The following is a 129,016-nucleotide window of genomic DNA, read 5'->3' as shown; positions in this document are numbered from 1 at the left end:
CCCCAGTCCTCCTTCCATGTCCCACCTCACCGGTTTGACTGCCCCCACCCACACACCCCAACGCTCCCGCCCCAGGTACTTTGTATGTGTTTATGATGTCAGCCCGAGCTTCTGTTCTTCTGTTCCTATCACAACACAAACTGCACCACCATCATCCATGATTGGGGGGGGGGGGGGGGGGGGGGGGGGTAGAGCCGACCTAAAATCCTCTGTAGAAAACCACATGACCTCTGGCTTACTTGTCAGCGTATATGAAACGGCTGTAACCTGAAATACCTGCTCTTTGCCCTTGTCTCTTTCAGTGTCTCTATTTTCTGTTCACACACCCATTCCAGCCTCAGTGGCTAACAAATAAAGCCCTACTGGTTTATAGCCAGAACGACAGTTGAAAAAAGTACCAGTAGGTGAAACAGACAGACAGAGAGACACATGCCGTTGGAGGCGAGCCAGGGAAGGCCAGGGAAGGAGAATGAGGGAGAGAGAGGGAGGGGGAGGTGACAGGAGCAGGATATGTTTGTCTATCAATCACTGGGGCTGGTGGGGCTGAGGCTGAGCCCCGGAGGCATCAAGCCCTAATCCCTGGGCTGGGCTGGCTGGCTGGCTGTCTAGTTGGCTGGGCTGGGCTGGGCTGACTAGTGGGCAAGGCAGCCACTGTGGTCCTGGTGTAATTGACTGGATTAGCTTTAACAATACAAACAATGCCAGATTCAGATCCTGTTTCAGGGGAGCGGGCGTGGCACAGATTGCCATGAAGCAGGCGAGAGGAGAGGTGATTGTTCGAATCGGCAGGCCACAGATATACACGGAGTGTACAACAGTTAAGGCTGCTGAGGGGAGGACGGCTCATAATAATGGCCAGAATGGAGTGAATGGAATGGTATCAAACACATTCATGTTTGATCTGTGTTTGATACCATTCCATTCACTCCATTCCAGCCATTATTATGAGCCGTCCTCCCCTCAGCAGCCTCCACTGGTGTACAAAACATTAGGAACACTTTCCTATTATTGAGTTGCACCCCTCTTTTGCCCTCAGAAAAGCCTAAATTCGCCGGGAGATGGACTCTACAAGGTGTCGAAAGCATTCAATAGGGTTGCTGGCCCATGTTGACTCCAATGCTTCCCACAGTTGTGTCAAGTTGGCTGGATGTCGTTTGGATGGTGGACCATTCTTAATACACACGGGAAACTGTTGAGCGTGAAAAACCTTTTGACACACTCCAACCAGTGCGTCTGGCACTAAATTACTCTGTTCAAAGGCACTTAAATCTTTAGTCTTGCCTATTCCCTTTCCCTTTTCCCTTCATCCTCTGAATGGCACATATACACAATCCATACCTCAATTGTCTCAAGGCTTAAAAATCCTTCTTTAACCTGTCTCCTCCCCTTCGTCTACACTGATTGAAGTGGATTTAACAGGTGAAATCAATAAGGGATCATAGCGGTCACCTGACTTCACCTGGTCAGTCTATGTCATGGAAAGAGCAGGTGTTTTGAGTTGAATTATGCAGAATCCATCTAGTTTGAACATTAAAAAAAAAAATTACTAGGCAAGTCAGTTAAGAACAAATTCTTATTTTCAATGACAGCAGGTTAACTGCCTTGTTCACGGGCAGAACAACAGACTTTTACCTTGTCAGCTCGGGGATTTGAACTTGCAACCTTGCGGTTACAACTCTAACACTCTAACACTAACCACTAGGCTACCTGCCGCCACTGAGCATGATATCAGTTGGAAACACAACCCGTCAGAGTAGCAGTGGCCTTACATTTAACATTACATTTTAGTTAGCAGAGCGGCTTACAGGCAGTGTATTCAACTAATATTAATAAAAACAACCACATACAGTGGTTGTGAGAGTGGAATAACTACTCAGGGAAGACTACGATATGTGTTTATTTTTCTGCATTTAGCAGACATGGGTAACAACTATGGGTGCACCAAAGCACCTAAGTGTTCAAGCACACAGAAAAAATGCCTTGTGAAGGCATGTTTCCTTCTGCTTTTTCTGCTTCTCTGCTTCTCTCTAAAGTTGTTCCTGAGTGAAGTTAGCCTTTTTCAAAGGGATTGGTGAGTAAATTGCCCTGGTCTGAAAGGTTTGCTTTGTTTAGCATTTTCATTTGCATTCCAAATTAGGTTTAGAGTGAGGAGCTGGGGCACAACCTGAGTTCATTTGAGTACTGATGGGTATCAGGCTGGCCTGTCACGCGAGGGAGGATGTAAAGACATCCATCAACACTGTCCAGCGTTAACTACAGCTTCACACGCACCAAACACACACTCACTCACAGACGCATGCACGCACACACGCACGCATGCACACACATAAAACACACAGCAAACACACAGCACCACAATTCTGCTCAATGGGCTAGTGCTCATGCCGTCATAGAGTGTGTGTGTTTTTGTATTACTTTGCATTTATGCCCTGTTGTACTGACTTTTCCATTGTGTTTATCCAATTGTATCCACTTCTTATTGTCTGATTAGTTGTTGTTGATTTTGTGAGGTCATTCATTTAAAATGTTATATCATGTGGTCAGTTTGTCTGTTTGTGGACTTTTAAGACCCCTCCTCCCAAATAGATCCCTGTAACCTTACGCCACTGGACACTAGTTAGACATTAGGTCAGCCCTATAGACAGTCTGTGAGTTATGCACATTTCATTTTGTCATCACTCATGTTTTACAATTTCACCTAGCTACCTACATGATTTTTCCCCTCTTACATCGTAAGTCAAGTCATAGTTTTGTCATTACTCGTCAGTACTTGTCCTCCATTAGGCCAATATGCTGAATCTGTTTGTTTTGTTTTATCCACCTGTCTTCCTTTTGTCCTTCCGCTCAGTGACTGTGGGATAATTACAGAGATTGACATTGTTTTACAGGAAATTAAAGGACTTAGCACAGGTGTGATGCTGAAAGAGCTCTCATTATCATGATCAGTGCTGAACCATTGATTTCTATGAAGTTTCTCACCAATTACCTCCGTGTCTTTGCACTACTCAAGAGTTCAGCTACCTCTGAGTTGACCAGAGATGAGCTATGAGTGGGAATGAATGACTAGGCCTACTACATAGATACATTACATGTGACAGAGTACCTTAACTCGCTGTAACTCCATATTGTGATGTGTTCCTATATGAAAGAGGTTTAGAAGTGATATGAGAGGAGTTGTGTGTGTGTGGAGCATTCACCTGGGGACTGCCATACACAAGCAGTCTAGCTACCACAGCCTTGCTCCAACTTGCTGCCATATACCACCAGGTAATTGGGCCCCAAGGATTGTGTGGGGGCAGGGTGTGTGTGTGTGTGTGTGTGTGTCTCGGTCTCGGAGAGCCATCCCATAAGCCCCAATGGGGTTGTTGCCATAGGGACACAGGGAAAGGGGAGTCAGACATACCAATTATTAAAGCACCTTTATTCCACAACACATCTGTTAGGCCAGCCCAGTGGTTTAATTTACTCAACACAATCAATAGTCCTCACCAGTGGAGAAAAAGCACTTTCATGTGATCTTCAAGGCCTAAAGCTGAGAAGTTTTATAATGCACAAAATCCACTATGATGTTCGGCCTTAAAAAGGATAGCATACAATGCTGGAAGTCACTTACTGGGCATTAGTCTCAAATGTAGGGCCTTAAAGTGACATTATTTGTTGGGAATGCAACAACCCTAATGGAAATGTATTGCATTAGTTAGCAGTGCATTCAAATGCATGGACACCAACACATAATTATTTTATGTGATTATTTTTATTCAACCTTTACTTATACAGATTGTAATCTCTTTTACAAGAGAGACCTGTTCATAAAGATCAAATTACAAACCCCACTACATTTTCAATCTTAATTTCTCATTTTGAGTTTTCCCCTATGTAAAGCACTTTGAACATAAGAAAAAAACGCTTTTACAATCGATTGCTCATTATTATTATTATTATTTTGGACATTATGATCATTAATCTCTTTATATTTGAGCGAAGCCATCACATTCTCATCTGCACACATTAACCCATGAAAGGCCCTGCTAGGTCTGACCGCCACAGCCCATCAAACACACCTGGCCAGTGGCTGCTCAGGGTCAAGTTTCAGTAATGAGGGGAAAGCCATGTGCGTGGCCCTGTGGAGTTTGTTTAGGAGATGAGGCTAAATGTTGACCTCCAGGTCTCCTTTTTCATTGTACTCCTGGTATAGAGCATGGTTGTTTGCATCGCCTGCTTCTCGGGCACATTGGGTATTGTGTCGTTTTGAAGAGGTTTGTGTGCTCTGGACACAACATATGGACTATTGCAGCGCACCATCTTCAAACACACCTGTCTGTCTCTCCCATTCGAGAATCCTCTCCATTGTTTCTCACAGAATACCAAAGCCAGTTATGAATTGTTCACACTAGAACAGTACATGCACATACATGACCAAATCATCTTAAAAGGGAATGGAAACACTTCAGGAAGTAAAGCTGAGCAAAAATATGTATTCTGTCAGTTCTCAGACCTATGTGAGGAGAACGACACTATAGACATGTCATCTGTGCACTAGGCAGTCAATAGCTGCCCCCATGGTGACAAGGATAGGCAGGGGCTGGAGAGACTAGACAACATGCTTCTGAGGCTGCAAACAGTGTTGAGGAACAATCACACCCTCACCGGAAACATACATAGATATATACTGATTATACCAAACATTAGAAACACCTTCCTAATATTGAGTTGCACCCCTCTTTTGCTCTCAGAACAGCCTCAATTCATAGGGACATAGACTCTACAAGGTGTCGGAAGCGTTCTACAGGGATGCTGGCCCTTGTTGACTCCAATGCTTCCCACAGTTGTGTCAAGTTGGCTGGATATCTTTTGTGTGGTGGACCATTCTTGACACACATGGGAAACTGTTGAATGTGAAAACCCCAGCATCGTTGCAGTTCTTGACACAAACGAATGCGCCTGGCACATACTTCCATACCCCGTTCAAAGACACTTAAATATTTTGTCTTGCCCATTCACCCTCTGAATGGCATACATACACAATCCATGTCTCAATTCTCTCAAGACTTAAAAATCCTTCTTTAATCTGTCTCCTCCCCTTCATCTACTCTGAGGTGGATTTAACAAGTGACATCAATAAGGGATCATGGCTTTCACCTGAATTCACCTGGTCAGTCTATGTCATGGAAAGAGCAGGTGTTCTTAAAGGTACTAGTAAAGGGACTCCTAGTATTCACCCAGTAGCTCAGATTTTCACTGGTAATTTCCCCTTTCTTGCCTGCTTTTAATTTGGTCTGACTCTTCTTGTATTAGGCTACAGGCCTAGTGAATGTCTGTAAGAAGACATTTAAGTTTTAAAAGCCAATTATTGTTATTATATCCCTTATTCTTATAATATTTTATAATTCCAGTTCAATTTTGATGACAATATCCATGAGATGAATGTTGTATATAATGTTATGGTTATTACATTTACACGTTAGTCCATTAGCAGACGCTCTTATTCAGAGCAACTTACAGGAGCAATTATGATAGTATGATACCATCGGTCCTATTAGCCAACGTACAATCATTGGATAATAAAATAGACAAACTACAAGCACATATATCCTACGAACGGGACATTAAAAACAGTAATATCTTATGTTTCACCGAGTCGTGGCTGAACGATGACATGGATAACATACAGCTGGCGAGTTATACACTGTATCGGCAGGATAGAACAGTAGCCTCTGGTAAGACAAGGGGTAGCGGTCTGGGTATATTTGTAAACAACAGCTGGTGCACGATATCGAAGGATGTCTTGAGGTTTTGCTCCACTGAGTTAGAGTATCTCATGATAAGCTGTAGACCACACTATTTACCAAGAGAGTTTCATCTATATTCTTCGTAGCTGTCTATTTACCACCACAAACGGATGCTGGCACTAAGACCACACTCAATGAGGTGTATACGGCCATAAGCAAACAGGAAAACGCTCATCCAGAGGCGGCGCTCCTAGTGGCCGGGGACTTTAATGCAGGGAAACTTATATCCGTTTGACCTAATATCTACCAGCATGTTAAATGTGCAGCCCGAGGGAAAAAAACTCCAGACCACCTTTACTCCACACACAGAGACACATACAAAGCTCTTCCTCGCCCACCATTTGGCAAATCTGACCATAATTCTTACAAGCAAAACTAAAGCAGGAAGCACCAGTGACTCGGTCAATAAAAAAGTGGTCAGATGAAGCAGATGCTAAGCTACAGGACTGTTTTGCTAGCACAGACTGGAATATGTTCCGCGATTCTTCTGACGGCATTGAGGAGTACACCACATCAGTCACTGGCTTCATCAATAAGTGCAGTGACAAACCATCAAACAGGCAAAGCGTCAATACAGGAATAAGATCGAATCATACTACACCGGCTCCGAAGCTCGTCGGATGTGGCAGGGCTTGCAAACTATTACAGACTACAAAACGAAGCACAGCCGCGAGCTGCCCAGTGACACGAGCCTACCAGATTAACTAAATTACTACCACGCTCACTCGAGGCAAGTAACACTGAAACAAGGACGAGAGCTGTTCCGGACAACTGTGTGATCACGCTCTCTGTAGCCGATGTGAGTAAGACCTATAAACAGGTCAACATTCACAAGGCCACAGGGCCAGACGGATTACCAGGATGTGTACTCCGAGCATGCGCTGACCAACTGGCAAGTGTCTTCAATGACATTTTCAACCTCTCTCTGTCTGAGTCTGTAATACCAACATGTTTCAAGCAGACCACCATAGTCCCTGTGCCCAAGAACACTAAAGTAACATGCCTAAATGACTACCGACCCGTAGCACTCACGTCTGTAGCCATGAAATGCTTTGAAAGGCTGGTCATGGCTTACATCAACACCATTATCTCAGAAAACCTAGACCCACCTAATTTGCATACCGCCCCAACAGATCCACAGATGATGCAATCTCTATTGCACTCCACACTGCTCTTTCCCAGCTGGAAAAAAGGAACACCTATGTGAGAATGCTATTCATCGACTACCACTCAGTGTTCAACACCATAGTGCCCTCAAAACTCATCACTAAGCTAAGGACTCTGGGGCTAAACACCTCCCTCTGCAACTGGATCCTGGACTTCCTGGTGGGCCACCCCCAGGTGCTAAGGGTAGGTAACAACACATCCGCCACACTGATCCTCAACACGGGAGCACCTCAAGGGTGCGTGCTCAGCCCTCTCCTGTACTCCCTGTTCACTCATGACTGTATGGCCAGACACGACTCCAACACCATCATTAAGTTTGCTAATGACACAACAGTGGTAGGCCTGATCACCGACAACGATGAGACAGGCTATAGGGGGGAGGTCAGAGAACTGGTCGTGTGGTGCCAGGAAAACAACCTCTCCCTCAACGTGATCAAGACAAAAGGAGATGATTGTGGACTACAGGAAAAAGAGGACCGAGCATGCCCCCATTCTCATCGACGGGGCTGTAGTGGAGCAGGTTGAGAGCTTCAAGTTCCTTGGTTGTCATATCACAAACAAACTATCATGGTCCAAGCACACCAAGACAGTTGTCAAGGGGCACGACAAAACCTATTACCCCTCAGGAGACTGAAAAGATTTGGCATGGGTCCTTAGATCCTCAATAAGTTCTAAAGCTGCACCATCGAAAGCATACTGACTGGTTGCATCACTGCCTGGTATGGCAACTGCTCGGCCTCCGACCGCAGGGCACAGAGGGTAATGCCTACGGCCCAGTACATCACTTGGGCCAAAGTTCCTGCCATCCAGGACCTCTATACCAGGCGGTGTCAAAGGAAGGCCATAAAAATTATAAAAAACTCTAGCCACCCTAGTCATAGACTGGTAGTATTTGGTAGCATTGCCTTTACATTGTTTAACATGGGTCAAACATTTTGGGTAGCATTCCACAAGCTTCCCACAATAAGTTGGGTGAATTTTGGCCCATTCCTTCTGACAGAGCTGGTGTAACTGAGTCAGGTTTGTAGGCCTCCTTGCTCGCACACGCTTTCTCAGTTCTGCCCACACATTTTCTATAGGATTGAGGTCAGGGCTTTGTGATGGCCACTCCAATACCTTGACTTTGTTGTCCTTAAAACTTCTTATGGCTGCAGTCCCGTTAACGGGATCGATATTACAACAGCCAGTCGAAGTGCAGGGCGCCAAATTCAAAAAACAGAAATCTCATAATTAAAATTCCTCAGGCATTCATGTGTCTTATATAATTTTAAAGGTAATCTTGTTGTTAATCCCACCAAAGTGTCCGATTTCAAATAGGCTTTTCAGCGAAAGCACTACAAACGATTATGTTAGGTCACCACAAAACCACAATAATCACAGCCATTTTTTCCAGCTAAAGATAGCTTCACAAAAACCAGAATAGAGATAAAATGAATCACTAACCTTCGATTATTTTCATCAGATGACACTCATAGGACTTCATGTTACACAATACATGCATTTTTTGTTGTTGATTAAATTCATATTTATATAAAAAAATCTGAGTTTACATTGAGGCGTTAGATTCACTAGTTGCAAAAACATCAAGTGACTTTGCATAGCCACATCGTTTCAACAGAAATACTCATCATAAATATAGATGATAATACAAGTTATACACATGGAATTATAGATATACCTCTCCTTAATGCAACCGCTGTGTCAGATTTCAAAAAAACTTTACGGAAAAAGAAACCCACGCTATAATCTGAGACGGCGCTCAAAAGTAAAACACCACAACCGCAAAGATGGCGTCAACATAAACAAGAAAATATATGATAAATATTCCCTTACCTTTGATGATCTACTACAGAAAGCACACCAGGAATCCCAGGTCCACAATAAATGTTTGTTTTGTTCGAAAAAATCCGTTATTTATGTCCAAATACCTTCTTTTGTTAGCGCGTCTGGTTTACATATCCAAAAGCTAATTCTGGTCAGCGTTATATCGGACAAAAACTTCAAAAAGTGATATTACCGGTCGAAGAAACATTTCAAACTAAGTACAGAATCAATCATTCGGATGTTTTTAACATATAGCTTCAATAAAGTTCCAACCGGAATATTCTTTCTTGTCTTCGTGAGCAATGGAACGCAAGTGACTACCATGATCAGAAAATGGCTCCCTGATGGACACCTGACTGATTCTGCTATCATTCTCTCCCACAACACCATAGACGTCTCATTATAATTTCTATTGATGGTTGACATCTAGTGGAACCCCTAGGCAGTGCACAATCATTCATATCTCAAGGGGATTTCATTAGGGACTCTGGTGAATACATACAAGCTCAGATTTCTGACTTCCTGTTTTGATTTCAACTCAGGATTTTGCCTGCCAATATGAGTTCTGTTAATCTCACAGACATAATTCAAACAGTTTTAGAAACTTTAGAGTGTTTTCTATCCAATACTAATGATAATATGCAAATATTAGCAACTATGACTGAGGAGCAGGCCGTTTGATATGGGCACCTTTCATCCAAGCTACTCAATACTGCCCCTGCAGCCATAAGAAGTTAAGCCCTTTTGCCACAACTTTGAAGTATGCTTGGGGTCATTGTCCATTTAGAAGACCCATTGCGACCAAGCTTTAACTTCCTGACTGATGTCTTGAGATGCTTCAATATATCCACATAATTTTCCTCCCTCATGATGCCATCTATTTTGTGAAGTGCACCAGTCCCTCCTACAGCTAAGCACCCCCACAACATGATGCTGCCACTCCCGTGCTTCACAGTTGGGATGGTGTTCTTCGGCTTGCAAGCCTCCCCCTTTTTCCTCCAAACATAACGATGGTCATTATGGCCAAACAGTTCTATTTTTGTTTCATCAGACCAGAGGACATTTCTCCAAAAAGTACGATCTTTGTCCCCATGTGCAGTTGCAAACCGTAGTCTGGCTTTTGTATGGCAGTTTTGGAGCAGTGGCTTCTTCCTTTTTGAGCAGCCTTTCAGGTTATGTCGATATAGGACTCGTTTTACTGTGGATATACATACTTTTGTACCTGTTTCCTCCAGCATCTTCACAAGGTCCTTTGCTGTTGTTCTGGTATTGATTTGCACTTTTCGCACCAAAGTAGGTTAATCTCTAGGAGACAGAACGCGTCTCCTCCCTGAGCGGTATGACGGCTGCGTGGTCCCATGGTGTTTATTCTTGCGTACTATTGTTTGTACAGATGAACGTGGTAACTTCAGGCGTTTGGAAATTGCTCCCAAGCATGAACCAGACTTGTGGAGGTCTGCTACTTTTTTTTCTGAGGTCTTGGCTGATTTCTTTTGATTTTCCCATGATGTCAAGCAAAGAGACACTGAGTTTGAAGGTAGGCCTTGAAATACATCCACAGGTACACCTCCAGTTGACTCAAATGATGTCAATTAGCCTATCAGAAGCTTCTAAAGCCATGACAGCATTTTCTGGAATTTTCCAAGCTTTTTAACTTCTACTTGGTCACAATCCCGGATCCGGGAGCACCCTCATCAGTAAAAAAGCTGAATAGCATAGCCTAGCATAGCGCCACAAGTAAATACTAGCATCTAAATATCATTAAATCACAAGTCCAAGACACCAGATGAAGGATACACATCTTGTGAATCCAGCCATCATTTCTGATTTTTAAAATGTTTTACAGGGAAGACACAATATGTATTTCTATTAGCTAACCACGATAGCAAAAGACAACTTTTTTTTCCACCATTTTTTTCCTGCATAGGTAGCTATCACAATTTCGACCAAATAAAGATATAAATAGTCACTAACCAAGAAACAACTTCATCAGATGACAGTCTGATAACATATTTATTGTATAGCATATGTTTTGTTAGAAGAATGTGCATATTTCAGGTATAAATCATAGTTTTACATTGCAGCCACCATCACAACTCTCACCAAAGCAACTAGAATAACTACAGAGACCAACGTGAATTACCTAAATACTCATCATAAAACATTTATGAAAAATACACAGCGTACAGCAAATGAAAGACAAAGATCTTGTGAATCCAGCCAATATTTCAGATTTTTTAAGTGTTTTACAGCGAAAACACAATATAGCATTATATTAGCTTACTACAATAGCCAACCACACAACAGCATTGATTCAAGCCAACAATAGCGATAACGAATAAACCAGCAAAAGATATTAATTTTTTCACTAACCTTCTCAAACTTCTTCAGATGACAGTCCTATAACATCATATTACACAATACATATAGAGTTTGTTCGAAAATGTGCATATTTAGCGGCACAAATCGTGGTTATACAATGAGAATAGTAGCCAAGCTGCCAACAAAATGTCGGGAGAAATCTTGGGATAGGCACCTAATCTAATCATTAACTAATCATAAACTTGACTAAAAAATACAGGTTGGACAGCAAATGAAAGATACATTAGTTCTTAATGCAACCGCTGTGTTAGATTTTTAAAATTAACGTTACTACGACATACAGCGTGCGTTAAAGCGAGACCGCACCGAAATTAATGGCGGAATAGGAGTTTTACATTTTTCAACAGAACAACGAATTAACATCATAAATAGTTCTTACTTTTTGATGAGCTTTCATCAGAATCTTGGGCAAGTTGTCCTTTGTCCAGAAGAATCGTTGCTCGGTTGTAGATTGTCGCCTTCAACTTTGGAATTAGCAGTAAACATTAGCCATGTGGCGAAGACGTGCCCAACTCACTATAACGCAGCACTAAGAAAATTCCGAAAATTGCAATATACTGATATAAAATGATATAACTCGGTTTAAAATAACTACATTATGACGTTCTTAACACCTATATCGAATAAAATCAGAGCCGGATATATCTAAGGCCTATAACGAGAGCTTTCCAGAACGCCATCCTGAGGTCTGTCTTGCGTCATGGCGAATGTTGAAAAGAGTGTACCCCACGTACCAAGACCATTTATATGGCCTCAGATCTGCCTAGCAACTCCATTCCAATTCTCACTGCTTGCTGACATCTAGGGGAAGGCCTATGCAGTGCATGTCGACCAATAGAAGACATGCAAATTAATAAACTGACCCTAGAACAGACTGCCTGATTTCAGATTTCTCACTTCCTGACAGGAAGTTTGCTCCAACTTGAGTTCTGTTTTACTCACAGATATAATTCAAACGGTTTTAGAAACTAGAGAGTGTTTTCTATCCAATAGTAATAATAATATGCATATTGTACGAGCAAGAATTGAGTACGAGGCAGTTTAATTTGGGGACGAAATTTTTACAAAGTGAAAACAGCACCCCCTATTGAGAAAAGGTTTAAAGCCACAGTCAACTTCGTGTATGTAAACTTCTGACCCACTGGAATTGCCATACAGTGAATTATAAGTGAAATAATCTGTTTGTAAACAATTGTTGGAAAAATTACTTGTGTCATGCACGAAGTAGATGTCCTAACCGACTTGCCAAAACTATAGTTTGTTAACAAGAAATTTGTGGAATGGTTGAAAAACTAGTTTTAATGACTCCAACCTAAGTATATGTAAACTTCCAACTTCAACTGTACATATTATCTCAATTACTTTGACTTACCGGTGCCCCCGCACATTGACTCTTTACCGGTACCCCCTGTATATAGCCTCGCTATTGTTATTTTACTGCTGCTCTTTAATTATTTTAGATTTTTTTCTTATTTTTTACTTATCTATATTTTACTAAACATGTATTTTTTCTTAAAACTGCATTGTTGGTTAAGGGCTTGTAAGTAAGCAGTTCACTGTAAGGTCCACACCTGTTGTATTTGGCGCATGTGACGAATACAATTTGATTTGATTTGATGTAACTTGCACTTAGTTTTCAGGTTTGAATAAGAGATTGTATTCCCCTAACCTTATTCTTTCAATTCAGTTATTGTTTTATTAATATTATATTACTTGTGTATGTCTTTTCTTATCAAATGTAAGACTAAATGCCATTTGTAATATGTTTTGTTGCATATATGTGTTTAATATCCTATTCAGATAAGAAAGTATCTGATCACAGAAGATGCCATAGAATTCTAGAAAAATACCACCATTCACTAAAATGTATTTTTTCAGATGATCAATCCTGACAAAATAAGGAGGACTCAATATTCTCTAAGTTTTTCTCTATTTTCATTAGGAAGTTTTATTAATGGCAGTTGTTTGGGAAAATAGCATTTAAGATACACATTTTAACAGAAGTACTTGAAGACTGGAGTTGGGAAATACTGCCATAGATATATCATATAGCATAAGCTAGAAACATATATTTTTTAGAAATGTAACAGCAGGTTTAGATAATGATGCAAGATGTGTTTGTGATGAGAGGACCCCTGGGGAGCGAGGCTCATGTGAAGATACAGTCATCACTGGGCCCAAAGGGACTGGTTGCCAAGGAGGGGATCCGACCGCCATGGTACACCTATCGCCCTTCTTAGCTCTTCCATTGTGCTAAGAAGCCACCAGGAACATTCTAAAAATTAAATGTGATTTATAAAATGAACAAAGATGATTCCAAGATCAGCAGCATGATAAAGATAAGAAGAACCTCAACTAACACTCTCAAAAAATGTTGTATAGATACAATAATAAGCACAACTCAATGGTCAAATCTCATGTTATCATAAAATCCACTCACAAGGAACATATCTGGAACAACTTAAAAGCAGACAAATGTTCTGTTGCATATAACCCTTCTGATCTTCAATAAAAGGCATCAGCCAGAGTGTACAGATTAATAAAATTGACTGCCTTAATGCCTAAGTATATTTCTGAATTGAAATGATGGGCGTGTTTGTTTCTGGCTGCACTGGAGACCCTTTGTTCTTCAATGAGGGGTGTAAAAAAACTGGTTCCTCTTTGTGTTCAGTGAGTAGCATGATTTACTTGAGCACAGTGTTAAAGTTCCCAATTAAAAGTGATTTACTGAGAAATACTGAGAGCCATCGTCAAGAATACATCTCACCTAAGCATTATAGTGAGTAGGGGGAGATCAAGATATTCAAAACGCTCCCTCATGAACAAATACATTTGAGGAGAATGTATGGACACACACACACTGATAAATAAATGCTTATGTTTTTCTTTCATCACCTATTATATCTAGAAATTGAATGATCTAGACTCCCTCTCTCAAGTTTAACATTGTCCACACAGGCCCTCAGGCCAAGTAAATGATTAGCAGATTTAATTTATTTTCAATGATTCAGGAAGAAATAAGGAATCAAAGTCCATGGGCCTGCCTGCATATCATCTGACTCCATCATATACACACTTTGGAGTCTGCAAGAGGGCTATACATTAACACATTTGTCAGTGTGTGTTAATAGAACACGGCTGCTGTTGCTCAACCCTGGAAGCAGTTTTATGGCTTCACAAAACATTCAGTTTCGGCGCCACTCTGTCAACAAAGAGATCTCCAGTCACAGAGCTAGTGAGTCCACTACGGCCTTTGCCCAATCAGAACGCAGCTAGACATAACACAGTCCCAAAAGAGCCTATCAGAGAACGGGAGTTAAGCAGACCAGCTATTCATAATTCACCCTGATGATGTCCTATGTTATGATATAGAGATAGACTTGGGCATAGGAACATGTAAATTACTGGTGCTACAGTACATGTATGGCACAGATGCTATAGTATTTGGGTTGGTCATGTAGCCTGGTCAAGAGAGTTAAGTGGTATCTGATAAGAATATCTTTCAGGAAGACAGGTGTTAATTAATGTAGCTATCAAACAGCACTCTGGTTTCACCTAAGAATTTCCCCTCACACTTTGCGCGGACATCATTGAGGTTTGACGTATATGATACAAACATCCAAAACTCAATTGTATCCAAACAAAACAAGTAAAATAGTATTGGCAAACACATATTTATGATCTAATTTTGATTATATTTAGAGATGCAAGCAAATTATTTTGAAGAGCTGAAAAGGAAGAGCTAACTCAACTTTACAAAATATGAAAATGCTTATTTATCTAAAATACCATTATTTGGTACTGCTGCAAGTAAATTAAACAGAAATTTGAAATGGCACCACAATCCATCGAGATACATTACCTTCAAACAACTTATTTGCCTGAAATGGATTTCAACAAGTCATTCTGTTCTACTCACTATTAATTCTATGACATTAAAATGCACGTGATTGATTATATTCTACTACTCCAAAAACTGCCTGTTTCCAGTCATAGTGACAGGTAGACACTCGGTAGGTGTGAGAACACCTACCTCATGATGAACGTGACATGTGCCGTGGAAGAGAAACAAATCCAGCAGTCTCCTGTTCAGGAAAACAAAGACAACACCACCATGCACCACCCGGAAACAGCTCCCTCTGAAATCCAACCTCATACGCCAACTTCAAACTATCCAAAAACTGCATGGACTTAGCCTACTTGGTTACAGGAGCTAAGCCAGAGCTAAAGAAATAAGGCTTGTGGGGAAAAGAGATGTTGGTAGCTGTGATGTGTGTTGAGAAAAATGCATCAGTGTTATCACTGTGGGTTATGCAAGAATAGCTTGGTGTAAACCTTTGCCTGGTACAGCACTGGGCCCCGGCCTGCACGTGGCCATGGAATCCTACCCTAAAGAATTCCTAATTGCCCTTCCTGAACAGGAAGCTGTCGGAGCAGCCGGACTCACCCAGGGTCTCCTGCCTGGGTTATCACATATTCCACCAGCCTCCCTTTTCTCCCAACGATACTATTTTTAGGCTTATTTTTAAGACAACCGAGGGCATTAGGTGTATGGGAGGCATGAGGAGAGACTCCCATCATTGTAATGTATAGCCTGAGCCAAAACCCTTAAAAGTATTTACAGTAGGATATGTACTTTCCCATGTACTGTTCTGTATCACTATCCAAGGCAGGAATCCTAACTGATTCTTTCACACACAAAAATGTACATTTACCCAGATTTTACACAAACTGGTTTTGTCATTTATTGGGGGTCATTTTATTGAATCAAATCTTTATACCTAGCTACAAGCAACATTATTTAGGTATGCTCTTGCCTTCGATGGTGTGTGTAAAACAGTAACATGAATTGTTCGTGGCCAACTGCATATTCAAAATGAAGTCTGCAGGATGCAGTGTAGTAGTGACTTTGAGCCCAACGCCATAGACCTGTTTGCAGTGACAATGGGGTGAGGAAGATGGGTATCAAATGTACAGATGAAAGGGGGTCTGTAGATTTAAGGCTTTTTGTCTTTGGTCATTCAAAGGAAGCAGCTGCCGACTGCACAGAGCCTTGGCCTATTCATGTGGTGGTGGGGCACAGACATGGACCACGCCAGCACACACCAGGGTTGGGCTCAATTCAGAATTTTGTAATTGACACCCCACAGGATGTAGAGTTAGAATTTGAGTGACAGGAAGTAGAATTTAAATCTGTGCTATTCAAATAAATTCCAATCAGTCATACTGTCTGTAGTCATAAAAACAATTAGGCTAAATACATTTATATTATTATGTTGGGTAACAGATCAGATCTCGGAACTCATTAAGAGGCAGCTTCTAGCTTCAATATAATCATTCATTCAGAAGGTTAAACCCATAGGTTTTAGGCCTGCAGTAAATTAAATTAGATTACCAGGTTCATTTTTCATTAGGTTATAATAATCCATGCCTTCTGGGAATGTTATAAAGTCCAACAGTTATGGGTTGAGTTAGAAATTTTACTGCCAGAAGTATTAAAATCAACCAATGTCAGCCTTTATTATCCAAATGTTTAAAGTGTGTGTGGACGACATAGAGAAACAAAATGGGGCAGTTTGAGGCAATGTGGCAGAGAGTGATGTGGGCGCTGGAGATGGGAGTGTGAGCAGGTGTGACGTAGTTGTCATTTGTATGTTTTGTATTGTCTAAAAATATAAAATAAATTCGTACAAAAAAAAGAAGGAAAAATTATAAGCTTGCAACAGCATTCCGATTATTCATTATGAATAGGATTTATATGATTTACATTCTTCATTGTAACCACAATGTCACAAATAATTAACACACACACATCAGATTAACTTGGTTAAAACAGTCAAACCATTTCTTTATTAAAGACTATCAGAAAGAATGGTGGTACTTATTTATTTGGATCCAAAGCCACGAATGAGTGAGTCACTCAGCTTTATGCTGACAAATCCTTGCTGCACTCTTTCATTCCGTTTCTTCTTCACATCAGCAAAGGACTCTGTGTTTCAGAGACGTAATTTATGTAGAGGGGCTATCACTCTTTCACACTGTTGTAAATAAAGCCAGTTTGTTATTTAAAACCAAAAGCCCACCGTGCCTATATTTTCAAAATTCGTCCGTCCACATGTCAAGTGTAAATGCGCCATTGTATTTACCCACGTTCTCTCTCAACTCCAGGACCACCGCCAGCATATATATATATATTTTTATAATGCAGGACACTAGTGCCAGAGAAGAGAGACTTTCGGACTGAACACACCTCCATTCATTAGTAAATTTGTGCCACAGTTTAGACTATCGATAGATCAGCTTTCTAACTCCCCCTTGTGATAGTGTGGTGCAATGACAGAATTATGCAATTTAACATAATCTGCCACCATCTACCACAAACAGTAACAGTAACGGCAGAAACTAGAAACCTTTAAAGAAAGAACCATTGCAGAACATGAGAGTTGCGTTGAATCTGTCAGGTCACTCTTCCAGATACCAAAAAATGTATCACTTCTCTCTGGAAACAATGTTTATATACTCTTTTAACCTTTGTGCTTAGAATAGCCAATTATATTTCCACCAACCATTTTATTTGTTTGGCTTCTTTTTGAAGGCCTCAGGGTCAACTTGAGGGTTAAACTAATGCATTCTAGGAAATGCGCACACATGCATACATAGAATAAAAAGAAATGTATTTAATGTATCATACACCACAGCCAGAATATTGAATCTACGTTATTACTGTGGCTAAAATAACATTTAATTAACAATGACATCATGCATCCCCATGGCTCATGAATATTGTAAATCCAAATGTCTGAATAACCAAGGATAGGCCCAAAGGATATGAAAAGCCCTTTCCACTGTTGAGATTCAAATGTCACCCAGTCTTCTGTATCATGTTGCCTGCAGCTTGAGCCTCCATCCCCAGCACAACAGTAGATATTTGCATCTGAGGCAAATCAGTCTGGCTCTGTCCACAAAGAAAGTCTGGTATATTTCATGTGTTATTATGGGTGTGGAACTGTGGATAGTTTATAGAGCTTCACATATATTCAGACCGAGGGAAGACTAAACAGACAATTATCTTAATACATGATACGATGAGCATAATGTATACATGTAATCTTTTGAGTAGTAATACATTTTGAATGTAAATTAGGTTTGATAGTACCGTAAAAAATAATAATTTGAGGGTATATAACCCACAAACTAAGATTTGCTTATCAATACATTGATATTGACACAGATAATTATTTAGGGAACAGGCACATTTTCAACACTTTCTTGTAGAACAGATTAATATTAGTCTCACCAGCCAAGAGTTCCAGGTCTGGTAATTATTAAATAGTTATGTTACCTTTAGTGTCGATGGATCCAAAAGTAATGAACATGTATGCCTAGTTAACTCCTCAGCCTTTAAAAACCACACTTTATTTTTCCTATGCAAATAACTTTGCATTAGTTGAGTGGATGCTTTGCGGGGTTAGGAGACAAGGATGCTCTGTGCCACCCTGACCCTATCCCTGCCCCAGTAAAAACCAAACCAACATGCAAAGCAGCCTTCAACGGGGTCCTCAGTCAACACTCACTCTCCATTAGGGCTCAAACAGAGGATATCAACAAATAACAAAATCTGCTGTCTGTTTCTGTGCCATGGGTCTTGTACTGACACTGCTTTACCAAACATTTCCCAACTAGCACATTTGGTTCCTTGGAAGTTGTGGGAACATAGTGTATGTTTATGGTTTTTAAATCGGTTGTGGGAACAAAGCCATACATTTCTTGCCTGGTAAAACAGAATGTTTTTTCAACATCCTGAGAACAGAAGTGTACATTTTGTCTGTTCTGGGATTGTTTATTTTTAGGTTGCAGGGAGTTTCTGAGAACGTTTTACTCTGGTTCCTTGAAAGTTTTTTTTAATGGAGGTTTTATTAATGCTCTGAGAACAGAAATATATTTGGAGGTTTTTTAATAACTTCCTTAACTTTCACTGAATGTTTCAATAAAACTTTTAATAACACTGCTAGCTTACTTGGCGTAAAAACATTTTTTTTTAATTCAAGTACAGACAGGACACATGAAAATTAATTTCCTTAGGCATTAATCATGCAAACATTTATTTTTTATTGTGATGCGGCATCAGTGAGATTCAAACCTATAATATTCCATTCTCTATCCAGGGATAGTCCACTGCACCACCAGGATGCACACGCTATGTTTATGCAATATTGGAGAGATCTGACATGCCCCCTGAGCCCACTCGACACCTATCCACAAATGTGGCTCATGCGCACAGTGCAATAGCACTATAAAAACGTCTTTCTTCAGACACCCACATACAGGTCAAAAGATCCCTGTTAGGGGTATCATCTCATGCAAGACCAAGGGAGTAATCTATCTCATCACCTGTTCATGTGGAAAAGCCTATGTAGGACAAACGAAAAGACAATTAAAACAACGCATAGCGAACACCGCAGCTCAATCAGGTGTAAGAACATTGACTATCCAGTAGCAGCTCACTTTGTTGAAGCTAACCATCCCATCTCCTCCCTCAAATACACAGGCATTGAGCATGTTGCTCTACCAAGGAGAGGAGGTAATGTCGAGATCCTACTACTACAAAGGGAGGCTTCCTGGATATCCTATCTAAAAACATTGACCCCTAGTGGTCTGAATATTGACTTTGATCTCTTATGAACACATTTTCCTTTATGAACAAGTCTTATAAATTGAAAAACATTGTTTACAGCTTATTAGCGTACACCTAATATGTTCCCTCTGTTGATGATGTTCATTATATATTAAGGTTGAACCAAAAGATTACATGTAACAAAATGAAATACGAAATTATGTGAAATTGAATGAAACAATGTATGTTGATGCTAATATGATGTACAATATTCCATTATGTTTCTATGTGATAACAATAGCATAATATATTTAATATGCCATATACTATTTTTTAAGTTTCACAAAATAATTTTAATTAACTTAATCATTATGACACACCCCGCAGTACTGTCATTGGTTACACTAATTGCACCGTGTGTCTACATTACCTGGTTCAAGTACTCATGACATTACCCTGAGGAAGGCACAGCGATGCCGAAACGTTGGTAAATACCCATTAAATTGCTGGGAGATGTGTGCAACTTTCTTTATTTTGATAGTTTATTCGCCGTTAGTCAGCACCTCCACACAAACTAATATTCTGGGTGTGCGCCAGCTCATGTTTTTTTTTTTTTTTACATATCTGGGGGATACAACCTTCCCAGCTCTCCAGATTTTTAAGTATCTTTAATTTACAATCTGTAGAAACTATGAGATTAGAAAGGTTCAGAACTTCTGAGAAGCATCACAGTTGAAAAATATATGGCAAATAGAAATCCAATATGGATGGTGTTAAGAGATAGATGGGAGGGGTTGAATGGAGCTGAAGGGTGGGACTAATAACAAATGTAAAAGCAAATGTAAAATATACTGTGTCTGTAAACTGTACACTACCGTTCAAAAGTTTGGGGTCACTTAGAAATGTCCTTGTTTTTGAAAGAAAATCTAAATTTTTGTCCACTAAAATAACACCAAATTGATCAGAAATACTGTGTAGACATTGTTAATGTTGTAAATGACTATTGTAGCTGGAAACTGATTATTTTTTATGTAGATAGAGGCCCATTATCAGCAACCATCACTCCTGTGTTCTAATGGCACGTTGTGTTAGCTAATCCAAGTTGATCATTTTAAAAGGCTAATTGATCTTTAGAAAACCCTTTTACAATTATGTTAGCACAGCTGAAAACTGTTGTTCTCATTAAATAAGGAATAAAACTGGCCTTCTTTAGACTAGTTGAGTATCTGGAGCATCAGCATTTGTGGGTTCAATTACAGGCTCAAAATGGCCAGAAACAAAGACTTCTGAAACTCGTCAGTCTATTCTTGTTCCGAGAAATGAAGGCTATTCCATACGAGAAATTGCCAAGAAGCTGAACACCTCGTACAACGCTGTGTACTACTCCCTATTGGCCAGTCTGAGATATGGCTTTTTCTTTGCAACTCTGCCTAGAAGGCCAGACTGGTGTTTTGCAGGTACTATTTAATTTAAAACTGGGACCAGTTGCAGTTCTGTACTGGAGTCTCTTCCATATAGTCTCTCTTTGTTGGTCACATAGCCTCCCTCTGTCAGGGAAGAGACACTGACGTGACACTAGAAGCTTTTCATCACTCTGGGATTAGATTGTCTGAGACAAATTGATTCTTAACACTCTTCAAGCTCTTAAACCAGTTATAAGTTTCCCATCTCTGCACCAATCAGAACTCCTCTTCTCCAGTTCAACAACCAATCACAGTTCTGGCTCTTCAGTGGTCTGCAGCAAATTTGGACTCCATCACACACAGAATGTCCATGCCGTCAACATACACCTAGAGACAGGAAAGTCAATTAAGCAGATATAACGTACATTCACTGACTGTCTCCTACCTTGAGGCCAGGAATATAGTCTCTTCTCGAAGTACTCAGTGCTAGCAGATGACCTCTACAGACATGACCTCCCCATGCCAAACTTGATGACCTCCCCATGCCAAACTTGTGGTTCTCATAGATGAAGATACATGGCAGCTGCCACAGAGCCGCCATGTTGAAAGACTCAAGGATCTGGCCCTGATTGGACAAGAGGAAGATAATTGATGATGATTATTAGATAGATAGGTAGGTTACATGCTGACCAGACCGGACACGTCGCGTGCGCGAGCATCGCAAAATAAATTTAGAAATCCATGTTATTCAATTATTGCACCCACACTGCTCGCGTGCGCCAAGGAGCGTCTGCGTTGCCAAGGGCTAAAATAGAACTCCTTTCTATTTCTGACGCAGATCGCGCTGAAAGTCCTGCCTCTCCCATCTCCTTATTGGTTTATAGAAGCACTAACTGTTTTCTTTTGCCGGTAGTCGTGGTAATACTATGAAAGTTTAGATGCCGATCACCATATAAGTTCAACGATGAAAAAGCCTGGAAGGAGGAGAGATGACTAGAAACGTTTCGGTTGGCCGTTTTATGTGTGGATTAATTTGTCGGAATAGAGGACCTTGTGCAGTTCAGGTAAAATAACAACTCAATGTTTATATCCCAGGACAAATTAGCTGGCAACAGCAAGCTAGCTAAATAGGACAAATTAGCTAGCAAGTGCAAGCTAACTAGCCATACATGTTTAATGCTTTTCGACCTGTCCCCAAATTAATGTCATTGGTTCAGAGTTTGTTTTGATATTTTAACCTGCGTGTGATCGCGTTTGGTGTTGCGGGACAAAATAAATGTATGCACGATAGCGCACGATGACAGACTCGCGCAGCCGGTTTGGGTTCCGTGTTAGGTTTCACACACACGGTTGTTGCCCTGGTACTGACAGGCTAGGGACACACCTGCCACGAATGAAACTTGTAGACACACACACAGCGTGAGAAGGCATCTTTCCTAAATTTAATGAAGCATTTATAAGTTAAGCATTTATAAGTAACATTCTTCAAGAATCAATGTCTAAATATCAATAGTTTCACAGTACACAAATTGGTAGTGTCGATCCCAGATTGTCTCTTTAAGTAAAATATCTTCAGGCCTACACATAATCATATTATGTTTTTTTAATTTTACCTTTATTTAACTAGGCAAGTCAGTTAAGAACAAATTCTTATTTTCAATGACGGCCTAGGAACAGCGGGTTAACTGCCTTATTCAGGGCAGAACGACAGATTTTTAGCTTGCCAGCTCGGGATTTGATCTTGCAACCTTTCAGTTACAAGTCCAAAGCTCTAACCACTAGGCTACCTGCCGCCCCATATCTCACCACTGTAGTAGTTACAAATAACATTGAGAAAAAAAATATTTTTTGGAGTATTATTTTATCATCCTTACAAACCTCTTCATGTAAATGTACATCATAGGCTGTTCATCTAGGTGTGATTCACTACATTACCAAAAGTATGTGGACACCTGCTCGTCGAACATCTTATTCCAAAATCATGGGCATTCATATGGAGTTGGTCCAGTCTTTGCTGCTATAACATCCTCCAATCTTCTGGGAAGGCTTTCCACTAGATGTTCGAACATTGCTGCGGGAACTTGATTCCATTCAGCCACAGGAGCATTTGTGAGGTTGGGCACGGATGTTGGGCGATTAGGCCTGGCTTGCAGTCGGCATTCCAATTCATCACAAAGGTATTCGACGGGGTTGAGGTCAGGGATCTGTGCTGGCCAGTCAAGTTCTTCCACACCGATCTCGACAAACCATTTCTGTATGGAACTCGATTTGTGCACAGGGGCATGCTGAAACAGGAAAGGGCCTTCCCCAAAATGTTGCCACAAAGTTGGAAGTACAGAATCGTCTAGATAGAATGTAGCTTTAAGATTTCCCTTCACTGGAACTAAGGGGCATAGCCCGAACTATGAAAAACAGCCCCAGACCATTATTCCTCCTCCTCCAAACTTTCCATGTTGGCACTATGCATTGGGGCAGGTAGCATTCTCCTGGCATCCGCCAAACCCAGATTAGTCCATTGGACTGCCAGATGGTGAAGAGTGATTCATCACTCCAGAGAACGCGTTTCCACCGCTCCAGAGTCCAATGGCGGCGAGCTTACACCACTCCAGCCGACGCTTGGCATTGCGCATGGTGATCTTAGGCTTGCTCGGCCATGGAAACCCATTTCATGAAGCTCCCGACGAACAGTTCTTCTACTGACATTGCTTCCAGAGGCAGTTTGAAACTAGGTGGTGAGTGTTGCAACCAAGGACAGGCAATTTTTACGAGCTACGCGCTTCAGCACTCCCGTTCTGTGTGCTTGTGTGGCCTACCACTTCGCGGCTGAGCGGTTGTTGCTCCTAGACGTTTTCATTTCACAATAACAGCACTTACAGTTGACCAGGGCAGCTGTAACAGGGCAGAACTTTGACAAACTGACTTGTTGGAAAGGTGACATCCTATGACGGTGTTACGTTGAAAGTCACTTCAGTAAGGCCATTCTACTGCCAATGGTTGTCTATGGAGATTGTATGGCTGTGTGCTCCATTTTATACACCTGTCAGCAATGATGTATGAAGGGGTGTCCACATACTTTTGTAAATATAGTGTACCTGTAGACTTTCCATCACCATGAAGAAAAACAATGCACAATACAGTATTTGAATACATTGAGACATCAAGTTGTTTGTGATGATGTGGCTCAGTTGGTAGAGCATGGCGCACGCAACGCTAGGGTTGTGGGTTCGATTCCCACTGGGGACTTGTTTGCACTTTTGCTCTGGCTAAGAGTGTACTAAAATGTTAAAGGAATGAATAGACCATTTCAGTTTTTACACAGAAATAAATTGCATTTGCAAAGTATTTCAAGAAACTGGAAAACATATCAAGCAAGTATTTTATATTCCGCAAATATTATCAGAGTAATTGTTGTTGTTTTTTTACAGATAATTGTCAGACTCAAAATACAAATGCTGGGATCACTCAAATGATTAGCCAAGCAAAGGAAGTTTGCAACTTAAGCACCTCAGCCCCGTTTTCAGTCGACTTTGCGAGTGTACAATTATGTTCACTCCGGGGCCTGAAACTCCCCATAATTCAATTCGCGACGATTGTGCATCCGAAAAAACTGAAAAACAACATCAATGGAGAAGTCAACATACAAGTGTAAGTAAAAACGAATACAAATAAGTTAGAAATGTTGCTACTACGTAAAAATGTAATGTTTTTGTTTGGTTAACTTTTGGAAATTGTAGAAATAAAACATTTTCCTTCAGAAGTTCCAGCTAGGCAGGCTAGCGCTAGTTAGCTAATTAATTTGCTAGTTACCATACAGTAGGCGTATATTACTAATTATATATTTAATATAAGTAGATATGCACTCATAATTGACAGTAGCGAATATAAATCACCCACAAGTTACCGGTGGCTGAAAACACAATCATCGCGGGATGAACGAGTGGCGAACTTCCGGCCAAGGGTGGTCTATTTAAAAAATAATTCCTTCCCCCCTTGTTACCATTTAATAATAAATACAAATTCCTTTCCCCTTTGCCCTGCAAGTGTATACGCGTCGACGTCATAATACGTCACCTGAAGTGTCCACTTATTTTGAGAGCTGAGGGGTATGATTGTTTCTCTTTTGGTCCATTCAACAACAGAGCGATACCAACCTTGTTTCAGCAGGATGTTGTATCTATCTATACCTTATGTCATGCCTTATTGGAATGGATTTATTGATAATATCTGTTTTTAAAAAGTTTGGATGTTGCCACACACATACCTACTTGTTAACAAAATTAAGGAAGTTTCCTTTAAAATTATTCATAAATATTATCCTGCCAACCACTATATGAAGAAGTTTAAGGAAAACATCAACTCAAATTGCTCCTTTTGTAATGACCACTCAGAAACAGTGTTGCATCTTTTTTGGCATTGTATTCATGTAAGAAAACTGGCAAGACATCAGTAGATTTTATAATCGAACACATTTATGAAGATTTTACACTATTGTGGTGAGATGTACTGCTTGGATTCTTTACATACGATAGAAATAAGCTGAAACATTTTTATGTAATTAATTTCATTATTCTTTTGGCCAAATTTCATATACACAAATGTAAAGTTACAAACAAAAAAACGAATTTTCTTACCATACAAAAATAAATTGAACTGTATTTTAAGACAGTTAAATACTCTACTAACAAAAAAGCTGTTAGAATTGTAAGTGTATGTATGTCCCTTAAGGTCCTTGTGTAATTGTAATGTGATATTGTACCCCCTAGCTCGATTGTCCATTGTATATAATCTATATATACACTTGTTCCCTTATGTACTTAATGTATTGATTTGTTGTTAATCAAATTAAAATACATTTTAAAAAAGAGCTGAGGGGTATGGTGTGTCTTTTATTAAGTGTTTTAACTGCAGCCAAAGAAACGGCCACGGGCCGATGGCGAGCATCAGCGGATATAACTTGATATCAAGAAACGCCCATAACAGAAACCGCTCGGAATTGCGGTCTGCAATTACACCCTTCACTGGAACGCCCCTCTCTGGCCACTATTTGATGTGTATCGGCAGGGGGACTGCAGTACAACAATACACCACTAGTCTATTAGTCTAGGACCATAAAAGTTAATAATGTCAGTAGGGGCACGACAACACTTTTGTCGTACGCGTGTCAAATGTTAGTAGAGAAAAGTAACATGCGAGTGTTGTGCACGTGCAGCTAACAAACGTTAGCTACCTCCGTCTGCTAGCTAACGTTAGCTACTGTAGCCTTTATGCTTTGGGAGAACTGTAGCAGGAGATCAATGTGTAAATTTACAGGTCTCCCAGAGCGAAGAGGCAGGGGACAAACTGTGCTTCTCTGGGCAGGCTATTTTTATTTAATGCCCAAAGGAAACATACATAGCTGCAATAAGTACATCTTACACAAGGGGTAGCCACCTAGCTACTGCTGCGCATGAAAACAAGATGTGACGCACTATATATCCTCCACAATTCGTGGTATGGGCGGGTCATGGCTAGAGGGGATACAGCTTTTGTCAAATTAAAGTCATATTAGATTTTTCGTAGCAGGTTAGGAGACCATGACCATAGACACCGTTATGGAATTACACGTTAACACAGATTCAATATTTGGAGTCAGGTAAGGAAAGCACGACAAAATGGTTTTCGAGTAGATTAGTTCAAATTTTAGCGTTCGCTAACTAACGTTAGCTGTGTGGTAGCTAGCACACAGGACTACCAGCTGTAGTTACTGCATTTATGTTAACTAGCTAATAAACGAAGCAAATGTGTCAATATGTGGCACCACTGGCAGTTGTCGCTCAATGTCATGGCAATTGAAAAGGATACAATTCCGGCAACTATATGTTATACTGTGGATTGTAATGCAGATCCACTTAAACATTTAAAACCCTAGCCTAATATTGAACCATAAGGACAATTCTGTGGCCTACCCGTCTTTGACACACTAATATGTAGGACTGGTTTCAATAACAGGTGGTGAGCCTGCTTCTTCACTGGCATTAATTCTTGAAAACCCTTATTATGCTTAGGGTTTTCAGCAGTGGGCGTAGCAGGTGAACTTCGCCCACGATTGGCTGTATGTGAACTACAATTCCCAACACTGTGGTTTGAAGTTGAGAAACGTCAATAATAATTGCTTGCGAAACGGTTTTCGAAACATATGAAAGATAATGGGCATATCACCGAGAAAGAATCGTTAAAATAAAACATTTACACTTACTGTAGCAGTTTTGCACAGATCCATACGTTGTTCCTCCACTTGAGGAACTACACCTCCTCCCCAGTTAGCTTACGTATTCAAAGCATGCTAGATGGCTAATTAGCACGGGTGGCTTTCTGTCTTCCGTTAACATTCACTGTAAGTATCATGGAGATATGACCGTGTGCGAACACTAACCCTAACATAATAAAGGTGTGTGGTGATTTAACCTTTTATTTGTATTATACCTCGCCGATTTCCAAAACCGTACCACATGTGACGCGTTTTAACGTTCAGAACGAGATTCGAAGCCCTTAACAAAACTGCCCCGGCCAGAAGACACAGCATTATCATCAATAGGCGCTAATGGTAACGTTAGTGTCTATGAATGGGTTACCCTGGTGTCAGAAGTGTGATAACTCCGTGATCAATGAAACGCATGATTTAAAAAAAGTTTTTTGTATGCTGCTCTTTGTATGCCATTTTAATATTTGAGAATTAACCAATGATATTAGGCCACTCTTGGCCATGATTACAGACACCTGTGTGTCTTTTGACACTATATAAACGAGTCATCCCGCAATGTTTGTGATTATACCCTGGTGAAGACGGCTTGGCTGTCGAAACGTTGGTAATTACATTTTTGCGTCTGAGCTCCTAGAGTGTGCGGCTCTCCTTTATTTTTAAGTCTGGAATACAGTGCCTTCAGAAAGTATTGACTTATTCCACATTTTGTTGTTACAGCCTGAATTCAAAATGGATTAAAATGTTTTTTTCTCACCGATCTCCCCTTAATGACAAAGTGAAAACAACATGTTTTTAGAAATTGTAGCAAATCTATTGAAAATGAAATAGAGATCTCATTTACGTAAGTATTCACACTCCTGAATCAATAAGAGCTTTCCACACCTGGATTGTGCAACATTTGCCCATTTTATTATTTTAAAAAGCTCTGTCAAATTGGTTGTTGATCATTGCTAGACAACCATTCTTATTTACAGGGCTGTAGTGGAGCAGGTTGAGAGTTTCAAATTCCTTGGTATCCACATCGCCAACAAACTAGCATGGTCCAAACACACCAAGACAGTTGTGAAGAGGGCACGACAAAGCTTATTCCCTTTCAGGAGACTGAAAAGATTTGGCATGGGTCCTCAGATCCTCAAAAAGTTCTACAGCTGCACCATCGAGAGCATCCTGACTGGTTGCATCACTGCCTGGTACAGCAACTGTAGTGCCTTGCGGTCAGAGGCCGAGCAGAGGGTAGTGTGTACGGCCCAGTACATCACTGGGGTCAAGCTTCCTGTCATCCAGGACCTCTATACCAGGCGGTGTCAGAGGAATGCCCTAAAAATTGTAAAAGACTCCAGCCACCCTAGTCATAGGGTTGTCCAAAAGGCTTCTTAACAGCTTCTACCCCAAGCCATAAGACTCCTGAACAGCTAATCAAATGGATACCAAGACTATTTGCATTGTCCCCCACCCCCCCACCCCCTCTTTTACGCTGCTGCTACTCTGTTTATTATCTATGCGTAGTTACTAACTCTACCTACATGTACATATTACCTCGACTAACCTGTGACCCTGTACCGGTACCCCCTGTATATAGCCTTGTTACTTTTATTTTACTGCTGCTCTAATTATTTTGTTTATTTTATTTTTTACTTATCCATTTTTTTACATAACACTTATTTTTCCTAATTGCACTGTTGCTTAAGAGCTTGTAAGTAAGCATTTCACTGTAAGGCCTACAGTTGTTGTATTCGGCGCATGTGACAACATTTGATTTGATTTTTAGGTCTTGCAATAGACTAGCATCAAAAAACCTTTTTTATGCAATGTGGCTGACGCAACAGATCAGAATGCACATGGTAGTAGGCTATAAGAGCAAATGTTCCATTAGTGGAAAACACCATTATCAAAAGTGACCGCAAATGCAATTATGCTTGTAATACTTTTATAATTTTCACCATTAAAAATGCACCTTTATCTTCCCCAAACTTGAAACTCACGCGCTGCTTATGTATGCCAGTTAGGCTCTACACCCCTTGTAAAGTGGATTAATGAGCATAATTTTAAGAAGTTATTTGGCCACTTTAGTTGTCTTATTAAAACATTTACCTTGTCCAGGTCGGATAGGGCAGCGCAATGTTGATTACGTTGTCTGTGGATCTGTTGTAGTGGGTCTAGGGTGTCGGGTAAGGTGGAGGTGATATGATCCTTAACTAGCTTCTCAAAGCACTTCATGATGACAAGTAATTTTGTTCAGTTACCTTTGCTTTCTTGGATACAGGAACAATGGTGTACATCTTGACGCAACTAGGGACAACAGACTGGGATAGGGAGAGATTGAATATATCGGTTAACACTCCAGCCAGGTCTGCACATGCTCTGAGGACACGGCTTGGGATGCCGTCTGGGCCGGCAGCCTTGCGAGGGTTAACACGCTTAAATGTCTTACTTACGTTGGCTACAGAGAATGCAAGCACACAGCCGGCGACGTCGGCCCATGCTGCGTCGCCGGCTCAATGTTTTCCTCAAAGTGGGCGAAGAAGGAATTTTGCTTATCTGGGAGCGAGGGCCTGTGTCTGCGACGTGTCTGTGAGGTGGCTGGCTTTCCCTTTACAATCCATGATTGTCTGGAGTCCCTGCCACATGTCTTGTGTCTGAGTCGTTTTGCCTCTTTGATTGCCTTAGAGGTCATAGCTGGTCTTTTTGTACACGTCCATGTTCCCAGTCACCTTGCCATGGTTAAATACGTTCTCACTTTGTTTTGCACGAATGCTACCATCTTTCCAAGTTTTTTGGTTTGGATAAATTCTAAATCGTCAGTGGGAACAACATCCTCTATGCACTTCCTGATTTAACCCAGTCACCGAGTCAGTGTATGTACGTTGATACTATTCTCAGAGGCGACCCGGACATTTCCTAATCTTGAATCATAGATTCTGATTTTCGGTTGTGTTTTCCTCTGATTTACTTCATTAAAGTCCCCAGCTACAATAAATGGTGCCTCAGGATATGGTTTGCACAAAGCCCAGTGTAGTTCCTTGAGAGACGTCATGGTGTCGGCTTGGGGGGGAATATACACGGCAGTGACGATGGTCATTCGGGAGGTAAAGCGTGAGGTAATTGCGTCTGCATTTCCTTATCCCAGATTGGGAGAACAAAAAGACTTGAATTCCTATACGTTACCACAATCGCACCCTGTCACACCATGAGTTGTTAATCATGAAACATACCACTCAACCTTTCTTTTTATTGAATCATTATTTCTTCCTGTCTGCGCGATTGACCTGTCCTATCTAGTCCTGAGTTGGCCTGCCTTGCCTGTTATATGGATGACAAGACTGGCCTTGTTTACAGACATAGAACAGAGCAGCAGGCTTCATTATTAGAATTAGTCTGCTGTGTGGTTCACCACCACCCCCTTATCATTGGCTATTTGGCAATAGGAATGTCAGCTGCATGTGAGTCGTTCCATGTAATTTCAGCAAGCCATGACACCCACCATCTCAGATTGTTCTGAAATCGTTTCTGTAGATTAACATTGTATGGTCATCCTCACAATTCAAGCTAGTCCTTCATTAAAGCAATTCAGTTTGTCCTTCTTTAGGCTTAATCTGTGTTCAAGAAATGGCCCCTAAAAAAGGTCTGGATTAGTTACTGTTAGACCATTCTTGGTGAACAAGCAGAACATTAGGCTACAGCAGTTCTAATGGTTTCAATGTTATGGTCTTCAATGATAAAAGTCCCAAACACACACTGTAGTGTTTTACAATGGTGATGATATTGGCTTCTATTAGAGCTGTCACAACATTTTAGTCCCTAGGCCATTTCTCCATCAACGTTTTGGACTAGGAAAAGTCTTCATATGAGAATTGCACCATAAGGATAGCCCGCTCAGAGAGCTACTTGTTGGACTATTCGAGAAGAGTTTGGGTTGAAGCATTAGGTTGGTAAGAGAAAGACATATTGAATTGCTTTCATGGAGGACTGGCTTGAATTGTGAGGATGACCACACAACGTATTTGAATAATGTGCCAAATCTATTAGGTTTCTACCCAAAGTTGCAAAGGAAATGTTATCTATTTAACAAACACAATAGTGTAGTGGTATAGCAGGAACGGCTGCATTTAGTAGTCAAAACCAGGTACATTCACTACTTTCAATCTGTAATTTCTCAACGGGGGGAAAAAACAGGGAATACATTACATAGTATGTAGAAGCAATACTACAAGCCACAGCTTCATACTAGTTGTCAAACATAGAGAACTGATACTGGTTGTTGGGGTGGGATTGGCATGAAATGTGAGGGGGTCCGTGGAGGGATTTTTGGGGGGATTCCTTTGTGTCGTACTCATTGGTAGGAAGAAGTTTGGTCCAAATCAGATGTTGGGTACTATATTTACTTAATATTACCTCAATCCTATAAATTAAAATGGCCAATTTGGGTGCAATCAATTAGCTTAATTTCTCAGAGATCAACTTATATTTCAACAAAATAATGTTGCAGGAATTCTAATCACATCTGTTACTAACTATATAAACGATTTCAGAACAATCTCAGATGGTGGGTGTCAATCCTCTTTCTTGTGCTTTTTGAGGTGGAACTACCCAGTAGCCTGTTCATGTGACTGTTTGTAGAATGACTGGCTGCAAAATGTACTGTCTTGTTCATGCCCTCCACAGCTGTGCCCACATTACTGAATTACTGTCCATGACCATGTGCTGTTCAAAGCGTGAGAACAAACACACACACACATTATTCCCATTCCTCTTCCACTTCCCTGGCTATACCTCCACACACACAGTATTTATTATTACAGTATTAATGATTGCTAAATATTGCACAATTTAAGCTCTTGCCCCCCAATCCCTCCTTCCGCAAAACAAATGTAAATATTGGACTATAAATTGTGCCTTCCTCTATTATACTTGTGCTAAAATGTTTATTCTACTGAGCCATTTACTTTATGCTTGTATTTATATATTTTATTTCTTATTGTTGCATTATCGAGAAGGAACATACAAGGAAGCATTTCGTTGGAAGGTGTATACCATGTGTATCTCGTACATACAACTAATTTAACTTGAAACACACACAGGTCTACTCACAGTCCATGATTGAAAATTGGAACCATGGCAGGTGCTCATTCATAAAGTCCCCTTCCATATGGCCCCTTTTCTTCCCCCCAAAAGCACAACCCCTCTCCAAACACTTGCCCCCTCCCTCCTCTCGCTGCCCCCCCCCCCCCCCCCTCTGTGTTCTTTGCCCGTCTGTTCACTGGCAGCAAAGACAGAGAGAGGTGTCCCTGGGGTATGGAAAGGAAGGCTGTGCAGCACAGTGTGTAAAATGCGCACGCGCACATGTGTGTTGATGAGGGAGAACACGGATTTAGCAGCCGAAGAGAAACCTGTCCGTGTGTGTACGTGTGCATGCATGAGCGCAGGTCTGAGTGCGCTGCCTGGGCAGCCACTTTCCCCGCTGCCCTCCTCCGATAATCCCTGCTGACACGGCGCACAAAGGACTAAACGCTGGCCGCATCCTCCAGGAAGGCCCTCTCCACTCTGCCTGTCTGCCCTCCAGCTCTGATTACCCACACAGAGGCTGAATACAGGGAGGATGCTGCTGCCGTAACGCTGCCTGCCTGCGGCTACATAACCTCTGGTTCACTGTCCACCACAGCATAGGGCTCTAGCTCCAGGATCCCCTCCCCCCCTCTCTCACTGGAGGTGTTCCAGGAGGTGCTCCAGGAGGTGCTGTAGAACTCTGTCCTCACCATCTTGTGCAGATCTGAGGCTGCCGCCTCCTCTCCTACCCAGTTTTTGTGTCTCTCGGCTTGCTGACTGTGCCGCACGCGTCTATTCCAACAGGTAAACCTACGAACCGAACCACAAATATGTAGCAGTACTGCAATATTTAAATACATTTTCACTAGTTTCAGGGTGATATGAGAATGCTATCTGCACATTCTGACAGTAAGGTTATTCCTTATCACATTTCTGGTAATGCAGTGGCAATGCATGTAGCCTATTGCTTTTACTGTTGCTATAGCTATTAAATTGTTTTGGTTTGAATGTTCACAAAAATTAAGGGAGTGTATTTTTGGTAACATGGCAGTAACCTGGAAACATTTGTTTTTTTCACTGAAATGGAACATGAAGACTTATTTTATTTATTGGTAAATATGACAACTGCCCCATTTGCGTTAGGGGACATAGAAAGGGCAACCAGTGAAATATTTGCATGTGCACAAAGACCGTAGCAATTTAACCAATACTACAATGGCTACACTACTACGATTGTGCAATATGTAGTTGGAAACTATAGTAAAGCCAGCAGATGGGCTTGGCCAGGCAGGCGCTACCTTCTACAATTGTGTAACAGGCTAGTGATAACACGTTTTTGGATGTGGCAGAATATTTTATCAAGACATGTTTGCAGAGCTCTAGTTTGTTGTTTGAGATTGAGGTGCCAAAACTGTGACATATTTAGCGTTAGACTCATTTCTCACATGAGGGGTAGTCTATTTGATCATACATAATAAAAGTCTTGCCCAGCTATGATAACTTTTACACTGGTAATTTTATTCCCCTGAACATTTTGGTTGATCTAAGCACCTACTGTAAATGTTCAAAGCTACTGTTGTAACCTATCAGTGTTGAATGCATTTAATGATACGGGATTTAAACAGGGCAATTGCTACAACCCTTCAACATATTTTCACAGAAAACTATTTCTTTACATTGTTTGTCACAGATAGTGAGTCCAGTATGTTCTGTCCTTGAAAAATAGACTAAAAACTGTTAGTTCCAAAAACACAGAGCAAAGTTCACCACAAAACAAATAGGAGAGATACTGCTGGAACATATTTATTCCCCTGTTAGCAGGATGACTGGTCCATAGTGCTAAGTTAGTCACATTGACAAGGCACTGACACAGCACAACGCTGCTCATGGTGTCCTGCGACTCTGGAATACAGCTCTTCAAGATGTTCAGGAATGGGCTGAAGATCATGGGAAGTGAGTTTACTTCTCTCTCTTTAAGTGTACAAACTACTGTAGCTCACTGTTGCATTATTTAGAGTAATAATGGTATACTCAGTAGGACTGGGTACTGTTCAAGCTTCTGTTGATATTTGTGTTTAGGTCTGTTATGTGGTTCAGAAGCTCTCTGATGTGAAAATTAGACACTCATTTGCCTAGGCGACATTGTAGAAGTTTGTGTAGGTAATCTGTAATGTCATACGGTAACAAAACTTTTTCTGATTGGGGATGAGGGGAGAAATTGGACTGTGTCAGTTATAGTAATAATTTGAACATTTTGTTACGTTAAAGCCTTTTGCTAAAAATACATTACCCTCGTCAATCTACACACCATACTCCATAATGACAAAGCGAAAACGGGGTTTTAGAAATGTTAGCAAATTTATTTAAAAAATCTGAAATACCTTGCTTACATACAGTACCAGTCAAAAGTTTGGAAAAACCTAAGGGTTTTTCTTTATTTTTACTAATTTCTACGTTGTAGAATAATAGTGAAGACATCAAAACTATGAAATAACACATATGATATCATGTAGTAACCAAAAAAGTGTTAAACAAATCAAAATATATTTCAGATTCTTCAAAGTAGCCAACCTTGACAGCCTTGATCACAGCTTTGCACACTCTTGGCATTTTGAAAATAAGGCTGTAACGTAACAATGTGGAAAAAGTCAAGGGATCCGAGTACTTTCCGAATACACTGTATGTATGTGTGTGTACATATACACTACCGTTCAAAAGTTCAGGGTCACTTAGAAATGTCCTTGTTTTGGAAAGAAAAGCATTTTGTTTTTGTCCATTTAAAATAACATCAAATTGATCAGAAATACAGTGTAGACATTGTTAATGTTGTAAATGACTATTGTAGCTGGAAACGGCAGATTAAAAAAAAAAAAAAAAAAAAAATCTGGAATATCTACATAGGCGTACAGAGGCTCATTTATCAGGAACCATCAGTCCTGTGTTCCAATGGCACGTTGTGTTAGCTAATCCAAGTTTGTCATTTTAAAAGGCTAATTGATCATCAGAAAACCCTTTTGCATTTATGTTAGCACAGCTGAAAACTGTTGTTCTGAATAAAGGAGCAATAAAACTGGCCTTTAGACTAGTTGAGTATCTGAAGCATCAGCATTTGTGGGTTTGATTACAGGCTCAAAATGGCCGGAAACAGAACTTTCTTCTGAAACGCATCAGTCTATTCTTGTTCTGAGAAATGAAAGCTATTCCATGCGAGAAATTGCCAAGAAACTGAAGATCGTACAACGCTGTGTACTACTCCCTTCACAGAACAGTGCAAACTGGCTCTAACCAGAATAGAATGAGTGGGAGCCCCCGGTGCACAACTGAGTAAGAGGACAAGTACATTAGAGTGTCTAGTTTGAGAAACAGACGCCTCACAAGTCCTCAACTGGCAGCTTCATTAAATAGTACCGGCAAAACACCAGTCTCAACGTCAACAGTGAAGAGGCGACTCCAGGATGCTGGCCTTGTAGACAGAGTTGCAAAGAAAAAGCCATATCTCAGACTGGCCAATAAAATAAAAGATTAAGATGGGCAAAAGAACACAGGCACTGGACAGAGGAACTCTGCCTAGAAGGCCAGCATCCTGGAGTCGCCTCTTCACTGTTGATGTTGAGACTGGTGTTTTGCAGGTACTATTTAATGAAGCTGCCAGTTGAGGACCGCTCAGTTTGGCCGGGGGGCCAGCTCTAGGAAGAGTCTTGGTGGTTCCAAACTTCTTTCATTTAAAAATGGAGGCCACTGTGTTCTTGAGGACTTCAATGCTGCATACATTGTTTTGGTACCATTCTCCAGATCTGTGTCTCGACACAATCCAGTCTTTGCGTTCTAGGGACAATTCCTTTGACCTCATGGCATGGTATTTGCTCTGACATGCACTGTCAACCTTGGGACCTTTTATATAGACGTGTGTGCCTTTCCATATCACGTCCAATCAATTGAATTTACCACAGGTGGACTCCAAGTTGTAGAAACATCTCAAGGATGGTCAATGGAAACAGGATGCACCTGAGCTCAATTTCGAGTCTCATAGCCAAGTGTCTGAATACTTATATGAATAAGGTATCTGTTTTTTATTTTTAGTACATTTGTAAAAGTTTCTACATCTGTTTTCGCTTTGTCATTATGGGGTATTGTGTGTAGATTAACGAGGACAATTTTTTTATGTAATCCATTTTAGAATAAGGGTGTAATGTAACGAAACGTGGAAAAAGTCAAGGGGTCTGAATACTTTCTGAATGCACTGTACTTACATGCATACAAATAGGAACTCCAGTTGGGTCTCGACCACTGGTATCATATGAACACGCATAAGACATGGCTAAATTTGTATAATTGCAGGAAATTGGCTTTAAAGCTGTAACATTTTCTCTGCCACATGGCAAAATGTGTAGAATTTCAGGAAATAAGCTTGAAAATGTAACAAATGTCTCGATGCCAAAAAGGGGTGTGAACAGTATAACAGTTTGGGGTCTCATGGCTTGCAAAGTGGGGGTTTGTTGTAACTACTCTGATAAATGACAATATCCAGTCGGACCTTAGCAACCTAGGACATTTGTGTGACCGGACCTTCTCAAATAGTACTTGAGTAACCCTGATGTATAGCCTAAATTTGGATGACGGAATAACCATTTCACTGTCTGTGCACCCCCCATTGTAGTGTTGAATTTGCCTCGTCTAACATTCTATTGTGTTAGTCCCACTTTCTAGAAAGTACATTCTTTATTCCTGTTGGAATATGTCTTCTGTCACTGGTTCAATGTAAACGGTCAATATTTGTCTTGAATAGTAAGCTATACCAAATCAAAAACAAGGGAAGTCATGAACCTGAAATTGTAAATGGCAAATTAAGTTTGTCCAGGTCATTTCCATGTAAAAGGACCCATGAGCACCAATATGTGAAGTCCATAGGAGCATGTCAAATTGGGTATCAAATGAAAGCTGTCTCTATTTTGGAGAAATGAAGGCACATGTACATTTTTCAACCATTTTCCATCTTAAAAATTATGAATAATCAAAGGCTTTAATTTCAGGTCAAACAGATGGAAGGAAAACATACCAGAAAAAGCCTTAAAAGGTATTTGAAATGCATTAAAACACAATAGTGTTGAAGTAAAGACTCCAGCCACCTACCATCAACACATATTTAATTTGAGATTTTTTTTCTAACTTCTGTAAATTTAAGAAACATTGCCTTAATTCCGTTACCAAAAACCCACATCTTTAAGATATTTTCTAATTTCTCTCCCTCATGAGGGAGGATAATGAAGGTTCACAGAAGTAACAAGTAACGGTATACCTATCAATTTGGTTATAGTGTTTTTACTGATATCAATTTTGTTTATGAATTATGGGATTAAAACTCGTTGCGTTAATGGCATTTCCCAACATTTCTGCAATTTGATTGGCTACAATGGGAACTCATAGTAGTGGCAAACCACTGTTTAGTTTGGACAGTACATTCAAGTAGAGTATAGCACAGTAGAGTACAGTAAAGAAAAGAGTATAGTGATGTAGAGTACAGTACACAGTAGAGCACACGAGTTGAGTACACTAGTGTACTGTGTTAAACTGTATTCTACTGTGCTGTACTGGTACTCTACTGAGCTCTACTGTGCTGTACTTTGATGTCCAAAGTTGTGAAACATCTATGATTGGTTCACATTTGGTCTGGTCCGGACCAACCCAAATTTGATCTTGTTTGGAGGCAGATCTCATTAAAATAATAGCCAGTGTGTAGAATAATACCCAAATATGCAAATGAGGATATTTGCATATTTATACCTTTTTGTGTACCTATTTAGGATATATCACAATGAAGAGAATGACATTCATATCCATAATTATGTATCTCTGTATAGTACAGATCAGGGACGCATGATGAAATTCCTTTAATGCAATTCCGTTACTGGATGTAAATCCACTTCACCTATTGTAGTTCAATAACCAAAATATATTTTTTTCAAAGTCAATATGTCATGTCATAGCTGACATTCACATGTTGAATTTTAATTTGGAGTAGATAAGTTTATTAAAATCCTTAAACATTATAGGCTACTGTAGGTTTATGCAATTTTCAAAGCAAGTACCTAGCCTATTTCTATCGATATAGGCCTACCTACTTCAAGATATGTGTATGCATAGACCTATATGATGAAATACATTAGAGAGAATGTGCATTATTAGCCAGAGAGAATGTGCATTACCCACATTTTTACAGCGGTCTAGATGTACTGTAGATGGTCCTCAGATGTTAGTGATAGAATAGGATAACATGGCCATTTAGGCACTCAATCCTACATTTACCAGTGGTTCACATATACCGTTGAAATGTTAGTCAAGTCAATCAAATTTTCACAATAGCATATGGGACAGATGGCATTTTGTCTGATATTTGTTGTTATAGACGGGCAAAAAATCTGAAAGTGTTAATTTCTGTTTAGGAAAATTTGAATATTTCGCTATTGATATATCCGTGTCCACTTGCCTTCAGCCGATGCACTTGCCTCTTATGTAATGCTTAGAATTTTGGGAGAGGCCCACTCTCTTTGTGAAGTGAGCGATTGATTAGTAATGTTTAGGATTCATCCACCTATACAGGGTTGGAGACTTGGGTATGTGTCTTGTGCACAGTTATCAGAAAATTGCCCTCAATTTAGATGTTGCCTACTTGTATTACTGATTCTCTTCTCAATAAACACCTAGAGAGTATTACGTTGGAGGTAATTCTGTGTCCGACGGTGTGTGTGGTGACGTTGGCCTCACAGATAGGTCCTTAGCGGATGTGTGACAGAGGCCAGTCCATCTGTTATGAGGAGCAGAGCTGCTTATCCGCTCTCTTAGCCCTCAGACACAGATTGGCAGAGATTGCTCCCAACAGGTGGCCTACCCGGGGCCCAGTCCACCCCAGGGAGGACTGTTAAGGCACCCTGTCTGGCTACCACCTCTGTCTCCCTGCACATGCAACTGCAGCCCCCTGTTGGGCACACTAAATATGGACTGCTGTGTTGGTGTTAAGTTTTGGCTTGCTTGCGCTCATGCTCGCCCACAGTGCATTCGGAAAGTATTTAGAATCCTTGACAAAAAATATTTCGTAGGCAATCTACACACAATATCCCCTAATGACAAGGCGAAAAAAACATTTAGTTGATTTTTGGTAATTTTATAAAAAATTTAAAGAACAGATAATACCTTATTTACATAAGTATTTAGACCCTTTGCTATGAGACTCGAAGTTGAGCTCAGGTGCATCCTGTTTCCATTGATCATCCTTGAGACGTTTCTACAATTTGATTTGAGTCGACCTGTGGTAAATTCAATTGATTTGGACATGATTTGGAAAAGCACACACAGTTGACAGTGCAAAAACCAAGCCATGAAGTCAAAGGAATTGTCCGTAGAGCTCCGAGACAGGATTGTGTCAAGGCAGAGATCTGGGGAAGGGTACCAACAAATGTCTGCTGCAAAGAAAGTCCCCAAGAACACAGAACACAGTGGCCTCTGTCATTCTTAAATGAAAGAAGTTTGGAACCACCAAGACTTAATAGAGCTGGCCGCCTGGCCAAACAGCAATCGGGGGAGTGACCAAGAACCTGATGGTTACTCTGATAGAGCTCCAGAGTTCCTCTGTGGAGATGGGAGAACCTTTCAGAAGGACAACCATCTCTGCAGCACTCCACCAATCAGGCCTTTATGGTAGAGTGGCCAGACGGAAGCCACTCCTCAGTCAAAGGCATACAACAGCTCACTTGGGAGTTTGCCAAAAGGCATCTAAAAGACTCTCCGACCATGAGAAACAAGATTCTCTGGTCCGATGAAACCAAGTTTGAACTCTTTGGCCTGAATGCCAAGCGTCACGTCTGGAGGAAACCTAGTACCATCCCTACGGTGAAGCATGGTGGTGGCAGCATCATGCTGTGGGGATGTTTTCAGCGGCAGGGACTGGGAGACTAGTCAGGATTGAGGGAAAGATGAACGGAGCAAAGTACAGAGCGGTCAGGATCACAGACTGGGGTGAAGGTTCACCTTCCAACAGGACAACGACCCTAAGCACACAGCAAAGACAATGCAGGAGTGGCTTCTCTGAATGTCCTTGAGTGGCCCAGCCAGAGCCCGGACTTGAACCCGATCAAACATCTCTGGAGAGACCTGAAAATAGCTGTGCAGCAAACGCTCCCAATCCAACCTGACAGAGCTTGAGAGGATCTGCGAAGATGGTTGGGAGAAACTCCCCAAATACAGGTGTGCCAAACTTGTAGCGTCATACCCAAGAAGACTCAAGGCTGTAATCGCTGCCAAAGGTGCTTCAACAAAGTACTGAGTAAAGGGTTTGAATACTTATGTAAATGTGATATTTCCGTTTTGATTTTTTTATAAATTCGCAAACATTTCTAAAAACCTGTTTTTGCTTTGCATTTATGGGGTATTGTATGTAGATTGCTTTAATCCATTTTAAAATAAGGCTGTAGTGTAACAATGTGGAAAAGGTCAAGTATGATCTTTGTCCCTATTGGCAGTTGCAAACCGTTATCTGGCTTTTTTATGATTGTTTTGGAGTAGTGGCTTCTTCCTTGCTGAGCGGCCTTTCAGGTTATGTCGATATAGGACTTGTTTTACTGTGGATATAATAATTTTGTACCTGTTTTCTCCAGCATCTTCATAAGGTCCTTTGCTGTTGTTCTGGGATTGGTTTGCACTTTTCGCACCAAAGTACGTTCATCTCTAGGAGACAGAACGCGTCTCCTTCCTGAGCGGTATGACTGCTGCGTAGTCCCATGGTGTTTATTCTTGCGTACTATTGTTTGTACAGGTGAACGTGGTACCTTCAGGCATTTGGAAATTGCATCCAAGGATGAACCAGACTTGTGGAGGTCTACAGTTTTTTTTTTTCTGAGGTCTTGTTTGATTTCTTTTGATTTTCCCATGATGTCAAGCAAAGAGACACTAAGTTTGAAGGAAGACCTTGAAATACATCCACAGGTACACCTCCAATTGACTCAAATGATGTCAATTAGCCTATCAGAAACTTCTAAAGCCATGACATAATTTTCTGGAATTTTCCAAGCTGTTTAAAGGCACAGTCAACTTAGTGTATGTAAACTTCTGACCCACTGGATTTGTGATTAACTGAAATAATCTGTCTGTAAACAATTGTTGGAAAAATTACTTGTGTCATGCACAAAGTAGATGTCCTAACCGACTTGCCAAAACTATAGTTTGTTAACAAGACATTTGTGGAGTGGTTGGAAAATTAGTTTTAATGACTCCAACCTAAGTGTATGTAAACTACCAACTTCAACTGTAGGTACATGGAGGGTGATTATTATTATTTTTTTCTCTTTTGGGGCGTATCTTCTCCTTTCCCTAATCTCCAATTATTTCTTCATCCAGGGTGCATCTCAGTAATTTCAATTATCCTAGACCATCTATTTCTCCTGGTTTCTTATCTTGTACTGTATTCCTAGCTGGAGTGATCTGAAAGAACTGCCAGGTTATCTGCCTTATTGCTTTAACCTCTCCAGTAGATCAAAAGGAGACGAGGACAGGAAGCTACTTTAGACTGACACAGGCTTGCTGAATTGTCTTTCTCCATTCTGATTGGTTTATTCTAAACCAAACTAGGACACAACTGACAGTGAAGTAGTCCAATTTGTGTCGATCCATACACAGAGAGAGAGAGAACAGGAGTTATGCGAACAGAGGGCAATGGAAAATAATGGAATGGGACGTTGATGTCTTCCTGTTTGCATGCACACAAACCCTGTGACAGTGAATTGTGGAGCGATGGTAATTAGTTGGTGCCCAGGAGTGTCTGTGGACTGAGTTAGATGACTGGCCAGAGTTTTTAATCCAGTGAAAGCAGCCTAAACTGTAATTTTGGGGCTGGAGAAAGAGAGTATGAGCAGCCTTCTTATTCCCTATCTAATCCCCCCACTCCATATGTTTTCACGCTAAAGCAGATACCTTTAATACACAAATGACATAACCATACAAATATAATTTAAAAACATTTTTAATCATTTTGTTTTGCCTATTGCTGCAGGATTAAGATGGATTTAGGCCTATACTAAACAACGTAACTTGATACTTATTCTGTGATTTAAGACTGAATTAGACAACAAAAAAGAATGATATGAACTGAGTTCGGTCCACATTGGCATCGGTGGTGTCACTCAGAGTGAATGAATGTTGTTTGTAACCGTGAAGCCTCCTAGGTAGTGTTTTGTGCGTGGGTAGAACTAGCCTAATATTTGCAGGTTCTTTCTGTTATTGGAAGCTGTGAGTGTGAAATAGTCTTTTGAGTGAGAAGTAGCGACAATTTAAAGGAATACCTGTCTGAAATTCTGTGGGTTAGAAAATTGCATCAAATTTGAGTGTTTAAGATTCCAATCCATTTCTGACAGGCCTATGTTTTTATTAGACTCGCCCTCACACACATGCACACAAAATTCTGTAGGCTGTTACATAACGGCTACAAGCCCACAGTAGGCAGCCCAGGCAGAGGAGGAGGATGCAGAGAGACAGGCTGATATAGTGTGCTCCATCCACATCTACAGGTGGATGGACTGCCTGCTTCTATCTATGCAGTCGCTCTCCCTAGATTCCTCTGTAGAAACAGACCACCGAAGCAGCATCAAATAATGCTACCACCAACATGATCAACAGAAATCAACCAAAGCCAAACGTGTTGGCCGAGGGACAACCGAGGTAGGCTTCCCCCGCCTCAACAATAGTAGTTAAACCATCGACGAATAGCATTTGTGAATTAATTGACCATTAACGTGCCTTAGCCTCTTTGGTTGTGGCTGTGTAGACGGTCTGTTGGATCTAAGCATGCGTCCTCGAGGAAGATGCGGAGGGTTGAATATCAGTCAGTGTTTCAACAACCAGTCATTCCTCCTTGAAGAACTATGCTATGTAAGACGGGCTAAAGTAGGCCATGTAGGCAGTCTGCCCGGTTGGCTCACTGATTGGAATACCTCTCTTTGGAGGTTCCTGCCTTTCTGCTGACTCAGTCCACATGAATATAGGCTTCCTTCCCGTGTTCGTTGGGTTTTAAGCCATGCTACATGCCATGGCTTCATAATGAGGGCATGCCTGTATAGCTGTTGTGTGGTAGACTGTGTGTGGCTGCTGTGTCAGGTCAGGGGTAGAGAGTAGAGCAGCGGGGCATGTTAGTGGTGTCTAATGTCCAGCTGCTCCTCTCTGAGTTAGCCCATGTCACAGCATGGTGCTCAGTGAATGTTCCAGGAAGGATGGGGGAAAAAACAATCAGAGCTTCAGTACTCGGGTTAATAAGACCTAAGACTTTTTTTTCTGCAGCTTCACTGACTGTGTCCTTCAGCAGTCATTGACTAAAACACACAGTATCTCTGGGATGAGTGTTGAGCATCATTGTTTTAGGGCTTAGTCTCACTGCTCTTTTAAAATGTTGTAAAGATCATCAAATGATTAAGCAATGAAGTGGCGGTGAATAGCTTATTTACAGAAAAAGCTGCTTGGCAACAATTACTATTTGTCACAATGAAAGCTCACATTCCGGTTCTCATTTTTTTTTTTATTAACATTTTATTTAACCAGGTAGGCCAGTTGAGGACAAGTTCTCATTTACAACTGCGACCTGGCCAAGATAAAGCAAAGCAGTGCGACAGAAACAACAACACATAGTTACACATGGGATAAACAAACGTACAGTTAACACAATAGAGAAATATATGTACATTGTGTGCAAATGTAGTAAGATTAGGGAGGTAAGGCAATAAATAAGCCATAGTGGCGAAATAATTACAATTTAGCGTTAACACTGGAGTGATAGATGTGCCGAGGATGATGTGCAATTAGAGACACTGTGTTGCAAAAGAGCAACAAAAAAAACAATATGGGGATGAGGTAGTTGGGTGTGCTATTAACAGATGGGTTGTGTACAGGTACAGTGATTGGTAAGCTGCTCTGACAGCTGATGCTTGAAGTTCGAGAGGAAGATATGTCTCCAGCTTCAGTGATTTTCGCAATTCGTTCCAGTCATTGGAGAACTGGAAGGAAAGGCGGCCAAAGGAGGTGTTGGCTTTGGGGGTGACCAGTGAAATATACCTGCTGGAGCGTGTGTTACAGGTGGGTGTTGCTATGGTGACTAGTGAGCTGAGAAAAGGCGGGGCTTTACCTAGCAAAGACTTATAGATGACCTGGAGCCAGTGGGTTTGGCGACGAATATGTAGCGAGGACCAGCCAACGAGAGCATACAGGTCACAGTGGTGGGTAGTTTATGGGGCTTTGGTGACAAAACGGATGGCACTGTGATAGACTACATCCAATTTGCTGAGTAGAGTGTTGGGGGCTATTTTGTAAATGACATCGCTGAAGTCGAGGATCGGAAGGATAGTCAGTTTTATGAGGGTATTTTTGGCAGCATGAGTGAAGGAGGCTTTGTTGAGAAATATGAAGCCGATTTCTAGATTTAATTTTGGATTGGAGATGTTTAATGTGAGTCTGGAAGGAGCGTTTACAGTCTAACCAGACACTTAGAATATGTGGACAACTACAAATACCTAAGTCAGAACCGTCCAGAGTAGAAGTCGACCGATTATGATTTTTCAACGCCAATACTGATTTATTGGAGGACCAAAAAAAGCCAATACCGATTAATCGTCCGATTTTTATTTATTTGTAATAATTACAATTACAACAATACTGAATTAACACTTATTTTAACTTAATATAATACATCAATAAAATCAATTTAGCCTCAAATAAATAATGAAACATGTTCAATTTGGTTTAAATAATGCAAAAACAAAGTGTTGGAGAAGAAAGTAAAAGTGCAATATGTGCCATGTAAAAAAGCTAATGTTTAAGTTCCTTTCTCAGAACATGAGAACATATGAAAGCTGGTGGTTCCTTTTAACATGAGTCTTCAATATTCCCAGGTAAGAAGTTTTAGGTTGTAGTTATTATAGGAATTATAGGACTATTTCTCTCTATACGATTTGTATTTCATATACCTTTGACTATTGGAGGTTCTTATAGGCACTTTAGTATTGCCAGTGTAACAGTATAGCTTCCGTCCCTCTCCTAGCTCCTACCTGGGCTCGAACCAGGAACACATCGACATCAGCCACCCTTGAAGCAGCGTTACCTATGCAGAGCAAGGGGAACAACTACTCCAAGTCTCAGAGCGAGTGACGTTTGAAACACTATTAGCGCACACCCCGCTAACTAGCTAGCCATTTCACATCGGTTACACCAGCCTAATCTCGGGAGTTGATAGGCTTGAAGTCATAAACAGCGCAGTAGCTGCTGGCAAACACACGAAAGTTATGTTTGAATGAATGCTTACGAGCCTGCTGCTGCCTACCACCGCTCAGTCAGACTGCTCTATCAAATCATAGACTTAATTATAACATAATAACGCACAGAAATACGAGCCTTTGGTCATTAAAATGGTCGAATCCGGAAACTATCATTTCGAAAACAAAACGTTTATTCTTTCAGTGAAATACGGAAACGTTCCGTATGTTATCTAACGGATGGCATCCCCAAGTCTAAATATTGCTGTTACATTGTACAACCTTCAATGTTATGTCATAATTATGTACAATTCTGGCAAATTAATTACGGCCTTTGTTAGGAATAAATGGACTTCACACAGTTCGCAATGAGCCAGGCGGCCCAAACTGCTACCCTGACTGCTTGCACGGAACGCAAGAGAAGTGACACAATTTCCCTAATTATAAGAAATTCATGTTAGCCGGCAATATTAAGTAAATATGCAGGTTTAAAAATATATACTTGTGTATTGATTTTAAAGAAAGGCATTGATGTTTATGGTTAGGTACATTGGTGCAACGACAGTGCTTTTTTCGCAAATGCATTTGTTAAATCACCGTTTGTCGAAGTAGGCGCATCGATTATATGCAACGCAGGACACGCTAGATAAACTAGTAATATCATCAACCATGTGTAGTTAACTAGTGATTATGTTAAGATTGATTGTTTTTTATAAGATAAGTTTAATGCTAGCTAGCAACTTACCTTGGCTTCTTGCTACCCTCACGTAACAGGGAGTCAGCCTGCCACACAGGCTCCTCGTGGAGTGCAATATAAGGCAGGTGATTAGAGCGTTGAACTAGTAACCGGAAGATTGCAAAAACGAGTCCCCGAGCTGGCGGGGTAAAAATCTGTCGTTCTGCCCCTGAACAAGGCAGTTAACCCACCGTTCCTAGGCCGTCATTGAAAATAAGAATGTGTTCTTAACTGACTTGCCTAGTTAAATAAAGGTTGATTTTTTTTATCGGCAAATCGGTGTCCAAAAATACAGATTACCGATTGTTATGAAAACTTGAAATCGGCCCTAATTAATCAGTCATTCCGATTAATCGGTCGACCTCTAGTCCAGAGTAGTGATGCTAGGTGGGCGGGCTGGTGCGGGCAGCGATTGGTTGAAGAGCATGCATTTAGTTTAACTAGCATTTAAGAGCAGTTGGAGGCCACGGAAGGAGTGTTGTATGGCATTGAAGCTCGTTTGGAGGTTTGTTAACACAGTGTCCAAAGAAGGGCCAGATGTATACAGAATGGTGTCATCTGCGTAGAGGTGGATCAGAGGTTCACCAGCAGCAAGAGCAACATCATTGATATATACAGAGAAAAGAGTCGGCCCGAGAATTGAACCCTGTGGAACCCCATAGAGACTGCCAGAGGTCCGAACAACAGGCCCTCCGATTTGACAAACTGAACTCTGTCTGAGAAGTAGTTGGTGAACCAGGCGAGGCAGTCATTTGAGAAACCAAGGCTATTGATTCTGCTGATAAGAATGCTGTGATTGACAAGGTTGAAAGCCTTGGCCAGGTCGATGAAGACGGCTGCACAGTACTGTCTTTTATCGATGTTGGTTATGATATCGTTTAGGACCTTGAGCGTAGCTGAGGTGCACCCATGACCAGCTCGGAAATGAGATTGCATAGGGGAGAAGGTACGGTGGGATTCGAAATGGTCAGTGATCTGTTTGTTAATTTGTCTTTCAAAGATTTTAGAAAGGCAGGGCAGGATGGATATAGGTCTAGAGTGTCTCCCCCTTTGAAGAGGGGGATGACCGCGACAGCTTTTCAATCTTTGGGGATCTCGGACGATACGAAAGAGGTTGAACAGGCTGGTAATAGGGGTTGCAACAATTTTGGTGGCTAATTTTAGAAAGAGAGTGTCCAGATTGTCTAACCCAGCTGATTTGTAGGGATCCAGATTTTGCAGCTCTTTCAGAACATCAGCTGTCTGGATTTGGGTGAAGGAGAAGCGGGGGGAGGGGGGACTTGGGCAAGTTGCTGTGGGGGGTGCAGAGCTTTTGGCTGGGGTAGGGGTAGCCAGGTGGAAAGCATGGCCAGCCGTCGAAAAATGCTTATTGAAATCCTCGATTATCGTAGATTTATCGGTGGTGACAGTGTTTCCTAGCCTCAGTGCAGTGGGCAGCTGGGAGGAGGTGCTCTTATTCTCAATGGAATTTAGTCTCCCAAAACCTTTTGGAATTAGTGCTACAGGATGCAAATTTCTGTTTGAAAAAGCTAGCCTTTGCTTTCCTAGCTGACTTATTGGTTCCTGACTTCCCTGAAAAGTTGCATATCGCGGGGACTATTCGATGCTAATGCAGTACGCCACAGGATGTTTTTGTGCTGGTCAAGGGCAGTCAAGTCTGGGGTGAACCAAGGGCTATATCTGTTCTTAGTTCTATATTTTTTTAAATGAGGCATGGTTATTTAAGATGGTGCTGAAAGCACTTTTACAGAGCAACCAGGCATCCTCTACTGACGGGATGAGGTCAATATCCTTCCAGGATACCCGGGCCAGGTTGATTAGAAAAGCCTGCTCGCTGAAGTGTTTTAGGGAGCGTTTGACAGTGATGAGGGGTGGCCGTTTGACCGTGTACCCATTACGGACGTAGGCAATGAGGCAGTGATCACTGAGATCCTGGTTGAAGACAGCAGAGGTGTATTTAGAGGGCAAGTTGGTCAGGATGATATCTATGAGGGTGCCCATGTTTACGGATTTAGGGTTGTACCTGGTAGGTTCCTTGATAATTTGTGTGAGATTGAGAGGTTGAATAGGGGTTGCAACAATTTTGGTGGCTAACTTTAGAAAGAGAGGTTCCAGATTGTCTAACCCAGTTGACTTGTAGGCTCAGATTGTAGGACGGCCTGGGTGTTTTGCATATCCCAGTTTAGGTCACCTAAGAGTACGAACTCTGAAGATAAATGTGGGGCAATCAATTCACATATGGTGTCCAGGGCACAGCTGTGGGCTGAGGGAGGTCTATAACAAGCAGCAACGGTGAGAGACTTATTTCTGGAAAGGAGGATTTTTAAAAGTAGAAGCTCGAACTGTTTCGGCACAGACCTGGATAGTATGACAGAACTCTTCAGGCTGTCTCTGCAGTAGATTGCAACTCCGCCCCCTTTGGCAGTTCTATCTTGTCGGAAATGTTGTAGTTGGGAATGGAAATTTCAGAATTTTTGGTGGCCTTCCTAAGCCAGGATTCAGACATGGCTATGACATCAGGGTTGGCGGAGTGTGCTAAAGCAGTGAATAAAACAAACTTAGGGAGGAGGCTTCTGATGTTAACATGCATCAAACCAAGGCTTTTATGGATACAGAGGTCAACAAATGAGTGCCTGGGGAATAGGTGTAGTGCTAGGGGCTACAGGGCCTGGGTTAACCTCTACATCACCAGAGGAACAGAGGAGGAGTAGGATAAGGGTACGGCTAAAGGCTATAAGAACTGGTCGTCTAGTGCATTGGGATCAGAGAAGAAAAGGAGAAGATTTCTGGGCGCGGTAGAATAGATTCAGGGCATAATGTACAGACAAGGATATGGTAGGATGTGAGTACAGTGGAGGTAAACCTAGGCTTTGAGTGACGATGAGGGAGGTTGTGTCTCTGGAGGCACCAGTTAAGCCAGGTGAGGTGTCCGCATCTGTGGGGGGTGGGACAAGAGAGCTATCTAAAGCATGTTGAGTGGGGCTGGGGGCTCTACAGTGAAATAAAACAATAACTAACCGAAACAGCAGTAGACAAGGCATATTGACATTAGGGAGAGGGATGTGTAGCCGAGTGATCATAGGGTCCAATGAGCAGCAATAAGTGAGTCAGGGAGCCGTTCGGTAGTCGCTACTACGCTATGTGAACGGGAGACCCAGCGATTCAGAAAGCTAGCGGATGGGTCTTCGGCGACATCGCGACGGAAAAGCCTGTTGAAACCACCTCGGACGATTCACACTTTCTGTAGTAGACCTCGCCCCAACTGATTTTGTATTTTTTTTCTTTTCTCTCTTTTTCCCCTCAGTCACCCCTAATCTGGTCCCGGAGACCCTGGTTCCACCTGTGGTGCCTACCCTGCCCTCGGCGCGGGTCCGGCCTGCCCTGCACAGGCCCCGTAGGCGCAGCAGCAGCGGCAACAACAGCAGCAGCGGAGGCGACCCCACCAGGCCGTGGCCCTCGGGCCTGGCAGGCCCCAGAGGAAGCATGGAGGTGGGCATGCGTGTGGTGCGTGGCCTGGACTGGAAGTGGGGGAACCAGGATGACGGTGACGGCCACGTGGGCACGGTGGTGGAGATCGGGCGGCAGGGTAGCACCACCACACCCGACAAGACGGTGGTGGTGCAGTGGGACAGCGGCACGCGCACCAACTACCGCACAGGCTACCAAGGCTCCTACGACCTGCTGCTCTACGACAACGCCCAGATCGGTGAGCACTGAGCCCTGATCACCCCACCACAGGTTTTTAAACACATATAAGTTACACTATATATACAAATGTATGAGGACAGTCCTTCAAATGAGTGGATTTTGCTATTTCAGCCACACCTGTTGCTGGTGTATAAAATCGAGCACACAGCCATGCAATCGCCATAGACAAACATTGGCAGAAGAAGAATGGCCCTACTGAAGAGCTCAGTGACTTTCAACATGGCACCATTTTTTATTTGATTTTGTATTTTATTTGACCTTTATTTAACTAGGCAAGTCATTTAAGAACAAATTCTTATTTACAATGACGTCCTACCCCGGCCAAACCCTATCCCAGACGACGCTGGGCCAATTGTCTGCCGCCCTATGGGACTCTCAATCACGTCTGGTAGTGATACAGCCTGGAATCAAACCAGGGTCTGTAGTGACGCCTCACGCACTGAGATACAGTGCCTTAGACCGCTGCGCCACTCGGGAGCAGCGTTATAGAATGCCACATTTCCAACAAGTCAGTTCATCAAATTTCTGTCCTGCTTGAGCTGCCCCGGTCAACTGTAAGTGCTGTTTATTGTGAAGTTGAAACGTCTAGTAGCAACAACGGCTCAGCCGCGAAGTAGTGGTCCACACAAGCTCACAGAATGTTAGCGCGTAAAAAGCCTCTGTCTTCGGTTGCAACACTCTCTGCCGAGTTGCTTTTCTCTGTAGTTTTTGGCTAAAAGCAACAGTGAAAGAGAAGTTTGACGATAGAACTGATTCTGTTATGAAAAGGTTTTATAGTAAGTTTTGCATTGATCTGTGTCAGGTCTTGTGGAAACTCTGTTAGTTGCGCACCTGTAATTGCTATTTGAAGCAGGGAAATAGCATTCACGGGGTCAGTGCATACTGGAGGGTAAATGTGCAGCAGTAGTGCAATGCAGTTATAAAAACTACATTCACAAGTTTGTTTTATTAAGCATTTCAAATGTCATGGTATATCCCTGAAGGTAACAATATCACTAGGATAATTGAATTCATAACAAAGCTTTTTCATTGTTAAAATAGGCCTACAATAAGTTTTCTCTACAAAAATGCACACTCACTCAAGTAAATAAATACTAATGTCCTTTCGGATATCTAGATATTCGATTAACCGTGCCCATCCCTAGTACTTGTGTATATTGTGTATAAAACAACCTACTGTATATAAAACCATATTCAGTGAGGCCGGGATTCAATCTAATCCATGCAAGCTTGACATTTAAAGGACATTTCCGATTGAGGCAACATGCACAGCATTTACCGTGAATGTGATCTCTGCGAAAGTCGGGGAAATTGCCTTTTAAAAGCATAATTGTCGGCTGTCCAGCACATTTTGCTCTGAATTGAGTCCCGGCTTTAAACTATATTCAAGTTTGATGATTTTTTTTGTATATCATTTTTTATTTTTAGGTATTTATGTCTCATCTCTATGACTCAAGCAAGCTTCCTCAAGCTCATGTTTACTTAGCATTGCAGAGCAAAGGGCATCTTTCTCCATTTCCTTTCGACTCAAAAATAGAGACAGGCAATACAGCCCTGTTTTTAGAATCAAATGCCAAGTGCTAAGGCAGGATTAGTCTGCATTTTGCACCATTAAAGACAGCATTTTTCTGCCTCAGAAGCCAATAAGCCTTCAATTTTTGGCTTAAAAGGGGGAGAAGGAGAGTCAAAGGGAGAGGGATGAGGAAGAGCAACATCTCTCGACATCTCTTTCATCAGTCAAAGCGTTTCATTTGCTAGGCTGTCTTGACCTCCTTCCACCTCTCTCTGACTCTCTCACTCTCTCTCCTCTTTTCTCTGTCTCAGGTGTGCGCCACTCCAACATCATCTGTGACAGCTGCAAGAAGCATGGCATCATGGGGATGCGCTGGAAGTGTAAGGTGTGCTTTGACTATGACCTGTGCACGCAGTGTTACATGAACAACAAGCACGACCTGGGCCACGCCTTTGAACGCTATGAGACCGCCCACTCCCAAACGTGAGTACCATGGTCCCCCCACATCTTTTCTCAAGAATTCCCAATTCCCCCATTTAGTGCAATACACACAGTATTATACAGACATACCTAAAACACTATATGGGAGAACAGTACTTAAGCAAATATGTTTAGTGATGCCATGCAGAATACTGTTGGCCAAAAGTACAGTAATTCCTTATATGGCACCAATTCCCTCTTATCTGCGATTGTTACACATTTCATTACATAGTTACAGTTTCCTCAAGTGAGTAAAGGCTTTTGAGTCCATAGACATTGCGAAAGACATTAGGGCAAAATAAAGAGGAAATGTATCAGAGAACAAGCTCACCAGACCTTCAATGGCTGTATGTCATTGCTGCTTAGGTTTAGGTCTATTCAATCAAAACATGTTGTCTGGTTTTTAGGGTTAAAGTAGCCTGAACTACTGAATGAATGAGTCTTCATCTTCACATGCAAAAAAAACCATTCTTTAAAAAAAAATATTCTCTCATATAGAGAAAATGTATTTGTCACTGACGGTCTGCTCTCATATTCTGTACAGTACAATACAGTCTGACAGAGGCTCCTTCCCCTCTCACTTTGATTCCCGCCTCAGTTTCTCTAGTCTACGGTATTGATTTCACATTGAGCCTGTATGCTTTTATAAGATCTGATTTAAATGTGACTGCTTTGTGTCACATTGAGTTAAGTCTGGACTTCATGACTTGAAAGCCGATGGGAGAGTAAACACAAGGCTAAATATTGGATTACTGTCCTAGTGAAAACAATAGTGGACAGCAGTTTGCCCCAAGAAGACTACTATAAGGTCTTATCGGTCTTGTTATTTTGAGGATGTTTACAAACTACTCAGCCCCACTGTAGGACTTACTCTAGCTACCTGACAAGATTACAAATCTCAACCTTTAAATAGATTTATCTTCTTCTACTTATATCAGTCTGCTCAGCCCCACCAGAGGACTTACGCTCGCTACCTTACTAGACCGCAAATCTCAACCTTTGAATAGATGTCTATCTTCTACTTATATCACTGGCTTCAGTAAGAAGCTTGATACATCTGGTGGGTGTGTTGATCCGATTTGAGAGTAGTAAACATACACACCACCAAACTGCTGCTTTGTGGTGAGGGAAACCAAAAGCCCATTATTTGGTTACTTCACCATTTATGAAATTACTCCCACAAACACATTAACTTCTCTATATCAACAAACAGAGCAGAGAGGTAAAGGCAAATGCAGGATTAGATATCTCAGTAGGATTTTAAATGCAACGATTGTTTGATTTGGACTCAAAACGGATGATGGTTAACACATGTTTAGTGTATGTGGTCCATGCAGGAATTGAACCAACAACTCCTGAATGCCCCGATCTGGATGCCAAAACAACAGAGGGAGGTTCAAATTTGAAGTGGGTCTCTGAAGGGATCTCTGTCACCCCAGTACAAACGCGTTATGAATCTCAGCGCCTTCTCTCTTGAGACATCTTTAAGCATGAATGGAGCAGTTAGTCTAAAGTGGAATGAAAGAATGTCACTCAGCTGAAGTTAGTGGGCCTGCAGTGATGTGATAGACCCTTCAGACATCTCTGGCCTTGGCAAGAGAGGTCAGCAATGTGATGAGTGGAGGGCAGACGTGGCAAGGAAAACAACTCGTAGTGAACAGACAGGCTCTTACGCAACCCGCATCCCGATGGAGAACATTTTATTAAGCTGATTCTACGAATATTTTCCCACCGTGACCACTGAGGATTCTGAGAAACAGATGTTGTCAACAATGATACAAACAAAGAGCCATTGATGGTCTTTCTCAGTTCTCTTTAGGCCTTGCTACTTAGCCTATTTCAGACACTTGTGCCTTTTGTATTCACACAGCTCATGAGGTACAGCACATGTCTTTAGAGAAGCCCACTGAGTCTGCATTAATTTATTGAACTATGACTCCCATTGGCATCATTCTAAATTCGCTACATTGGTGTCAGGTGGGAGGCTGAACCAGTTTTAGTTCTCCTTTGGCCAAATATGCCATATGCATGAAATATAGCCAGTCATTTATATTTCAACACCTCATCATACCATAACTCATCCATACGTCATTAGATCATGCCATGAGCATTTTAGACATACTCCAGCAGCTTACACAATACACAAACAACATTCCACCCATACCATACAAGCTTATTATGGGACGTTGCATTCGTCTTTCAAAAAGCTTATCTGTAAAACATTTCATTATGAATTCAACACCTTATCGATATGAATGGAGATACATGAGGAGATAAAGGTAGACAATGGTGACTAAATTAGTCAACGTCTATATCCAACCATTGGATCCCATTTCTGGTTTAAATGTACTGTTGGTGTCATTTATTACACACTGAAGTAGGGTTGGGCGATATATCGAATGTATTATATTACTTGATATGCCTGTATCGCAAGAATCAAATATATACAGTACCAGTCAAAAAGTTTGCACACACCTACTCATTCAAGGGTCTTTCTTTATTTTGACTATTTTCTACATTGTAGAATAATAGTGAAGACATCAAAACTATGAAATAACACATATGGAATCATGTAGTAACCAAAAAAGTGTTAAACAAATCAAAATATATTTTATATTTGAGATTCTTCAAATAGCCACCCTTTGCCTTGATGACAGCTTTGCACACTCTTGGCATTCTCTCAACCAGCTTCATGAGGTAGTCACCTGGAATGCATTTCAATTAACAGGTGTGCCTTGTTAAAAGTTAATTTGTGGAATTTCATACCTTCTTATTGCGTTTGAGCCAATCAGTTGTGTTGTGACAAGGTAGGGGTGGTATACAGAAGATAACCCTATTTGGTAAAATAGCAAGTCCATATTATGGCAAGAACAGCTCAAATAAGCAAAGAGAAATGACAGTCCATCATTACTTTCAGACAGGAAGGTCAGTCAATCTGTAAAATTTCAAGAATTTTGAAAGTGCAGTTGCAAAAAACATCAAGCTCTATGATGAACCTGGCTCTTACGAGGACCGCCACAGGAAAGGAAGATCCAGAGTTACCTCTGCTGTAGAGGATAAGTTCATTAGAGTTACCAGCCTTTAATGAATGCTTCAGAGTTCAAGTAACAGACACATCTCAACATCAACTGTTCAAAGGAGACTGTGAATCATGCCTTCATGGTCGAATTGCTACAAAGAAACCACTACTAAAGGACACCAATAATAAGAAGAGACTTGCTTGGACCAAGAAACACAAGCAATTGACATTAGACTGGTGGAAATCTGTCCTTTGGTCTGATGAGTCTAAATTTTTGCTTCCAACCGCTGTGTCTTTGTGAGACAGAGTAGGGGAATGGATGATCTCAGCATGTGTCGTTCCCACCGTGAAGTGTGGGGGTGCTTTGCTGGTGACACTGTCGGTGATTTATTTAGTATTCAAGGCACACTTAAACAGCATGGCTACCACAGCATTCTGTAGCGTTACGCCATCCCATCTGGTGTGGGCTTAGTGGGACTATCATTTGTTTTTCAACAGGACAATGACCCAAAACACCTCCAGGCTGTGTAAGGGTTATTTGACCAAGAAGGAGAGTGATGGAGTGCTGCATCTAATGACCTGGCCTCCACAATCACCCGACCTCAACCCAATTGAGATGGTTTGGGATGAGTTGGACCACAGAGTGAAGGAAAAGCAGCCAAAAAGTGCTCAGCATATGTGGGAACTCCTTCAAGACTGTTGGAAAAGCATTCCAAATGAATCTGTCAATGCAAATGGTGGCTACCGCTAAATACATTTTAGCCAAAGACTATTATAGGGCGCCGATAGCTATGGTAGCTTTGCTTCTAGCTCCTAAGCAACTTTGAAGTTTTTTAGTTTTTTTATGTGTTATTTCTTACATTATTAGCCCAGACATTTTTGGGTGTTATTACATGCAGCCGGAAATCACTTTTGGATATCATAGCGGCGGTAAATCACCAGCATTACGACCAGGAATACGACTTTCCCGAATTGGATCCTTTGTTCTTACCCCCCAGGGCAATTTAACTTATTCCAGAGGCTGCTCCAAGATGCGCCGGCGGAGAAGAGGTATTCAGAATTTACACCACCGCTTCCGAGTATATTACTCGCTAATGTTTTGTCTCTGGACAATAAAGTAGACTAGCTCAGGGCGAGGATCTCCTACCAGAGAGACATCAGGGACTGTAACATACTGTTTCACGGAATCATGGCTCTCTCCGGATAAGCTCTCCCTGTCCATACAGCCAGCTGGGTTCTCAGTACATCGCTCAGACAGGAATAAAGAACTCTCCGGGAAGAAGAAAGGCGGTGGTTTATGTTTCATGATTAAATATTCATGGTGTGATTTGTGATAACATAACAAAATTCAAGTCCTTTTGTTCACCCGACCTAGAATACCTCACAGTGATATGCCGACCATATTACCTCCCAAGAAAATGATCTTTGTTTATAGTCACAGCCGTGTGTATTCCCCCTCAAGCCTATATCACGACGGCCCTCAAGGAACTACACTGGACTTTGTGCAAACTGAAAACCCCATATTCTGAGGCTGCATTTATTGTAGCTGGGGGATGTTAACAAAGCAAATTTGAGGAAAATGCTACCAAAGTTCTATCAACACATTGAATGTAGGACTTGCGCTTCTAAAATGCTTGACCACTGCTACTCCCTCTTCCGGGATGCCTACCAGGCCCTCCCCGCCCTCCCTTCGGCAAATCAGATCACGACTCCATTTTGTTCCTCCCTTCCTATAGGCAGAAATTCAAACAGGAAGTACCCGTGATAACGTCTATTCAACACTGGTCTGATCAATCGGAATCCATGCTTCACGATTGTTTTGATCACGTGGGCTGGTATATGTTCCTGGTAGCCTCCTGAGAATAACATTGACGTATAAAGTGGTTCATCCTTTAAAAGTTGCTGCGTGGTGCTGCAGAATTCTACGACACGTTATTTAAGTGCCAACCACTGCTACCATTAGTTCTAGTTTTACAACCAGAGGGCATCTTTGAGAAGCATTTGATAGCCTTCAATAGTGGCTGTTCTAGAGATTTTAAAACCTTTTTTGTAAGAACATAGTATATGGGACTGATTTTACGAAATTTTGCAGCGCCTCTTCAACCTCAGGAGGCTGAAGAAATTCGGCTTGTCATCAAAAGCACTCACAAACTTCTACAGATGCACAATCGAGAGCATCCTGTCGGGCTGTATCACCGCCTGGTACGGCAACTGCTCCGCCCACAACCGTAAGGCTCTCCAGAGGGTAGTGAGGTCTGCACAACGCATCACCGGGGGCAAACTACCTGCCCTCCAGGACACCTACACCACCCGATGTCACAGGAAGGCCATAAAGATCATCAAGGACAACAACCACCCAAGCCACTGCCTGTTCACCCCGCTATCATCCAGAAGGCGAGGTCAGTACAGGTGCATCAAAGCAGGGACCCAGAGACTGAAAAACAGCTTCTATCTCAAGGCCATCAGACTGTTAAACAGCCACCACTAACATTTAGCGGCCGCTGCCAACATACTGACTCAACTCCAGCCACTTTAATAATGGGAATTGATGGAAATTATGTAAAAATGTACCACTAGCCACTTTAAACAATGCCACTTAATATAATGTTTACATACCCTACATTACTCATCTCATATGTATATGAATATACTGTACTCTATATCATCTACTGCATCTTGCCATCTTTATGTAATACATGTATCACTAGCCACTTTAAACTATGCCACTTTATGTTTACATACCCTACATTACTCATCTCATATGTATATACTGTACTCTATACCATCTACTGCATCTTGCCTATGCCGTTCTGTACCATCACTCATTCATATATCTTTATGTACATATTCTTTATCCCTTTACACTTGTGTGTATAAGGTAGTAGTTGTGGAATTGTTAGGTTAGATTACTTGTTGGTTATTACTGCATTGTCGGAACTAGAAGCACAATCATTTTGCTACACTCGCATTAACATCTGCTAACCATGTGTATGTGACAAATAAAATTTGATTTGATTTTGATTTATGGCTGCAGGGGCAGTATTGAGTAGCTTGGATGAAAGGTGCACAGAGGTGCCCATAGTAAACTGCCTGCTCCTCAGTCCCAGTTGCTAATATATGCATATTATTATTCGTATTGGATAGAAAACACTCTGAAGTTTCTAAAACTGTTTGAATTATGTCTGTGAGTATAACAGAACTCATATGGCAGGCAAAAACCTGAGAAGTTCCACTTCCTATTTGAGTTTTTTCTGAGGTGGCAGATTTTCAACCAAGCTTTCATTGAAATTACAGCAAGATATTGATGAGTTTTCACTTCCTACGGCTTCCACTAGATGTCAACAGTCAATAGAACATTGTCTGATGACTCTAATGTGAAGGGGGGCCGAAGGAGACAGGAATGAGTAATCACTGCCACGAGCTGACCATGCTTTCACATGCGCGTTCACATGAGGAGGACCTCCATTCCACCGCTCATCTGAAGTCAATCTAATTCTCCGGTTGGAACGTTATTCAAGATGTATGTTAACAACATTCTAAAGATTGATTCAGTACATCGTTTGACATGTTTCTACTGACTGTTACGGAACTTTTGGACATTTCGTCACGTTATAGTGGACGCGCTTTGTGACTTTGGAATTGTTTACCAAACGCGCTAACCAAAGTAGCTAATTGGACATAAATAACGGACATTATCGAACAAATCAAGCATTTATTGTGGACCTGGGATTCCTAGGACTGCATTCTGATGAAGTTCATCAAAGCTAAGGAAACATTTATCATGTATTTTCTGGTTTCTGTTGAACCCAACATGGCGGCTAATTTGGCTATTGTTCTGAGCTCCGTCTCAGATTATTGCATGATTTGCTTTTTCCGTAAAGTTTTTTTGAAATCTGACACAGCGGTTGCATTAAGGAGAGGTATATCTATAATTCCATGTGTATAACTTGTATTATCATCTACATTTATGATGAGTATTTCTGTTGAAACGATGTGGCTATGCAAAATCACTTGATGTTTTTGGAACTAGTGAATGTAACGCGCCAATGTAAACTCCGATTTTTTTGTTATAAATATGAACTTTATCAAACAAAACATGAATGTATTGTGTAACATGAAGTCCTATGAGTGTCATCTGATGAAGATAATCAAATGTTTGTGATTAATTTTATCTCTTTCTGATTTTTGTGAAAGCTATCTTTCGCTGGAAAAATGGCTGTGCTTATTGTGGTTTGGTGGTGACCTAACAATCGTTTGTAGTGCTTTCGCTGAAAGCATATTTGAAATCGGGATTAACAACAAGATTACCTTTAAAATTATATAAAACACATGTATGTTTGAGGAATTTTAATTATGAGATTTCTGTTGTTTGAATTTGGCGCCCTGCACTTTCACTGGCTGTTGTCATATCGATCCCGGTAGCGGGATGCAGCCATAAGAAGTTAATACATTTTATTAATATGGTGTTTCTATTCCAAGAAAAACAAAAAACCCTCTGTTTCCGTTAGGATGGAACGGAAAATATGGCGCTGTACAACATGACGGTCGGGAGTAGGCTACAGTACTGGGCTACTTAGCTAAAGAATCCACGTGTCGTGCGTGCACGTGGGAGACAGTGGTTCAATTCTCCAGGCAGGAAGGAGTAGGCTGTCCTTGTAAATAAGAATTTGTTCTTAACTAACTTGCCTCGTTAAATAAACGTTACACTAAGAGCATAACATTTCTACACCCTAATTGTATAATTGTAGTTTAACCAATACCCAAACGGGGTTTCAGTGAAAATAAAATCTCATTGATTTATCAAGACCAGTCCCCATGCTTGTCTCAGAGCAGCCCGAAATGGACCTAAAATAGTTCTAGGCTATTGCTTCTAACTTCAATATGCTCTTTAAATAAATAAGACCTACACCACTTTTAACAGCACATTACTCAACACTAGTGAGACTCATGTCGCCTACAGTATATCGAAAAATATGACGTGACTCTCCGCCAATAATTACATATAGAGGATTGGAGGATATTTCTGTAATTCTGATATTTATTCCCATAGGAATTTGTTATGGATCCATAATTAAATAAACATTGGCATTTTGAAAGAGTATTTATTTTATTAACGAAAGCATAAAGATGCCATTGTCAGTTACATTGTTTTAGTTTGAACTTGCAGACTGGCGCTAAGAACAGCGGGAACGTTTCCCTAGTCATCGCTATTATTAGTGTAATGCCCCTTAGTGTTGCTCTGTGCTACCCAGTGTGGCGAGGTGGGGATCCACCCCTTCCCTATGGGCTAGGTCTGTCTTCTGTGCGCGGCTCTGAGGCCCATCCCGTGTCCCCTGCCCTCATGCCTTGAACCTTGCACACTTTCAATGGATACAGCTGGAAAACTGCAAGGCAATCCCATTGTGCACCACTCGGGAGACATGACCAATATATATTGTCCTGCTAATAACAGGGTTAATAATATATCTGTGATAATATCAAAGGGGCTTTTATATAATTATAAATGAATAATAATCGTTCAAATAATAAGAATAATCGCTTGATTTTAAAAATAGCAATATTTTGGAGATTTCGTTTTCAAATAACATAAAATGAATGAGGAAAGGCCATTCTTGAACATGGGTGAGACATTGTTACTAATTTGTAAATAAAGCTAGTTTGTTATTTAGAATGATTTATTTATGTTTTTAGAGGGAGAGAAAACAAAAACCTACAGTCATCTCATGGGTCTCCCAGTCGAGGCCGGCACGGGTATTGAACCAGCATCTGTAGCAACACAGCATGTACTGCTATACAGTGTCTTAGACCGTTGCGCCACTCAGGCGCTGTACAACGTGACCAGTCGGGAGTGGGCTACAGTACTACAGTAAGAGCAAAATAAAATAATTAAAACCTTAGTGTAACAACAGTTTTAGTAAGTAATACTGAAGTCGTGCACAATTATTAGTTTCTATTTAGGTTTATGTCGCCCATTCATTGTCAGTTAGAGACATAGTAGGATTCAAAAGCATAATCAGTGCTCTAACTCCCCCTTGGCCTGGTCTGGAGCAATGAAGTGCTGACGCAGGGTTCCGTACTAAAACTTTTTGGAGCAACCACTTTATACGGACACAGTAACATAGTGTATAGGGGATGTTGTTCCCACTGTGACTATTAAAACCTACCCAAACCAGAAACGGTGGATAGATGGCAGCATTCATGCAAAACTGAAAGCGCGAACCTCCACATTTAACCATGGCAAGATGTCTGGGAATATGGTTGAATACAAACAGCGTAGTTATTCCCTCCGTAAGGCAATCAAACAGGCAAAATGTCAGTACAGAGACAAAGTGGAGTCGCATTTTAAGGGCTCCAACATGAGACGTATGTAGCAGTGTCTACAGACAATCACAGATTACAAAGAGAAAACAAACCACGTTGGGGATACTGACGTCTTGCTTCCTGCCAAGCTAAACACCTTCACCAGCTTTGAAGAGAACACTGTGCCACCGACGCAGCACCCTCTCCTGATGGTGAAGGTAGGAAACAACACTTCCACTTCTCTGATCCTCAACACAGGGGCCCCACAAGGGTGTGTGCTCAGCCCCCTCCTGTACTCCCTGTTCACCCATGACTGCTTGGCCACGCACTCCTCCAACTCAATCATCAAGTTTGTAGACGACACAACAGTAGTCGGCCTGATTACCAACAATGACGAGACAGCCTACAGGTTGGATGTAAGGGCCCTGAAGGTGTGGTGCCAGGAAAATAACCTCTCCCTCAACATCAACAAAACGAAGGAGCTGATCGTGGACTTCAGGAAACAACAGAGGAAATCTTCCCTATCCACATCGAAGGGACCGCAGTGGAGAAGGTGAAAGCTTCAAGTTCCTCGGCGTACACATCACTGACAATCTGAAATGGTCCAACCACACAGACAGTGTGGCGAATGCGCAACAGCACCTCTTCAATGTCACTGGTCACCTCAATAATGGAATACTAGTCACTTTAATAATGGTTACATACTGCTTTACTCATTTCATATGTACAGTTGAAGTCGGAAGTTTACATACACCTTAGCCAAATACATTTAAACTCAGTTTTTCACAATTCCTGACATTTAATCCTAGTAAAAATTCCCGGTCTTAGGTCAGTTAGGATCACCACTTAATTTTAAGAATGTGAAATGTCAGAATAATAGTAGAGAGAATGATTTATTTCAGATTTTATTTTTTCATCACATTCCCGGTGGGTCAGAAGTTTACATACACTCAATTAGTTTTTGGTAGCGTTGCCTTTTAAATTGTTTAACTTGGGTCAAATGTTTCGGGTAGCCTTCCACAAGCTTCCCACAATAAGTTGGGTGAATTTTGGCCCATTTCTCATGACAGACCTGGTATAAGTAACTGAGTCAGGTTTGTAGGCCTCCTTGCTCGCACACGCTTTTTCAGTTCTGCCCACAAATTTTCCATAGGATTGAGGTCAGGGCTTTGTGATGGCCACTCCAATACCTTGACTTTCTTGTCCTTAAGCCATTTTGCCACAGCTTTTGAAGTATGCTTGGGGTCATTGTCCATTTGGAAAACCCATTTGCGACCAAGCTTTAACTTCCTGACTGATGTCTTGAGATGTTGCTTCAATATATACACATAATTTTCCTCCCTCATGATGCCATCTATTTTGTGAAGTGCACCAGTCCCTCCGGAGGCAAAGCACCCCCACAACATGATGCTGCCACCCCGTGCTTCACGGTTGGGATGGTGTTCTTCGGCTTGCAAGCCTCCCCCTTTTTCCTCCAAACATAACGATGGTCATTATGGCCAAACAGTTCTAATTTTGTTTCATCAGACCAGAGGACATTTCTCCAAAAAGTACAATCTTTGTCCCCATGTGCAGTTGCAAACCGTAGTCTGGCTTTTTTATGGCGGTTTTGGAGCAGTGGCTTCTTCCTTGCTGAGCGGTCTTTCAGGTTATGTCGATATAGGACTTGTTTTACTGTGGATATAGATACTTTTGTACCTGTTTCCTCCAGCATCTTCACAAGGTCCTTTGCTGTTGTTCTGGGATTGATTTGCACTTTTCACACCAAAGTACGTACATCTCTAAGAGACAGAACGCGTGGGCTGGTGCTTGAGACATTGTTTACGCATACAAGGCCCTCCCTCGTCCTCCCTTCTGCAAATCTAACCATGAACCTATTCTCCTGGTTACAAACAAAAGCTCAAACAGGAAGTACCAGTGATGCACTCAATACGGAAGCTGTCGGATGAAGCAGGCACGAGGCTACAAGAATGTTTTGCTAGTACAGACTAGGATATGTTCCTGTATTCATTCGATTGCATTGCGTACAAGCATACAAGATGCCCGCTATGACCTCCGAGACATCAAACATGCAAAAGGACCGGTAGAATCCTATTACACCAGCTCTGACACTCGTCGTATTTGGCAGGGCTTGCAGACGATAACGGATTACAAAGGGAAATCCAGCCATGAGTTGCCCAGTGATGCAGAACTCCCAAATGAGCTAAATGCCTTTTGTGCCTGCTTAGAAGGAATATATATTGGCTTGCGTGTAAACAGGTTTTTCATGATGGCTGTGTGAGCTTGTTCTCTGTAGCCGACGTGAAAGAGCCATTTTAAATAGGTTAACAATCACAAGGCTGCCAGGCCAGACGCAATACCGGGGTGCGTTCTCAAAGCAAGCGCAGACCAGCTTGCAAGTGTCTTCAACGACATTTTCAATCTATCCTTGTCCCAGTCTGTAATCCCATTTTATGTTTCAAGCTGACAACCATTGTTCCTGTTCCCAAGAGCTCCAAGTTAATCTGCCTAAATGACTAACGCCCTCTAGCAATCACATCTGTAATTATGAAGTGCTTCAAGTTCCTTGGCATCCACATCACTAAGGACTTACCATGGTCCACACACACCTGCACAATTGTGAAGAGGGCAAGGCAGTGCCTCTTTCCCCTCAGTAAATTGAAAAGATTTGGCATGGGCCCTCGGATCCTCAAGTTATTCAGCTGCACAATCGAGATCATCTTGACTGGCTGCATCACCGCCTGTTTGGTATGGTAAATGCACCCCTCTTTACTGAAAAGCGCTATGGATGGTGGTGCGAACAGTCGAGTACATCACTTGGGCAGAGGTCCCTGCCATCCAGGACCTCTATATCGGGCGGTGTCAGAAAAAGGCCAGAAAAATTGCCAAAGACTCCAGCCACCCAAGCCATAGACTGTTCACTCTGCTACCATCTGACCAACAGGCTCCGAGACAGCTTCTATCCCCAAGCCATAATAAGACTGCTAAATAGTAAATTATTGATACCCGAACTATAAACCCACACGCATACAGTGCATTCGGAAAGTATTCAGACCCCTTGACTTTTTCCACATTTTGATACGTTACAGCCTTATTCTAAAATCTATTTAATTATTTGTCCACCTCATCAATCTACACACAATACCCTATAATGACAAATAGAAACGTTTTTTTTTAAAACATTTTTGCAAATGTATAAAAAAAAATCAAAAATGAAATATAATTTACATAAGTATTCAGACCCTTTTCTCTGTACTTTCTTGAAGCACCTTTTGGCAGCGATTACAGCCTCAAGTCTTCTTGGGTATGACGCTACAAGCTTGGCACACCTGTATTTGGGGAGTTTCTACGATTTCTTCTCTGCAGATCTTCTCAAGCTCTGTCAGGTTGGATGGAGAGCGTTGCTGCACAGCTATTTTCAGGTCTGTCCAGAGATATTAGCTCGGGTTCAAGTCCGGGCTCTGGCTGGGCCACTTAAGGACATTCAGAGACTTGTCCAAAAGCCACTCCTGCGTTGTCTTGGCTGTGTGCTTACTGTCGTTGTCCTGTTGGAAGGTGAACCTTCTCTCCAGTTTGAGGTCCTGAGCGCTCTGGAGCAGGTTTTCATCAAGGATCTCTCTGTACTTTGCTCTGTTCATCTTTCCCTCCATCCTGAGTAGTCTCGCAGTCCCTGCCGCTGAAAAACAATCCCCACAGCATGATGCTGCCACCACCATGCTTCACTATAGGGATGGTACCAGGTTTCTTCCAGATGTGACGCTTGCCATTCAGGCCAAAGAGTTCAATCTTTGTTTCATCAGACCTGAGAATCTTGTTTCTCATGGTCTGATAGTCCTTTAGTTGCCTTTTGGCAAACTTCAAGCGGGCTGTCGTTCCTTTTACTGAGAAGTGGCTTCCGTCTGGCCACTCTATCATAAAAGCCTGATTGATGGAGTGCTGCAGAGATGGTTGTCCTTCTCCCATCTCCACAGAGGAACTCTGGAGCTCTGTCAGAGTGACCATCGGGGTTCTTGGTCACCTCCCTGACCAAGGCCCTTCTCCCCCGATTGCTCAGTTTGGCCGGGCGGCCAGCTCTAGGAAGAGTCTTGGTGGTTCCAAACTTCTTCCATTTAAGAATGATGGAAGCCACTGTGTTCTTGGGGACCTTCAATGCTGCAGAAATGTTTTGGTACCCTTCCCCAGATCTGTGCCTTGACACAATCCTGTCTCGGCGCTCTACGGACAATTCCTTCGACCTCATGTTTTTTAAATTTTTCTGATAGGCACTGTCAACTGTGGGACCTTTTTCAAATCATGTCCAATCAATTGAATTTACCACAGGGGGACTCTAAGTTGTACAAATATCTCAAGGATTACCAATGGAAACAGGATGCACCTGAGGTCAATTTTGAGTCTCATAGCAAGGGGTCTAAATAGGTATTATTATTATTTTTTTTTATTTTTTTTGTCATTATGGGGTATTGTGTGTAGATTGAGGGGGAAAAATTATTTGATTCATTTTAGAATAAGGCTGTAACGTAACAAAATGTGGAAAAAGGGAAGGGGTCTGAATACTTTTCGAATGTACATACCCATTACACGCACGCACACTCACACTCTTATACACTCTGTTCTTTTTTTAAACTCTTATTAATGTTGTGAGTAGGGCACAACAAAACCCTTTCCCCCACAGGAGACTGAAAAGATTTGGCAGGGGTCCCCAGAGCCTCAAAGTTCTATTGCTGCACCAGCAGGATCATCCTGACCGGTTGCATCACCGCCTGGTATGGCAACTGCTCAGCATCTGACCGTAAGACGCTATAGAGGGTAGTGCGTACGGCCCAGTGGTGTACTGGGGCCAAGCTTCCTGCCATCCAGGACCTACATAATAGGTGGTGTGAGAGGAAAGCCCATAATATGGTCAGAGCCTCAAGTCACCCGAGTCATAGACTGTTTTCTCTTCTACCGCATGGCAAGCGGTACCGGAGTGCCAAGTCTAGAAGCAAAAGGGTCCTTAACAGCTTCTACCCCCAAGCCATAAGACTGCTGAACAATTCATCAAATGGCTCCTGGACTATTTACATTGACCCCCCCCCCCCCCCTCCCATTTGTTTTGTATACTGCTGCTACTTGCTGTTTTATTATCTATGCATAGTCACTTCATGCCTATCTATATGTACAAATTACCTCAACTAACCTGTACCCCCGCACACTTCCTTGGTACCGGTACCCCCTGTATATAGCCTCGTTATTGTGTTACTTTGTATTATTTTTTTACTTTAGTTTATTTGCTAAATATTTTCTTAACTCTTCTTGAACTGCGCTGTTGGTTAAGGGCTTGTAAGGTCTACACTTGTTGTATTCGGCGCATATGACAATTAAAGTTTGATTTGATCTGTCCTGACGAGTAGTCACTATACCCTGCCTTCATGTACATACATTATCTACCTCAAATTCCTTGTACCGCTGCACATTGATGAGAGAAATGTTTTCAGTTTTAAAGCTAATTTCCTGCTATTCTATGCATTTTGCCATGCAGCGGAGAGAGAATATTGCGGTTTTAAGGCTAATTTCCTGCAATTCTACATATTCTGCCATGGAGCTGGGAGAGAATATTGTAGTTTTAAACCTAGTTTCCTGCAAATCTATGCTTTTTGTCATGGACAATGCTGTGTTATTTTGCTCAAACATAATAACAAAAGGAATGCAGCTAAATTAATTGTTTTTGGACTTTTCAATTCTCCCTTACTGTCTAGCTTTTATTTTGGTGATGGTTAGTTCTCAAAGATTATATTATCAAAAAATATATAGGTCCATTATCTTTTCTACTTACTTTATATCTTGTTTTAGTCATTTAAGTTTACACCTAAAGTGTTTTTCCATCCTGAAAATGAATCCCCTGTTTGGATTTACGTGACCTGTTTTTTTTGGAAGTCATTATTAGTGAATGTGCATTATGCATGGTTCTGGTTAAATGTGTAACAAAAAGGGAGTTTTCATAGACTTGAAAGCCAGATCAGTGATTTTTCTGAAAAAGCACGTTAAACTATTTTCATAAAATAATGAAATTATTAGTGAGTCTTATGGTTGTGGAAGTCTTATATTTAGCGAAGGTATAATTTCACAAGCCCTGAATTCATTTGATTATTGCCGACTGTCTGAAATGCAGTGCATTTGCTCTTTAATTGTACAACAAAGCTTATTTAGAAAAATACATTTAAAAAATGTAGATGTATACTATGAAATTTTGTTGATTTTTTAGGCTGTAGTGGCTTGCGAAAGTATTCACCCCCTTGGCATTTTTCTTATTTTGTTGCCTTACAACCTGGAATTAAAGTATATTTTTTGTGGATTTGTATCATTTGATTTACACAACATGCCTACCACTTTTTGAAGATGCAAAATATTTTTTATTGTGAAATAAACAAATAACACAAAACAATTGTACATTTGAGCGTGCATAACTATTCACCCCCCCCCCCCCCCCCCCTCAAAGTCAATACTTTGTAGAGCCACCTTTTGCAGCAATTACAGCTGCAAGTCTCTTGGGCTATGTCTCTATAAGCTTGGCACATCTGGCCACTGGGATTTTTGCCCATTCTTCAAGGCAAAACTGCTCCAGCTCCTTCAAGTTGGATGGGTTTCGCTGGTGTACAGCAATCTTTAAGTCATACCACAGATTCTCAATTGGATTGAGGTCTAGGCTTTGACTAGGCCATTCCAAGACATTTAAATGTTTCCCCTTAAACCACTCAAGTGTTGCTTTAGCACTATGCTTAGGGTCATTGTCCTGGAAGGTGAACCTCCGTCCCAGTCTCAAATCTCTGGAAGACTGATACAGGTTTCCCTCAAGAATGTCCCTGTATTCAGTGCCATCCATCATTCCTTCAATTCTGACCAGTTTCCCAGTCCCTGCCAATGGAAAAACATCCCCACAGCATGATGCTGCCACCACCATGCTTCACTGTGGTGGCACTGATGGTGTTCTCGGGGTGATGAGAGGTGTTAGGTTTGCGCCAGACATAGCATTTTCCTTGATGGCCAAAAAGCTACATTTTAGTCTCATCTGACCAGAGTACCTTCTTGGGGAGTCTTCCACATGCCTTTGGCTAACACCCAACATTTTTGCTTATTTTTTTCTATAAGCAATGGCTTTTTTCTGGCCGCTCTTTCGTAAAGCCCAGCTCTGTGGAGTGTACGGCTTAAAGTGGTCCTGTGGACAGATACTCCAATCTCTGCTGTGGAGCTTTGCAGCTCCTTCAGGATTATCTTTGGTCTCTCTGTTGCCTCTCTGATTAATGCCCTCCTTGCCTGGTCTGTGAGTTTTGGTGGGCGGCCCTTTCTTGGCAGATTTGTTGTGGTGCCATATTCTTTCCATTTTTTAAATAATGGATTTAATGGTGCTCTGTGGGATGTTCAAAGTTTCGGATATTTTTTTATAACCCAACCCTGATCTATACTTCTCCACAACTTTGTCCCTGACCTGTTTGGAGAGCTCCTTGGTCTTCATGGTGACGCTTGCTTGGTGGTGCCCCTTGCTTGGTGGTGTTGCAGACTCTGGGGCCTTTCAAAGTGTGTGTGTGTATACTGAGATCATGTGACACTTAGATTGCACACAGGTGGACTTTAACTAATTATGTGACTTCTGAAGGTAATTGATTGCACCAGATTGTATTTAGGGGCTTCATAGCAAAGGGGGTGAATACATATGCACACACCACTTTTCCGTTTTTATTTTTTATATATTTTTTCACTTCACCAATTTGGACTATTTTGTATGTCCATTACATGAAATCCAAATAAAAATAAATTTAAATGACATGTAATGCAACAAAATAGGAAAAACAAAGGGGATAAATACTTTTGGAAGGCACTGTATATCGCCCAGCCCTACAGTGAAGATAAATTCAACAAAGCATGGACTGTTGCTGCGCCAAGACCCAGCACTGAAGCAAAGGGGAAAAACATCATATGAAAGTCATGCACACTACCCCCGTTCTTCTTCATGCTTGTTGTGCATGATGCAAAACACAAGAGAGCCCCTCTATATCTCAAGTCCTCAGTGACCCAAATTTCATCCAAAGCTCTACTGTATGCTGCACGTCTCATACGACCCGGCTCATCTTAAGAACAAGTAGGCATTCAGTCTGTCCCAAACCGATATTGGGGGGAGTGGAGACGTTGGCTGGCTTCCGTGATGAGAACGGCCCTGCTTTATTCTGCTAGTCATTTGTGATGGAGGGATTGGATCTTGGCTCAGCAGCACGGCTAATGGGATTCATTTCATGTCAGAGGGCTTTAAAGCAGGTGGCAGAGGGCTTTAAAGCAGAGAGCTAGACACAGACACACACACACTGGCATAGGGTCGTTTTTCCTTTATTGAGTATGACAGGACCTGCAGTGCCAGAGTTTTGCTGTATTGTAATCAGCCCACTTAATGGGATTAACATGTTAGCATTCTCACCTTCCTCCCCATAGAAGTGTGTTGTGAGGTAATTAGTAGTGTGAGTACAGATTTAGGGAAATGAGGTGCCAGGGGCTGTGCTGTGATTATCCATGTGTTTCCATTACAGGATGTTCATTTACGTGTGTGTGCTCACTTTATGGTCCTCTGGATATTCTCTAATTGTGTGTGTGTGTGTGTGTGTGTGTGTGTGGAGGCTGTCACATGGTTTGTGTAAAAAGTGTACCCCAGTAGGAGTCATAACACCCATAAAACGTAGCAGTCAAACAAGGAAATGGTTCCAATCGTTTTTTCACCATACATTTTTCCCATAGGGGATTTTAGAAACACTTAACATAAGGGCTGTGTTTTGTGTAGGCTTACCCTGGCGTGACATTTTGATAACCGTGTAAATGTCTGTAGGCCAAGGTGACTTTAATGAATATATTCGCCTGTATTTATCCCCCCCCCCCCCCCCCCCCCCCCCCCAAAATAAATAAAATCCTAATTATCTGCTAATGTGGCTATCATAAGGAACTACAAATGCCATGATGATCTGGATGAGACTGGCGAATCGAGGCAAAGGTAAGAATCTCTGGATGAACTATCTAATGTTAGCTAATTTTAGTAATTTCTGAATTGGTTAGTTTTCTGTTAGCAAAGGTGTCATCTAGAGATGACGTGCAGGAGCTTTCATGATGTCTACTTTGATTCTAATTAGCGTTTTTGAATCTGAGTCATTTAGCAGAGCGACTTACAGGAGCAATTAGGGTTAAGTGCCTTGCTCAAGGGCGCAGACCGCCCCCCCCCCCCAACTAGTCAGCCTGGGGATTCGAACCAGCAACTTTTCGGATACTGGCCCAACGCTCTTAATCGCTAAGCTATCTGAGCCGACTATATTGATATTTCACCTTGTCCGAGAGAGATTTACATGGTTATCAAAACGTCACACCAGGGTAAGCCTACACGAAACACAGCATTTATTTTAAGTGTTTCTAAACTCCCTGTGGGAAAAATTAATAGTGGGAAAAACAATTGGATCAATTTACCTGTTTGACCGCTAGGTTTATGGGTATTATGACACCTCCACTGTGAGACTCTATAGTAGCGAAGTAAAATAATTACAATGACATGATTTGTTTAGTCGACTTTGTTCATGGTAAGTGGTGTATATCATCATGGAATATGTGTGCAGGTTATGGCGTGTTGATGATGCGCTGCACAGCATATGTGTGTCCATATGTTTACTGAAGGGGGGTGGAAACGCAACAACAACTTCCTGGTTGGCTAATCGGCTCATGCAAACACGCATACTCCCACACACTTACACACACAAATGCAGAGGCCCTGTCAAGTAGACTCAGTTTAATCCTTATCCTGCATATCTGGCGATTCAGCACCATCTGACCTCTTCACCTCCTACTGGTCACGTTTCAGCCACATCTTCCCTCTCTTTCTCAGTCTCTTGCCGCTATCACTGTATTTGTATTTATTATGGATCCCCATTAGCTGCTTACTCTTCCTGGGGTCCATTGGGGGGGCGCCAACCCAGACAGGAAGATCACGTCAGTGACTCAACCCACTCAAGTTACGCACCCCTCCTAGGGACGGCATGGAAGAGCACCAGTAAGCCAATGACTCAGCCCCTGTAACAGGGTTAAAGGCAGAGAATCCCAGTGGAGAGAGGAACCGGCCAGGCAGAGACAGCAAGGGCGGTTCGTTGCTCCAGAGCCTTTCCGTTCACCTTCACACTCCTGGGCCAGACTACACTCAATCATATGACCCACTGAAGAGATGAGTCTTCAGTAAAGACTTAAAGGTTGTGACCGAGTCTGCGTCTCTCACATGGGTAGGCAGACCATTCCATAAAAATGGAGCTCTATAGGAGAAAGCCCTGCCTCCAGCTGTTTGCTTAGAAATTCTAGGGACAATTAGGAGGCCTGCGTCTTGTGACCGTAGCGTATGTGTAGGTATGTACGGCAGGACCAAATCGGAAAGATGGATAGGAGCAAGCCCATGTAATGCTTTGTAGGTTAGCAGTAAAACCTTGAAATCAGCCCTTGCCTTAACAGGAAGCCAGTGTAGGGAAGCTAGCACTGGAGTAATATGATCAAATTTCTTGATTCTAGCAGCCGTATTTAGCACTAACTGAAGTTTATTTAGTGCTTTATCCGGGTAGCCGGAAAGTAAAGCATTGCTGTAGTCTAACCTAGAAGTAACAAAAGCATGGATTAAATTTTCTGCATCATTTTTGGACAGACAATTTCTGATTTTTGCAATGTTACGTAGATGGAAAAAAGCTGTCCTTGAAACAGTCTTGATATGTTCGTCAAAAGAGAGATCAGGGTCCAGAGTAACGCCGAGGTCCTTCACAGTTTTATTTGAGACGACTGTACAACCATCAAGATTAATTGTCAGATTCAACAGAAGATCTCTTTGTTTCTTGGGAATTAGAACAAGCATCTCTGTTTTGTCCGAGTTTAAAAGTAGAAATTTAAGGCAGTTATACAATTAAAAACATTACATTCACAACAGATTTCACAACACATGAAGTGTGTGCCCTCAGGCCCCTACTCTACTTCCAAATATATCTGTTTTATCTGTTTTTTTCTGGGGTTTTTTTTTTTTTTTTTTACTGCTTGCATAAGTTACTTGATGTGGAATAGAGTTCCATGTAGTCATGGCTCTATGTAGTATTGTGCGCCTCCCATAGTCTGTTCTGGGAGAGTCCTCTGGTGGTAGGTATTGTGGGGTATGCATAGGTGTCCGAGCTGTGTGCCAGTAGTTCAAACAGACAGCTCTGTGAAGTCAATCTCAACCTCCACTTTGAGCCAGGAGAGATTGACATGCATTTTATTAATGTTCACTCTCTGTGTACATCTAAGAGCCAGCCGTGCTGCCCTGTTCTGCTCCAATTGCATTTTCTAAGTCCTTCTTTGTGGCACCTGACCACACGACTGAACAGTAGTCGAGGTGCGACAAAACTAGGGCCTGTCAAACCTGCCTTGTTGATAGTGCTCTTAAGAAGGCAGAGTAGCGCTTAATTATGGACAGACTTCTCCCCATCTTAGCTACTGTTGTATCAATATGTTTAGAAGATAACATTTTATAATCCAGGGTTACTCCAAGCAGTTTAGTCACCTCAACTTGCTCAATTTCCACATTATTTAGTTGAGGTTTTGGGTTTAGTGAATAATTTGTCCCAAATACAATGCTTTTAGTTTTTGAAATATTTACCACAAACGTATTCCTTGCCACCCATTCTGTAACTGTAGCTTTTTGTTAAATGTTGCATTTATTTCAGTCGCTGTAGTAGCTGACATGTATAGTGTTGAGGCATCCGTATACATAGACACACTGGCTTTACTCAAAGATTGAAAAAAAGTAAGGGGCCTAGACAGCTGCCCTGGGGAATTCTGATTGTACCTGGATTATGTTGGATAGACTTCCATTAAAGAACACACTCTGTGTTCTGTTAGACAGGTAACTCTTTATCCACAATATAACTGGGAGTGTAAAGCCATAACACATGTTTTTCCATCACCAGACTATGATCGATAATGTCAAAAGCCACACTGAAGTCTAACAAAACAATCTTTTCATCATCATTTTCTCTCAGCCAATCATCAGTCATTTATGTAAGTGATGTGCTTGTTGAATGTCCTTCCCTTTAAGCATGCTGAAAGTATGTTATCAATTTCTTTATTGTAAAATAGCATTGTATCTGGTCAAACACAATTTTTTCAAAAAGTTTACTAAGGGTTGGTAACAGGCAGATTGGTTGGCTAATTGAGCCAGTAAAAGGGGCTTTACTATTCTTAGCGGAATGACTTTTGCTTCCCTCCAGGCTTGAGGGCACACACTTTCTAGTATGCTTAAATTTAAGATAGGGCAAATAGGAGTGGCAATATTGTCCGTATTATCCTCAGTAATTTTCCATCCAAGTTGTCAGACCCCGGTGGCTTGTCATTGTTGATAGACAACAATAGTTTTTTCAACTCTTCCACACTCACTTTACAGAATTCAAATTTATAATGCTTGTCTTTCATAATTTGGTCAAATATACTTGGATGTGTAGTGTCAGCATTTGTTGCTGACATGTCATCCATAAGTTTTCTAATCTTGCCAATTAAAAAAGAATTCAAGTAGTTGGCAATATCAGTGGGTTTTGTGATGAATGCGGCATCTTTTTGGCCAAATTTTCATTTAAGGTGCTAGTAACTGGGATAAGCAATTTCATAAAGTGCTGAATTTGGTTGCTTTTCATTACACACCACAGACCAACAAATAGTACATTTCTGCAGCATTAGTAAAGATGTGATCAATACATGTTGATGACTTTTATTCCTGTGCTGTTTGTAACTACCTTAGTAAGTTGACTGATAACCTGAGCCAGGTTGCAGGCAGTGGTTATAGTTGGAAGCTTTCTCTTGAGTGGACAGCCTGATGAAAGCCAGTCAATATTTAAATCACCCAGAAAATATTCCTCTCTGTTAATACATTATCAAGCATTTCATACATGTTATCCGGATACTGACCATTACCACTTGGTGGTCTATACAGTGGTTCCTCCTTTAAAAGTTGCGAGCTTGCACCGCAGAACTTAGAGGTACCCAGTGTCACGGCGTCATTGCTCCAGACCACCACAAGGGGGAGTTGGAGCACTCATTATGCATTTGGGTCCCAAGGTTTTTATATGACCAATCATATCGAGTGGTTCCAATGACGAATTTTGACGCGAGCCACCCTTGCCTTGTGGCGTTCTTCAACAAAGATAACTGACAAAACATTATGGTGGAACCAGATGTAAGTTGTTATAACATCATAACGAGTCAAGCAAAAAATGTACAATCGAGAGGAATATGTTACTTAATGTAGAGACAAATTTTTGTGCATATTTTTTTGTCATAAAGTTAATTTACGAAAATCGCTATTTAGCAAGTTATCTGACTAGGTAACATTAGCCAGCTAGCTAGTGTTAGGAGAATGAATTTGTAATTCATGTTGTTTAATGGTTTAGGGACTCCTGAGAAAACCAGCAAACCAGGCTGTCATCTTGTGAAACAGTGGATGTAAAGAATCTAGCTAGCTAACGCATTCACTGCAAATTGAATGTACAATTGTGTAAGCTTGCCTTGCAGCTGAAGTAACATAGATAGCTAACTATTTACTTGCTTATTGTGTAGTGGAGGACAAAAATAACTGTATGCCTATGGATGTGTAGCTAGCTACAGTATGTAGCCGATCTGTGTATGGACCCTAAAACGTTAGGTTCTGAACTAATATTCATACCAATCTATGAACCTCAGCTATCATAGTTGTTGTATCAACTTCAAGCCTGAATGGCATTAATGAAGTCTATGTGTAACCGCTGTAAAATGTCTAGCTAGTTAGCGGGGTGCGCTCTAATAGCGTTTCAATCGGTGACGTCACTCGCTCTGAGACCTTGAAGTAGTTGTTCCCCTTGCTCTGCAAAAGCCGCAGCTTTTAGGAGCGATGGGTAACGATGCTTCAAGGGTGGCTGTTGTCGATGTGTGGAGAGGGTCCCTGGTTCGAGCCCAGTTAGGGGCAAGGAGAGGGACAGAAGCTATACTGTTACATATGGATAGAGTAGAATATAATAACTTTATTGTGCCAAGGATGAAAGTCCTATATACCCATGTACTGTAGTTATTACTACGCATAAGATTCCCACATTGTAGCCTGTACATTGAATATATTCACTGATCATGTACTCTTCCTTGGCAAATAAAGTTGCGGTTGTAACGAACGTCGTCAGGAGAAGGAGAAGAGGACCAAGGTGCAGCGTGGTAAGTATTCATAATACTTTTAATAAATACGAACACTTGAACAAAAACAACAAAACGACTCTGGCAGCTCCGGACAGGGGGGAGACTCTGGCTGCTCCGGACAGGGGGGAGACTCTGGCAGCTCCGGACAGGGGGGAGACTCTGGCTGCTCCGGACAGGGGGTAGACTCTGGCTGCTCCGGACAGGGGGTAGACTCTGGCTGCTCCGGACAGGATGGTGTCACTGGAGTGGAGAGACACACAGGAGGCTTCGTGCCATGGATCATCACTGGAGGCTTTGTGCCATGGATCACCACTGGAGGGTTCGTGCCATGGATCACCACTTGAGTGGAGAGACACACAGGAGGCCTGGCTCTGGGAGAAGGCACAGGACTCACCAGGCTGGGGAGACATATAGGAGGGTTAATTCTCGGCGCAGGCACAGGACTCAACAGGCTGGGGAGACATGCAGGAGGCCTTGTCCTTGGCCGAGGCACCGGATACACTGGGCCGTGGAGGCGCACTTGCGGTCTCGAGCGCAGATCTGGCCCCACCCGTTCTGGCTGGATGCCAGCTTCCACCCGGCAAATGCGTGACGCTGGCACCGAGCACACCGGCCTGTGGATGCTCGGCCGAGACACCGTGCGCATCATCCCATAGCACGGGGCCTGACCAGTGGGCTCAGGTCTCCCAAATTTTTGGGGGGCTGCCTCTCGGGCTTCCTTGCCAGCCGTGTTCCCTCGTACCGCTGGTTCCCTTCTCCTTCTGCCTCCGCTCTCCTGGCTGCCTCCACCTGTTCCCATGGAAGGCGATCCCTTCCAGCCAGGATGCTGGTGTCAGCGTAGTTGGAGTCAGCACCGCCGTCACAGACACAAGCAATCCCAGCGATGAAGGCGCAGGTAGATCAGTAACCAATGCAGCAAAGTTATTCCTTATGTTAATCTGCTCCAAACCTCTCGCAGTCACTTCCGTCCGCTTAGCATCATGCCGCTACCTTTGATTTCCACGACTTGTGACATGGGACCAGCACTGATTGGAACACTTTTCTTGCTGTTCTCCATCTACTTCACTACAGGATGGAGAAGAAGAAGCAGATGGAGACGATTTCCTTGGCAGGCAAGTTCAAGGTAGCACAGGCCATTCGGATAGGGATAGATGACGAGGTTGGGAAACATCCATCAGGCCCGAGCAGCGTCCAGCCATATGAGTTACAATTTGCGTTTTCCCCATAAATTCAGGCAGAATTGAGCTTTGTTTGCTAAGCATAGCCATCTCATTCCTGTAATCCTCCTCTAGCAAACAATTGCTGCATTGGAACTCCGGATTGTCAATATTGTCCCGGACAAGAGCGTAATAAACACAGTTTCTACAGCCCTGGAAACATTCGTTAGTAATTCCAGGCGAAGCGGGCTCCATTGCAACCTAGCTACTGTAGCTAGCTAGTTGGTAGCAGGTGTTGACACAGGTATCTGAGTTATTGAGTTCTGAAGTTTTCGGTGTAGAGTCAGTGTCCTCCGACATTAACTGGTGGGGATACACAAGAAGCACAATGAGGGGCTATACTAATCAGAATTTGGGATCACAGTCACTCACACACTGGAAATAAGCAATTTCCTTTAGCTTGTGCTATTGCGAGCATTGTACGAGTTCCCTTCGGTAGTCTAGCTCACTGTTTGGGGGTAGAGTGTGTCATCAACAGGTGTTGATCTATTTCTTGGCCATTTAGATTGTTCATACATAAGCTAGGTTGTTTTTCAATCTTTGAGTTTCAACTGCTAGTGAAGAGAAGACAATGCTGCTATTAGTTTGTCTCTCTCCTCTTCCAGGCAATGTAATCAAATCATGAGCGATTTCGACATGGGTAATGGTCAGGAGTTGGCATTTGGTGTAACAAGCGATTTAAGCACATTCCAAAATTTCACATTATGGTCAACAGGTCCCTAACCCTGTTCTGGTTTATCATGTGGGCAGAGAGACAGTTGGTCAGGCAGGATTACACATTTTAGACATTTAATCTCTACTAAATCTGTTTTGGATAGTGTTTCCCCCCCCCTACATATTTTGTCCATTGGTATCTGGACCCATAAATCCCATAAAATGGTGTTTATAATCTGTCTGAACTGTAATGGTGAAAGCAGCCCATTAACATCATCCATCCTAATCTACCAACTCAGGAAGTCCTGCAGTATAAACCAGCATTGTTTAATTCAGGCAATGCAAATAATCTGGGTAGCCATTTGATTAGCTGATAGCAAGCTTGATAGCAATGTGAAAATTGTTGTGTAAATCTGTTGCAGCTCAAGTCAACTACAAAACCCACAATGCAATGCTCTCTCTGGCTGACTGGCTAGTAGCTACACACAATAATACCAAAGTAAGCATGTGAAGTAGCTAGCTAGCTGTAAAATAACCTAAACAAACTGCACTATTCATTTAGGAGTCTACAATCTCACCATGTTGAACCTGTCTGCAGTTCGTCTGTGCGCAAAGTGCACATGTTACCATGGCAACAACATCCCTTTTCCACAGACACAGAGGGCGCATTGGCTGATTGTACTTGAAGGAAAAACCGAGTTGAATAATTTGGTACACTGTTTAGATTGAGCACATCTGAGGGCAATATATACTTCGTCATGACGATATAAATGGATTGGATGTGTTCTAGACAAGTATGCTCATTGGCTGATTAGGTGGAGTGCAGGTAATTGTTTTAATGTGATATTGTGTTATCCCCTATCTTCATTGTTCAAATCAAATTTTATTGATCACATACACATGGTTAGCAGATATAGCGAAATGCTTGTTCAGGACCTGATACAGTGCCTTCGGAAAGTATTCAGACCACTTGACTTTTTCCAGATTTTGTTACGTTACAGCCTTATTCGAAAATTGATGAAATAAAAACAATTCCTCAGCAATCCACACACTACTCCACAATGGCAAAGCGAAAATAGGTTTTATACATTTTTGCAAATATATTTATTTGTAAGTCGCTCTGGATAAGAGCGTCTGCTAAATGACTTAAATGTAAATGTAAATGTAAATATTTAAATAAAAAAACAGATGCCTTATTTACAGAAATATTCAGACCCTTTGCTATGAGACTCGAAATTGAGCTCAGGTGCATCCTGTTTCCATTGATCATCCTTGATGTTTCTTCAACTTCACTGGAGTCCAACTGTGGTAAATTCAATTGATTGGACATGATTTGGAAAGGCACACACTTGTCTATATAAGGTCCCACAGTTGACAGTGCATGTCAGAGCAAAAATCAAGCCATGAGGTCAAAAGAATTGTCCGTAGAGCTCCGAGACAGGATTGTGTCGGCACAGATCTAGGGAAGGGTACCAAAACATTTCTGCAGCATTGAAAGTCCCCAAGAACACGGTGGCCTCCATCATTCTTAAGTAGAAGAAGTTTGTAACCACCAATACTCTTCCTAGAGCTGGCCCCCCGGCCAAACTGAGCAATCGGGGAAGAAGGGCCTTGGTCAGGGAGTTTACCAAGAATGGTCAGTCTGTCAGAGTTCCTCTGTAGAGATGGGATAACCTTTCAAAAGGACAACCATCTCTGCAGCACCACACCAATCAGGCCTTTATGGTAGAGTGGCCAGACAGAAGCCACTCCTCTGTAAAAGGCACATGACAGCCCGCTTGGAGTTTGCCAAAAGGCACCTAAAGACTCTCAGAACATGAGAAACAAGATTCTGTGGTCTGATGAAACCAAGATTGAACTCTTTGGAGGAATTACATTTAATCACGTAACAATGTGAAAAGTCAAGGGGTCTGAATACTTTCCAAAGGCACTGTAGGTATAAGTTCCTACACGATTTCCTGATTTCACAGACTGACCACTTAGAAGTTGAATCGTGGTGAAAAAATATATATTTTACCCACTGATAGAACATCGGCTTTCACCAAATTAACAGGTGTATGATTTTTATTTACGGGGTGGATTATCATGTCAAGGGCCATATGTTGTGTCTCCTTGGTGATGCGGGTGTATTCTTGGAACACACACACTCTTAGCTGTGCTCTCTGACGGCCTGCTTCCTGATTGCCCTGCTGTCTTGGGATTAGGCCTCAAAGCTCTGCTTTTAGACACACGCCACCTCACCTCCCCACTGTCCCAACTCCGGCCATACGGCTCACACCGGGATTTAATGTCAGTCTGCAGTAAGCCACCAAGAAGCAAAGGTGCCACAGGCTTCTTTTTCTATAGAGCCCCAGTGCCTCACAAGTTGACCCGATGCATTCGGAAGATGACCATGACTAGCTTCGTAAATGTACGTGTTTGCGTTGGACTATGACGCCCGTGTGCAGCCGAATGGGGAGCAACGCGTAGGAGTAGCAAAGCCTCTCTTTATCCAAGAGGAAGACTGCCCAGTTGATGGTTGTTTTACTTTGATTATAGTGGATTCGAGTCGCGTGTCTCTCGCCAAGCTGCATGGCAGAATGAAACCTGGATGCTGACCTTGCTGAGAAAGTATGGGAATAGGCAGTTCCTTTGCCCCTTTGAGATCTGACCAAATCTTTACCATAAGGTATGTCCCCTCCTAGACCGCCCCACCCACCCTCCCCTTCTGATTTCTTAAGAATTTGATGTAACTGCCTGCCTGAACCTGTCAAACAAGTTCTGTTTTTTGGCAACCATATTCTGCTTGGTTATGTTGTTGACATGAGATTGATGTCCTCTGTTGAGAGGTTAATGGTTTCGCAGCATGAGTTTTCAGTTTAAGACACCTCTCAGCCCTCAGCGATGCTGAACGACCCGTCAAAAACAAAGACCTTTCTTTAATTTAGATGAGCAATCGAGCACATGTACGCCATCTCCCCTTGGCAAGCACCCACCACATAAAACCTCCCTTTGTCTCCCCACCACCCTTACTGATTCAAGTGTTCTCAGTAACATAGCCCGAACGTTGTTGTATCTTATGGCCCTCTCTGACTTTCTGGCTAGTGTGTGTGACCTACTGTAGTGTGTCTTTAAGCCAGAGAGCGTTAAATGTGGCCTGTTTGCCTGTGGCACTTAGTGGAATTTAATGTAGTCCAGACCTACGTTTTCGAGATAGCTATACGTTTTAGAGGGTTTTAGCTTGTGTTTTTCTGGTGGCCGATAAGCGATGCATTTGGAACATGCATCTGTCGGTCAGTGGTTTTCGGTTCCAAAATTGGACAATGTCATTTGGACAGAACATTCTGCATACACTCTATGTTGTATAACAAGTCATAATGCTGTTTTCCTGCCATAGTGCTTTATGAGAATGTGGTTTGTACTTTTTGCCTTTCACAGAGTGTGCTTGGCCCCGAGGCAGAATCTCCCACGGATCATCCTCAAAGGAATATTCCAGGGGGTGAAAGTGGTACGCGGACCCGACTGGGACTGGGGAAACCAAGACGGTGAGTGAGGGAGTGAGCAGAGCAATCCATCCATACCGACCAGGGCCTTTTGTTTACCAGTGTGGCAGCGTTGTTGTTCAATCTGTTTCACCGTGACCCCATAACCTTAGAGACGATGGAATCTTATTACCTACAATGTGACAGTTTGAACTGGTGTTTGTGCTTAGTGCTTCAGGATTTTTCCCAAACCCACAAGTATCTCATTGAGTGTGTTTAACAGATGTTTCTTAAAGAGCTGTGTTCATATGAGCAAGTTTTATTTTCCCTTTCGTACCGTTTCCCCTCTAGTGTAGCGGAATATACAAAGAAGTCACATGAATTCTAATTATAGCATGTGCTGCAACTCCGGACAGGACAAAATGGTCTTTGGGGTTATTTAATATTTTGGGACGTGGTTTTCAAGAGTCAAGATAATTTGGCTCTCAATGGCAAATCATTAGTGAAGAAACAGATTTGCCACACAAATACGAATGTAACTATTTGCAGAATCTCCATCTGTGGGAAGTTTGATGATTGCCCCTGTTTCTTTCCATTTCAAAACCATTAAATATCATTGCCTTTAGGGATGGCAAAATCTATCATTAGCTCTTTCTATTACCTCATGTGGGGTCAGAACCGGGAATGGCATTGTGTCTTTTCTGTGCTAAAGCACTGGCGAATGAGTCAAAATGTCCTTTTGGTGTCTTTGAAAGTTAACCCCTGGGGTCTAAGTCAGTCATCATCAGTCTTTAATCAGAGTGTGGTAAGTGCATAGGGACATTCTTGGCATGGTCAGCAGAGAGCCTGTCACTTTCCATGAGTCCTATCCTGTTGTTACCTGGCAGGCTGTGTAATCCCTGATGATTTTGTAGTCCTTGATGTAACCTGCATAACCTAAACTATACAATGCCAGGCTCTCGCTTTGTGGTGGAAACTGAACGTAGTATTTGATGACATTTGAACTTGAAGACTGTCAGTAAGTAGTAAAGTAGAAACGTATCGTGGTGGTTAGTAAATCAATGTATTTTATTGTACTTTCTCTCGTGTTTGGTTACAGTAGTCTGAGAATGTGAGTGGTGCTTGCCCCAGCCTGTACGTGTGCTTTGTTTTGTGTTCTGTTTTATTATACTTTTTTTCACTTCTAACCAGAATCGAAGGGATGATTGGCCAAACCTTGTTGAAAGATGGCCAATGTTCATTGTCTGTTCAGATTACAGTGCCTTCAGAAAGTATTCATACACCTTGACTTATTCCACATTTTGTTGTTACAGCCTGAATTCTAAATTGATTAAATAGCTTTTTTCCCCCAGGCATCTACACACAATACCCCATAATGGCAAAGTGAAAACATGTTTTTGAAATGTTAGGAAATGTATAGACCCATTAAATACACAAATATCTAATTTACATAAGTATTCACACCCCTGAGTTTATACTTTGTAAAATCACCTTTGGCAGTGATTACGAAAGTGAGTCTTTGTGGGTAAGTCTCTAAGAGCTTTCCACACGAGAATTGTGCAACAGTTTACCATTATTATTTTCAAAATTCTTCAAGCTCTGTCAAATTGCTTGTTGATCGTTGCTAGACGAAGATTTTCAAGTATATTTAAGTCAAAACTGTAACTCGGCCACTCTGGAACATTCACGGTCTTCTTGGTAAGCAACTCCAGTGTAGATTTGGCCTTGTGTTTTAGGTTATTGTCCTGCTGAAAGGTAAATTAATATCCCAGTGTCTGGTGAAAAGCAGACTGAATCAAGTTTTCCTCTACGATTTTACATGTGCTCCATTACGTTTCTTTTTTTTACCTGAAAAACTCACCAGTCTTTAATGATTACAAGCATACCCATAACATAATGCAGCCTCCACTATGCTTGAAAATATGGAGAGTGGGACTCAGTAACGTATTGTTTTGGATTTAAAAACTAAGAATATCGAACAGGAAGTTAAGAAGGCAGCTATGAATAAGTATACCGACATAGAAGATTTGAATAAAATGCTGGTTGGACTCGGATCAGGGGAGCCATTTGGACAACAAGGATTTAGACTCGGCTGACAAAGATTGCTTTCCCCGAAGGATTGGATCCACTTTTAGATTTGTAAGTAAATTATTTTCATGACTTTATATAGCTAATTTACTATATGTATTTCGTTTTTTATAAGTTGTCTGCTTTTTGTGCTTTGGATTTAGTTTACATTGGCCCATGTAACAAGTAATTTCAATGTTATATAATTCCACTGTTTGCTGTTCTAAGTTTCATCCTTGTAACTTTAGAGGCCACTAAACTCTCATGGCCATTGTTTATTTGCAGTTCTCACCTGTGCCTTTTGTCTCAAAGGTGTTACTGTTTGCATTGTGTGTGTGCGTGTTTCACACCTATGTGAGTCACTGTACAGAAAGTTCAGGCTTGGTGTTTTTACTTTACAGTAATGTCATTTCGTAAATTTAATCAGCTGTAATTCTGTGTGTCTTTCATCAATATGATGATGACGTTTGAGAGCCACCCCTCCCCAGCAACTCCCTCGCCGGTCGAGGTCTTCACCCCCCGCTGCTATGTCAATCACCCCGTGTGACGGTTCTACATCCACTTTTCATAGACCTCTTGAAAAAGAAAGTGCTTGGGGCACCATTCGTCCTAACATAATTGGTTTCCCCAAGACCAAGGTAAACGACATGACAAAGACAGTGGAGAGGGGGATCATACGTTGGATCAGGACTAACAAGCTACTTTTTCACTAGGAAAGTAACCTTGCTCACCACACAGCATAAGGCATTCAGTAACAACCATGTCTCAAGGAGGGTGAAAAAGGGTTGATGTCCCCATTCCTGTGTCTGTGAAGGACTACAATGCCAGCATGGGGGGTGTTGACCTATCTGATGCTCTGATAGGCTACTATCTGATACTCCACAAGACCAGGAAGTTGTATGAGACTTCTTTTTTTTTTTACACTTTGTGGACATTGCTTTCATTCTCCACAAGCAGATGGCCAAAGTAAAAGGTCAAACCCCTTTCACCCAGTTGGCCTTCCGAGAGCAGCTGGTGTTGGAAATGGCTGAATTTGGGGCCCAAAGCAACCTCACAACCATCGCAAGACCCCCCACTCAAGGTGAGTGCCACTATCCAACATACATGCCAAAAGACAAAAGGAAGAACCGCAAGCATTGCACAAAACACAGGGGGGAAGAAAGGGGGAAATACCAGATCTTCTGTCTAAAATGCTAGTTCTCTTTTTGTTTCCTTGCAGAGAGGGACTGCTTCAAAGACTATCACGACATGAGCAAGCTATGGTGAAATCTAATCATCTACACCTGGGATGTAACAGGAATGCCATTTTGTAAATAGTTCAGCTTATTTCTATTTTTGCACGTTTTTTAGTGAAGGACACGTGTAACCAAGTTTGTGTTTGATAAGACCTTTTTTTTTTTTTTTTTATGTATATCTGTAGCTTTTATATTGTTTTTGTAAACAGTTCATTTGTTTGTGGAACCAATACATTGGATATGCCTAGGCTAAATGTTCAGGTAGTTTGGAGAGGTTGAAACACTTGGATATCCCCTGTATGTCCCCCGACACCCACCACAATGTTTGAGAGAGGTTGGTAGAAATTGTGTTTTATACTGAACAAATAGCATTTGGGGATTGCAAATATGTAATACCATTGGAATTATCTAATTTACAGACAAATACCACTTTGGAGAGGTTTAGAGACACTTGGAAGCGTCCCGTGAGCACACCTGACACCACTTAATAAAACATCTGCCCATTTCTAGTTGTTAGGTCTATCAATCCCATTTTCTTTCTGATATTGTTCACATGTTGTGGAAGCCATCTGTGTTTCCAGCTCTGGGCATCAGTAATTCACTTATAGCTTTTCAATGAAAGATGACTTTCAAAATAAGATCTTGTGTATTCTGAGCTACGGAACTCCTATCTTCTGATCATTTTCCCATCATCTCCCAGATATCTTCTTCCCAAATATACCAAGTTTTTGCATGTCAGAGTCATGTAATTACACATGAATAGCAGTTACTTTTGGGTATGTCTATTTAGGCGGAAATCTACATTTGCCGTTACATTTTAAGAGGTTAAACACTATTGCACAGTTAGTCCATGAAACGTATTATGTTACCTGTTAAGCACATTTTTTACTCCTGAACTTATTTAGGTTTGCCATAAGAAAGGAGTTGAATACTTATTGACTCAAGACATTTCAGCTTTTCATTTTTAATACATTTGTAAAACATTCGAAATACATGATTCCACTTTGACATTATGGGGTATTGTGTGTAGGCCAGTGACAAAACATCTCAATTCATTTTCAATTCAGGTGTGGGAAAAGTTGAGGGTTGTGAATACTTCCTGAAGGCACTATCTGATTGGTCTTTGAGCCTTTCTCAGCATCCAGAGCACCAATTTGGAGTCACGATCCTCACTTGTTGTTTCTTGTTTTCAGTATGTGATGTGTTGAATTAGCTAAGTCTAGAATTGACAAGATTCCTTTAGCAGAGTATGATCTGTGTGCTGTGTGTTCCCAGAAATGGGTTGAACATTTGGATGTGAAACATTGATGGACACCATTTCCTGTTTAAAAATTGTGTCTTTTGAAGTGGCCTGTGCACGGAATCAAACTACACAAAATAAAATGATTGTGTTTCATATATTCACCATAACTATTTATCTTCTCATCATTCCAAATTTTTCCCCAATAAGCCAATTTAAAAAAAATCTTGCTCTCTTCACTCTTTCTCTCCTCCCACACTTCTACACCGTGTGTGCGTGTGCAGGAGGAGAGGGTAAGGTTGGGAAGGTGGTGGACATCCGTGGCTGGGACACAGAGTCCGGTCGCAGTGTGGCCAGTGTCACCTGGTCCAATGGTACCACCAACGTCTACCGAATGGGTCACAAGGGCAAGGTAGACCTCAAATACGTGTCTGACGTCCAGGGAGGCTTCTACTACAAAGACCACCTACCAAAGCTCGGTATGAAACTAGGGCGGGTGTAGACATAAGTTTCTACTTGTTGTAAAGGAGACATGCTTGTTTTTGTCATTCTAGAAAATAGTATATGTATCCTATAGATCAAGGGTGTCAAACTCATTTTGCCCCATGGGCTACATTCGGTCTTCCCTGAGGTCAGGAGGGCCGCACTTAAAATGTATTATTTCCTCGCTGTCAAAATTTGCAAAAAGTTGTCTTATCCATCACTTTTGGAATGTTGAATACTTTTTCTAGCTTTTGTTTCGACTGTTAGCAAGCTGGACAGAGTAAAGAGATTTATAAATGTAGGTCCATTATAATTTCTACACTGTTTCGATTAGGTTTTAGTTATTTCAATGTCGATTTCAGATTGTCTCCCCACCCCCCCAACAATTAATTTGGGCATGTTTGACACCCCTGACTCCCCCTATACACTGAGTAAATCAAACATTAGTAACACCTTCCTAATATTGAGTTGCGTTGTGTTAAGTTGGCTGGATGTCCTTTGCGTAGTGGACATTTCTTGTTACACATAGGAAACTGTTGAGCGTGTAAAACCCAGCAGCATTGCAGTTCTTGACACACTGTTGCGCCTGGCACCTACTACCATGCCCATTCACCCTCTAAATGGCACACATACACAATCAATTATCTCCGGGCTTAAAAATCCTTCTTTAACCGGTCTCCGCCCCTCCATCTACACTGATTTGAAGTGGATTTAACAAGTGAAATCAATAAGGGATCATAGCTTTCACCTGGTCAGACTGTCATGGAAAGAGCAGGTGTTCTTAATGTTTTTTATACTCCGTGTATATCAATATGAAGGCACTCAGTGTAGAGTTGGCCTATTTTTGTCATATGTTCCTATGTGCGTTTGTGTGTTTATCTATGGTTCGTGCGTACACAGGTGAGCACGCAGAACTGCAAAGGCAGGAGAGTGCAGAAGGCCACACCTTCAACCAGGGGGACAAGGTGAAATGTCTCCTGGAGGTGGACATCCTCAGACAGATGCAGGAGGGCCACGGAGGGTGGAACCCCAAAATGGCAGAGGTACTAAACTAAACTCCCTCTAAGTCAAATGGGGGAATTTCTCTGACAGAATTTTATCAAGAGTCTGACCTCATTCCAAGCTTTCTCCAGTTGTAGAACTACTTTGAAGTGTTTACCACATTGTCACTGCACTGCATGTACTGCATGTGCCATGTTAGACAAATATTACTTCAAATTCTGAGTACCGTTTCCCCATTTTGAAACTTTGAACCCAGCTTTATGTAATGTCGTCGGCGTGATTGGTCTCTGGTGTGCAATAGAGCAAAACCAACAAGCACCTTTTATGTTCAAATCAATGGAGCCAGCGAAACGATAAGGTCAAGGCCGGCCACAATCTGCGACTGCAAATTTGTGTGTTTACAGTACACCTGCAGAATCGGGACGGTACACAGAATCACTGACCGTGGAGATGTCCGAGTCCAGTACAGCAACAACATCCGCTGGACCTTCCACCCAGGGGCCCTAACCAAGGTAGTCTACCTCTACCAGTGGGAAATGAATACAGGCTCACAGCATGGTCTTATAAGTTAGCGTTTGTTAGCGATGTGATGCTAATGCTGACAGATTAGCATAAAATCACATCGCTAACAATTTGCTGTCTTCCCCTTTCTTGTCGTAGGTGAACACTTTTGGTGTGGGCGAGCTGGTGCGAGTGCTGGAAGACATAGACGGCGTTAAGAGGCTTCAGGCTGGCCATGGAGAATGGACAGACAGCATGACACCCGTATGTTGACATAGCCTGAGGCTAACTTCCCATACCCTAGAGTTAACTTCCTGTAGCCTAACACTAACTTTCCTTAGCCTGGCACTAACCTCCCTTCTAGGTTTCCTTAGCCTGGCACAAACTTCCTGTCATGCCATTGTGCGAAGCCTCAGCTGCCAGTCGGCCCTCTGCATTAGAGGCAATGCCCTTTATGCCTCGGGGACTACCGGTAAACAAGCTTAAGGCTTCTGCGAAAGCAAAGCATCCTGATTAATTACCTATAAATAAAAGCCCTGAGAATTTCCCAGAGTGTCATTGGTATCTAAAAAGAGTGCGTTTGAGATGGAAAGATGACACTCATGGTTTGATGGAGGTTCTTTGAAACACTTCCTCTCCTTCATGGCCTGTGATGGGTGTTTATACCTAATATCTTGTCCTATTGGTCATGGTGGAAAGGAGACAACGAGAGGAACTTTTAAAGTGTAACAGTCCTACCTACCTATCTGGTGTCCTAACACTGTCAGTGTCACTGTCTTTTCACTCTCCTTCCTACTCTTTCCTCTGCCCCCCACCCATCTTCCTCCTTTTGTTTTCTATACCCCCTCCTCTCCCATCAGGCCCTGGGGCAGGTGGGCAAGGTGCTGAAGGTGTACGCCGACGGGGACCTGCGCGTGGCCTTCAACGGCCAGACGTGGACCTTTAACCCGGCGTGCCTCTCGGCCCAATCCATGGAGGTGGACGCCAACCTCATGACGGCCGAGAACCCCAACGTATCCGGAAGTAAGGACTACTGAGACCTCGCAAACAGGAGGAAGGGGGCCTCTTATCCAACAGTCATCCAACGAGCTTTGCTTTTTATCTCTTCTTCCATTTCCTTATCACTTTCCCTGAATTCCCTATGGACCCCCTCCACCACTCCCTCTTCTTCCAGCACTCTTGCTGCAAGCTATGCATGCACTACTGACCAAGGGTTGTGACAGTGGCTGTCTGTTGCATATACGGCCCCTCATATCGCTGTTTCACCTGGTCACTGTCTCCACATGCATGACGAACGGATATCATTTGCACGTAATTTGCATGTCTCTGAAATGTCTGGTTTTTCTCTCTTTCATGCCCCTTCATGTTGGAGGCAAGCACCAGAGGCCTTGTCAGCGTATGTGCCTCTACTGCTCCTCATGTGTGTATGTGTGGTTCTACTAGTCTTGGGTACTCTGGCTCAATCACCCCTTTTTCTGTGTCCGTCATATACATCATGGTGGAAGAGAGTGGATACGAGAGGCTCGTAATGCTGGGTTAGGGTGCACAGGGACATTTTGACTCATTCCAATGGTTTTGCTTTGACTTGACTTAACAAAGTGTCTTGGTAACTGTGTATGCTCTCTGAGTTTAAGGGGCCTGGAGGGTAGCGCAGCACCAACTATGCATGTTCTCCATGCTCTGGAATCCATCACTAACATGTCTCTCTTTCTTCTATTTTTCTTCTTTCTCCTTCCCTTGCTCTTTATTCATCCACATGATCTTTTTTCACTCTCCCTTTTCCCTTTCATTGACGATTGTGTCCTCCCTCTTTATCTCTCTCTCCAGACACAGTCATTTCAGTCCTGGAGAAGCTGCTGTCTCAGTCTACAGATCAGGACAACCCCAGCCGGCTGGTCATCGAGGCGGCGCATGGCAGTGCCAACAAAGTCCGAGAGCTTGTGCAGAAATACCCTGACAAGGTGCGTTCACTCCCGCCACCGCAGACTGTATGTCTGTCATCTCTTAATGTGATTGTGTGTGAGACATCTCTTAATGTGATTGATTGTGTGTGTGACATCTTTCCAGGTGGATATAAAGAACCAGGGCAAGACGGCGCTGCAGGTGGCAGCCCACCAGGGCCACATGGAGGTGGTCCTGGCTCTGCTGCAAGCCAACAGCTCGATTGAAGTGAAGGACGAGGACGGAGACACCGCCCTGCACTACACGGCCTTCGGGTGAGAGGAATACTCACACACACACACACACACACACACACACACACACACACACACACACACACACACACACACACACACACACACACACACACACACACACACAAGGTTGCCAGTACCCTTAAGTACCCTGTATTCACATTGTTAGAAAACAGGTTATGGGGGGGGGGGTCTCTGGCTTTAATTGGATTTGGGGTGAAAATCACTACACACACAAACAGTCAATCACACAGGGGCATTACTGTTGTCCATAATCCCTCACCATGCCCCCCCCCCCCCTAAAATAAGTGATTAAAAACATAAATTTGTTATCAGAATGAGTCAATTAAAACAACACAACAAATATATGAAAATGCATTGAGTAATGGATATTTAAATGAGTACCCTAAATAGATAGGATAATTATTGTGGTTAGGCCTATACATTTTGTTGCTCATTGTGTGTGTGCAGGAACCAGGCGGAGATTGCACGGCTATTGCTGAGCAAAGGGGCCAACGTGAACCTGCTGAACAACTCCATGTGCACAGCGCTGCACATAGCCGTCAACAAGGGCTTCACCGATGTGGTGCGCGTCCTGTCGGAACACTCAGCCAACATCAACCTACAGGTCAGTACCCACTAATAAGAACTACATTATCTGCATCAGAAATGCCATCATATTCCCTATTTTAATTCAATACTTTGGTTCATGCTTTCTTCTGTCATGCTCACCGCCCGTACATACAAATCACACACATGCACACTCACAAGTCTCTCAAGAAACTAAACAGCATAGACTGCAATGGCAGACATATTTATTTGAACTAGGAACAAAACAGAATGTTTCCGCAGATCCTTCTCTTATGAAGCATTTTAACACTTTGTTTTTTATATTCTTTGATGTGCTGCTTTTAGTGTCTGTCATTTGTTGTGTTTTTACTGTGTATTTATTGATGTTGTATGTATTGGCTAGTGCAATAAAATGTCCCCTTTGGGGGACTAATAACTTACTATCTTAAGTCGACGCACCCGTATTCACCCCAAGCCTGAATAATTTCTTCATAAGGGCTGTGTGAGTCTTGTGTTCATTTGTTGAGTTCTTTAAGGTCATTTAGACGGCTCTCCAACTTTGCCGGGCTTTCCTCAAACGGCCACATCTCGAAGCAGCTCAATTCGCCTCACATCTGGTCTCTGGTTTTGGGTACTGTTTGGGATATTTCATTTTTCTGCTCAAGCATTGTGCGTGTTCAGCTGGAGTGGAATGGTTGCTTGAAGTTTGTGTGTGTATGTTGGGGCGGCAGGTAGGCTAGTGGTTAGAGCGTTGAGCCAGTAACCGAAAGGTTGCTACATCGAATCCCTGAGCTGACAAATTAAAAATCTGTCGTTCTGCCCCTGAACAAGGCAGTTAGTTAACCCACTATTCCTAGACCGTCATTGTAAATAATAATTTGTTCTTAACTGACTTGCCTAGTTCAATAAAGGTTAAATATAATTTTTTATTTTTGTTAATGTGTGTATCTGAGCTGTACTGTAACAGAAAAGAGCAGCATTGCTATACATGAGTACTCAGAGTAGGCTTGGGCGATATACCGTTTATATCGACAGAATGATTTTCAAAAAAAAAATATATATATATATTTGGGGGGTACCCAAGGGCTGCGGGGGTGCATGCTACTCCACTACTTATACGTTAAGTATAACTATAACAAATCTAAGATGTATCAAATAAATTGTTTCCAGCTCAGGGCTCCAGCTTTGCATTTGGTTTGCTAACTTGCTAGCCAAGTGGCTAGATATCAAGATCAAGCTTCTTGGTTACAGCAGAGACATTCTAGCCTGAGTGCCAGTCTCTTTAGCTAACATTCCATTCCTTGCAATGCCTTTTCATTGCCAAAGAGACTGGCCCATCTGCCATCTTCAAATATGAACATTGTATCATATAGAGATAGTAGTGGTGTCTTTTTGTAGGCATTAACTTCATGGTTAGTTGGACAAAGCCTATGGGGAAATGAATGGCGTTTTTGTAGAGGTTTTCGATAAATGCCAAAAATAAGGTCTGTGGTAAACACAGGCTTAGGAAATCTTATACGTTTTGTTCTATGAGATCATTTTCATCAACTTCACTTTTTGTGAATTTTGAATCATATTTTAAATTTAAATAGCACAAAGGCTACATAATTAATAAAGGCCATGTTAACTGAATGATATTATCTCATAGATCAAAATGTTTAAGATCTCCTAAGCCTGTGTTAACCTCAGTCTTATTTTCGGCATTTATCCCAAAACCCTATTCTTTCCCCATAAATGTTCCCCACTTGGATCGCTGAACGAACCAGAGGTAAATCATTTCCGGGTTTTAGGACTGCAAGCTGACGAGCGCTACTAATGAGCTCGAAGTGAACAGAGTTGATCCTGATTCGATAATCCTCACAGCTATCTTCCAATCACGATTATCCAAATATTGGAACTCTCACTTTTTTTCTCTCTCCACAGAACAGGTTGTTATCCGGTTGCTAAGCAACTGTTTTTTGTTTGGCCTGTCAAAATTTTCTAGCTCACGTCTAAATTCTCAAACTAAATACATACTGCAATTCCACACATGCAACCTCTTTGCTTTGATTTTAAGCCTCAAAATACAACAACTTCCCTCGCTAACAGCTTTAATATTGCAGATAGTGTGGCTTCCATCAATGTAATTGTCTGCATAATTTCCATCACCCCATATTTTCATTTGTAAATGTATTTACTGTTGAAGTCGGAAGTTTACATACACTTAGGTTGGAGTCATGAAAACTCGTTTTTCAACCACTCCACAAATTTCTTGTTAACAAACTATAGTTTTGGCAAGTCGGTTAGGACATCTACTTTGTGCATGACACAAGTCATTTTTCCAACAATTGTTTACAGACAGATTATTTCACTTATAATTCACTGTATCACAATTCCAGTGGGTCAGAAGTTTACATACACTAAGTTGATTGTGCCTTTAAACAGCTTGGGAAATTCCAGAAAATGGCATGGCTTGTACCTGTGGATGTATTTCAAGGCCTACCTTCAAACTCAGTGCCTCTTTGCTTGACATCATGTTGTGGGGGTGCTTTGCTGCATGAGGGACTGGTGCACTTCACAAAATTGATGGTATCATGAGGGAGGAAAATTATGTAGATATATTGAAGAAACATCTCAAGACATCAGTCAGGAAGTTAAAGCTTGGTCACAAATGGGTCTTCCAAGTGGACAATGACCCCAAGCATACTTCCAAAGTTGTGGCAAAATAGAAAATATACATTTTGTGGGCAGAACTGAAAAAGCGTGTGCGAGCAAGGAGGCCTGCAAACGTGACTCAGTTACACCAGCTCTGTCAGGAGGAATGGGCCAAAATTCAGCCAACTTATTGTGGGAAGCTTGTGGAAGGCTACCCGAAACATTTGACCCAATTTTAAAGGCAATGCTACCAAATACTAATTGAGTGTATGTAAACTTCTGACCCACTGGGAATGTGATGAAAAAATAAAAGCTGAAATAAATAATTCTCTACTATTATGATGATATTTCACGTTCTTAAAATAAAGTGGTGATCCTAACTGACCTAAGACAGGTAATTTTTACTAGGATTAAATGTCAGGAATTGTGAAACTGATTTTAAATGTATTTGGATAAGGTGTATGTATGTAAACTTCCGACTTCAACTGTATGTAAATGTGATATTTCAGTTTTGTTATTTTTTTATAAATTGCCAACATTTCTAAAAACCTGTTTTTGCTTTGTCATTATGGGCTGTTGTGTGTAGATTGATGAGGTGGAAAAAACTATTGTATCAATTTTAGAATAAGGCTGTAACCTAACAAAATGTGAAAAAAGTCAAGGTCTGAATACTTTCTGAATGCACTGTGCCTTCGGAAAGTATTCAGACCCCTTTAACCATTCTTTAACAAATGTTGGTCTTTTAAGGCAGGGCTGACAGACACGTTCCTTTCGATAACAGTTAAATGTTTGTTTCTAATTCTATTCGAGGCTCCACATGTTGTCATGGAAAATATATTTATTTCCAACAACCCATGAGCAACTCCCGCAAATCCATCGTTGAGATTGCCGAAAGGCCAGTCTCTTTGGCAATGACATGGAGTGGAATGTTAGCTAAAAAGACTGGTACTCAGACTAGAGACTGGTACTCAGACTTCAATCCCCTCCTGGACCCCCCAAAAATAGTGTAATAACTTATTCCCCGGGATGGTATAGAAACGGTATGAAAATCTGGATACCGCCCAACCCTGTAGTCCATTCATGACATATAAACGTTGCTGTAGAACTATGATCAAATAGAAGGCCTCAAGGTCTCACATCCCTCTAGGACAGCTGTTAGCACAGATTTAGGATCAGCTCTCCCTGCCCAAATGCTAACCCTCTCTATTAGGGGCTACAACTATAAACTGACCACAGATCATTTATTACCTGGCTAACTTCTTTCTCCTCCTCCTACAAGGACTCGTACGGAGACACACCGCTGCACGACGCCATCGCCAAAGACTTCCGGAACATCATTGAGATCCTGGTCGTGGTGCCCAACATAGACTTCACCCAGCAGAACCACCGCGGCTTCAACCTGCTGCACCACGCAGCCCTCAAAGGCAACAAGCTGTGAGTCCTACACTACTAGGGTTGAGCGGTAACCAGATTTTCATATTGTAGGGCTTCCGAGTGGAGTACCTCTCTAAGGCATTGCATCGCATTGGTGAGGCGTCACTACAGCCTCGGGTTCGATCCATACGAGACCCATGGGGCAGCGCGCAATTGGCCCAGCGTCGTCCGGGTTAGGGGAGGGTTTGGCCGGCCGGGACTTCCTTGTCTCATCGTGCTCTAGCGATTCCTTGTGGCGGTTGGGCGCCTGCAAGCTGACCACGGTCGTCAGTTGGACAGTGTTTCCTCCGACACATTGGTGCGGCTGGCTTCCGGGTTAAGAGAGCTGTGTGTCAAGAAGCAGTGCGGCTTGGCAGGGTTGTGTTTCGGAGGACGCATGGTTCTCGACATTTGCCTCTCCAGAGTCTGTATGAGAGTTGCAGCGATAAGACGATCATAACTACTAATTAGATATCACGTAATTGGGGAGAAAAAGTGAGTGTAGTAGTAGTAGTAATAATAATAATAATAATAATAATAATAATAAAATGTCATACCGTTTTACTAGGATTTACGGTATTACCGGCTTAATACACAAGGGGCGCTAAAACGCAACCACAAAAAGCCCATTGGGCATCTATTACCAGAATGCTAGCAAAATTAGCACAAGTAATTGCACATTTCCATGGAGCCTGCTAGCTAAATATGTTAACGGGGGCAAACGAAAATTGCAAAGACAGACAATTCAGCTCAAAGTTATACATATGTAGGTAGTAGCTACCAGTGATGTACTGGGCTGTACTCACTACCAATGTTTTTTTCATTGCTGTGCAAATTCAAGTAGTCAAGTAGACTACTGTGGCTATTTGATCATAATGTAGGCCTACCAGAGTGGCCTACCATCAAAAACAATGGAGAAAATTTATCCCATAACATTTTAACATGGAAATAGCTGTTCTATCGTTCAGCCTACAGTAGCTGCCAATGTGTGGTGTTTCAATGTAGGCCTACATTCCATGACTCTTTTCAAAAAAACATGCAGGGCTTGACATTAACATGTTTATCCACTTGTCCTTCAGACAAGAGGTGAATGCAAATATTGTTGTTTGATGCAAGAAACCACTTTACAAAATAAAATGCATCATTATTCATATACCATTATTACAGAGAATAAGACAAATTATGTTTCCCTCTACGTATTGTGGAAATCTGCTTTTGTACTGCCTCTCCTGAAAGGTGGAGATCCTTCGCTACTTGACAACTATCGACCCATATCAAAATTGTCTGAACTGTCAAAGGTACTGGAGTCCTTAGTTAGTAGGCAGCTAAAGGTCTCCTTCCAAGAAAACAACATCATAAATGGAATACAATCAGGTTTTAGGTCTGGCCACAGCACTGTTTCAGCAACATTGAGGGTTTTAAATGACATCCACTGTGCTCTTGATAAGAAGTTACATTATGTGTCTGTTTTTATTGATTTGTCGAAGGCTTTTGACACCGTGGACCATGCTGTGTTAGTGCAAAGGTTAAAATGTTGTGGAATTACTGGTCATGCTCTAGATTGGTTTATAAATTACCTATCAAATCGTACACAATGTGTAATGGCAGATGGTTGTAAATGGGAGTCCATAGAGGTGTGCTCAGGTGTTCCGCAAGGTTCTATTTTGGGCCCACTGTTGTTAATTTTGTATATCAACAACATTGGCGATCTTACTGAAACAGCGGATGTTCATTTTTATGCCGATGATACTGTTCTTTATTCAAGTGGTAGTAGTTTATCTTTAGCTTTTGAAAATGCCCAAAGAGCATTTAACATCATACAACAGAATCTGTATGATTTAAAGCTGATTTAAAATTTGGGTAAAACAAAATGTATGGCATTTTCAAATGCCAGGCATGTTACAAATCATGTCATTGCTGCATTGGCTGGACATACTATAGAGCAAGTTAAAGTGTACAAATATTTGGGTGTGTGGGTTGATGATAAGCTGAGCTTCACTGTGCATGTAGAGAACTTGATAAGGAAGCTCAAGCTGAAAATAGGATTTTATTACCGGCATAAGGCTTGTTTTTCTTTTGAGGCCAGGAAGGAGCTGGTACGATGTACATTACTATCGGTTTTAGATTTTAGTGATGTTATATATATGCAGGCCTCAGCCACTACCCTGAGAGCACTTGGTTCAGTGTATCATGCAGCCCTCAGGTTAATTTCAAATCAGAAAAGTCTAACACATCATTGTGATCTCTACAGCGCTGTTGGCTGGTCATCATTGACCTTGCGTAGGCTTAAACACTGGTATACACTGATTTATAAGGCCATATTGGGTAAAATGCCATTTTATCTCTGTTCTTTTTTTTGTCAGGTCAGTAAATAAATATAAATGATGGTCCCATTCTGATTTGCTTCTAACAGTACCAAAAATTAGAACAGGACATGGTAGAAATAGTTTTATTTACTTAGCTCCGTGGCCCTGGAATTCTGTCATGAACAATTTAAAATGTGATGATCTAGTTTCGTTGGTGGAGTTTAAACACTTGATCGATGTATATATCATAGAAGAGTGTAATTGTTTTTAGGCCAGCTGTATTTAGTCAAGACGTTTGTGTTTTTAATGTAAAATGTTTTTGTTGTACTGTATGTGTGTTTATAGTTTTGTTTAATGTTGTGTTAGTGTATGTAAATTGTTTTGTCTGAAACACTGTTCCCTCTGCTGCTATTGGACCAGGTCTCTCTTGGAAAAGAGATGTTATCTCAATGAGAAAAACCTGTATAACTTCTTTGGGGTACCCCCGCTTCTTCTCAATTTCCGCCTAAAGACATACCCTAATCATACCCTAGCCTGTAGCTCAGGCCCAGAAGCAAGGATATGCATATTCTTGGTAACATTTGAAAGGAAACACTCTGAATTTTGTGGAAATGTGAATTGAATGTAGGAGAATATAACACAATAGATCTGGTAGAAGAAAATACAAGGAAATAAACATACGTTTTCTGTTTTTTATTGTTGCTGCATCATCTTTCAAATGACCAAGAACAGCCAAACATACAGATAGGATGCTGTGGATGATTTGCATGAAGAACATAAGCAAAGTTTTAGACAGATAACTTCAAAAATGAGCGAGCTACATGACATTGAGCATGAAGTCACCCTGGTGTCCCACACAAATGTACCCAAATGTACCCAAGTGGCCGAATTGGTACAGTGATACATTTTGAAGGAAAGAACTATATACAAAATACATAAATGCTATTCTAACACACACCAAAAAAATAAATATATATATATATGAAAATAATAAAATAAATAAATAATAATAAACAAACAAATAACAAGGGTAACTATTTACACATTTTCTATTTACAATATTGTATATTTTATAAATAAATAAATAGATAAATATTGTGAAGACCCTCAGTCCTCTACACAATATTGTGCTGCTGGTGCCATGGCCCATAGCAGTCTCTTTCTGCTGTAAAGCAGAGGCTTACTGAACAGGTGGTGCAGGTGATGGGGCATTTCCTGTGACAAAGGGCACAACGTCTCCTCCCCACTGTGCCCTTTTTGCCCTGAGGCACATTCATGCCTGCAGAGATGAATCTGGGCAGGTGAACACCACTGGTTGGAGCAGAAGGTGCTGCAGTGGACTTGCTGTAGCTAGCAAGCTCCTGGATGAGCAGCTCCCTGAAGGTTAGCTGTGAGATGGGGGGCTGTCTCTATCAATTTCCTCTATCATTTGGGTTAAATCTGTATACCTAGACTTTGTTTTAGCTTTTCCTGATTTATTCGCCATAATTTAAATATATAAACTTGTTGAAAATGCTATTGAATATGTACTGCTCTGCGTAACACTCGTGGCTCCGTCGAGTAGGATTTGCAATGGCGAATGAACCTCTTTTACGCCAGAGTTTACGACAAAGGCTGGTCTTCAAACGTATAACCATTACATATTGCCGTTTACCTCAGCTCATTGGCTATCCTCAAAGCTAGATTTCAAGATGATCAGTGGTCATTGGGCCAAAATACAGTCAATCAACGATAGACCGGTCCTACCATTGGTGCGCAATGAGGTCATTGATTGGTGTCTTCAAATCAGTTTGTTTCGGTCAATACGTCCCGGGAAAAGAGCCATCATGTATGGTTGTGTTAGTAACAACCAGAGGATTGCAATGAAACCAACCATGACTGGATAAACGTTTGTTTAGTGTGTGTAATTACCACGAACGCTTCGTCCAAAGTTGAATGAGACGGAAATCACGACGCAACCGGTTTACAAATGTTTCGTGTTAGGCTATAAAAATAGATTTTATCAAACAAAACGAACATTCACTGTGTAGTTAGGACACTTGGCATTGCCACCAGAGGAAGATCTTCAATGGTAAGCGATTTATTTTATTGTTATTTCTGACTTTCGTGACGCTAATGCTTGGTTGGAAAAAGCTAGTAATACTTGTGTGTGTGGGGCGCCGTCCTCAGAAAATCGCATGTTTGCTTTTGCAGTAAACCTTTTTGAAATCTGACACAGCGGCTGGATTAATAAGATCTTTTAAATGATGTAAGATACATGTATTTACAAGAATGTTTAATACAACGAATGGTGTATTTAAAATGTTAGCTCTCTGCAGTTTCACCGGATGTTGGCCTGGTGGGACGTTAGCGTCTCACCTACCCTAGAGAAGATAAATAAAGGTAAAATAAAAAAATTGGCCACTTAGCTTATTCAAGCCTGTCTAAAAATACAACACTGCCCCTTTAAGACAAAAAAAGCTCTTTATCTGACTCGCTTTTCAAAGATTTGCACATTTTATTCTCTTGTAGGAAGCAATCACTCCCCCATTGCTGACTACAAGTTATCTATAACTTGGCTAATAACTCACTCAGTAGCAAAGGATATGAACAAATGCAGAAATGTGCACACGTAGCTCTCGCTTTGATCTCAAAACAAGCGCATCTATTTACAACTGGTCATGCTGTTAAAACATTCCAGTTCAAGGTGAATGGCACAGATCCATATATGGCAATGGTATATTTGCATATAGGCCTATGATTGGGTATGGGCACTGGTCTGTGTAGAGTACGGGCCTGAGTCATGCCTGTCAATGCAATCGAATCCTACTCCGATGCGTTCTGCCTACAACAAAATCTCTTGCATAGTTAGTTTTGCGTACTAAGTCTTTCATAGTTCATTTTGTTTCGGTATATTGCATTGAAAGTGACTAATATTGCGTTGATTCAATCACAATTCCCACAGTAAAAGGAAACATTGATAGTGTTAACTAACAGGGAAAACTCTAAAAAGTTGAGTGAAGTTCAATCTCGTGCTTCTCTGTGTGTGCTGATATTTCTTCTGCCCGGCAGTCCCGGGGAGGAGAGGGAACATTGCTCACTACCCTCTGTAGCGCCTTGTGGTAGGGTGCCTTAAAGTTTCTGTACCAAGCGGGGATGGAGCCAGTCAAGATGCTTTCAGTGGTGTAGCTGTAGAACTTTTGAGGATCTTAGGGCTCATGCCAAATCTTTTTAGTCTCGTAAGGGGGAATTGGCGCTGACGTGCGTAGACCATGTTATTTCCTTAGTAATGTCGTATTCCACAGGTCGTTGCTGTGAATGAGAATGTGTTAAATACACATTTGTATTTATTAAGGATCCCCAAGGCAGCAGCTACTCTTCCTGGGGTCCAGCAACATCAAGGCAGTTATATACAGTTTAAAATATTACATTTCATAACACTTTACTCAATACATTTAGTATGTTCCCTCAGGCCACTACTCCAATATCACATATTTACGATACAACATCCATGTGTGTGTTGAGTGCGTGTCTTTATCATGTGTGTATTGTATTTGTGTCTGTGCCTGTGTCTCTCTTCACAGTCCCCACTGTTCCATGAGGTGTATTTTAATCTGTTTTTTAAATCTGATTCTACTGCTTGCATCAGTTACCTGATGTGGAATAGAGTTCCATGTAGCCATGGCTCTATGTAGTACAGTACACCTCCCATAGTCTATTCAAATCCAATTGTATTGGTCACATACAGTGGGGGAAAAAAGTATTTAGTCAGCCACCAATTGTGCAAGTTCTCCCACTTAAAAAGATAAGAGAGGCCTGTAATTTTCATCATAGGTACACTTCAACTATGACAGACAAAATGAGGGAAAAAAATCCAGAAAATCACATTGTAGGATTTTTAATGAATTTATTTGCAAATTATTGTGGAAAATAAGTATTTGGTCACCTACAAACAAGCAAGATTTCTGGCTCTCACAGACCTGTAACTTCTTCTTTAAGAGGCTCCTCTGTCCTCCACTCGTTACCTGTATTAATGGCACCTGTTTGAACTTGTTATCAGTATAAAAGACACCTGTCCACAACCTCAAACAGTCACACTCCAAACTCCACTATGGCCAAGACCAAAGAGCTGTCAAAGGACACCAGAAACAAAATTGTAGACCTGCACCAGGCTGGGAAGACTGAATCTGCAATAGGTAAGCAGCTTGGTTTGAAGAAATCAACTGTGGGAGCAATTATTAGGAAATGGAAGACATACAAGACCACTGATAATCTCCCTCGATTTGGGGCTACACGCAAGATCTCACCCCGTGGGGTCAAAATGATCACAAGAACGGTGAGCAAAAATCCCAGAACCACACGGGGGGACCTAGTGAATGACCTGCAGAGAGCTGGGACCAAAGTAACAAAGCCTACCATCAGAAACACACTACGCCGCCAGGGACTCAAATCCTGCAGTGCCAGACGTGTCCCCCTGCTTAAGTCAGTACATGTCCAGGCCCGTCTGAAGTTTGCTAGAGAGCATTTGGATGATCCAGAAGAAGATTGGGAGAATGTCAGATGAAACCAAAATATAACTTTTTGGTAAAAACTCAACTCGTCGTGTTTGGAGGACAAAGAATGCTGAGTTGCATCCAAAGAACACCATACCTACTGTGAAGCATGGGGGTGGAAACATCATGCTTTGGGGCTGTTTTTCTGCAAAGAGACCAGGACGACTAATCCGTGTAAAGGAAAGAATGAATGGGGCCATGTATCGTGAGATTTTGAGTGAAAACCTCCTTCCATCAGCAAGGGCATTGAAGATGAAACGTGGCTGGGTCTTTCAGCATGACAATGATCCCAAACACACCGCCCGGGCAACGAAGGAGTGGCTTCGTAAGAAGCATTTCAAGGTCCTGGAGTGGCCTAGCCAGTCTCCAGATCTCAACCCCATAGAAAATCTTTGGAGGGAGTTGAAAGTCCGTGTTGCCCAGCAACAGCCCCAAAACATCACTGCTCTAGAGGAGATCTGCATGGAGGAATGGGCCAAAATACCAGTAACAGTGTGTGAAAACCTTGTAAAGACTTACAGAAAACGTTTGACCTCTGTCATTGCCAACAAAGGGTATATAACAAAGTATTGAGATAAACTTTTGTTATTGACCAAATACTTATTTTCCACCATAATTTGCAAATAAATTCATTAAAAATCCTACAATGTGATTTTCTGGATTTTTTTCCCTCATTTTGTCTGTCATAGTTGAAGTGTACCTATGATGAAAATTACAGGCCTCTCTCATCTTTTTAAGTGGGAAAAGTTGCACAATTGGTGGCTGACTAAATACTTTTTTGCCCCACTGTATATACACTACCGTTCAAAAGTTTGGGGTCGCTTAGAAATGTCCTTGTTTTTGAAAGAAAAGCAACAACAAAAAAGTCCATTAAAATAACATCAAATTGATCAGAAATACAGTGTAGACGTTAATGTTGTAAATGTTCCAATGGCACGCTGTTAGCTAATCCAAGTTTATCATTTTAAAAGGCTAATTGATCATTAGAAAACCCTTTTGCATTTATGTTAGCACAGCTGTAAACTGTTCTGTTTAAAAAAGCAATGAAACTGGCCTTCTTTAGACTAGTTGACTATCTGAAGCATCAGCATTTGTGGGTTTGATTACAGACTCAAAATGGCCAGAAACAAATAACTTTCTTCTGAAACTCGTCAGTCTATTCTTGTTCTGAGAAATTAATGTTAATCCATGCAAGAAATTGCCAAGAAACTGAAATCTCGTACAACGCTGTGTACTACTCCCTTCACAAAACAGAGAGAACTGGCTCTAACCAGAATAGAATGAGTGGGAGGCCCCGGTGCACAACTGAGCACTAAGTACATTAGATTGTCTAGTTTGAGAAACGGACCCCTCACAAGTCTTCAACTGGCAGCTTCATTAAATAATACCTGCAAACACCAGTCTGTGTTCTGTGAAGGGAGTAGTACACAGCGATGTATGAGATCTTCAGTTTCTTGGGAATTTCTCATATGGAATAGCCTTCATTTCTCAGAACAAGAATAGACTGATGAGTTTCAGAAAAAAGTTAATTGTTTCTAGCCATTTTGAGCCTGTAATCGAACCCACAAATACTGATGCTCCAGATACTCAACTAGTTTAAAGAAGACCAGTTTTATTGCTTCTTTCATTAGAACAACAGTTTTCAGCTGTGCTAACATAATTGCAAAAGGGTTTTCTAATGATCAATTAGCCTTTTAAAATTATAAACTTGGATTAGCTAACCAAACGTGCCATTAGAACACAGGAGTGATGGTTTCTGATAATGGGCCTATGTAGATATTCCATAAAAAATTTGCCGTTTCCAGCTAAAATAGTAATTTACAACATTAACAACGTCTACACTGTATTTCTGATCAATTTGATGTTGTTTTAATGGACAAAATAATTGCTTATCTTTCAAAAACAAGGACATTTCTAAGTGACCCCAAACTTTTCAACGGTAGTGTACGTGTTAACAGATGTTATTGCGGGTGTAGCGAAATGCTTATGTTTCTAGCTCCAACAGTGCAGTAATATCTAACAAATTCAAAACAATACACACAAATCTAAAGTAAAGGAATAAAAAATATATAAATATTTGGACTAGCAATGTGAGAGCAGCAAAGACTAAGATAGATGGAGTAGAATACAGTATATACATAATGAGATGAGTAATGCAGAATATGTAAACATTGTTAAGGTGGCAAGTGATGTCAAGCCTATGTATATAGGGCAGCAGCCTCTAATGTGCCAGTGATGGCTATTTAACAGTCTGATGGCCTTGAGTTAGAAGCTTTTTTTTCAGTCTCTCGGTCCCAGCTTTGATGCACCTGTACTGACCTCGCCTTCTGGATGATAGTGGGGTGAACAGGCAGTGGCTTGGGTGGTTGTTGTCCTTGATGATCTTTTTGGCCTTCCTGTGCCATTGGGTGCTGTAGGTGTCCTGGATGGCAGGTAGTTTACCCCCGGTGATGCGTTGGGCAGACCGCACCACCCTCTGGAGAGGGCAGTGCAGGCGGTGATACATCCCGACAGAATGAGTTGCGTGGCCATGCAGTCATGGGTGAACAGGGAGTACAGGAGGGGGCTGAGCACGCACCCTTGTGGGGCCCCAGTGTTGAGGATCAGCAAAGTGGAGGTGTTGTTTCCTACCTTCACCACCTGGGGGCGGCCCGTCATGAAGTCCAGGACGAGGTTGCATAGGGCGGGGTTCAGACTCAAGGCCTCAAGCTTAATGATGAGCTTGGAGGTTACTATGGTGTTGAATGCTGATCTATAGTCAATGAACAGCATTCTTACATAGGTTTTCATCTTTTCCAGATGGGTTAGGGCTGTGTGCAGTGCGATGGTGATTACATCGTCTGTGGATCTATTGGGGCGGTAAGCAAATTGAACTGTGTCTAGGGTGTCACGTAAGGTAGAGGTGATATGATCATTGACCAGTCTCTCAAAGCACTTCATGATAACAGAAGGGAGTGCCACGGAGCGATAGTCATTTAGTTCAGTTACCTTTGCTTTCTTGGATACAGGAACAATGGTGGACATCTTGAAGCATGTGGGGATGGCAAACTGGGATAGGGAGAGATTGAATATGTCCGTAAACAATCCAGCCAGCTGGTCTGCGCATGCTCTGAGGACGCGGCTAGGGATGCCGTCTGGGCCGGCAGCCTTGCGAGGGTTAACACGCTTAAATGTCTTACTCACGTCGTCCACGGAGAAGGAGAGCCCACAGTCCTTGGTAGCGGGCCGCGTCGGTAGCACTGTGTTATCCTCAAAGCGGGCGAAGAAGGTGTTTAGCTTGTCTGGAAGCAAGACGTCGGTGTCCGTGACGTGGCTGGTTTTCCCTTGGTAGTTTGTGATTGTCTGTAGACCCTTCAACATACGTCTTGTGTCTGAGCCGCTGAATTGCATCTCCACTTTGGTCAGACCAGTGTTTAATAGTTCTTAGCATGGGTACTTCCTGTTTGAGTTTCTGCCTATAGGAAGGAAGGAGCTAAATGGAGTTCAGATTTGCCAAAGGGAGGGCGGGGGACGGCCTTGTTGGAGTAGCAGTGGTCGAGTGTTTTAGCAGCGCGAGTACTACAGTCAATGTGTTGATCGAACTTCGGTAGCATTTTCCTCAAATTTGCTTTGTTAAAATCCCCAGCTACTATAAATGCGGCCTCAGGATATGTGGTTTCCAGTTTGCATAAAGTCCAGTGAAGTTCTTTGAAGGCCGTCGTGGTATCGGCTTGAGGGGGAATATACACGGCTATGACGATAACCGAAGAGAATTCTCTTGGGATGTAATGTGATCGGCATTTGATTGTGAGGTATTTCAGGTCGGGGGAACAAATGGACTTGAGTTCCTGTATGTTATCACAATCACACCATGAGTAGTTAATCATGAAACATACATCCCCGCCCTCCTTCTTCCCAGAGAGTTCTTTATTCCTGTCTGTGGCTGTATGGATGAGTATTTTACCATCCCTAATGTCTCTCTGGATGGAAATCCTCTCCCTGAGCTCGTCAACTTTATTATCCAGATACTGAACATTAGCGGGTAATATACTCGGAAGCGGTGGATGATGTTACCGCCGCTCTGATATCCAAAAGTTCTTCCCAGCTGTATGTAATAACACAAAAAATTGTCTGGGCTAATAATGTAAGAAATGACACATAAAAAAACAAAATGGTTCAAAGTTGCCTAGGAGCTAGAAGCACAGCTGCCCTGTCTGTTGGCGCCATTTCCTATACTAACTTGGGGATTGTGAACAGACCTTTGGTAGCATGTCTTGTGGGGTATGCATGGGTGTCCGAGCTGTGTGTATGTATTTGTATTTGGCACATGTGACAACTATTTGATTTGATTTCAATCTAAGCCTAATTGAAAGTGTGCACCCTCAGGCCTGGAGGGAAGCAAAAGTAATTATGTTACGCAAGAGTAGTAAAGCCAACTTCACTGGCTCATATAGATGACCAATCAGCCTGTTACCAACCCTTAGTAAACTTTTGGAAAAAATGGTGTTTGACCAGATACAATGCTATTTTACTGTAAACAAATTGACAATAGACTCCCAGCATACTTATAGGGAAGGACATTCAACAAGCATGGCACTTTCATGAATAACTGATGATTGGCTGAAAGGAAAATTATGATAAAAATATTAGGGGAGTTGTTTTGTTAGACTTCAGTGCGGCTGTTGTCATTAGAGATCATAGTCTGCTGCTGGAAAAACGTATGTGTTAACAGAACGCAGAGGGTGTTCTTTCATGGAAGCCTCTCCAACATAATCCAGGTACAAATAGGAATTCCCAGGGTGGCTGTCTAGGCCCCTTTTTTCAATCTTTACTCATGAAATGGCACTGCCCTTGAGTAAAGACTGTGTCTTTGTATGCGGATAACTCAACACTATAAACATAAGCTACTACAGTGAATAAAATCACCCGCAACACTTAACAAAGAGCTGCAGTTAGTTTCAATAAAGTAAATAGCATTATCAGTGGGTTTTGTGATGAATGAGCCATCTGATTCAATGAATGATGGAGCTTAGTTAGCTTTTTTGCCCAAAATTGAATTGAAAGTGCTCCGCGGCTTTTTACTATCATTCTTTGTCATTTATCTTTGTTTCATAGTGTCATTTCTTTTTTATTCAGTTTAGTCACTTGATTTCTCAGTTTGCAGTACATTTGCCAATCGGTTGTGCAGACAGATTTATTTGCCATTCCTTTTGCCTCATCCCTCTCAACCATACAAATGTTAAATTCCTCAACAGTTTTTTGTCATTTTCTCAATGGGTGCATGTTTATTAGTACCTGGAATAAGCATTTTCATAAATGTGTAAAGTGCAGCATCTGGTTTCTCCTCGTTACACACCACAGACCAACAAATATTCTTTACATCAACAACATCGGAGTCACTACAAAACTTATTGTATGACCTCTTATACCTCTTATATTAGGCCCAGCCTTTGGAACTTCGGTTTTCCTAGATATGGCTACTATATTGTGATCACTACATCCGATAGATTTGGAAACTGCTTTAAAGCAAATTTCTGCAGCATTAGTAAAGATGTGATCAAAATTTGTTGTTGATTTAATTCCTATGCAGTTTGTAATAACTCTGGTAGGTTGACTGATAACCTAAACCAGGTTGCAGCTTTTTCATGAGTGGGCAGCTTGATGAAAGCCAGTCAATATTTAAATCACCTAGAAAATATACTTTCTGTTGATATCACATACATTATCAAGCATTTCACACGTTATCCAGATAACGACTGTTAGCACTTGGTGGTCTATAGCAGCTTTCCACCAGAATGGGATTTCGGTGATGTAAATGAACCTGTAGCCATATTACTTCAACAGTATTTAACATGAGATCCTCTTTAAGCTTTACAGGAATATGGTTCTGAATATAAACGGCAACAACTCCACCTTGCGCATTTCTGTATTTTCTGTAGATGTTATAACCATGTATAAAAAGACAGAGGAACTTGAAGCACTCGTCCCGCTCCACTACAGCCCCATCGATGTGGATGGTAACACACGACAATTGGTAACACACGACGCTGTGAAGGACTGAAATCCTGCAGCGCCCGCAAGGTCCCCCTGCTCAAGAAAGCACATATACATGCCCGTCTGAAGTTTGCCAATGAACATCTGAATGATTCAGAGGACAACTGGGTGAAAGTGTTGTGGTCAGATGAGACCAAAATGGAGCTCTTTGGCATCAACTCAACTCGCCGTGTTTGGAGGAGGAGGAATGCTGCCTATGACCCCAAGAACACCATCCCCACCGTCAAACATGGAGGTGGAAACATGCTTTGGGGGTGTTTTTCTGCACCAATTCATGTTGTTACTCAGAGAAAGTTAAATATTCCTCAATATAAAAAAGACACAAGCCGCTAATAATAACAATGCAAGTTTATCGGAACACTTTGTTATCCTCATTCATTGCAGCTGCAGTGCTAGTTGTAGCGTGAGTGGCGTTAGGGAGAATGCACATTTTATGGCTTATAAAAGTGTTAACAGTGCTCAATAGCAACTTAAACATGAACTTACTCATAAAACCAGAAGCTCTTTGCTATATTCGTTGAGTTTCTCTAGTCATTGTTTTAAAAGTTTTGTAATCTCAGTATCAACTTTACTGTGCGTTCGAGACTTCTTTTTATAGTCTATGGCTCGAAGAAACTGTGCAGACATGGTGATCTGAGCTATCTGGCCTGTAGGTTCACTGGATTCGCACTCTGGCCCTGCCGGGTAGGCGGAGTTCTACCTTCAGACACATGAAAGGGTTCAAAATGGGAACACTTTGCCTTCCCGGCGCCAGGGCTGCTGAATCAAGTGCACCTACCGCCAACCGCACATAACGAATAAAAAAAATAAGAATGCAAGTCCTGTCTTTTTTACAGAAATGTTTGATGATCGACTAGAAATGTCTTGGAAATCGACCGACCGGTTAGTGACCATTTGCGTTAGAGGCTCAATAATCAAGACACTAATTTCACCAAAGTGGCACCAATCTCATCATGAGCTGCTGCTGATATCTTTAATTTTCTAAGTACCTACACCACCTTCACTACATCAGGTGGATCAAATTGAAGCAGAGAAGGGAAATGTCCCTTAATCCAAGAGATTTTTTGACAGAAAGGAACCCACATTCACAAAAAACGTATTCAATTCACAGGAGATAACATCAGGATCACTATAGGTCTTATTTCCAACAATAAATTGACATGGGATAGCTGTAGAAGCCTTTTTCTTATTCAACAGTTGATTGATGATTTTCCAAGTTGACTTTACATTTTTGAAGAGTCTTGGAATTTGCTAATAAAATATATAATTTTGGGATATCCGAAGTAGATGGGTAAATTTAGTTTTTATGCTTTTTGAAATTGGGGGGGTTGGATTTGTGAGACACTTCTATAAAAAAAAAAAGTTGTATTTATTTTTACTGAGGATTCTTTTGAGACCGGTTGTAAACCAAGGTTTCCAGAACCCATTTGCTGCCCTCTTACTAAGTCTAACTAAGGGAAAGCAGGGAAATACAGAATTGAAGGATGTGAGAAAAGTCTGGTAAGCAGACTCCACATTGGGATGATTCTAAACATTTTTCCCATTAAATATCATCAATCAACATTTGAAAGCGCTCAATTACTTTTAAATATTTACTTTTAAATTACTTTTAAATAAAAAAAATATGCTACTATCCATTGCCATCTGTTCATTTCCAGCTGCCAACGAGAAGTGGAATATTGGAAAATGATCCAAAATGTCAGTATTAAGTATACCTGTTTCAGCCACGTTATTCAAAGAATTTGTAAAGAAAAAGGTGGCAGATGAACTGGTTACACTTGTGGGCTTGTAGATGAGGGGATGTAGATAGCTGGAGTATAAAGTATTCAAAAAGTCCAATGTTAGTGAGTGGTTCTCACTTTTAAATAAATTGTTGAAGTCACCCAATAGAAAACAAATGTTGTCTTCATTATTAATCAAATCCAAGGTTGATGCGAGGACATCAATAAAACTACCAATGTCAGTACCGGGTGGCCAATACACGCATCCAATTAGCACTGTTTTACCACCAAACAATTTACAGAAGGGAATTTCTATGAAAGGTCCTCTCTTACAAAGAATTGAAGACTTTGATGAACAAAAATGGACACACCTCTGCCGACTCTTGATGTTCTACAGTGGTGAACAACATTATAATGGGACATTTCATAAAGCATTCTTGTCGCTTCAGCCGTCTTCATCGACCTGGCCATGGCTTTCGACTCTGTCAATCACCGTATCCTTATCGGCACACTCAACAGCCTTGTTTTTTTCAAATGACTGCCTCGCCTGGTTCACCAACTATTTCTCAGACAGAGTTCAGTGTGTCAAATCGGAGGGCCTGTTGTCCGGACCTCTGGCAGTCTCTATGGGGGTGCCACAGGGTTCAATTCTCGGGCTGACTCTTTCACCGATGTCGCTCTTGCTGCGGGTGATTCCCTGATCCACCTCTACGCAGACGACACCATTCTGTATACATCTGGCCCTTTTTTGGATACTGTGTTAACTAACCTCCAAACGAGCTTCAATGCCATACAACACTCCTTCCGTGGCCTCCAACTGCTCTTAAACGCTAGTAAAACCAAATGCATGCTTTTCAACCATTCGCTGCCCGCACCCGCCCGCCCGACTAGCATCACTACTCTAGACGGTTCTGACTTAGAATATGTGGACAACTACAAATACCTAGGTGTCTGGCTAGACTGTAAACTCTCCTTCCAGAGTCATATTAAACATCACCAATCCAAAATTAAATCTAGAATCGGCTTCCTATTTCGCAACAAAGCCTCCTTCACTCACACCGCCAAACATACCCTCGTAAAACTGACTATCCTACCGATCCTCGACTTCGGCGATGTCATTTACAAAATAGCTTCCAATACTCTACTCAGCAAACTGGATGCAGTCTATCACAGTGCCATCCGTTTTGTCATCAAAGCCCCTTATACCACCCACCACTGCGTCCTGTATGCTCTAGTCGGCTGGCCCTCGCTACATATTCGTCGCCAGACCCACTGGCTCCAGGTCATCTATAAGTCTATGCTAGGTAAATCTCCACGGGGGATGGGGGGGGGGATCTTCCTGCCAACCCAGACAGGAAGATCATGTCAGTGACTCAACCCACTCAAGTGACGCACCCCTCCTAGGGACGGCATGGAAGAGCACCAGTAAGCCAGTGACTCAGCCCCTGTAATAGGGTTAGAGGCAGAGAATCCCAGTGGAGAGAGGGGAACCAGCCAGGCAGAGACGGCAAGGGCGGTTCGTTGCTCCAGTGTCTTTCCGTTCACCTTCACACTCCTGGGCCAGACTACACTTAATCATAGGACCTACTGAAGAGAATGGTATTCAATAAAGACTTAAAGGTTGAGACCGAGTCTGCGTCTCTCACATGGGTAGGCAGACCATTCCATAAAAATGGAGCTCTATAGGAGAAAGCCCTGCCTCAGCTGTTTGCTTAGAAATTCTAGGGACAGTAAGGAGGCCTGCGTCTTGCGACCGTCGCGTACGTGTAGGTATGTACGGCAGGACCAAATCGGAAAGATGGGTAGGAGCAAGCCCATGTAATGCTTTGTAGGTTAGCAGTAAAACCTTGAAATCAGCCCTTGCCTTAACGGGAAGCCAGTGTAGAGAGGCTAACACTGGAGTAATATGATCACATTTTCTGGTTCTAGTCAAGATTCTAGCAGCCGTGTTTAGCACTGAAGTTTATTTAGTGCTTTATCCGGGTAGCCGGAAAGTAGAGCATTGCAGTAATCTATCCTAGACGTGACAAAAGCATGGATTAATTTGCTTCTAATGATCATGATCTTTTCCTCAAAGAAGTTCATGAATTTATCACTGCTGAAGTGAAAGCCATCCTCTTGGGAAATTCTGCTTTTTAGTTAGCTTTGCGACAGTATCAAAAATACATTTGGATTGTTCTTATTGTCCTCAATTAAGTTGGAAAAATAGGATGATCGAGCAGCAGTGAGGGCTCTTCGATACTGCACGGTACCGTCTTTCCAAGCTAGTCGGAAGACTTCCAGTTTGGTGTAGCGCCATTTCCGTTCTAATTTTCTGGAAGCTTGCTTCAGAGCTTGGGTATTTTCTGTATACCAGGGAGCTAGTTTCTTATGACAAATGTTTTTTGTTTTTAGGGGTGCAACTGCATCTAGGTTATTGCGCAAGGTTAAATTGAGCTCCTCAGTTAGGTGGTAAACTGATTTTTGTACTCTGACGTCCTTTGGTAGGCGGAGGGAGTCTGGAAGGGCACCTAGGAATCTTTGGGTTGTCCGAGAATTTATAGCACGACTTTTGATTATCCTTGGTTGGGGTCTGAGCAGATTATTTGTTGCGATTGGAAACGTAATAAAATGGTGGTCCGATAGTCCAGGATTATGAGGAAAAACATTAAGATCCACAGCATTTATTCCACGGGACAAAACTAGGTCCAGAGTATGACTGTGGCAGTTCCGAAAGCCTTTTGAGGTGGGTCTGTGGACTTTTCCATGTGAATATGTGAATATTATCTGCCATGACTACAAGGTTTGATAGGAATTCAGGGAACTCGGTGAGGAAAGCTGTATATGGCCCAGGAGGCCTGTAAACGGCCCAGGAGGCCTGTAAACAGTAGCTATAAAAAGTGATTGAGTAGGCTGCATAGATTTCATGACTAGAAGCTCAAAAGACGAAAACGTCGGGGGTTTTTGTGTAAATTGAAATTTGCTGTCATAAATGTTAGCAACACCCCCGCCTTTGCGGGATGTGAGGGGGATATGGTCACTAGTGTAACCAGGAGGTGAGGCCTCATTTAACACAGTAAATTCATCAGGCTTAAGCCATGTTTCAGTCTGGCCAGTCACATCAAGATTATGATCAGTGATTAGTTCATTGACTATAACTGCCTTGGAAGTGAGGGATCTAACATTAAGTAGCCCTATTTTGAGATGTGAAATACCCCATAATGACAAAGTGAAAACATGTTTTTAGGAATGTTAGCAAATTTATTGAATAAGTATTTACACCCCTTTGCTATGATTCTCCAAATTGAGCTCAAATTGAACCTGTGGCCAATTCAATTGTTTGGACATGATTTAGAAAGAGAAACACCTGTCTATATAAGGTCCCACAGTTGACAGTGCATGTCAGAGCAGAAACTATACCATGAAGTCCACGGAACTGTCCGTAGATCTCCGAGATATATGCCTCATCATAATTATATCTGGCAGTGTGCTAGTGGTGACTGTTTAACAGTCTGATGGCCTGGCGATAGAAGTAGTTTCTCAGTCTCTCGGTACCAGCTTTGATGCACCTGTACTGTCTTCGCCTTCTAGATAGTAACAGGGTGAACAGGCCGAGGCTCAGGTGGCTAAGGTCCTTGATGGTTTTCTTGGCCTTCCTGTGACACACACCGGATGCTGTAGATGTCCTGGAAGGCAGGCAGTGTGCTCCCGGTGATGCGTTGAACTGACTGGACCACCCTCTGGAGAGCCCTGCGGTTGCAGAAGGTGCAATTGGCGTACCAGGCGGTGATATAGCCCGACAAGATGCTCTCAATGGTGCGTCTGTAGAAGTTTGTGAAGGTCTTAGGGACCCCCCCCCCCCCTCAGTGAAAAGCATCTCCTTGTATGGGGAGAATGTTGACTCGGCACAAAGAAAGGGGAAAAGGGAAAACAGTCATTCAGGAAGGTTCCAACACAGAATCATAAAAGAAATGGCCAATCTGTTCTGGAATGTGTCATGTGCAGTGCTTGAGTTCAGCATCCTCTCTCGAGCATTCATTTGGCCTGACATCAGCTGCTGCTGCAAATGTAAAGAACATTGCGAATTACAGTATACTGGAGGAGCTCTTTTTACTCATGTATACATACATATATTAGAGTGGGATCTAAGATACTGTATGCATGCATGCTGAAAAATGCCCATGTGTCTGTTTCTTTCATTGTTTAGTTGTTTTGCATTTATTTGTCCACAAAGTAGCATCCCTAAAGGGGTTTTGAGTTCTTCCATTCTTCTGCCGCTCCTCTCCGGTGGTTTTGCCGATATAAATGTGTGTTTGTTTATTTTAGTGAAGGTATTTATTTAGTTTATCTGAGGAAATGGGAAAAGAGGGTCATAGTTCTAAAATGATCCTGGGAAGGCAAAGGGAGAGGCAGGTAGCCCATGAGAGAGAGCCTCCTCTCTTTTCTCTTCCTCACAACTATCTTCTTCTGTTTCCCTCTCTTCTAATTCTCTCTTTTTCCCTCACTCTCTCTCCCTATTTCCCTCCCTCCAATCTTCCTCTGTCTCTCTCTCTTTCTCTGTTGACCTGGGCTCTCTGTGCTCCTCCCGAGCTCCCAGCCAAAGGCAAGCCCGTCTGTCCGTACACACCCCAGCTAGGCCTTAACCCTCACACACAGTCCAACCACAACAACATTAAACGTCTGACTCACTCTGTCCCTCCAACTACTTCACATAACTACTCAGCACATAAATACACTGAAAAATGCATTTATCTTTCCACCTCCCCAAATCGATTTCACTGAAAAGCGATGTTTATATTCCCCAATGAGTCCACAATTGAGACATTCATTCAGAAACTAAAAATATTTTTTTTCTCTCTAGCGAAGTCATTACCATTGCGTTGGTGTCATGATGTATGAGCTCATATTACGACAGTAATGCCTCGTAGATCAGGAGATATGTGAATATTCATGAACATGCAGGGGTTATGGAAATTATGCAGAGATCTAAACTGAGGGGAGACGACAGAGTGACTGTGCTAAAATCCAATCAGAGACACTTTCCCAGGGCTGCAGGGTAAGGGGGCGAGATTATGAGCTTGTGAAGTGGGGAGGGGCAGAGGGGGTCTGAGAGATGCAGTCTTGATGGAGGAAAGAGGGAGGCAGCTGTGACAACCTCCCTATTCACCCTCCACCCCACTTCCCCTCCTCCCCAAGTGAGTCGCACGCAGGTACAAATTACCTCTGTCCCCCCACCAGTAGTAAAGTATGTACAGGTAACTGCCAAAATAATGGACACTTGAGTAAATGAGGGATACAAAGTATATTGCAAGCAGGTGCTTCCACACAGGTGCGGTTACTGAGTTAATCAATCAATTAACATCCCATCATGCTTAGGGTCATGTATAAAAATGCTGGGCAGGCTATTCTTTTGGCTACCATACCCCCATAGGATGACAATGCCCACATCCATAGGGAACGAGTGGTCATTGAATGGTTTGATGAGCATGAAAAAGATGTAAACCATATGTCATGGCCGTCTGTCACCAGATCTCAACCCAATTGGACACGTATGGGAGATTCTGAAGCGGCACCTTGGACAGCATTGTTCACCACCATCAACAAAACACCAAATGATGGAATTTCTCGTGGAAGAATGGTGTTGCATCCCTCCAATAGAGTTCCAAACACTTGTAGAATCTATTCCAAGGTACACTGAAGCTGTTCTGGCTTGTGGTGTCCCAACGTCCTATTAAGACACATTATGTTGGTGTTTCCTTTATTTTGGAATTTACCTGTAGTTTGCTCTAAGAGCCACAGTGAGTGGTGAGCTGCTCCTAGCAAGGCTGGCTGCCCTGAGGTGAAGAATGACCATATGTAAATATGCCAATCCGCTGGTTGTTTCCCCCCCCCCAGCCCCCTCTGCTGCTCGTGTACAGTACTGAAACGGATGAGCAATATGTTAATAAGGACTGAACTCTTACTTTGTTGCTATCATAAATAATGCTGGATTAAACCCCACTTATTTGACTCCACAGCTGAAATAGACTATGCTTTCTTTGACCATGCTTTTACTGTACACTACTGTAACTACTTGTACTTAACAGCTACCCAGTCAATTAAGGATATACAGTATAACTATTTATTCTTGAAGAATATAATTTTATAAATGCCTCATTTAGCTTTCAAATTATTTAACAGTAACTTGGAGATGCAAATAGGCAAACCCACTTTAAAATGACATTAGAACCAGCAGATTATAAAAATGTAGATTACAAGGGGAAAACAACTCTGACTAATGGGAAAGAGTCTGGTTCGTGTCTGTTTTTGTGTCTGTCTGCTTACATGTCTGCGTGAACCCTGTCTGCCGTGGCCTGAGAACTGTACGATACTGTGTAGGGCTAATTTCACACGCCATAAAGCAGCCGGCGCAGAGGATTTACACGGACAGCCCTGCTTTACAGCCAGCCGACCCCCGACGGACTGCAATATCAAAACCCAGCGAATGAATAACAGAGCAGGATTAATCAATCCGTCTGTCCTATTCGTTCTCAAAGCCCGAGTTCAATGTCTCTCCACCACACTATGGAGATTGGCCAAAGTCTGTGGTTATAGAAAACAATTTTGTTGGCCAATATGTGGCATGGATTAGAGTGAATTATGATGAGTGCTTGAGGAAGATTTAACTGAGTATGGGAATGGTGGAGTAGCTAAGTGACTGATGAGAGAGAGACAAGATGGTGTATGACGGGGGGGGGGGGGGGGGGGGGGGGGGTGTTAGGAAAGAGCAACGCCAATCCATTATGCAAGTTCAGCCGAGAGCTGGAGGTCAATGCTGTTTAGAGCCGCTGCTCTCAGTAAAACGCTTAGCACTGCCTAATGGAAATCCCTGCCCCATGTTGGGGCTCACTGGCTCTGTTGTTTCCTTTCCTTCTAATGGTGGGTTAGTTTTAGCTCGTGAAACAGCCGTCTTTGTGCCATCATCCAAATGCCCGTTAAGCTACCGATTGTGACGCAGATACATTTGTCATACAAACCTTCTCTCTGATTCCAGGGTTTCCATGGTTGTGTGTTAACAGTGATTTATAATCCATAAAGCTGTCCCCAAGGCACAAAACATGTCCATATGAGTAGTGCACTATATGCTCAATCTGAACCCGAGGCCATTTGTTTCCACAGGGCCACGGAGAAGATCTTGGCTCGGGCGCGTCAGCTGGTGGATGTCAAGAAGGAGGACGGCTTCTCAGCTCTGCACCTGGCCTCCCTCAACAACCACCGAGACGTGGCCGAGATCCTTTTAAAAGAGGTAAGGAACGGTGTGGAAAAAAGCTGTTTCTCTCACCCTCTATTAATACTCAGCAAAAAAATAAACGTCCCTTTTTCAGGACCCTGTCTTTCAAAGATAATTCGTAAAAATCCAAATAACTTCACAGATCTTCATTGTAAAGGGTTTAAACACTGTTTCCCATGCTTGTTCAATGACCCATAAACAATTAATGAACATGCACCTGTGGAACGGTCGTTAAGACACTAACCGCTTACAGACGGTAGGCAATTAAGGTCACAGTTATGAAAACTTAGGACACAAAAGAGGCCTTTCTACTGACTCTGAAAAACACCAAAAGAAAGATGCCCAGGGTCCCTGCTCATCTGCGTGAACGTGCCTTAGGCATGCTGCAAGGAGGCATGAGGACTGCAGATGTGGCCAGGGCAATAAATTCCATTGCCCGTACTGTGAGACACCTAAGACAGTGTTACAGGGAGACAGGACGGACAGCTGATCGTCCTCGCAGGGGCAGACCACATGTAACAACACCTGCGCAGGATCGGTACATCCGAACATCGCACTTGCGGGACATGTACAGGATGGCAACAACTGCCCGATTTACACCAGTAACGCACAATCCCTCCATCAGTGCTCAGACTGTCCGCAATAGGCTGAGAGAGGCTGGACTGAGGGCTTGTAGGCCTGTTGTAAGGCAGGTCCTCACCAGACATCACCGGCAACAATGTCACCTATGGGCACAAACCCACCGTTGCTGGACCAGACATGACTGGCAAAAAGTGCTCTTCACTGCAGAGTTGCGGTTTTGTCTCACCAGGGGTGATGGTCGGATTTGTGTTTATCGTCGAAGGAATGAGCGTTACACCGAGGCCTGACCTCGGGAGCGGGATCGATTTGGAGGTGGAGGGTCCGTCATGGTCTGGGGCGGTGTGTCACAGCATCATCGGACTGAGCTTGTTGTCATTGCAGGCAATCTCAACGCTGTGCATTACAGGGAAGACATCCTCCTCCCTCATGTGGTACCCTTCCTGCAGGCTCATCCTGACCCAACAGCATGACAATGCCACCAGCCATACTGCTCGTTCTATGCGTGATTTCCTCCAAGACAGGAATGTCAGTGTTTCACATTGGCCAGCGAAGAGCCCGGATTTCAATCCCATTGAGCACGTCTGGGACCTGTTGGATCAGAGGGTGAGGGCTAGGGCCATTCCCCCCAGAAATGTCTGGGAACTTGCAGGTGCCTAGGTGGAAGAGTGGGGTAACATCTCATAGCAAAAACTGGCAAATCTGGTGCAGTCCACGAGGAGGAGATACACTGCAGTCCTTAATGCAGCTGGTGGCCACAACAGATACTGACTGATACTTTTGATTTTGACCCCCCCCTTTGTTCAGGGACACATTATTCCATTTCAGTTCGTCACATGTCTGTGGAACTTGTTCAGTTTATGTCTCAGTTGTTGAATCTTATGTTCATACAAATATTTACACATGTTAAGTTTGCTGAAAATAAACGCAGTTGACAGTGAGAGGACGTTTATTTTTTTGATGTGTGTATGTGTGTGTGTGTGTGTCTATCTAGCTATATACAGTTGAAGTCGGACGTTTACATACACTTAGGTTGGAGTCATTAAAACTCGTTTTTCAACCACTCCACAAATTTCTTCTCTTCTTAGTTTTGGCAAGTCAGTTAGGGCATCTTCTTTGTGCATGACACAAGTCATTTTTCCAACAATTGTTTACAGAGATTATTTCACTTATAATTCACTGTATCACAATTCCAGTGGGTCAGAAGTTTACATATACTAAGTTGACTGTGCCTTTAAACAGCTTGGGAAATTCTAGAAAATTATGTCATGGCTTTATAAGCTTCTGATAGGCTAATTGACATAATTTGAGCCAATTGGCGGTGTACCTGTGGATGTATTTCAAGTCCTACCTTCAAACTCAGTGCCTCTTTGCTTGACATGTGAAAATCAAAAGAAATCAGCCAAGTGCTCAGAAAAAAAATTGTAGACCTCCACAAGTCTGGTTCATCCTTGGGAGCAATTTCCAAATGCCTGAAGGTACCACGTTCATCTGTACAAACAATAGTACGCAAGTATAAACACCATGGGACCACGCAGCCGTCATACTGCTCAGGAAGGAGACGCATTCTGTCTCCTAGAGATGAACGTACTTTGGTGCGAAAAGTGCAAGTGAATCCCAGAACAACAGCAAAGGACCTTGTGAAGATGCTGGAGGAAACAGGTACAAAAGTATCTATATCCACAGTAAAACAAGTCCTATATCGACATAACATGAATGGCCGCTCAGCAAGGAAGAAGCTACTGCTCCAAAACCGTCATAAAAAAGCCAGACTGTGGTTTGAAACTGCACATGGAGACAAAGATTGTACTTTTTGGTTTGATGAAACAAAAATAGAACTGTTTGGCCATAATGACCAGCGTTATGTTTGCAGATGAAAGGGGGAGGCTTGCAAGCCGAAGAACACAATCCCAGCCGTGAAGCACGGGGGTGGCAGCATCATGTTGTGGGGGTGCTTTGCTGCAGGAGGGACTGGTGCACTTCACAAAATTGATGGCATCATGAGGGAGGAAAATTATGTGGATATATTGAAGCAACATCTCAAGACATCAGTCAGGAAGTTAAAGCTCGGTCGTAAATTTGTCTTCCAAATGGACATTGACCCCAAGCATACTTCCAAAGTTGTGGCAAAATGGCTTAAGGACAACAAAGTCAAGGTATTGGAGTGGCCATCACAAAGCCCTGACCTCAATCCTATGGAAAAGTTGTGGGCAGAACTGAAAAAGCATGTGTGAGCAAGGAGGCCTACAAACCTAACTCAGTTACTTACACCAGCTCTGTTAGGAGGAATGGGCCAAAATTCACCCAACTTATTGTGGGAAGCTTGTGGAAGGCTATCTGAAACATTTGACCCCAAGTTAAACATTTTAAAGTCAATGCTACCAGATACTAATTGAGTGTATGTAAACTTCTGACCCACTGGGAATGTGATGAAAGAAATAAAAGCTGAAATAATAATTCTCTACTATTATTCTGACATTTCACATTCTTAAAATAAAGTGGTGATCCTAACTGACCTAAGACAGGGAATTTTTAAACTTCCAACTTCAACTGTATGTATAACCCCTTCGTTCTCTGCTCCTCAGCATTATGAAGGAGACCTCCCCCTGGTGGCTGTTAACAGTTATGACATAGTTGGTTGTGGAGCAGCTAGAAGGGTTGTTTCCATGTAACACCTTCAAGGACTTGTTGGCTTAAATTGAAGTTTCCAAGAAACTTTCCTTAATGCTGCCATAACAGCATTCTTCGGAACTGGGACAGAAATGCCAAAGTATAGCATTACAAGTACTAGAACAAAACAAAATAAAATACCTTTTTGAAACAACAGTGGATAGAAATCAGTTTCAGTGCCCACATTTGTTTAAAATCAGGTCAATCAGTGAGGTACAACACAATATGGACACAACAGCACAGTAAAATAGTTACAGATACCAAGCAGTCACAGGACAGCTACGTAAAAAGCAAATGCATGCAATGTAACATTGCTACCTTCTGAGTCTTCCAAAAAAGGAAAAATGATAGCAACACCCAAAGATGGCCAACAAGGTTATATTCAATGCACTTTGACCTTTTGAAGCTTAAAAGGAACATCCCAACTAACTTTCTCTCACCCCTCACCCACCCTCTCACAGGGCCGCTGTGACGTCAACATCCGCAACAACCGCAACCAGACGCCGCTGCAACTGGCGGTGACGCAGGGCCACGGGGACCTGGTGCAGCTGCTAGTGGTCGAGGGCGCGGACGTCAATGTGGAGGACGAGGATGGGGACACGGCCATGCACGTCGCCCTCAGCCGCCCGCAGCTGGCCAACGCCACGCTCACCCCCGCCACCACCAGCACCACGACCACCACACAGGAGAGAGGAGAGGGGGGCCTGGGCTCGTCATCATCCTCGCTGTACTGCCAGGTAAGACTGTGAGGAAGGGTGTGTTTTTTCTTGAGTCTTGGGTGGTGCAGGAGAAATTATGCAAAAAGAGATGTGACCGGAAGAGAAGGGGAGACCAAAATAAGGGAGAGACCTAGTTTTGAATAAGACATCAAATCACTGAGAGAGAAATTAATTATCCTTACACTATTAGGCTATCTAATCATATTCCCTAACTTCAAATAGGCACAATCACTCCTCACCTCTCAATTGTCATACACAGGTCTGTTTAAAAAAATGTAGTCCTTCTATTAGCTAGGTCGGTTAATGCAAATCATCAGCATTGTGTTCTAGCAGCTGCTGCCACTGGCACCGCCAAAGGGTATCGGCACGACCCCAAACACTGCAGTGCTCAAACAATGCTGGCCATCCGCCAAGCCATTTTGGATAGGGGAAACACACACTGTACATAAGGTGGCTAGTCTAAGTACCCTGTATTCACATTGTCAGCAAAGGAGGGGAGTTCTGGATTTGATTGGATTTGGGCTTGTCTTTCTCCAGCTGGGGTGCATTGGGTTTAGTGACATCACTCCCTTGCTGTACTATAGTCTGTATGAGGACCAGACATCCCCTTTGCATTTAAAAAAAAAAAAAAAAGAAGAATTTTTAAAAACTTTTTTATTTAACTAGGCAAGTCAGTTAAGAACAAATTCTTATTTTCAATGACGGCCTAGGAACAGTGGGTTATCTGCCTTGTTCAGGGGCAGAACGACAGATTTTTACCTTGTCAACTCGGGGATTCGATCTTGCACCTTTCGGTTACTAGTCCAACGCTCTAACCACTAGGCTACAGGTAGTAAACAGGTGGGCAGCTTGCATCTGACGTGCCGCTGATTACTAGAAGATTATTGCTTAATTGATACGAATTAGCAATTACTCATTTTTAGTGTCATCTGACGTCCCCAGTAATCTTGTTGTGGTTGTTGTACACTGTACTTTCTGTCTGACTCTCTCTCTCATATCCTGTGTGTGCAGCTTTGACTCTCATGTGATTCCTTTAATTTACAAGAATAAACGCTCGCCAGAACTCAACTCTCCTCCCCCCTCCTTCCTGTGTAGCTGAGCAGCTCGGGGCTGATGGGTAACACGGAGCTGAGCGTGGGCGCAGCCATTGCCTGTTTCCTGGCACAGGAGGGCGCCAACATCAACTACGCTAACCACAAGGGCAAGAGCCCGCTGGACCTGGTAGCTGACACAGCCGTGCTGCAGCTCATCAAGAGCTTCTCTGAGAAGCAGCGGTATGTACAACTACTGACTGGCTGGCTGGCTGTATGGTCCTTAATGTTTCTACTATTATAACAGCACTTTTTACACTCATTGCTATGAAGGGTCAGCATGGAGATTACGGCCCCAATCAGACATACAGTGGCAAGGAAAAGTATGTGAGCCCTTTGGAAATACCTGGATTTCTGCATAAATTGGTCATAAAAATTTAGATCACAAAAATAGAAAAACACGGTCTGCTTAAACTAATAACACAAACAATTATACGTTTTCATGTCTTTATTGAACACACCGTGCAAACATTCACAGTGCAGGGTGGGAAAAGTATGTGAACCCTTGTATTTGGTTGACCCTCCTTTGGCAGCAATAACCTCAACCAAACGTTTTCTGTAGTTGCGGATCAGACCTGCATAACAGTCAGGAGGAATTTTGGACCATTCCTTTTTACAAAACTGTTTCAGTTCAGCAATATTCTTGGGATGTCTGGTGTAAACTGCTCTCTTGAGGTCATGCCACAGCATCTCAATCGGGTTGAGGTCAGGACTCTGACTGGGCCACTTCAGAAGGCGTATTTTGTTCTGTTGAAGCCATTCTGTTGTTGATTTACTTCTGTATTTTGGGTCGTTGTCCTGTTGCATCACCCAACTTCTGTTGAGCTTCAATTGGTGGACAAATAGCCTAACTTTCTCCTGCAAAATGTCTTGATACATTTTTGAATTCATTTTTCCGTCGATGATAGCAAACTGTCCAAGCCCTGAGGCAGCAAAGCAGCCCAAAATCATGATGCTCACTCCACCATAATTTACAGTTAGGATGAGGTTTTGATGTTGGTGTGCTGTGCCATTTTTTTCTCCACACATAGTGTTGTGTGTTCCTTCCAAACAACTCAATTTATTTTAATCTGTCCACAGAATATTTTGGAATATCCAGGTGCACTTTCGCAAACTTCAGATGTGCAGCAATGTGTTTTTTTGGACAGCAGTGGCTTCTTCCGTGGTGTCCTCCCATGAACACCATTCTTGTTTAGTGTTTTACGTATCGTAGACTTGTCAACAGAGATGTTAACATATTCCAGAGATTTCTGTAAGTATTTAGCTGACACTCTAGGATTCTTCTTAGCATTCTGCGCTGTGCTCTTGCAGTCGTCTTTGCAGGATGGCCACTTCTAGGAAGAGTAGCAGCAGTGCTGAACTTTCTCCATTTATAGACAATTTGTCTTACCGTGGACTGATGGACTCCAAGGCTTTTAGAGATACTTTTTTAACCCTAGTCATTAGCCTAGGGGTTCACATACTTTTTACAACCTACACTGTGAATGTTTAAATTATGTATTAAATATAGACCAAAAAAATACAATCATTTGCGTTATTAGTTTAAGCACACTGTTTGTGTATTGTTGTGATTTAGATGAAGATCAGATCAAATTTGATGAACAATTTATGCAGAAATCCAGGTAATTCCAAAGGGTTCACATACTTTTTCTTTGCCACTGTAAATGGGCTTTAAAATAAGTGGAAAAGATGAGAACAAATAACTAACCAAAACAAAGAAGATAAGAGAACAAATCCTATCGTACACTATGTGTACCAATCAGTCTTTCATCCATCCGTTCCTCCAGGTTGCAGCGGCTGCAGGCCATCACGTGCGGCACGTCACTGAGCAGCACCAGCCTGCGGCGGGTCCACACCACGCCCAATACCATGACTAACCTGGCCATGCCAGTCCTGCCGGGGCCCAGCGAGTGTCTCATCTGCTCCGAGCTGGCGCTGCTTGTCCTCTTCTGCCCCTGCCAGCACAGCGTCGCCTGTGAAGGTAGATGGGGTGTGTGTGTCTGTGCAAGAAAGAATGTGTGTGGGGCAGCTGGAGCATTAAGACTAGTCATGGACTAAAATGTATCCATTGGAAGTGGTTTTAGTCCAGGACTAGGTTTAATCAGTCTCTAAGAAACCGGCCTTTGGTGTTCCCACAAGATCTTGATGTTTGGGATCTGAAGTAACTCCTTGTGCCTCTCCCTAATCTCTCCAGAGTGTGCTCATCGAATGAAGAAATGTATCAAATGCCAGGTCACGATCACCAAGAAAATAAGACAAGGTAATGATACCACAGATGACTAGAAGCCATTTCTTGTTTTCTGATGTGTGTCGGTGAGGGGCATTGGTAGTAATTGATAAATAGAAGCTACACCATAAATAGATGTCCTGATAATACTAGTACAGATCACAATACCTTTTAGTGGAGTGTGATGTTAAATGGTGAAGTGAATGACATGTATCCCCCTCCTCTCTCTCCAGACCAGACAGAGGTGGACTGCAGCCCGGACTCGGAGCAGCACAACCTGCTGGAGCAGCTGCAGTCGCGCTACCGCCAGATGGAGGAGCGTATCACCTGCCCCATCTGCATCGACAACCACATCAAGCTGGTCTTTCAGTGCGGCCATGCCTCCTGCATCGACTGCAGCGCTGCCCTCAAGACATGCCCCATCTGCAGGCAGACCATCCGCGAGCGCATTCAGCTCTTCGTCTGACCCAGGCCCCCGTCCTCCGCCTCCTTTCTCCCCACCCACCCCCCATGAAGTGGCTCAGGGGTGGTCAGCTTGTTGCCCGTTTTCTGCTGGTGTCCGTTAGTCGGTCAGTCTGCTCCTCAGTCCTTTGGGATAAGCCACTTGCTCGTCCATCCTGGCTCAGCCGCTGCGCTGTGCTTTGTTGTGTTCTGTTAAATGAAGTTGCGCCAGGGGTGTAATCATTACGCCGATTCTGTTGCAAAACGTTTTGCCACAGAAACTGTTTACTCCAAACAGAAAAACACAAACTAGAGTTTCTATTGGGAAAATTCAGGTAGGTCCCTCCGTGTTTCGTTCCATTTGCTCTGTTTGCTTCCATTTTGTTCTTAAACAGTAAACGGTTTCCGTAATGAATACACCCCAGGGTTTCCAGCAGTGTCACATAGCTGAATATGGTCATACTGACTAGATTTATTTAGTTTTTTTTGTTGCCCATTTCTGCATGGAAAAAAATCCAGCCACTACCCCTGAAAGGCTCTGCAATGCTTTCTCTGTGGCCCCCAGTAACCAGCAGCCACATCCGGTTACATCAGGAGGTGGTGGTGGTGCCGCAAGCTCCACTCATATTGGTGAACAAGGAGGATGTCCCTACGAACCAGGGAGGATGTCCATCTGAATAGGCCCTCACCTGTGCTGCTCTAAGAGGATGTCTGTTATTCCCCATTTGATTGCACCCCGTTTGCCTGTCTTGCCTCCCCTGTTTACAAGGCTGCAGAGAACTGTCCATCTCCCTGTCTTGAATCCTGTGTATTATGTTTGCTCTCCTTCGTATGAAGCTCTTTGTAATAAGTGTTAGTCTCCAGAGGGTGATGGTATAACTAAAGGCTCCTCTGTATAGCCCCTGCCACTTGCCGTACATACGTAAGAGGAAAATACACACTATATGCATGAGTACATGCATATTCTAAGCTGAAGACTTTGTTGTGGGTTTGGTTACATGTGTGGTTTTAAGAGTACCCGTAATTAGTACTGAGTTATTAATGTCTGAAGATGTTTCTATTTAGCTAAAGTCATATTATTTTTGGTGTTTGATCAGCAAAAAAAGGATTTCTGCTGTAATTTCACCCAAGCCTATGTCCTTCTCTACTCAGGGTCCTGATTCATTGAAACACTTCTAGTATCAAAAGGGTTGTGGAATGTTTTGTTTTTGTCAAACGTTTTTACATTAGAGCCTTCTGACAATTTGGTGTGCATTTACTAAGGGACTTGTAGATATCTAGTAAAACAACAGCTTGGACTGTTTTATAGCAGAATAGACGTGTGGATGAGTTCACTTCAGCCCAACATACCTTTCTTGCTTTTGGTATGAAATGAATGTTGAAATACACCATTGTAGAGAGAGGTTTGCATGTTGCTTTAAAAGAAAGGAAAGACTTATTTGTCAGATGTCGCAGTGCAAGTCATTTTCCTTATACCATCACCCAGATACCTATTGTTCTTTTTAGATTTGTATAAAAAGCATGAACGAAGCCCGTGTCTGTTGTCTGAACCTGAGCGCCTCTGTCCGTCTCCTCAGCGTGTAGTGTAGCGTTGTACTGCCCAGCATGTGAGTTAGCTGCCCATCCGCTTGCTAGCATCATCACACTCAGCCTCAGACAGGGCTCAGCCAATTGGGTGGTGCAGAAAGGTTTGTCATTGAGTTTAGGTCAACTTTGGACTCTTGCGGACAGAATTACTTTTGATTTCTGGAAGCCTTGGTGTCCTTTGGATAGAGGAAGATAACTCCTCCAATACAGAACAGAAAGGATTATTGGTCAATCGAGGTGTGTAAACTTCTATAAAAGCTGAGCCAGAAAAATGATGTATATGCTTGTTCTATATTTTGTCACAATGTGGACTTTTGGTAGCCTTTGGACTTGTAATGTATATTTTTTCTCAAACAGTATTGTAAACATTGAATTAGACATGGCAAAAAAAAAGTGGAACTGTGCATCTGTAGTTACCTGTCTCGCATCATATTCAGCCTACTTAGAAGAAACCCTCCCCAGTCTGTTTGGCAAAGCATTTTGGATTGTACATCATCCTTTGTATTTTTTGGTTTGTTTTCCAAAGGGCTTATGTGTTTTTTTTCTAATTATCTATTTGATTTTTCTATTGTAAACTTCCAGTAACAGGGGTTTTGTAGATCCCAGCTTTCGGTAAGCCAATTAAGATGTACATTTTGAATGTCAGAAAAAATGTAACCTGTCTTACTCTGCCTTTTTGTGGAAAGGTTGTAAAGATGTGAGAGAGGGCACAAACGGGGGAAAGTAAGGTTTACTCTAAGAAGTACTACTACACCAGTGCCAACTCTTTAAAAGGATGTGCACAGGACTGCACAGCCTAGTTCATCTAGATATAATGCTCTAGCCATTATCAATGTTCAAGTCGTTTTGAAATAATTGAATAGCACTATTGTGGCTCCCTATGTTGATTTTGTCTCTCAAAACTATCATAGCTATGTACTATTTGGGCAAAAGAACAAGAGCATATTTTGAGTATGCTATGGAGTTTGGACAACAGGCTGTAGGGTACTAAAAAAGTAGTGCACTACATGGGGAATAGGGTGTCATGAGACGTCACCCAGTCCCTCTTTCCCAGCTTCTCAATGACAACTGATATTAAAGAAGAAGAAAGAAAAATTGGAGCCAAAACTTTATTTTATAATTTTAATGAATTGAGAGAGTCTTTGTGATCATTTATGATTGTCATCTGGTGTCCTACATTGGGTCATGTGAGTATTCTCTGTACACAGGTAAAAACAATTATTTAGGAGAGCCAGGAGGTCTGGAAATGTACTACTAGAGGTTTGCTATGAGAACTACATATACTATTTAAGCAAGAAATGTTACTATTTGTGTGTACAGCACTTGGAGTTCTGATGTTGGCCTTACTGTCCATTCCTCCAACGTTGACGTGTTTGTTCAGTTGTATTCTGTCCGAAAATATTTTGCAATAAATATGGAACTGTTTTATAAGTATTTGGTGTTCTGCGCTTAATCAGTCACTGTCTCCTCCCAACATGTACAGTGCATTCGGAAAGTATTCAGACCCCTTGAATTTTTCAAAAATGTATAACGTATTTTTTCTTAATCTACACACACTACCCCATAATGACAAAGCAAAAACTTGTAGAAATTTTTGCACATAAAAAAACAAACAAAAAACACATTTACATAAGTATTCAAACCCTTTACTCAGTACTTTGTTGAAGCACCTTTGGCAGCGATTACAGCCTTGAGACTTCTTGGGTATTATGCTACAAGCTTGGCACACCTGTATTTGGGGAGTTTCTCTCAAGCTCTGTCAGGTTGGATGGGGAGTGTCGCTGCACAGCTATTTTCAGGTCTCTCCAGAGATGTTCGATCAGGTTCAAGCCCGAGCTCTGGCTGGGCCACTCAAGGACATTCAGAGACTTGTCCCGAAGCCACCCCTGCATTGTCTTGGCTGTGTGCTTAGGGTCGTTGTCCTGTTAGAAGGTTAACCTTTTCCCCAGTCTGTGGTTCTGAGCTCTCTGGAGCAGGTTTTCATCAAGGATCTCTCTGTACTTTGCTCTGTTCATCTTTCCCTCGATCCTGACTAGTCTCTCAGTCCCTGCTGCTGAAAAACATGCCCACAGCATGATGCTGAAAGACCATGCTTCACTATAGGGATGGTGCCAGGTTTCCTCCAGATGTGACACTTGGCATTCAGGCCAAAGAGTTCAATCTTGGTTTCATCAGACCAGAGAATCTTGTTTCTCATCAGTCCTTTATGTGCCTTTTGGCAAACTCCAAGCGAGCTGTCATGTGCCTTTTTACTGAGGAATAGCTTCCATAAAGGCCTGGTTGGTGGAATGCTGCCGAGATGGTTGTCCTTCTGGAAGGTTCTCCCATCTCCACAGAGGAGCTCTGTCAGAGAGATCATTGGGTTCTTGGTCACCGCCCTGACCAAGGCCCTTCTCCCCTGATTGCTCAGTTTAGCCTGTTGGCCAGCTCTAGGAAGAGTCTTGGTGGTTCCAAACTTCTTCCATTTAAGAATGATTGAGGTCACTGTTCTTGGGGACCTTCAATGCTGCAGACATTTTTTGGTACCCTTCCCCAGATCTGTGCCTCGACACGATCCTATCTCAGAGCTCTACAGACAATTCCTTCGACTTCATGGCTTGGTTTTTTCTCTGGCATGCACTGTCAATGGTGGGACCTTATATAGACATGTGCGTGCCTTCCCAAATCATGTCCAATCAATTGAATTTACCAAAGGTGGAATCCAAGTTGTAGAAACATCTCAATGATGATCAATGGAAACAGGATGCACCTGACCTCAATTGTGAGTCTTTTTAGGAAAGGAGGAGATGTTAAACCAATTAGCCATGAGAATGCTTACCATTCATTGGTTGCGTTCCCCTGCTCAGATGTTGCTGACGCATGCCAGATCTTACAACGCCTGGATAGGTATTTTACGTATTAAGCCGCATTGTCTACAAGCGCGATCGGATTGAATCCCTAAATCATCTGGATAGGAATTTTATATATCAGCTTACCACATATGTTATTGCAATCTGGACAGATTGCTAGTTGATGACATGGCATGCAACCATTGGTTGATGCATGCAACGTCTGAGCAGAGGAACGCAGACATTTTCTATAGGCCCTGCAGTGCATTCTGGGTCAAAGAGTGTACTCTTTTAAGGAGTGAATGGGAGTCAATTGGGCGTTAGCTTAACAACACAACATTAGCATGAATTATGTGAAAAAATATTCTGAGGGCAGATTTGGCTCCAGGGCAATGGTGGAAAAAATGTGATTGGTTGGGTGAAAGGCCAGGGGGCAGAGCTTAGACTGACAGGTTAGTGAGTGGAGTTTACAGGTTAGGATCAAATAAAATAAACGCTTTCAAGGAGGTTCTGTTCATCAGGTATAATTTGCCAGGGAAGAACAGATATACAAATAAACAGGGGCAGAAGAGTTGGATAATGGTGTAATAAGCAATGATAGAAATCCAGACAAAACATTGCCAGAGTGGCTTACTATTCCCATCTCAG

General features: G+C 42.1%; 1 protein-coding gene across 5 annotated transcripts; it reads left to right on the top strand.

The window, feature by feature from the left end:
• The first annotated feature begins 26,794 nt into the window (after positions 1-26,794).
• Positions 26,795-126,974, top strand: LOC120059279 (E3 ubiquitin-protein ligase MIB2-like). Of its 5 annotated transcripts, none has more exons than XM_039008211.1 (19): positions 26,795-26,811; positions 49,784-50,185; positions 52,012-52,183; positions 81,002-81,108; positions 85,872-86,066; positions 86,971-87,113; positions 87,477-87,584; positions 87,733-87,837; positions 88,434-88,596; positions 89,401-89,534; positions 89,641-89,789; positions 90,240-90,396; positions 94,252-94,406; positions 116,115-116,241; positions 119,937-120,212; positions 121,290-121,468; positions 123,073-123,266; positions 123,480-123,545; positions 123,746-126,974. In XM_039008211.1, exons 2-19 carry the CDS (start codon positions 49,963-49,965, stop codon positions 123,976-123,978), a joined length of 2,886 nt encoding a protein of 961 aa, XP_038864139.1. In that variant the 5' UTR covers positions 26,795-26,811; positions 49,784-49,962; the 3' UTR covers positions 123,979-126,974. The 5 variants fall into 5 exon arrangements, with proteins under 5 accessions (XP_038864139.1, XP_038864140.1, XP_038864137.1 ...); XM_039008212.1 differs by lacking the exon at positions 26,795-26,811 and adding an exon at positions 33,252-33,267; XM_039008209.1 differs by lacking the exon at positions 26,795-26,811 and adding an exon at positions 34,283-34,416.
• The last annotated feature ends 2,042 nt before the right edge of the window (positions 126,975-129,016 follow it).

Source organism: Salvelinus namaycush, chromosome 14 (assembly GCF_016432855.1).
Source record: "Salvelinus namaycush isolate Seneca chromosome 14, SaNama_1.0, whole genome shotgun sequence".
NCBI lineage: Eukaryota > Metazoa > Chordata > Actinopteri > Salmoniformes > Salmonidae > Salvelinus > Salvelinus namaycush.
This window is presented reverse-complemented; position numbering and strand designations above follow the sequence as displayed.

What these genes read in the sequence shown, in the direction of transcription:
- LOC120059279 (XM_039008209.1), top strand. Translation starts at nt 34,350, where the DNA reads ATGGTGTCCTGCGACTCTGGAATACAGCTCTTCAAGATGTTCAGGAAT. An exon ending in CTACGACAACGCCCAGATCG is followed by an intron (nt 50,186 to 52,011) that starts GTGAGCACTGAG and finishes TCTCTGTCTCAG; the next exon opens with GTGTGCGCCACTCCAACATC. An exon ending in AGCTTCTCTGAGAAGCAGCG is followed by an intron (nt 121,469 to 123,072) that starts GTATGTACAACT and finishes CCGTTCCTCCAG; the next exon opens with GTTGCAGCGGCTGCAGGCCA.